The following is a 144,179-nucleotide window of genomic DNA, read 5'->3' on the forward strand; positions in this document are numbered from 1 at the left end:
AGCAAAAGAGACATAGATGTAAAAAACAGACCTTTGGTGTCTGTGGGAGAAGGCAAGGGTGGGGTTGTTTGAGAGACTAGCATTTGAAACGTGTATATTACCATATGTAAAATAGATGACCAGTGCAAGTTTGATGCATGAAACAGAGCACTCAAAGCTGGTGCTCTGTGACAACCCAGAGGAATGGGGCGGGGAGGGATGTGGGAGGGGGTTTCGGGATAGGGGGACATGTGCACCCGTGGCTGACTCATGTCCATGTATGCAAAACCCACCACAATATTGTAAAGTAATTCTCCTCCAATTAAAATAAAGTAATTAATTAAAACAAAAGAAGAATTTTCCACAGTTTGTTGTGATCCACACAGTCAAAGGCTTTAGTGTAGTTAATGAAGCAGAAGTAGTTGTCTTTCTGGAATGCTCTTGGTTTTTCTGTGATCCAATAGATGTTGGCAATTTGATCTCTGGTTTCTCTGCCTTTTCTAAATCCAGCTTGAACATCTGGGAGTTCTTGGTTCACGTACTGTTCTCTTTATCTGTGACAGGAAAACATTTTTTTTCCCCTGTATAAACTACTGCTATTTTCTTTCAGTGAATTTTTAATCAGTAAGAAACAATCCATTATCTTGAGTCAATCCAACCTGACTCCAAAAATAGCTACCACTTTGAACTTTAAGCGACAGTAAGTTTTCAGATTGTTTGAGGAACAACCAATAATCTCATGTTAATGTAAATGCTTGAATTAATCAGATCAGCCAGAGTTCATGGTTCTAGAGGTTGTCTTGTAAATTCCTAGGGAGAGAAACATAAAGGTAGTTAGGAAGTATGAAATCTTTAGCTGAAATCACATAAATATCTTTGAAGACAATCTTATACGATCTTTTAAGATAAAAAGATATATATAAAATGGAGAACATGTGGGCAATATGCTACAGTTAAGATTATCTGCTGTCATTTTCATGCATTTTCATTTGGTCCTTTTTAGCTGTTTCCATTTGGTCCTTTTTATGCACAGATTTGTTTTGACTTAGTTATAAACAATAGGATGTATTTCTTTTTCCTTCAGTTAAAATTGTATCATATACAAGTTTTTAAGTCTCTGCATAGTTTTCTTTATCTTCACTATTAATGATGACATTATAGCAAATCAAGTGGTATACCAAAATATAGCTATTTCCCTACTTTGATCCACTGGATTTTTCCCCAAATATTTCAGTTCTCTAAATAATGCTGAGATGAATATCTTATATACATAACTTTCCTTAATATTTTTTTAATTAGCATAGGCTCATAGGGGTGAGATTTCAGTCAAGTGTTTAATAGGAAAGCCACCTGATTCTTTTTTAAATTAGGCTAATTGCAGAGACTGTGATCATGAACTTCTTATTTGGAATTCTTTACATGTTTAAAATGATGGTTAGTATTATTATCATGGGATCTCAATCTGGCATACTAAAAACATTCTTGAGAGAGAAAGGTAAAGTATAGTGTAAGGGAAACACAGGAAGACTTTAAGGCTTTTAAAATTATGGATTTATAAGGAACCCAGGTCTAGGTGAAGGATGTGGTGAAGGAATGTGGTAGGGCAAGGTGTACAGTTAATTCCACTGAAGTGTAAGAAGACATATAGCAGCTTAAGGCCTGCTGGTGAGACAGCTGAGGTATATCCACTGGGAAGGCCCTTATTTCATGGAAAAGCCATTTAAATATTCTCTGTAAGGATTCAAAGCTGTAAGTGCTTCTAAGATTGTTGCATATTATATTATCTTGTATTCAGAGGGAAGTGTGTATAAGAGATTGCCTAAAAGAGAGTGGTGTACGATCAAGTAAACCCTATGACAGCAACTTCTGCACTTGAAAGAGTCCATGAAGCTTTCAAATTCTTCCTCAGCATAAAGCTTAAGTATTAGATGAAAGTGACAACTCCATTTCATTTCTTAATTAAAAGGAGAAATATCACCCTGACCATCATGCTCAGAAAGGTTTAAAAAAATTCAAAAGTATGTTATGTGATACAATTGGGTTAGCCTTTCCCCCCCAAAATGTACACCTTAATATTTCATTTTCATTGATTGAAACGTCTTAGGACAATGAAAAGGGAATATAAGAAATAAAACATGAATAACTCCTTCTTTAATATATATCTGATTATCTGATTTTTGAATAGAACTACTATTAGTATTATTATTGAACAAAATAATGTGACCACCCCTCCTTATATTTCCCCCTGTGTCTGCTTTCTACAGCATTCTTTTCTAACCTATATCCTGAATATTGGCTAGAGACTGCAAACTTTTGATACCAGATATCCCTCATCACTGGCACTGCAACTCAGTATATTTGATGTGCCATATTTAATTTTCCATGCTTTTTAAAATGATGTTTGACTCGTAATGTTGTGTAGAAAGGCTACTGACTTGTCAACCTCATCATACTGTGCTTCAGTGACTACTTCCCAAACATTAATTACATTGCACAAAGACTATGTCTATTGTTTTTAGTTTTTTTCCCCTTAAACTATGAACTTTTAATTGCTTTAGAAATTAAATGCAGCCAATTAGTGTTTATAATATTCTCTTAATTAAACACAGTTGGAGGTCCAGGCTATGTAGTATATGAAACACTGACAGCATTGCCAAAAGATAACCCACACCCAGTTCATTTTTTGTGACAAGGAGTTTGTAAATGATTACAGCTCATGCCACATTTGTCAACCTATGTGTATTCTGATGTCAAGATACCTTAGAGATATAAATGACTACTTATCTCTAAGTATAGTGGATGTCACCCATGTGTTAGTCACAGTTGCTCATGAGTAAATGCTTTAAGGTGACACTGCATCAAAGAAAGTTATAGTGGGCCTAGAGGGCGATTCAGGGGGCTTCCCAGGTGGCTCAGTGGTAAAGTATCCACCTGCCAATGCAGGAGCCGCAGAAGATTCAAGTTCGATCCCTGGGTTGGGAAGATCCCCTGGAGGAGAAAATAGAAACCCACTCCAGTTTTCTCCTGGAAAATCTGATGGACAGGAGAAGCCTGGTGGGCAACAGTCCATGGGGTCAAAAGAGTCTGACACAAATGAGCCACTGAACCTGCACAAGAGGTCTGTGTCTTGGTGATAGTGGTATTTTTATAAATTCCGTATGATTGCATAACCAGATGCCCAGCTTAATGAAATATTATGCTTTGTACCACTTTCAAGGAATGAGAATTTGGTAAACTATATTTAGTGTAAAACTTCAAGGAGTATTGTCTTTCTTTGGATATTCAGAAGGTGCCTACCTCCAGTTGAGACTCTTCTTCAGGGTCACCATTAGAATTGTCTATTATAGTACTGGCTAAAGCTTCAATCAGTAGAGATTTCTTGACAGAATGCCAGAACACAGAAAGTTGACTGTAATTCACATGCTTTCTTGAAGACAAAAGGGTCAGAGTCAGTTAGTGTGGGCCTTAAATATTTGAAACAGACACTAAATGAGACTCAGTAGAAAAAAAAATAGTAGAAATACAAATTCCTTCTCAGTAACTTGAGGCCAGTATCTTCTTCAGGACTCTTACAGCTTTGGCAGAGGGGGGAAAAGAACTCTACCTTTGTATCACTGAATCCTGTTAGAGGAATTTTATATAAGCACATGAGTACTACAATTTATGTGCTGTGCTGTGCTTAGTCGCTCAGTCATGTCCAAACTCTTTGCAACCCCATGGACTGTAGCCCACCAGGCTCCCCTGTCCATGGGGATTCTCCAGGCAAGAATACTGGAGTGGGTTGCCATGCCCTCCTTCAGGGGATCTTCCTAACACAAAGATCGAACCCAGGTCTCCTGCACTGCAGGCATCTTTACCAGCTGAGCCACCAGAAAAGCCCAAGAATACTGGAGTGGGTAGTCTATCCCTTCTCCAGGGGAACTTCCTGACCCAGGAATCAAACTGGGGTCTCCTGCCTTGCAGGCAGATTCTTTACCAGCTGTAGGAAGGTCCAAATTCTTAATCTTATTCAGCAGTATTAATTCATATGTTCAAGCAACCAGGGATGTAACACTGAGTTCCTTTGAGGCTGTAGAAGGGAAAGTTTTATCATTGTTAGTTTCTATCTAGAGATGAGCTCAATTCTCCTCACTTATCCATGGAAGACATTCCATGAAGGTTCAAGCCAGTCCTGTCTCTGCCCTAAGGCTTAAAGAATCATGTCTGGCTAAAAGGCAGCCCTGTAAATTCGGTGGTTGCTGGAATACTTTGCCTTTAGAGGCACAAAGGAAAGCACTCTAGTCACAGGACAGCTTCTTTAATGGTGTACCATGTGACTTAAGTTTCAAAACTAGAAATTAGTACCTTTAGTCAAAGATGCTGAATTTTGAAATGGCCTCTGGAAAAGCTAACTTCTAGTAGGGATAAGCCATTTAGGTCTGATTAGTCATTAATCACTTTGAATAAGCTGTTGACAGGTAACATCTGGAAAAGGAATGAAAGATGCCAGAAAGGGATATGCAAACAGATCAAGTAACCTTTGGTGAAAGAGAGGAAAGAGTGATATGTTTAGAGTGGGAATGTAGAAAAGATGCTGTAGTAGGATCCTTTATTCAGTCTACGAGCAGCAACAAGCCACTGGAGTTCTGAAGAAGCCAGAGGAAGGGATTGTGGGTGTGGCTGTGAGTGTAGGAGTGGGTGTGCAGAGTCTATACAAGACTGAGAGAGAGAGAGAAATTTTACCAATTGAATTCTGTAAGAATTTGGTAAATCATTATTACAGAGCATTGTTATTCTTTAATTTTTAATATTGGAAATCCCTTCCTTTTCTTAATGTGATTTTATGACTCTGTAAAATCTTTATATAACTTCTTGCATACATTGTCCCCCTGCCAAACTTTTGCTCCATTTTAAGCAGTCTGATTGCGTGAGGGCTTGTGTGTTGCTCACGTTTAGGTTGGTGACTTATTCAATCAAATCTACTTATGATTCATGAAATGAGATGTTTATAATGTGTATATTTTAAGCAGTATGTTAGGCATTTTACTTGCTTCTGAGATACATGGAATTAAGTAAGCTACCAAATCTCTCTAGACCTCAATTTTCACACCTGTATTAGGAAGAGTGAGATGATGATGATATTAATGACAATGATGATGGTAGCCACCAATAAGGAATGAATCTTTACTGTGTTCCCCACACTAGAATAGGTACGTCACATATATTAAAGATTGTATATGATATTCTTTTTCTCATTATACTATTAGAATGTGTTCAGTATAAGAAAAAAATAAGACAACAGAAAGAAAATAGTCAAAACTTGCCTTAGTGCAATCATCTAGTAATCAACATAAGTATTCTATCACCTATCCATTGTTGATACTTTGATGATGTGCATACTCTCAAATTTTTTTTGCTCCCAAACACATCCAGCATATGTTTTTGTTAATTCTCACATCAAAATTGCAAGGTAGATATTATTATTCTAATTTTATAGATGAGCAAACATGAAGTTAACGGAATAGAAGAGCTGACAATAGAACCCAGGTTTGTCTGACTTAAGACCTTTTTCCAATATACTTCTTCTCATTCTTTTATAATAGAGGTATTTGAGGATATATCCTCCTCCCTTTAGCCAACGTCTGCTCTTACACTGAACTGCCGAATATGTCATTTCTTCCCCTGTACAAAACAATTTGCTGGTAAGGTGTCATCTTCACGTTAAGATTTACCAAATAAAAATGATTGACTATACAGTTAGGGAACCAAGTCATCCAAAGTGATGGTGATATTTCTGGAAAAGTCCTCTGCCTCACCCATGAACCCCTTTACCTCTTCGCTTAAACAGAAATTATTTTTCCTGAGAGTTTATATTAAAATGATAGCAAGGTTTTTGTAGCTGATGAAGTAAAGTGTTCTTATTCTTAAAAATCTACAGAAATGTCTTCTTCAGATATTCCACAGTGCCTTGCTCTCTAGCATCTTCCTTCCCTGTTAGAGAAGTAGTCTCCCTTGCAATGATTAGATCCTTTGTGTCAAACTAAGGTCTATTTAGAGGCTTTGCAACCCCCAAGGGCAAAAATATTATTCTGCATAGAAGCCTTTAGCTACTTTTGCCCATGCTTTTAGTATTCTTGGTTGTGTCCTGGTTTAAATTCTTATTTTCTTTTCTGGAAGTGACTTTCATTTTCTGAAATGATAAATCCCCATTCTCTAGCCAGAGATAAAGCTTAGGCTCAGTTATATCCCCATTTCCCTTGAACTGATGGCGAATCCAGATGACAACCTAGAGCCCTTCTCCACAGTGGAGAATCTGGATAATTTGTACCCACAAATGGGTCAAGCATATTGCATTCAGTATTCCGTCAAGTCATGCCAAGTCCATGCTCTCACAGGTTTAGTTTTCAAAAGAATGGGCTAGGAGGTTGTGTATTTCCTGGCATGGAGTATACCTCTTAGTGAAATGAAAGACACTTTGCAGACCAAAAACTGGCATGAAACATACCTTTGATTTCATCGGCAAGCATGCCATATGTCACAAAATTCTACTGCTTCCTGTTATTTCATCTGAGAGCGCCTTTCCTGCACATGGCTCTGAGTTGCAGTTAAGGAAAATGGATAGTGCAGTTAATTGATGTAAATAATTTGAATTCATTTGGGCCTAAGGTAGTTATTTGCCAAATTAATAGTATGCTGAGTTTGATACTCTTTATGGGAGGTAGCATGTTACAGTGAAAAGAGCAGCAGACTAGCAATAATGAAACCTGGGTTCTCATTCAAAGTTTGCTACTACTGCCTTGCTGTGTTTTGCAAATATTTGAAGCTCTGTTTTCTCATGCAAAAGTGGGAGTAATAACATCCTGGCAATGGACTATGTCAGACGGGTGTCAGTATATAAATTGTAATGCTGTATGTGAGATTTAAAGTTGAAAATGTCTAAAGTACTTTGCAAAATGCAAAATATTCTTTATATATACCTTCTAATGAATGGCTGAGTAGCCATACATTTATATGAACATCGATTGAAAAAGCAGAAAGGACAGTAAATATTTCATGTTTTCTACACAAAACTTGTCATTGCTAATATTCTGATGAAAAGGTAATATCCTCAATGTAGAGAACAGGGAAAATAGAAAGAAAATAAAAATCACACAATACAATACAGAGATAATTGTCATTAGTATTTTGATGTATTTCCTTTCAGTTTTTAATTTTTTAAAAAAATAATTGGTAATAAACCTCTGTGATGAGGGGTACTGCTTTTCTGGTTAAAAATTAATAGAACTTAATTATAAGAAATTAATAGAAAGTTCTCTGTAATCAAGCCCTTTTCCCATGAAACTAGATTTAATAATTTTTCACAATTAATTTCCATTTTATATCTTATTTTTTTCATGTAGCATTATATTCTAGGGTTTTCCCAAATCATTAAAAATTCTCTGAAGCTAGTTTAGCTTTTTAGTATCTAAAATTTTAAACTTATGTGTAAGTAGAGAGCATGATTGACTGAACCCAGCATTTAGCCATCAGATAACTTCATTAATTTTCAGCTCATGGACAGTCTTGCTTTATTTACACCTGACTCATGTGCCTCTCTTGCCTCACTAGATTTTTTGAAGTAAGTCCAAGATATCATATCATCTCATCCATAAAACTTTAGCAGATGGCTATAAGATATGAAGACTCGTCCTTAACCTAATTATACCATATTGCACCTTAAAAATAGACAAAAGTAAAGTGAAGTCGCTCAGTCGTGTCCAACTCCTTGTGACCCCACAGACTGTAGCTTACAGGGCTCCTCCATCCATGGGATTTTCCAGGCAAGAGTACTGGAGTGGGTTGCCATTTTCTTCTCCAGAGGATCTTCCTGACCCAGGGATCTAGCTCAGGTCGCCCGTGTTGTAAGCAAACGCTTTACCTTAAAAAGAGACAATTAAACAATAAATCTTTAATATAATTAGATATGCTGTACATTTTCAGATTTCTGGGACAATTTCATAAATATATGTATAGTTTTTTTCATTTCTTTATTCTCATGAGAATCCAAATAAGACGTGCACATGAGAATTTATAGCTTTGTGTCTTAAATCTTTTTCAATTCCTATATTTCCCTTCCCACTATTAACTTTTTCCTTGCAATTTATGTGTTGAGGAAAATTGATCATTTCTCACTCTCTTGATTTTGCTGTTTACATTCCTGTTGCATTATGTGATAGGTTTCTCTGCCTCTAGTACTTTCTATAAACTGGATGTTACATTTAGACTCCCACTGGTTAATAGAAATATAATGCAGAATACATGTGTAGTTTTTAAATTCTGGAAGCCATGCTGAAAAAGGGAAAAATAGGTGAAATTAATTTTTAAAATATATTTTATTTAACCCAGTATACCCAATTGTTTTCACATCCATGTACAATCCATGTAAAATTATTCAGATCAGTTCAGTCACTCAGTCGTGTCTGACTCTTTGCGACCCCATGGACTGCAGTATGCCAGGCCTCCCTGTCCATCACCAACTCCTGGAATTTACCCAAACCCATGTCCATTGAGTCAGTGATGCCATCCAACCATCTCATCCTCTGTTGTCCCCTTCTCCTCCCACCTTCAATCTTTCCCAGCATCAGGGTCTTTTCAAATAAGTCAAATTATTAATGAGTTGTTTAAAATGGTTTTTCTTATAGTAAGCCTTTGAAATACTAAGCAAAAAAGCTACAAACCCCTAATGTGTGTAGCATTTTTATAAAGTCCTGCCATTAAAATATCAGGATTTGGGCTAGATTTCTAGCTATGGCCTAGTAAGAATCTATAAAACCACTCCTTAAGAAACGACTATAAACTATGAAGCACTACAAGTTGACAGAAACAACCTTTGAGGCACCCTGGAAATTAACCAAAAGCCTCCAACATCCAGAAGGCACCTATACTTGAGTAAACTATTGGACTCTGAGTAATAATAATGGGACTCTGGTGTTTTGCCTTGGGCATGCTCATGTGCCACACGTACTCTTCCCCACTTCTGTACATGTCAATGCCCATGTTGGGCAGGCTATACCATAGTTGGCTGGTTCACTTAATGTGGAGAGGTGTACAGTGCCCAGGTCCAGGGACATTGTTGGTAGAAGTGATACTCTCAGTGGAGTTGAGCCAGTGGGGAGGGTCAACAGTTCTCCTAATGTGAGGTTGTGATAAGTGTATTTCAGTCTGAGACTGTGCACATGTGCAGTGTGCAGTGGACACTTGAGAGAGCTTAGACCAGTTCTGTTCATTAACCCTGAAGCAGTGCACAGAGGAAATACAAAAGGCCCAATGGAAAATGAAAGCTTTGGCAAAGTTGAAAATGGCATGAGCTTTGATTGTGCTCTTTCCCACACACAGATCCATTGATAGAAGATAGAAAGAACCCTTATAGGTTTGAGGTGGTTGAGGACAACCTCTATGCAGTTTCTGACTGACCACAAAGCTACAGGAACACAGAATTCACCCTTAGGAAACCAAGCTTAAAAAAAGAATATAGCAAAAATACTAATCAGAGAAATCAGCAGCCATACATCATTGGGGGATGTATTTCTCAGATTTAGCCTGGGCAGATTACTAAATAAATTTTTAAAATCTGTAATAGTTAATTTCAGGGGAGAAAAATCAGAATCCAGAGTTGTTATGTTTCCCAAAATGTCCAGATTTTAGCAAAAAATTATGAAATATCCAAAGAAAAAATCAATCAACATAAACTGTGTCTGAATATCTCCAGATGTTGTAATTAACAGACAAGACTTCAAAGACTTTTGAATATGTTCAAAGAAGAAAAGGAAACCACAAATAAAGACTTCATGGAACATGACAAAAATGAACAAACTCGTGATTTTCAAGAAGGAAATAAAAATATAAGAAGAACCAAATAGAAATAATTAAAATGAAAAATCCACTAGAGGGATTCGACAGCAGATTTAAGATGGCAATGGAAACAATCAGTTAACTTGAAGATTGAGCTATAGAAATTGTCTAATCTGAAGAACAGAAAAAATATCAAAGAAAAATGAACAGAGCCTCAGGGACATGAAGGGTAACATCAAGAATACAAAAATAAAAAAGAATACCAACATATACATAATATTAATACCAGAAGGAAGGCAGAAAAAGTGGCAGCAGAACATGCTTAACAAAAATATTTGCAAATTTAACACAAGGACTATATTCAGAAATAAAAAGGCCATAAAAGACATACATGCTCCAAGATGGATGAACAGGGGCACAGGGGCATTATGAAAGAAGTCAGATGCACAAAGATCACATATTGTGTGATTCCATTTATAGAAAATATCCAGAATATGCAAATCTATAGACAAAAATTGTATTAGTATTTGTCAAGTGCTATGGGGAGGTTGAATTGGAAATGAATGCTTAATGGATTTAGGGGTTATTTTCAGGATGGTGAAAATGTTTAAAAGTGGATGGTAGTCATGGCTTCACTGTATAAATGTACCCCAAATCATTGAATTTCACATTTGAAGTGGTTCATTGTATATAATTTATATCTAAATAAAGCAGTTTAAAAAGAAATAGTAAACAAACAACAAAAAATAAACAAAAAGATCAGTAATATTGGCTCCCTGAATATTATGTTTTCAAAACAATAGATAACCTAGGATTGATACATTTACAGTTATGAATGTTATTAATTAATAACCATGACTATAAATTGTTTTGCAATTTACATGGGGCTTTCACATGTTATATTTTATTGGAGTCATTTGCCAGCACTCTGGGGGAAGGTGTTTAGCCTTTATTATGCAAAAGGAGGGACTTTCCTGGTGGCTCAGAGGATAAAGCATCTGCCTTGCAATGCAGAAGACCTGGGTTCAATCCCTGGGTTAGGAAGATCCCCTGGAGAAGGAAACAGCAACCCGCTCCAGTATTCTTGCCTGGAGAATCCCATGGACAGAGGAGCCTGGAAACCTACAGTCCACGGGGTCGCAAAGAGTGGGACTCGACTGAGCAACTTCACTTTCTTTCTTTCTATGCAAAAGGAGAAGAGTTAGATGATTTCTCCAATGCCATATAGTAAGTGACAAACTCTGACTTTCTGACTCCAAGTTCACTGCCATTCCTACTCTATCAACCCTACTCTCTGTGGTAGCAACCCAATTGTAATTATTAATGCATTGTATTACACCCTGTAGATAAATATGGAAACTTAAATATTAGAAGACGGGATCACAAAGGTGAAAATCACAGCTCAATCTGTGCTATGTTCTTACTGAGCATTTATTGGTAGGAAGGCTGAGGAAGTCTAATAAACTTGTAGCTTGTGACCTGGAATGGCACAGAAATCTGTATCAAACTGATCACACATTGACCCAGCAACACCACTCTTCTTCTAGCCCTCTTTCATGTGGGTGTCTAGTAAAGGCAAAATATAGTAAGCAACAGAAATTGTGTTGATTTATACCCAATAACATGTTTGCAGAAAGAAAGTGAAGTTGCTCAGTCATGTCCAACTCTTACGACCCCATGGATGGTAGCCTGCCAGGCTCCTCCACCCATGGGATTTTCTGGGCAAGAGTGCTGGAGTGGGTTGCCATTTCCTTCTTGAGGGGATCTTCCCAACCAAGGGATTGAACCCGGGTCTCCTGAACTGCAGGCAGACTACCGTCTGAGCCACCAGGGAAGCCTCCATGTTTGCAGAACAGCCATGTTTTTATAGTTTTACTGGTTTCACTCTTGGCATTGTAGGCTCCTTCCACTTAGATCTAAATTGCTCTTTTCCTGGACATCTTCTCATACCATCCTGGTCCATGAAGCTTATTCTCTTTGTTTGTAGGTAATACCTTACAGATGCTCTATAGAGTCTAGAAGCCACTTTGTCTCCTTGTAAGCTGCAAACTAAAATCTTGCCTAAGTTTCTCACTCATTTCTAGCACCTTCCTCTGAATCTTATTTCAAAGAATCTGTGACCCTCATAACAAAGAGGTTAAGAGTACAGGCTCTAGAGCTGGACATTTTGGATTTGAATTCTAGCTCCATTAGCTGTGTGATTTTGGTGAAATTACTTAACCTTTCAGTGCTTCTGTTTTTTAGTCTGTAAATGAGGAAAGCATATCTTATGAAATTTTTGAGGATTAAGTGCAATCATGGATGTAAATTGCCTAAAATAGTGCCTGGATCATCTTTTTTGGTCCTTTTACTTCTGATGATAATAATAATGATAATGAGGAGAAGGAGAAGAAGAAAGACAAGAATGACTATTTAAGCAAGCTGACAACTTGAACTTATACTAGGGGCTTGCCTCTGGTACTAGTTTTTTTTTTTTTTTTAATTTGATGTGCTAACCATAACAGCCCTGTGAGGCTCATAGGATTAATGATATTAGGTATTTTCCACACTTTACAGGAGAGAAATGGTGGCATGCTACTTTGTCATAAAGCTAGGTCTGGAACATACATTTTAGGATTCTTTCATAGGGCTCTTTCTATTATAGCCTGCTGCCTTTGAAATGCTTAGCATTTGCCCAAAGGAGCAAAATACTTGGTGCAAACCTCAGCAATTATTATTAACCCCTGTATCCACCTCTACAATTAAGTCACTAAAGCATCTACATGTTTGTAGCATATGTTATGTTATTTGGAGTAGCTCCTTTTCCACATAATACTTAACATAATTGAAAATGAAGTTCAAGTAGTGAGCAGTGAAAATGTTTTTGTTCCCAATTGTTTTACATGAAACTTGAGAGAGTTACTGATAAAATGCAAATTTCAATAAACTAATGGATAGCAATAGAAAGCTATGATTAATATTTTCTATTGGCAAACTATGAAAGAAATTGATATCTCTGGTTGTTTAATATCACATTTAAAGCCTATTACTTTTCAAGATACTGTATTAAATGTGATGCTACATTTTGGATAAGTGTGTTAATGCTAAAATTACTATGAAATTTACAGAACCCCAGTGGATTTCATTGTAAGAAAAATGAATTGAATATGATTGTTTACTAGGGGAAATATGCAGCTATTGTTCTCCAAAGAGTAAAAAGGCTTTTATACATTGTTACCTTCAATTTTTTTGAAGATTGATCCCCGTATTAAGTGTTTAGCTGATTTACATAATCTACCACAAAGGATATTGAGAAGTTATAAGAGAAAGACAATTTGAAATTACTTTAGGTAGTTGCTGGAGTTCAGAAGAGATGGTGTGCTGGAGATAGATGTCAGTACAACTCAGAGATGTATTATTATTTTCAAATTACCAGGGTATAGAAGTATGCTAAGTTCCATTCAGTTCAGTCGCTCAGTCATGTCTGACTCTTTGCGACCCCATGAACCGCAGCATACCAGGCCTCCCTGTCCATCACCAACTCCCAGAGTCCACCCAAACCCATGTCCACTGAGTCGGTGATGCCATCCAACCATATCTTCCTCTGTTGTCCCCTTCTCCTGCCCTCAATCTTTCCCAGCATCAGGGTCTTTTCAAATGAGTCAGCTCTTTGCATCAGGTGGCCAAAGTATTGGAGTTTCAGCTTCAACATCTGTCCTTCCAATGAACACCCAGGACTGATCTCCTTTAGGATGGACTGGTTGGATCACCTTGCAGTCCAAGGGACTCTCAAGAGTCTTCTCCAACACCACAGTTCAAAAGCATCAATTCTTCGGCATTCAGCTTTCTTTATAGTCCAACTCTCATATCCATACATGAGCACTGGAAAAACCATAGCCTTGACTAGACAGACCTTTGTTGACAAAGTAATATCTCTGCTTTTGAATATGCTGTCTAGGTTGGTCATAACTTTTCTTCCAAGGAGTAAGTGTCTGTTAATTTCATGGCTGCAATCACCATCTGCAGTGATTTTGGAGCCCCTCAAAATAAAGTCAGCCACTGTTTCCACTGTTTCCCCATCTGTTTGCCATGAAGTGATGGGACCAGATGCCATGATCTTCATTTTCTGAATGTTGAGCTTTAAGCCAACTTTTTCACTCTCTTCTTTTACTTTCAAGAGGCTCTTTAATTCTTCTTCAATTTCTGCCATAAGGGTGGTGTCATCTGCATATCTGAGGTTATTCATATTTCTCCCGGCAATCTTGAGTCCAGCTTGTGCTTCTTCCAGCCCAGCGTTTCTCATGATGTACTCTGCATATAAGTTAAATAAGCAGGGTGACAATATACACCCTTGACATGCTCCTTTTCCTATTTGGAACCAGTCTGTTGTTCCATGTCCAGTTCTAACTGTTGCTTCCTGACCTGCATACAGGTTTCTCAAGAGGCAGGTTAGGTGGTCTGGTATTCCCATCTCTTTCAGAATTTTCCACAGTTTATTGTGATCCACACAGTCAAAGGCTTAGGCATAGTCAATAAAGCAGAAATAGATGTTTTTCTGGAACTCTTGCTTTTTCAATAATCCAGCGGATGTTGGCAATTTGATCTCTGGTTCCTCTGCCTTTTCTAAAAATAGTTTAGAAGTAGTTATACACAATTTAAAAAAATCCTGCTCATTGAATGTGAAATATGAACCAGAGATTCTGGGCCCTCATTTGGGCATGAAGTAAGTTGTTGCCATTTATCTAACAGGATATTATGAAATATTCAATAAATCTTTAAAGATATGATATATATTGTTCCAGTTCCCAAGAACTTTGACCGTATATCTGTGTGTGTGAGTTTTGGAGTCCAAATTTCCTAAGTAGCAATGGAGAGTATAAAATGAGAGTAAGTGTCCAAAATAATCGGTCTAAAATTCTTGTTTTTTTCTTTTAAAATCATTTTCCACATCAGAGTGTTTTTGTAGAGCCTGGAAGCAACATCACCTTTTCCATTCTCTCTCCCTGCTTGCCTCATGTGATCTAGCATCTGTATCCATAAAAATGTTTAGAGTTTTTATCCAAAAATAATGAGAACAAATAGATACAAGAAGCTGGGGAGGGGGGCAGGAAACAGAGCCTATACAGGAAGAGATGTGAGATTAATTAATCATCACTATTTAGTTGTGGAATTAAATGCCTTTCATTTTTCTCTTTCAAAATGGCCTAAAGCGCCTGCTGGGGTGCTATGAGGAAATCCACTGCAGCTGTTCTCACAACTGAGTCAAATCAGTTGTTCTGGAGGAATATTTTTCCAGAAGGGACCTTTCATGCTCCCATTTTTAGATTTTGAAAGCACTAATAAAACAGTTAGGTTAAACAAGCTCATGTATACCAATACAAGTAGACAGAATTTCATTTCAACTCTTGAGTGCTATCTCTGATATAACAGAATATCTGTGTAGCACAAAAGCAGTCTACTTCTACAGGTATCATTTCCTGGATAAGGAGACCCATATGCAGTACATAAAATTCTCAGCCTGTCTCCTGAAAAATGATGATTTGCTTCTCTTTTTATTTACTAGAATGTTATGACAGTATCCATGAAACCCCATAATGCTTGGCCAGTTCCATTACAAAAGCCATATGATATCATCATACACACATTGATAGGTATTTTTTTTAAAAACATAATCTAATTCCATCAAACTCGAATTTATTTGGTATATAAGTAAATGAAGTCAATCAAACAGTTGGAGTGTAATTAGATACTAACAAATTGCTTTCAGAAAGACTCTTACCTTTATCAAGTTTGTCATATTTTTCTAAAACATCTAAAGCAACTGATTTCTGTCCAGCCACTTGATCTGCTTTCTTCTTAGTATAATGTTCCTTCATCTAAAAAGGGGAAAAATAAAAAAGGCAAATAGCAAACTATGAAAGATAGTTTCAGCAAATATTATGAAGGCTTAGTTTATTTGCTTTATTATACCAATAGAGTTTAATTTTTTAAAAAGTAAGGTTCCCAGTCGATAAAGACACAAAAACCATAAATAGTTCACAAGAGAGAAAACAGAACTAGAAAACACATGCAGAGAAAATGTCCAGCCTCACTAATAATCAAGGAAGTGCAAATTAAAGGAAGAAGATCCTTTCATTTACTTATTTCAAATAAACATTAAAAAGAAATACTCAAAGTTGATCAGGGTACGGCTGAAGAAGAGTGTTCCCACACATTGCTGACAGCAGTGTAAATCATTACAGTCCTCCAAAGCCACAAAAATGTTCAAACCTTTTGGCTCATTAATTCAACTTCTTGGAATCTACCCTAAGGAAATAATAAAAAATATTGAAGATGTTCATATTATTTTTATATGCCTCCAGTTATAATACTTATAAATAGAAAAGGAAGAATATAAATACCCAATAATAGGGGAATGGATGTGTAAATTATGATACATCCGTACTATACTACCATTAAAAATGATTGTTACACAAATTCTACAGAAAAATGCAAAAAGCATCTACAGAGACGTAAAGAACATGAAAAAATATCTGTGTACATTAGGACTGTAAGGAAATGGGCCAGAGTGACAGCAGTAACTCTTACTTGGCTGGTAAGTTTATAGGGGAGCTTTCTCCCTCAAGCAATTATGCTACTTTTTTTTAAAATTTATTTTTAATTTTTACTTTACAATTCTGTATTGGTTTTGGCATAGATTGACATGAATCCACCACAATTATGCTACTTTTAAAGCTATTCTCACCCACTGTGACAGTTCAGTACATAAGTGTTTGCTTAAGAAAAACAAAGAAAGGTGAGAAAAGAATCAGCCAAGAGTTCACATTCATTTCCTAAATCCAGTGTTTTCCGAATCAGTCAATCTGCATTAAAATAAAAGGTCGTTATTAAAGACAATTTATTGTAATAATTCCAAAGAGTACTATCCCCCTTTGCTAGGTGTTCTCCAGGTACTTGGTACTCCCATTTCCTTTTGTCTGGTATGCTAAGAAGACCTGTTTTCCTTGGGTAATGTGCTTTGTTTTTTTTCTCTAGAGTGGAGTGAGCCTTTTTAGTGAAAGCCCAAACGTGTAAACAGTTCCTACGAGTAGGACAGATCTGTTTTCCAATATGAGAGGGCAGCCATATGTTAAAGAACAAAATATGGAAAGAAAATAACAGAATAGATAAAAAGGAAGGGAGGTTATAATCAACACATAGATGTATACACAGACCCATGGATTCAAAAGCAATAGTTTGGAAATGACAGTCCACTCCAGCACTCTTGCCCGGAAAATCCCATGGATGGAGGAGCCTGAGAGGCTACAGTCCATGGGGTCGCAAAGAGTCGGACACGACTGAGCGACTTCACTTTCACTTTCACCCTATAGTACACTGGAATGAGTGTGAAGGGTTGGGAAAAGGGACAGGAAAGGAAGAAAAGGGAGCTGAGGGGAGGGGAATGCAAAGTTGGCTTTGAATATACCCACCATTTTTTGGGTCAGTCGATCTAAACTTCCCTTCTATTTCATATACAGTCATGGGATTTTAGAGTTGGAGGAGCTCTTTGAGATAATCTAATCTCCTATGACCTTGAGATAAACTAGAGGCTCCAAGAGGGGAAGGTTTTGTACCTTAGGCCACTCTTCTCGGTATTCTTCTGAATGACAAAGTGGAACAGTGATGGAATGTGGTCTTTGGAGACAGATTGTATGAATTGAAATCTCAGCTGTACTGCTAGTTACTAGCTGTGTGACCTTGGGCAAGTCACCTAACTACTCTGTTCCTTGGTTTTCTTTATAGAATGACTATAAAAATAGTACCTACCTCATAGAGTGCTAAAAGAATGAAAAGATTCAATATGTGAAAAGCATTTAGGACAGTGACTGGTAGGCGTGAAACTGCTATGAGGTAGTTACTGCTGTGGCTGCTGCTGCTTCATTGTGGTTGTGATAATCCTACCATTGCAAGGCCAGTAATTTCCCTACACCAAGCTGTCTCTCCCTAGCCTTATGGTGACTAAAGAAATAAACACAGAACCTCCTTGGGTCTCCTCTGAAGTCACCTTGGAGTTTATCTTGTTAGCAAGTAGAAAGTGGAAAACACAAGGGTAAACCACAGGTGGTGACATTTGAATTTATGCTATGTGATCCATCAGGATGAATCTTCTGCAGTAGGAAAGATAATTGACTTCTTTTTTTTTAGTCTGTTACATAGGAGCATGTGTTTTACCTACACAATTGCTTTTTTTGTTTATTATTCATCAAAATAATTGAGAAATTAAAAATTATTTTGGTGTGTATTGCATTATAGGTACATTTGGTTTTTCTATGAGTTGACAATATCATCATCATGTCTAAATGACATTGGCTTGTCAGTGGCCCTCCAGGATGCCATGCTGAGCACTGAATGAAAAAGTCAATTAAGCAAATATGAGCATTTTATTTACCATGGCATATTTAGAACAGCATCTTTTCAGACGTATTGTGTTTTCAAACTTTGTTACGTTTAAAATATTAATATTTTTCTTAATGTTTTATCACTTTTTATTTTCAAAAGGTAAACTAGTTGTGAGTAATGTCAAGCTCTGTCTCTCAAGACCTGGGTAAATCTCTATTATATACTTTCACAGCTCTAGGCACACTGTTATATATGCCTCCATATCATGTGTCTAAAGAGAACTAGAATGTATTTTCTGCCATCTGGGTCCACTGATGTAAATTTTAATATAAGAAATTGTGGTTGAGGGTTAGGGAGCAGGGAAGGATTATTTTCTCTCTTTTTTTTTTTTTAACCAATTTGTGGTGTAAGATTGTTTCCAGGCTATACTCAATGATTATAGCTGTGAATAGCTGTGATGAGAACATTAAGAATGGTTCAAAATGGATATAGGCATCTCTCACTCTCTCTCCTCATCTCATTTTTGTGTTGCAAATACATATACTGAGGGAAAGAAGAATGTCTAAATTTCTATATGTAAAAATAGAGGAGATTTTAACATGATAAATCATAGTAACCAAAATACAATGTTAGGCATTAGAAGTGAAATGGTTTTCGTTTTTAAATTTAAATTGACAGGTTTGAGTGATGTAAGTTTATAACCAACTGAGACCTAACAGGGAGCATTATTTTGACCATATCTCTGCTATGTTAATCCCAGGCAGAGTGAACCAAAGGCTTCACTGAAAAAGCAAGTAAGAGTTGGGAAGTGTGTTTAGAAAGTAGAACAATACCTATTTATCTCCATATTATGACATTTTATTAAACATTTTATTATTTTTTTAATTATAAGATTATTTGATATTTTTCCATTGTCAATGACCTTATATGGAAAATAGCTCTCCACCCCTGCTCAGTAAACTTTCAGTCTTTAATAAACAAAGAACTGTATGTGTTAGTTAAAATGAAGTGAAATAAATGTTATTAATGTCTCCTTTTCTGGGTGGAAGTCCAATCTTCAGCTGCAATGATGCATCTCAGAAGTCTGTTATTGTTACATTTCTCACCATGTGCTGTTTGTAGCTAAACCAAGGGGCTTCTCTGGTGGCTCAGACAGTAAGGGATCTGCCTGTAAAGCAGAAGACCCAGGATTTGATCAGGAAGATCCCCTGGAGAAGGGAAAGGCAACCCACTTCAGTATTCTTGCCTAGAAAATTCCATGGGCAGAGGAACCTGGCAGACTACAGTCCGTGGAGCAGCAAAGAGTCAGACATGACTGAGCAACTAACATTTTCACTTTCACTTTCAAGGCCTAAAATCCAGATAACTGCCTACCTTCTGAAGAACATGCTATGGGAACTTGAAAAGAAAGAGGTTAAAATTGCCCTTAGATGCTCATTGGAATTTCAGTGGTTGTAATGATGGTGGTGGTGGTGAACAAATAAGCAGTCCTTTCCCAATACCTTCATGTTTAATGCTTAGATAGTACTTTGGTTTGTTTTTTGTGAGTTATTCCATTCTACTTTGCAGTAGAGTTGTTTGTTATCACTTATATTACAACTGTGAGTTTCTTGGGTGCAGAGACTATGGTCTATTCATTTCTACATTTTCTCTAGCCCCTTCTGTAAGTCTTGACATTGGTTTATTTAATTCATTTAGCAGATATTGATCAAATGTGTACTATATGCAAGGCACTGTGCTCATTTTAGGAATATAGAAATGAATAGAACAGATAAAAATATTCACTTTCATGGAGGTTATATTTTTGATTGGAGAGACATGTGGCAGACAGTAAACAAATAAAATATACAGTATACCATTTAGTGACAAGTTCTATGAAAGACAGGAAGGAGGACAAGAAATGTCATTTTTTAGTGGTTTACAATGAGAGGTTGCAAAGGCCCTGAGGTGGAATTGTGCCTGGTATTTTCGGAAACAGCAAGGAGGCTAATATTGGGTTGGCCAAAAACTTCATTTGGGTTTTTCCATAACACCTTATGAAAACCCAAACAAGCTTTTTGGCCAACCCAATACATCTGGAGTGGGTGACATAGGAAGAAATATCAGAGGATGAGTTTGGAGAGGTTAGGATGGGGAGAAGTGGACATTGTAGGAGTCCACCTAGGTCATTGTAAGAATTTCAGCTTTTATTTTAAAGGACATGACTGAGCAACTGAACTGAACTGAAGGTGCCAATAATGCTTTTGAGCCAAAAAGAGATGATATGACTTAGATTTAAAAGCTTCATTCTGGCTGGAGTGTGAGGAATGTGCTATAAGGGAGCAATGGTGTAAACCAGGGGATCAATTAGGAGGCTTTGGCAATAATTCTGGTGTGGTATTGGGGAAGTAGAGGATGCCTTTGGATTCTGGATATATTTCAAAGGTAGTACCAACAGGATGAACTGATGGATTGTATGTGGAATGTGAAAGGCGGGAATCAAGCATGACTTCAGAGTCTGTGGCTTGAGCAAACAAAATAGTGAAGTTGCCTTTTACCAAAAAAGAGAAGACTATGAAAGAACATGTGGGGAAGGGGTGGGAATCAGGAGCTCAGTTTTGAACTCAATACATTTGAGATACCTTTTAGATATCTAAGTAGATACATTGAGAAAGCTGTTGGATACTCAAGTCTGTGGCACAGGGGAGGGACCTAGGCTGGAGCTGTGAACTGAGGATTTTAGATTCAGTATGTAAGAAGGCATGAACTTAGATTGTTACTGAATCACCAGTATATATTCATTTATCTGCTTTCTCTCCAAGGATGCTCAGCTCTGATATCAATTCAAGTAAACAAGGTGCCTCCATAGACCACTTATGGAATTTGTAGGTTCAGGAGTTAAATAGTTTTTACTATGTATGTGCCTAGAGTAGTGCTAAGTGGTATGGGGTATATAAAGATGCATAAGACTCAGAGTCTGCCTTCAAGGACCTTAATATGTGGTTAAGGCCTCAACTAGTGAAACTGTTCATGCTATGAAACATTGTGTACCTTTGAATGCTCATCAGTCAATCTGTCAGCTTTATAGAGTGATTTCAATGTTCTTTTTGCTATACATGTGATAGAAATTCCCAAAAGTGAGATACTGTACATGACAAAGGAGCCACCATCCAGATGTCAGTAGATTTCTTTGAAAATGCATATGGTGAAGAGCTGAAGAAAAATCAAGGAGTCATTTTCACCGCAAAATAAAATCATGGCCTTGTTTGGTTTCAAGCTAAGTTTCTTTAACATTGTATGAAAGGACCAAGTTGCAAAGTTGCAAAAGTGCAGGAAAATGATGATAAAATAATATATAGAATGAAAATAAGCACATGTTTACAGGACTTAAAACTTTTCAGAAGGCTTTGACATCTCAGATGGTGTTTGAGCTTCTCAAACCGCTCTGTGCTCAGTAAGGGGGATAATGCCTCTACTGGTCTTAAGAGCCTTATGACTCCTAGCTCAGCGTTCTGTGGGGAAGGGGATTTCTTTCAGTGATTTATCATGAAGTTTTAAATTTTATTTCTAAACCCGATTTAGATCCTGCTGTTTCTACACCAGTATACTCACTAGAAGTGCTGTTTATATCCTCTCGGTACTATGAAGAACAAAAATTTACCACCACCTAACTCATTAAAAATGCTCTGCAAGCCCGAGGCACAGAAGCCACAATATGAACACAAAGAGCTCAGTCCCCCTAAAGGACACTTTATTTCATGAGCCTCTCTAACTCAGATTCATTCTCTTCCTCGGAGCCCCTTTCTTAAATGCAATATTAAACCAGAGGCAAGAACGTGTTTTTTTCTGAATGCAGTTCTCTTACCAGTTTTCATTTCAAATGTAGGATGTGCTGGGTTAATATTTGTACTTCTGGCCACTTTAAAATCTTATAATTTTTGTTTTAATCTGACCACAGACTTTAACATAAAAAACATGCACACACCGACCGTAGAACAACACAGTCCTTTATTTGCATTCCGTTACAAATATTTTTGAAGGCTGTCTCTTTTTAACCTTAAGTATTTTCTGATACTGCTACCTCCAGCTTAATCCTAAATGCTTGATGAAGTATGCATGGAACATAGTGTTATTATTGCCCCAGGCTAGTTTCATGTCATACAGTTTGTCTTTGGCTCCCCTCCTTTGATAGTATTATCAGGACCAATTGTGAATCTGCCAGATGCATTTTCTTGCAAAAGGACAAATCTAAGCAAGCTTGTGTTTTTCCATCCCTCTTTCAGGACTGCTTACACTAAAGGAGTTCCTCTTCCTTTTTTCATGAAACTGAGCTTGCTTCATCAGAGATGGAGCAAACAGACTGCAAACCCTACCAGCCTCTGTCAAAAGTCAAGCATGAAATGGACCTAGCTTATACCAGTTCTTCCGACGAGAGTGAAGATGGAAGAAAACCAAGACAGTCATACAACTCCAGAGAAACTCTGCATGAATATAACCAAGAGCTGAGGATGAATTACAATAGCCAGAGTAGGACGAGGAAAGAAGTCGAGAAATCTACCCAAGGTATGTTTTTATTGGGTTTTTATAGCTAATATGATTTCTCACTAGGAAATGGGTTGTGTGCATAAACTTAGGTTTTGGAAACAAATTTGCTGATGTTAATTGGTTAACAATTCGTACTTCTTACATATGCTTAGTGAATCTGTTTCATATGCCAATCCTAATTGTGGCTGTAGATTACATGTGCTTTTTACGGATTATGCATGAGTTTGCATGCAGCAATCCTCTTATCAGAGCATTCAAAATTTGCTTAATCCTACAAATAGCCATTTACAGACTGAAAGATAAATAATTTATAGTAAGATGAAAAGTAAACAGCTAAGTGCTTTTCAAGCCATTGCCTATGTGGGACGAAAGTCTCAAATAAATCTTCAGCATCTAAAAGAGCTGTAAAAAGGTTAGCAGAGACTACCAAGCAAAGGTCCAGAAAGTTTGTTGACAGAATGCTGAAACCTTGTGCAGCACAGTCCAAAGGGAAGGTAAGCATTGGTTGGAACCCTCTCTACCACAGCCATGATGTGGAGCATATCCTTTGGACAACCTAATTTCTCAATTGTGGATTGACAAGATAGTTTCTAATAAGTAGATAACAGGTAGATAGAAATATGATTTCCTTATTTCTTTTCAGATGATAGAAAAGTGGTATTAGACCCCATTTTCACTTCATAGGAAAAAAAAAGAGATACTGATGTTGGTACTGATTACTTTTTTTAAAAGAAACAATAAGTCTGTGTGGAGATTTTTTTATTTTATTTTATTATTTTTTTGGTATTTTATTATTATTTTTTATTTGTTTAATTAATTAATTAATTTATTTTTATTTTACTTTACATGATTTGATTATCTAGATCAATGGTTCTCAAAGCATGGACCCTGGTCCACCAGCAGCAGAATCACCTACTGACTTGTTAGAAATGCAAATTCTCAGGGACCACCACAGACCATGTAAAATTCTTACAAATGAAAATTGCTTTATTGGAATCTTACATTAAATTGAGCCAAAATTTGAGATATTCATACCAACATTTAGATATACACTAAATATTTATATTAACTATGTTACTAATGTTTTCAGTTCAGTTCAGTCGCTCAGTCATGTCCGACTCTTTGCAACCCCATGGACTGCAGCATGCCAGGCCTCCTTGTCCATCACCAACTCCTGGAGTTTACTCAGACTCATGTCCATTGAGTCGGTGATGCCATTCAACCATCTCATCCTCTGTTGTCCCCTTCTCCTCCTGCCTTTAATCTTTCCCAGTGTCAGGGGCTTTTCAAATGGGTCAGCTCTTCGCATCAGGTGACCAAACTGTTGGAGTTTCAGCTTCAACATCAGTCCTTCCAATGAATATTCAGGACTGATTTCCTTTAGGATGGACTGGTTGGATCTCCTTGAAGTCCAAGGGACACTCTATGGATGGAGGTTTGTGACATTGTACAGGAGACAGGGAGCAAGACCATCCCCAAGAAAAAGAAATGCAAAAAAGCACTAATGTTTTAGCTCTTAACATACTTGGTAAAAGTTTTATATCTGTGCTCTCAAGAACTTCATTTTAGTCTACCCTATTTAGTCTGCTGAAGACTGCCACTTTGTTATGAGTATTTTTTTTCTTCTGCATAACTGGACATTGGGAAATATTTTCATATGGGAATTTTTTGGCTCTATTATGCTTTAAGCAATGTGTAATTACCATCAATGTTTATAGATTGTCTTTACAGCATATGAACTTATAATTGTGAGTTGTGGCTTATAGAATCAGTGTATAGTGTGCTTGACCTAATAATGTTATGAATTTAAAGAAGAATGCACTTCTGGTGACAGTTTGTTCTAAAAATATAAGTGATTTTATATTGAGTCAGTATAAAGACCTAGCCAGATTTTGTCTGCATGCATTGTGCTCAAAATAAATTTTGAGATGAGAGAAAGTTTGTCTTCTAAAATGTCATCCTAATTTCTCTTTAATAGCCTATTATTATTCAATAAGCTTTTATTGAGCACTTGCTATGTGTCAGGCTTCAAGTCAGATGGTTGGGATGTAGACGACCATGATAGTTTCTGCTTGTAGGAAACCCATAGTGTTGTGGAGAAAATAGACATCTGACAAATCATTACACTTAAATGTAGCAGGTACATTTACAAATAAATAAAGTGCTGTGGAAGTACATGGGTGAATCAAGATCCGTAGAAAAGTGATATTTGATCAATTTTTTCACATTTGAATAAGAGTTTACCAGGAAAAGGACGAGGGCTTCCCAGGTGGTATGATGGTAAGAATTAGCCTGCTAATACAGGAGATGCAGGTTCGATCCTTGGATGGGGAAGATCCCCTGGAGGAAGAAATGGCAAGCTACTCCAGTATTCTTGCCTGGGAAATCCAATGGACAGAGGAACCTGGTGGGTTACAGTCCTTGGGGTCACAAAGAGTTGGACATGACTGAGTGACTGTACACACACACACACACACACACACACACACACACTCTCACTCACTCACTCAGGAAAAGGACATTCCAAGAGGGCAGATTCTTATCCAGTGGATCTTCCCCACCCAGGAATCGATTTCAGGTTTCCTGCATTGCAGGCAGATTCTTTACCAATTGAGCTATCAGGGAAGCCCAGAGGGTAGGTTAGCAGGTGCAAAAGCATAAAACTGTGAAAAGGCTTAGCATGATGAAAATTTCAATATGAAAATTGGTACATTGGCGTCAGATCACAAAAAGTCTTCCATGCCCAAGTTAGGAGTTCCATTTTTTCCTTTCCACATTTTTTTAAAAAGCTTTTAAGTAATAGAGAATTTCCTGATGACTTATAATTTTTCAGATGAGAAGTGTAGAAGAGTATTGTAGATGTGTAAGCAGCAGTGTAGAAGATTGATTGCAATTGGGGGAAATTCGATGCAGGGAGACCATCTATGAAGCCACTGAATTAGCCCAGGCTAAGGATGGTGATGAATGTCTAAACTCTGGCTGTATCAGTAGAGGTGAAGAAACATATTCAAGAGGTATTAGTGTGGTAGAATTGATAAGCCTTAGTAATTGATTACTTGTCGAGTTTGAAAGAGATAACAGAGTCAAAGATTATTCTGAATTTCAAGTCAGAAAACTGGGAGGATGGTGATCCATTTACCAAGAGAAGAAAAATAGGAGGAGTGGGTTTGAAAGGGAATGAGTTTCTTTCTGAACATGTTAGGTCGAAGTTGCTTGGGTGACATCCAGGTGGATTTTCCTGCCAAGCAGTTGTTAATGTGTGTCTAGACTTCAGGAAAGATCTGGACTGTTGAAATAAATAGACTTGAGTTCACTGATATCTTATATCGTAGGAGATGCCTGGAGATGGATGAGATTACCCAGGGAGAATGTGTAGAGTGAGACCTGAAAAAAATTAAGGACCAAAACCCGAATCTATCATCCATGAACTGAAATAAACATGTTTTCGACCTATATTGACTTATGTCAAGTATAAAGATCTAGGAAGTGAGAGTTTAGAAAGTTAGGGTCTTCTTGTCACTGACTTCATGATCTTTAGAGACGCCCAGGAGGGAACATATGTGTCTCGTTAGGGGAGAAATGAATTAACCTACACCAGGCAAAATTGTGGGCCCCTGATTGTCTTTTTTTTGTGTGAAGTCTGGAATCTTCTGTGTTATTTTGGTCCATGTATACCTTTATGTATAAGAAAATGTTCTTGATTTTCGCAAATATATGGTAGCATCTTGCATCAAACTAGCTAGAGGTAACCTGACTCATTATTTTTAAGGAATAAAATTCCTAGAAAATCGTTGAGTTTTAAGATAGGAAGGAAGAAAGTTAACATAAGTTTGACTGGGCACCTGCTATAGTATCAGACACTGTGCTAGATGCCTTTTAAGCTCACTAACTGTGCAGCCTTAAGCAAGTTACCTCAGCTCTCTGAGCCTATAAAGTTGACCGCAGAGTTGACTTCATCATCATCAATACCATAATCACAATAGAAAAAATAAAAGTAGCAATAAGAATAAAAGAAAACTTGAATAGTACCTGCTGTGTTCCAGGGCTCTACTGGATACTTAAATTTACTCCTCATGAATGCCTTATGAGATGAGATGTTATCTCCAGTTTACCAATAAGGTAACAGGCTCGGAGAGAAATAACTTGCCGGTTTTTACAGCCAAGAAGTAGTAAGAGTTGGCATTGGAAATCAAGTCTATGACTCCAAAGTTTCCACTGTTCACTGTGCTACACTGCCTCCCATATGTACATCATGAGGTGGTTGTGAGGATTAATTGTGATCATAAATGTGAAAGTGTTTAGGAACTCAGTAATGGTTAGTTTCCTTTCATTTGCTTCCCTAAAATCCTTTTCAGCTTCTTTTGTGTTCAGTGACCAAGGTTTTACAAGGAGGTTTAAAAAGCCTTTGTGTTCTGATTTTCTTTAGTAAGGGGCAAATGATATGCTATATCATACTCAATATTTATAATGAAATATTTCTGAGTCTTATTTTTCACTTTTTAGGGAACTTACTGTGTCATTCAATTCAGGACTTGCTTGGGGAAATATTAATAAGAGGAAATCCTTGATCCTATTTTAAATCTTCATATTCTTATCTTTATTTGCCAAAAAAGCAGAACCCATCCCCACCCCCACTATGTACACAGAGGACTGGATTTTAAAACCAGTTTTCTTATTTTCCAAAAGCTTTCTAATTAAGAGATGGACACTAATCTAATATTACACACAATTCTTTGCTAATAGGATGAATGAGCCTTAGGCAAGCTTATTTTATATGATTTTTGGCAGGTCTAATAGCTGGGGTACATTTCCTGGAGGCACACAGGCTAGCAGTTGTTCCCAAGCAGCCTCACTTCCAAGTGAGGCATCAATTAACTAAGACATGATTATAAAATGAATGAAAATATGTGGATATATAAATCAAAGATAATAATTTTAGTTATGAGAATTGCCCTATGATTTTTATAATAAGTAAGATTGGTTTTGAATATAGCTGCTTTACTGAAAAGTGATTATGAATGAAAGTCACCCAAGCATAACAAATGGTATGAGGAAGAGCTGTTACAAATCCCACGGGATCATAGAATCTTGAGAACTGCATCTGACACATTTCATTTCTTCATTCTTAACCTCTCTTTTGTGGCTTCTCTTTCTCCTAATACGCTTTTTGTTTGTTTTTCTGCTTTCTGTATTGCAAGCTAAACCTAAATCTCACATTATCGCCATCTGGTGGAGAGAAAGTAAAATTGCCAATCTGAATTTACCAAAATTACATGAAAACAAAGCTAATCTGTCATCCTTCCATCCACCTATCCTCCCATCTATACATCCATCCATTCCTCCAACCATCCATCCATCCCTCCATCCATTTTTTTCATTTACTCATTTATGCATTAAACATTCATTTAGTGTCAAGTATTCCAGGTACTTTGCTAGGTGAATGAAGTTCATCTTGAAATAAATGGGCACAGATGATTATTATTTTCCTCCTCATTGACCCTAACTAATAAGCTACTTCATCCCACAGCAGAAACTGCTCAAACAGTATTGCCACTTGTGGGTTCAAGGCGTAGACAGAAGCCCAGATTTGAAAAGCACATCTTGACTCTAATTTCAAGCACTTATCAGTAGTATAAACTATTGTTGGCTTATATCTAAACAGTTTGGATAACAGTTCCCACAAAAATCTTGAAAGAATTCAGTCTCCAAATCTGTATTTATATGGGAAATATCACAGATGGCAGGTGTAATATAATGTAGCAAGGCCTGTAAAATGAAAATTTCAACCACATGTGATCACCTGTGATGAATTTCCTGCTGTAAGCATGTTATGCTTCTAGTTGTCACAAATTTCTAGCATAAAAATCTATAGTGACTGCCCAAAATTTTAAACTACATTATTTAGCTAAGTTATTAGCTAAATAACTATATTATTTAGCTAAATAATCTATAGTGACTGCCCAAAATTTTAAATGACATTATTTAGCTAAGTAAATAACTATATTATTTAGCTAAATAACTATATTATTTAGCTAAAACTAAGTTATTTAGCAACAACTTCAACTGGTTCATGTCTTTCAGCTAGTATTATTTGTTTATGAAAAGTTAATCGATTAATGGTTATTTATGTAGCATCTAAAACTGCTGTGGAATATCCATGGCATTTATGCACTGTACCCTCCACCTGTAGCACAGCAAACATCCCTAATCAAATCGTGGAACTCTTTCCTGCTGAGCCCAACTGCGGCCTCACATCCTTATCTACACATTATTCTGTGCAAACATTGTCAATCAATTAGAGTTGGCAAGGGAGATGAAACCTATTTCCTATCTGTGGTCTGCTTATCTGTGCCAAGTTCTGCCAAGTTAAACTCTGAAGATACAGATGAACGAAAAGCAATCTTTCCCCTCAAAGAATTCAGAGGACATTTAGGAAGGCAGATATAAACTAGCAAAATGGCAACCCACTCCAGTACTCTTGCCTGGAAAATCTCATGGACGGAGGAGCCTGGAAGGCTACAGTCCATGGGATCGCAAAGAGTCGGACACAACTGAGCTACTTCACTTCACTTCACAGTACTGCTATATGATTAATGTTACAAAAGTGGTATATGTAAAGTACTATGAGAGTCTAGAACCATGTATTCTGCTTGTGGAATAATAATGATGATTATAAGTGAAACATCTAACATTTATTAAGCACCAGGCACTGAGTAAGGTACTTTAGATGGATTGTGTTATTTAATCTTCCTAATATGCTATGAGGTTTGGATCATTATTATCCCTATTTTACAAATGAGTAAAGTGAGAATCAGAGATGCTAAATAACTTGCCCAGTATTACAGAGCGATTAAGTAATAGGACTGGGATATTGGAACACAGGAAGTCTGACATTAGGTCCCACTGCTGTCACTGTATGCAGACATAGCTCCTAATTTAGATCTCGAGTTCAAGGAAATGGTATCTGGGTGTGGGTGTGTGTGTGTGTGTGGGTGTGTGTGTGGGTGTGTGTGTGGGTGTGTGTGTGTGTGGGTGTGTGGGTGTGTGGGTGTGTGTGTAATCATCTAGAGATAGGTGGTTCCTGAAGTAGCAAGAGTAGAAAAGATCATCCAGTGAGAAGATGTACAGTCAGAAATAAAAAATGCCAAATATAATACCCCAAGAGATCTATGAATTTAAAATAATGGGTAGAAGATAAAGGCTGGTTTTGATGTCAGAGAAGAATCAAAGGGAAGGGGAGAGGCTTTCCAGTGGAAAGAGGTGACTAAACAGTCAAAGACTTCAGAATCAACAAGTAGAATGAAGATCGAGAAAAAGCAAAAAAAAAAAAACAAAAAACAAAAACAAAACAAAACAAAAAGCAGTTAGAAGGTCATTGCTGGCTTTGGACCAGAGATTCTCTACCTTAGTTGGACATTAAAATTACCTGGGGTTTTACAAATCCCAGTGCCAACACTGCTCCTCAGACCAAATTAAATCCGAATTTTTAGTGGTGGGACCCAGGTGTTAAAAAAAATCCCTGAGAAGATTCCATTGTGCAATGTGCATTCAAGATGATAAACAGTTCCAATAATCTTAGAGAATGACACCAGATCACAAGGACTTGAAGAGTGAGTACAAATGAAAGTAAGTGTTTGGAATAAGGCTCTATTGGGGAGTATTTCAGAATCTCAGATAAAAGGAAAGGCTTTGAAAGAGTTCAGTGCGTCCTCTCAGACAGGAGGTAAATTCCAAAATGGAGTGGCAAGCATTGAATTTCATGTCTTGGATAAAGGAGAGAGAGGGTTGTCTGCTGAAAGTGGGCATCAAGTCAAGAGCTTTATATGAGTAACAAGGGAGGTTTTCAACCTGGCTAAGATGGAGTGTACATACATATCTTCAGCTCAGGTGAGGCAGGACTGAAGATGGAGATGTGGAAATATTAATGACAGTTAATATTATTGACCATTATATGCCAAGTGGGCTTCCCTGGTGGCTCAGATAGTAAAGAATCCACCTGCCAATGTAGGAGACCCAGGTTCGATCCCTGAGTAGGGAAGATCCCCTGGAGAAGGGAATGGCAACCCACTCTAATATTCTTGCCTGGGAAATCTCATGGACAGCGGAGCTTGGCGGGCTGCTCAAGAGGTCACACAATGGGGTTGTCAAAGAGTTGGACATGACTGAGTGACTAAACAACATGTCAAGTAATCTGCTGAGTGGGTTCACATATCGCTTTTCTTTAGTCCTCATAACCCTGTGATGTGGAGATAAGCATCATGACCCCTATATTATAGAAGTACATAGCTTGAGTAAATAGCAGAGCTAAAATAGAAATTCATGACTGATTAAAGCCTATGTTCTTCCATCTACACTATTAGATGCAGCTCTGGTACATGATATCCACACTGTACTCCATGCTTTAAATATTTGTTCTCATTTGCAAAAATGATTTCCAAGTAGTATTGAGTGCCAAAGTGAAGTTGGAAATTCTTTATTTGGGGGGACACCACTCTGTAATATATCTGAGGGAGATAGGATATTTACTTTATATGTTATAATTTCTTCTTCTAATGAAAAGGGAACTCTAGACACTCCTTCATATTGTTAGCAGTGATCTCTGCAAACACAAATCAGATCATACCGTTCTTCTGAAAATCTATCAACATCTAATGCCCGGAGTGATGACTCTTCACAATAGAGGACAGAGGGGCAGAGGACTACTAAATGCTTTGAGAATCTGATTAAAGCTCTGAATCTTTTTTCAGAAAAAAAAAATGCACATACATACTATATCAACCATGTATTTCAAGGGTTTCAGGAAGCTTGAAGTCCTTCTGTATCTGTGGAACATGGGTTAAGATTCTCTGCTAAGGGAATTTCATATCCCCCTAGCTAATGCAGCGTAGATCTTACACAATTTAGTACTAAAAGTAGAAGCTACAAGGAAAAGCTTTTGAAGGTGGAAGGCTCAGCCCCTGAATTTCACCTTCCCTTGGTACTGAGTCACCTTGATTTACTGTGTTCATCATTAACTGGGAAGTTTTCTACCTAGTGTTAAATCCACAGATGGTCTGCATTTTGTTTCTGACAAGGGAGATGATATTTCCTTATATAGACATTTATATAACACACCTCTACATACAAATGATTTCAAGTTAGGCTGATGTGTACAAAAATACATACTGTACACGTAAGTTTGGAACCTGACTTCAGAGAAGGGAAGGGAGCCAAATAGTTGCAAAAATGGAGGAAGGCTATTTATAGCGATGCACTATAGAAATTGCACCTTCATGCATCCTTCAGAAGTCCTCATTTCTGTAAAACTCCCCTTTACTCCTCATCATTAAGCTATGAGTGTAGGTAGCCACATCTCTCCAGGTGGCTTGGTGGTAAAGAATCAGCCTGCCAGTGCAGGAGATGAGGGTCCTATCCCTGGGGCAGGAAGATCCCATGGAAGAGGAAACAGCAACCCACTCCAGTATTCCTGCCCAGGAAATCTCATGGACAGAGGAGCCTGCTGTGCTCTAGGCCATGGAATCACAAAGTCAGACACAACTGAATGACTAACCACACACACACACACACACACACACACAGGTAGCCACAATCAGTCACAATTCATCATCTCCTAGATACCAAGATATTATCAAATGGTAGGATTCACCTCAGTCAGTTCAGTTCAGTCACTCAGTCATGTCCGACTCTTTGCGACCCTATGAATCGCAGCACGCCAGGGCTCCCTGTCCATCACCAACTCCCGGAGTTCACTCAGACTCACGCCCATCGAGTCAGTGATGCCATCCAGCCATCTCATCCTCTGTCGTCCCCTTTCCTCCTGCCCCCAACCCCTCCCAGCATCAGAGTCTTTTCCAATGAGTCAACTCTTCACATGAGGTGGCCAAAGTACTGGAGTTTCAGCTTTAGCATCATTCCTTCCAAAGAAATCCCAGGGCTGATCTCCTTCAGAATGGACTGGTTGGATTTCCTTGCAGTCCAAGGGACTCTCAAGAGTCTTCTCCAACACCACAGTTCAAAAGCATCAATTCTTCGGCACTCAGCTTTCTTCACAGTCCAACTCTCACATCCATACATGACCACAGGAAAAACCATAGCCTTGACTAGACGGACCTTTGTTGGCAAAGTAATGTCTCTGATTTTGAATATGCTGTCTAGGTTGGTCATAACTTTCCTTCCAAGGAGTCAGCATCTTTTAATTTCATGGCTGCATTCACCATCTGCAGTGATTTTGGAGCCCCCAAAAATAAAGTCTGACACTGTTTCCACTGTTTCCCCATCTATTTCCCATGAAGGGTTATTATAGATTTTAATCTATACAGCAAATTGTCTGTATAGATTCTCTATATAGATTCTTAAACTAACTTCATAAAACAATACATAGTTACACTAATTATAGACATATTACACAGTGTGGTTTTACCTTTGACCAGTCTCTCTTATCGATGGACACTCTTTATCCAGGAATAACTTGGTCAGTTTCCCACTTCAGCCTTGCAGCTTTTGAGGCTGCATGGCCTTTTGCTCTCAGTCTGAAAATCTCTCTTACCTCTGCACACTCATCCATTTCAACTATCTATCCCTGAGCTCACTTTGCTTAATATTATGTTTAACCCTTTAATGCTTCTTCCTCAATCTAGATCAAAACCTACACCACAGTATGAAGAATAATTCTGGAGTTTTCTTCATAAATAACTCTTTACACTGTGGAATTATGTCTTTTCCTTTGTGGATCTACATAATTTCAGAAGTGAAAGACTGGCTTCCTGGTTGAGTGTCACAGAGATGACTATGCCCTGGGAAACAAAGCAACTGTCCTCTTTTTAGGTACATAATTTGGTTCCTCTGTTTGAATTGCTTCAGCTACAGGGCAAACTCAAAGGGGATATATACCCCGGGGTGGTGAAAAGCTTTGTTCTTTTCCTTTTTAACTCTTTAGGGCCCATTTATTATATGGTTAACTCAAAGGCCAGACATGGGTAAGTCAGACCATTTGAACGACAAACATGATAGATAAGTTGGCTGAAGCAGAGAGAGTACTGAAGATTGATGAAAAAGGGAGCTTGTTGAAATATAGAAGAAAGCAGTTGCTAAACCTAAAAAGTGAAGTGAAGGGGCATGGATTTGGTTCAATACCTAAAAGGGAAGCCATGGCACCTTGAAAAGTCCATAGAATTGATTGAGACAGTATCCATGTTACATGTTGATTCTCTTTTATTACAAAGATTTGAACAAGATTTCAGAATGGGCATTTCAAAATGTAGCTTTATATTTATGTGAACAGCAAAAGCAGTTTTAAATATCTGCAAAGGAATGACTGTGAGGTAATGCCAACATGTCCTGTCAGGAAACCATCCTGTCAGAAAACGGTTTTTCTGCTTTTTTGGTCATCTGTGATACAGAACTAGCTCCATATACAAATAAGTCTATTTATTTTTGGCACTTTTCTTTCTCATTATAATTCTGAAAGGGTCTAGAGGTGACAGAAGAGAAATCTTGAATCCCCTTGAACCTTGGAAATATTCTCATTTGAAGCCTTTTATACTAAAAGCTGAGAATTCTGGTGTCCTGTCAGTATAAACTGGACCATATGCAGTGCTATTTTGGTGCCAGTCATTCCTGTAACATATGAAGTATTTAATTTTATTACTCTTGAGTCTTTAACTGTTTGAGCAAATGACCCTTTGTGTCTTTTTATATCATGGAAGAAGAAGTTAGAAATGAGCTCACAGGCAAAAAAATAAAAAGAATTTAATAAGGACACACCCAAACCTTTCCTAGAATTTAAAGTTTAAAGCAAAATTCATTTCTCTACCCTCAACTAAGACATTTACAAGGTTTCACTACTAAAGTCCAATTATGTCTCCTTGGTAATGGTTCAAGTCCAGAGTTTTGAGAACACTTTAAAAAATGATCACATTGACATGGAAGTAGGCTAATGCTAAAATATCTCAGATATTGTATTGATATCAAGTGTATCAATAAATAGGGTACAAAATCACCTTCACTAATTGGAAAAAAGTTATCTATAGTGTTGAAGAATGAGAGTCACAGGAAATATATAATGTTGTTATACATTTTCTATGTATAAATACACATGTTTATATTATATTTTGTGATCATTATTTATATGTATATAACATAATTTATAGTTTTATATTTATATAATTTATGTATATAATTTAAAGAAGTAATGAGGTCAATTAATTTTTAATGGAATGGCTCTCTAATTTTTTTCCTATTGATTACATTTTCTTAAACAAGACATACTTATGTATAAAAATGGAGAGGCAAAAACAGAAGAGAAGCTATATGGAGTAGCATCTAAAATTCATACATGGACACTTATGCCTCCTATTTTTCCCATAATTTCCCACTCCAAATGCCCTAAGCTCCAAGTATGCTGGACAAGTGTTAGTGGCTGGCAAGCTACATTCCTGAATCGTTTCCCTCACTCACATCTCTTACATAGAGAACAATATAGCTGATTTCTGCTGTATCCACCCCACTGCCGGGTCTGTCAGTCAGCATGTTCTTTCCAAACCACACTGTGATTGGTGGGGTCAGTATATCTGGTCAATGGGCTATGGAATCTATCAGATGTATGGATATTTGACTTAAAAACACAATTGGGCTGGCTATGCTATCTTTTCTGTGACCATGCTTTTGGAATTAACTTTAGAGCATAGAACAATATTTGACAAATTATAGGTGTTTGATGAATATTATTGAACAAATGAATTTATTAAATGTGTTGCACTTAGCAGTTCTCTTCTGGTAAGGTAAATTTGTAAGAGGGGCCAAATTTGAATTTTGGCCACCTTGATTGCTATGTATCTCTTTTACTTTTCATAGAAGAGTATTTGATAGTTTTAGTATATGATATTTTGTCTGAATGGTTTCTAGTCTTTGCCATACCATAAATAATAAGTTTAGATAAAATTGAAATGTAAGTTCAAAACCTTTTGCAGTTAATAGCCTAAAATTCATTGACAAAAAGCTGTTTAAAATATATGAGTTTTCTTTTTTTCCATGTCTTAGTTTGTAGAGTTGAATTTAGCTGGGGAATTGGAGTAAGTGACTTTCTGTGGATGAGGAGGGTGTTACTCTGATCAGTTACTTTTAGTTTTATTGTACTAGACTATGGATGCAAAAGGCAATGAAGAATGGCCTCAGTGTAGAAATAAAGAAACAGAAAGCTCGGAGGTGACTTTGTGTTGTTTATCAATGCCAACTGCCAGTGGTGAATGGAGAGAGAGATAACTTCAATTAAATGAGACTCCCTAGTATTTAGAATTTTAATTGTGGTTCTACTGTACTAATAGGATGATCTGGAAGGTTGATTTGCAATTCTTATTTGCACATATTTAAATATTGTCAGATTGAAATGTACATTTCAATGTAAAGTTTGGAGCCCACGTTGTTAGAATTCTGCCTTCCTAAGAATACTTTGAAGGGCTGTTGTCCTGAATTTGTAATCTTTTTTTTTTTTAACTTTATTTTGCTTTACAATACTGTATTGGATTTGCCATACATTAACATGAATCTGCCACGGGTGTACACGTGTTCCCAATCCTGAACCCCCCTCCCTTCTCCCTCCCCATACCATCTCTCTGGGTCATCCCAGTGCACCAGCCCCAAGCATCCTGTATCATGCATCAAACCTAGACTGGTGATTCATTTCTTATATGATATTATACATGTTTCAATGCCATTCTCCTAAATCATCCCACCCTCTCCCTCTCCCACAGAGTCCAAAAGACTCTTCTATACATCTGTGTCTCTTTTGCTGTCTCGCATACAGGGTTATCGTTACCATCTTTCTAAATTCCATATATATGTGTTAGTATACTGTATTGGTGTTTTTCTTTCTGGCTTACTTCACTCTGTATAATCAGCTCCAGTTTCATCCACCTCATTAGAACTGATTCAAATGTATTCTTTTTAATGGCTGAGTAATATTCCATTGTATATATGTACCATGGATTTGTAATCTTATGTGATGTTTGAGTGCCATCAGAAAGTTACCTTTTCAGCACATGAAACAAACTCTCATAAGTTGTTCTCTTGGTGAACACTTGAACTTCTGCTAAAATAACGCTTAAAAAAATAGAAGCTGTAAAAGGAACCCAATTAAGCAGTTTTTATTACTCAGGTTCTGAACCAAAGTTCAAAGCACTTAAAATTGAATCACAGGGCTGCTAAGGACCTTCAGAGAACATGCCTTCAGGCAGGACCACACTAAACCTACCCCTCTATGAGTTTTGTGAAATTTGATTCTATTTCAGTTGTATCACCAAGCTTCTGTGGTAGTGCAATGTGTTGATTTTTTTTTCCTCCCTGTGTAAGCACAGCGATTCTAATTATTCATCCTTTATACCCTAAGTCTCACCAGCGATCAACTCAGTACTCATTGTTTTCCAGATGAAGCATTCAACAAGTATTTATTGATTAGTGATTTTGAAGGCATCAAGGAATTTCTACCATTTTCTAGTGTTTTTCACCAGAATTCCATGGAGAGAACTTTAAACCCTTTCCCCCTTGTCCTGTCCTTGAAGATTATGGAGTAAAACCAGATGTCATTAACCAGTAACTGGACATTTTTATATAGTACAATATTTGACACATAGTGAGCCAGTCATTGAACAAATATTTATAAATTGAATTAAAAAGTTGCATATCTTGATTTTGGTGTATTTGGTGATGAATTATTCAGGATGGTATAAGAGAAAAAGAATACTGAAGTAACAGTGATTTACATTCAAATTGCTCTTTTACTTAATAGCTTAGCAGACCATCATTACAGAGTAAATGTTTAGTAACTGTTTCCTTAAAGAATGAATGCACTGAGTTGAGCTAATGAAGCTCTGAACGCCCCTTCCCCTGCAGCCCTCTCAGGCAGTTCTGCATACCTTCCATCCTGCCTCAGACATGACTCTCCTCTGAGGCCACTATTTCTCATTCAGCCACTTTCTTAGAGCTACTCAGCTACTCTTTACTTTCTCACACTCCACAAACCTCAGTTCCCACTGCAGCACTAAAACCCTTATGTTAGAAACCAGCAAACCTCAATAAAACAAAAGTTCTGCTCCTTTGTGTTGTATACCATCCAGCTATACCACTTTACCAACCCTACCAGCCTGGTCCCTAATTTCTTTATGGTTTTTGGAACTGATAAAATTCTTCCTGTTGATTCCAAATGCTGGTAGAGCCCTAGGTTCACTTGCACCAGCTTTCATCTATGGCCCAAGTATTGTTATAAACCTGCTCTTGCCCTCTCCTCACCTGGCGAGGTCTTGCTCCACCTTCAGGCCTCTGTCTGGATACTGCCTGCTCTGGAAAGCTTTTCTTGGTCCTGTGCAGTCTCAGCTCGATGCCCCTCTGATCTACAGCACTCAGTACATATTCCTACCAAAGCACCAATCACTCCTAATTGTAATTGACTATTAACTTGTTTATTTCTCCAGCTAAACTGTGAACTTCTTGAGGGCAGGGACTCTGTCTGTTTTTTTTTTTTTTTTAACTCTTGTAGACTTTGCTATGTAGGTAAGTTCTGAAGACATAATTTTTCTTTTAATAAGATAACTTCTACAAGGTTTTGTTTCTCTTATGTAAAGTGAAGATAATATTTGCTTACTGTGGTACAGAGGATAAACTGAGATTGTATACATAAATCATTCTGAAAGCTGCTGGGACACAAATATTATTCCCAGTTGTCAAATCTTTTTACAGGTGCCTTCCACTCACAGAATGCCAATTGCAATCATTTTCAGATAGTCGTTTCCTGCCCATTCTTAGGATCTAGGAAATTGTGTCACTGGAAATAACATGAAAATGAATGAAGCAGAACTTTATGAATGGGAATAAGTGTACATGCTATGGCCACACCAGTCAGTCTGAGTTAATTGAAGATTGTAGAGTCTCATCCATTTGCTTTGTAACTTAACTATATGGATGAGCAACAGCAATAGTGAAAACAGGTTTAACAAAAACTTCTTGGTTCTGTCACAGTGACTGTAAGATCTTCAATTGAACTGCTGTGGAACGCCAGAGAATGGTTTTCAGATCTTGAGAACATCTCTGCTAAAATCGACATGATTAACACCACATAAAAATTTTAAAAACTGAAAGAGTACTGAAAGTTGCTTAGTCATGTCGGACTCTTTGTGACCCCATGGACTATGGACTATACAGTCTGTGGAATTCTCCAGGGCCAGAATACTAGAGTGGGTAGCTGTTCCCTTCTCCAGGGGATCTTCCCAACTCAGATCAAACCCAGGTCTCCTGCACTGCAGGTGGATTCTTTACCAGCTGAGCTACTAGGAAAAAGTATTGCTGAAAATCTAACTTCTAACATCCATCATTTTCAGTATTGTAGTCATGCATATTAACCAATTAGATTAGAAGAGTCTTATTCTGCTATAATCTACCAGAAGCATCATGGCTTTTGTTACATTGTATGTAGGTCTCTACACATTATCCAAAGTAGTTTAGCATGTACTACCTCTAATACTTGCTGATGACATTGACCTCAAAGATGGGGATCTTAGTGACCTTTCAACAGAAGATAAGTCTTAGCCTATTGGATTCTTCATCACCTTTCATTGCCTTCATGCCACAAACCCATTTGAAAAGTTGTATGATCCAATCTCATTCAGTTACTATCATTGCACACTCATATATATATTCAAAACTCTGTACATATTAATGTGTCTGTTATGTTGGGAGTTCCTAAGAGCTGTTAAAAATTGAATACATTTATCTGAACACTTCCCTTTGCTGGTAGAATATAGGAGGCACATCCTATTGATGTTGTAGTTTGAATAAATGGAAATATTGCTCTTTATTATCCTGATGGCCTTCCTAACTAAGCATCCACTGGATTAGTTTACCATTTAGTCTACTCAGAGTGAGAATGGGAGAGTTTCTAATCTTCTAGGGGATTTTTCTTTCTTCCTTGAAGGGTTATGATAACTAGAATTGGTAGCTCATAAAAAGCCCAAATCAATATTGCCATTGACTTAATCCACATAAGAGGCTTAACTTCATAGGTGACTTCTGAAAAGCTGAAACAAAACAGAAATCAGTCTCTGGTGAGTTCTCAAGTTTAAAATAAAGTTGAAAGCTGCTGCAGAAAAATGCTTCTAGGCTAACAAAGACAGCAGGGTGGGACTCAGTAGACAATTATATTTCAGCAAATAAATGCTCCTGTTTTCCCATTCTCAAGAATAATGAGAGCTAATGTTCATTATGTGTCAGACACTGTGCTAAGCATGAATTTTAAGACAACCCTATGACATTTTGACATACTTCTAATCCCAGTTTGCAGATGATGAAACTGAGACTTAAGAAAGTTCACTTTCCCAATATGACACATCTTTTAAGTGGCCCAGTTGAGACTTGAACATATGTTTGCTGGATACTAAAGGTCATGTTCTTAATCAATATACTATATACAAAATTCATTCATCAGATATAGTAGTTGATGTTCAAATAGCTCTGTAATAGAAGATGATGCTCCTTACCTACCATTAGAAGTATTTGTATGACTTTGATGTAGGGAAACACCCTGCGCCTTCTGCTCTTTAATGTCAGGAATCCATTGTGATTAGCATCAGGCCAGTATGCCTGTGCAAGACTGTAGTGTATGCTAGGGCCATACGACAGTGTTCCTTTCTTTGTCAGAATAGCTATCTAGAATTAAGATCAAATTCTTGACTTTATTCTTTCTAGCATTATGCCCCTAAGTACTTGAATTAACTGAGCCACAAGTAATGTACTCACTGATAAACAATTTCTTCCCGCCTTCAGTTTAACAGCCTTTCTTCTTTTGAAATTCATACCATCTGACTTTTCTTTTCTTCTTCCTTCCAACTCATTAAAGTAGTCTATTAATCTACAGACTACCGACGGGTGTTTTTCAATGTCTGAACATTGCATCATTTCATTCTCTACTAATAATCTACACGAAGCCCACCATTTAGGTTACTAATACTTCTGATGTCTAAGCCTTAAAATTCTTTGATGTCCTTAGCAAATGCAGTTGTCAAGATCACCAAGGCCTTGACGTTGCTAAATTCAGTGGTCAGTTCTTAGTTCTCATCTTGCCTTTTCAGCTGCATTTGACATCATCAATCACGCCTCCTTCCTGTTCACTTGGTTTTCAGGATATCTATATTCTTCTGAGTCATCCTATGCTTCTCTGTTGGATCTTCCCCATCTTCCCAACCATGAAATTTTGGGGGGCCTGAAGACTTTGTCTCTTTTCTTTGATACACTTATTCCCTTGGTCCTGTCATTTTGTCTCATGATATTAATATTGTTTATATGCTGGAAAAAATTCACAGTTCTGGTTTGGTTTCCCATCAAATTCAGATTCGTATATCCAGCTGGCTATTTTTCATCTCCACTTGGGTGGCTGATAAGTATCTCAAACTTAACATATCTGTACCAGACACCTCTTGTTCTCCACCACACATTCTCTTATCCAACCTTTTTATTCCAGCTGTTGCTGCAGCTACCAGCTGTGTGCATATGCACACTAACAATACCTCATCTCCTGCCTTTTCTGCTACCTCCGTGTGGAATGCCTGTGGCCACTCAGTCAGTCTGCAGCATGTGTAAACCTGAAAGTATGAGAGAGCTGAAATAGAATAGGATAGCTGCTGACCTAAAAGAGACAGGAAGTCAGTCGTGAATGCCTCTCTCTTCTAAGTTCAAGCAGATGGTCTTCCAGGCATTTTTCCTTGCACGGTCTCCAGTAAGAGTAAGCATCAGTTACCCATAGCTGTGACCAGCTCAAAAACTCACCCTTCAGTTGACTTTCCTTACTCCTCTATTTCACTATTACTGATCCTCCATTCCTGTTTGGGCATCACTTCCCAAAGTTCACTGCTAGCAACAGAATCTCTTATCTCGGGTTCTGCTTTTTGGAGGAAACTGACTGAGATGTTCTTCAAAACCAAACCCCTAACCCTCCCTCCAAAAGCTGACTTCTCTATCTCAGATTATGACAGCTCTTTCCAGGGCCTCTTATCAAAATCCTTGGTGTGGTCACTAACCTCATCTATTTTATCAGGAGACCTTGTCATCTCTACCTTCAAAATATATTCAGAATCTTAATTTCTTTCACTTCCTCTGTGACTATCCAAGTCTAAGCCAGTCTCATTTTTCATATTGATTTTTGCAGTAGTTTTCTAACCTATGTCCCTGCTTCTGCTCTTGTACCCCTACATTTTATTCTCAATATAATTGTCAGAATGATCATTTTAAAACCTAAGGCATATCATGTGCACACCCCCCCACCCCATCACAAACTGCAATGGCTCCCCATCTCACTCAGAACACCAGCGTCTACATAATGTGGTCTTTCTTTACATTTGTGACCTCGCCTGCTACTAACTTGTTTACTCCTCCTCCTAACAACACATTAGCCTCTGTGATGGTTCTCAGTACAGGCATTTTTCTGCCCTAGGGCCTTTGCAGTTGCTATTTCCTCTGTCTGGAATGTTTTCCCCCTTAATAACTCCCAGGTTTGCTCTCTCACCTGATGCAGGTCCATACTCAAATGTCACCTCAGTGGGCATTTCCTGATCATGCTACTGAAAATTAAAATCTTCCCCACATATGCTCCTTTTCTGCTTTTTTTTCATAGTACTTATCACTTAGGTGACTGTATAATTTATTGTCCAAACTGGGACATTTTTGAAAGTGAAAGAGTGCACTAGGAAAAAAAAAAGCACACTGCAACCACAAGTATAAACAAAGACTGTTCGAGACCAAGTGAGTGACTATGTTCATCTTTCTTATCACCATCTGACATACTATTTTGCTTTTTTAAAATTTATATTTTATATATTTATTCTTACTGTGTGTCTATAAGATAAAATAATTAAATGCATATTTATTTATGTTTTTACTGCATTTTATTTTACTCATTTATTTTCTATCTCCTCCACTAGAATTAAGTCCTATGAGAGCAGGAAATTTTTGTCTGGTTTGATTTCTTTTGAATCCTCAGAACATTGCCTGGAACATATTAGGCATCCGATAAATATTTATTGAATTAAGGCAAACCCGCTGGATGCGTGTCTGGTACATAGTTAGCTCTCAAAATTATTAGTTATTGTTTTCAATACTTATTATTTATCATCAAAGACAAGTAATTGCTTTTAGCTCTAAGAATGGTGTTTCTTGGGTGTCATTTACTCTATTTTATTTACTCTTCAGTAAAATTTTCATGGGCCACCTGTATAAAGATGCTTGCAACTGCCAAATAATGTTTATTGAAATGGTCTGTTCTTTTCCAATTTTTTAATCAAGATGCCCTATAGTTGGGTGACTTATAATCCTTTGTGATTCATGACATACTGATAAATCGTTCTTTTATATGTCAAGGCAGATAAAAAATTTAGCTGGTATAATCTGATATGAAGTTTGTGTTTTAAAACATTGGATTATTTTATTTATTTAAAGTCCAGGGGTAAACACTTAAAAAAACAATGCTTGGACTTCTAATTATAATAAAAAGTAACACATCTCTTGTGCATTTTATCCAGTTGGAGAATGTGGCTAAAAATATCTTAGAAGAATGATTTTGAGTTCTTTCAGTAGAATTCTAGAAATGCAAATTCAGATAATTATAATGATCAATCATTTACTGGTATGTTAATTTCTTAATGCAGTCAATTTATCAGCAGCAGGTTTTTCCTAATTCTAAAGAAGCAACACTTAATTCTCTTTTTACTGATTAATTGTGGAGAATTATAGTTCTGGCAGTTGACAAAGGGACTTACATGTCTTGCTTCAATACCATTCAAGACATAGGTAAATAATAAAAGTAAACAATTCATGAGAAGTGGAAACATAATTAACAGCAATCTTATAAATGTCTGTCTCCTCTTTTGAAAACCTTGGTAAACTATGGCATGAGCCTCCGGTTTTCTTTGGATGAGAAGTACTTGCTAGCTGATCAATGTATAATCCTAAATGCTCCTTAAACATTAAAAAATTGACATTAGCCAATTAGATAATTCAATTGGACAAGCATTTATGGAACATTTACTATTCACAGAATTTCCTTTTGGTCACAGTCACCAATTAAATACAGCAGCATCCCTTTGTAAAGATGATGTTTGGAAGCATGACTGGTAACTTTTATTTTGGCTTTTGTCTTACTGAGCCTTTGTATTTCAAGGCACAGGATTTTCTCTACAGTACATCTGTAGCCTTATAATCGTGGGCTGCGTTGTAACAGGATTGTGCTTTATTGAGATGGAATGAATGCATTGAAAGTTCACTTGGTAAGTTCTTTTAATACAAAATTCCATGCTGAGCAGCCTTGTCTTATAACCTTTTGTGCTGATAGTGTCCCTTATTCCCATTTGCCCCCTTTTGGATTGCCTTTACTATATTGTCTACCGGAAAGATCACATCACTGGGTCAAGACTCATGCTTTCAATTTTGCTTCATTCACTCACTGAATGACCTTAGGTCTTCTTTTAACTGCCTTTACTAGTATATTAATAGTCACCTGGGGTCTTGTGGCACAGTTAATCAAAGTCCTAAAAATAATTTGAAATGTACAGCCCTCCCTTCTGCCTCCAGAGAGAATCTTTGAACCAAAGAAGAAAAGTAAAATGGAAAGGGAGATTTGCTAGGATAATCAACAATGTCTCTGTGTGATGATTTTCTTTTTGGCACTGCCCTGTCTGATCCTCCTTAGTCTCCTAAAACTGAAATACTCATTTCTGAGATTCTTCTTTATAATTCCTCATTTGAAGAACAGACCTTAGAAAATGACAAGACTCAACATCTATTTGAAATAAAAATAATAAAGCTGGTGATATTTCTTAATGATGCCTGTGTTAAGATACAAGAGAATAGCAATGACTTCCAGTATATGCTAATCATATAATATTGGGCTTGGTCTACATGGAGATATGGTTCAGAAGAAATGATTGAACTCTAACAATATCCAAATTGTAACAGGAAGTCAGGTGAGAACTTAATTCTTCTCTAAATTACATTTCCATAACTTTTTCTCTACTGTTTTACCTCTTTCTAATGCTGCTACCAGTATTCAGTGACTTCTTATTGCTACTAATAGACTTCTACTTTACTTATTTAATTACAGCCTTATAAAAATAACTTTGAAACATTCAAAGGTACACTTTCAAATCATTTATAATGAGTCTGGTAGGGGGAAAATGTATAGACTTAAAGGGTGGACTTTGGTGTGCTTTAAGCACACTCCTTTACTTTGGGGGAAATTTCCTAACATTTGTGGTTTCTGTTGGGAATGTAGTGGGCATATTGGAAAATAAATGACAGGTTAAAAAGTTCCCAGTTAGGAAGACATTGCAGTAATCTAGAGGAAGAGATGATGAAGAGCTTAACATAAGCATTGGCTTTCTGAGTAAAGAAAAAGAAGACATACATAAGAGAGAAATTAGAATTAGCAGGACCTGGTGACTGACTGGATGTGGGTGATGAAGAAGACAGAAGAGTGGAAGTTTCCATCGTTGGTAAGTCAATGAAGAGCAGTGCTAACCATCAAGATAGGGAAGTAAGAAAGGCATAGTTTTGGAGAAAAAGTGTTCTCATTTGAATACAACTTTGCAGGTTTTTTAGGTAGAAATATCTAGCATGAAGTTAGATATAAACTTGGAGAAATGGTGCTAGAAAATGTATTTGGGAGTTGTTGATGCTTAAATGATACATAAGATTAGATATGATCACAGAGGAAGAGCATATATAATGAGTAGAATGTAGAAAAAATAACATATGGACAAAAGCATAGTGTATACAAACATTTAAAAGGCTGGTAGGAAGAGGTGAAAGTGAAAGTGTTAGTGGCTCAGTTGGGTCCGACTCTTTGTGACCCTATGAGCTGCAGCTCACCAGGCTTCTCTGTCCGTGGGATTCTCCAGGCAAGACACTGGAGTGGGTAGCCATTTCCTTCTCCAGGGGATCTTCCCAAGTCAGGGATGGAATCCGCGTCTTCTGCATTTGCAGGCAGATTCTTTACCATCTCAGCCACCAGGGAAGACCAGTAGGAAAAGGTGCTCAGGAAAAATGCTGAGTAGTTAGACAACTAGATGGAGACTGAAGACAAAATGGTATTACAGAAGTCAAGAAAGGACAAAGAATCCAGAAAGAGGGGATAACAGTATCATATACAAAGAAAGTTCGAGTAAAGATCCAGAATACTGATGGAAGAGTTAGTCTCTGAAACATGAAAGAAGGAATTTGTGATGTCTTGTAACATCTGTTTTTGATGTTAAGTAGGAGACAATGTCATTGACCAAGATTCAATGAGAGAGGGTTGTGAATGGAGTAAGACATTAGCAGAGTGAATCATTAAGACATTGAACAGACTAGAAACAAATATGCTAAATGCTATTAGGATTGCAAGAAAGGTTAGCATATAAATTAGGATCTTGGTTGTAAGTGGCAATGTCAACTCAAAGTAACTGAAGTAGAAAGGGGGAACTTACTGGTTCAGAAAATTTTAGGAAAAAATTTGGAATATCAAACTTTGGAAGTGTAGTGTTGTAACTGACATCCAAAACACCTAGAGCTAGTGAACCATATATTCCCAGCATGGTCTTTTAATCTTTCTAGTGGTCTTTAAGCTTCATTTTCTTTTACGCACACAGAATTTCTCCACAGAGTGAGAAACATGGCTGGTAAGGGCACATGAGCTTCTCTGCTTAGAGTTCTAGCCATCCTGAGAGGAAAAGATTCTATTCTATGGGCTGTAAGTCCAAAAGCAGTAAGCAAGGAGTGATTATTCCTGCATGGTTCAGTTGTCCACTCCTGGATTCATCCATTATAACCAGGAGTGGGATCTGTGAAATGTACTTTGATTGATAAAGTTTGGGTCAGGTGTTCACACATGAACTGATCAACTGTGGCAGTTCATTATATCAATTCATTATTTGTTGGATGCTTAGAGTGTGCCATGTCTTGTTCTAGATGTTGATCATACAGTGATGAAAAACATAGACACGGTCCCTATGATCCCTGCTTCCAAGAGCTTCTTTGTGACCCCATGAATCGCAGCACACCAGGCCTCCCTGTCCATCACCAACTCCCGGAGTTCATTCAGAGTCACGTCCATCGAGTCAGTGATGTCATCCAGCCATCTCATCCTCTGTCGTCCCCTTCTCCTCCTGCGCTCAATCCCTCCCAGCATCAAAGTCTTCTCCAATGAGTCAACTCTTCGCATGAGGTGGCCAAAGTACTGGAGGTTCAGCTTTAGCATCATTCCTTCCAAAGAAATCCCAGGGTTGATCTCCTTTAGAATGGACTGGTTGGATCTCCTTGCAGTCCAAGGGACTCTCAAGAGTCTTCTCCAACACCATAGTTCAAAAGCATCAATTCTTTGGTGCTCAGCCTTCTTCACAGTCCAACTCTCACATCCATACATGACCACAGGAAAAACCATAGCCTTGACTAGACGGACCTTAGTCGGCAAAGTAATGTCCCTGCTTTTGAATATGCTATCTAGGTTGCTCATAAGTTTTCTTTTTAGTAAAGGGAGATTGATAATAAACAAGATGTTTCTGGCTGTTGATAGACTGGAGAAACTAAAACAGAATGGGGCTGACTGGGAGAATAGAAAGATGTCTTCAGTCTTGTGGTTTTTGAACCACCAAGTTGAAGAGCAGATTTTACAGTCATGATAAAATCTAATAGGTAAAAGGGTAGGAGATCATTATCAGAGGGAGATTTCCTAGTTAAAGGTGTTGTAATGCCCTTTCTTGTTCAGATGAATATTAACTTCTATATTTTTAGTTATATCTAACCTACATCCATGAATACTTTGTTAATGTACCTAGTTTCTGGGAACTTGCTGATGTGGGTTCAAAATACCCTCTCTTTTCCTCCCTCGCTTTTAAAATTGTGATCTTTTCCATTATTAAACATTGGCTTTTTTCCCAGGGATGGCACTGAAGAAGAAAATCAATGGCATATCTAGCCAGCCGCCTTGGAGTGAATGGGCATTCAAATAGACTCCAAGGGCCAAGTACAGATGGTGATTTATTGTGCATACAATTTCTACAGAATGCCTTCATTTGAGCATTGATGTATGTACAATTACTTACCAGAATGCTGCAGTTTTATAATTTAGCCAGGAATCTGTGGAGAGATTATGTTCACTAAGAAATCCACAAATGCAGTTTTCACCTTTTCAGTAATTGTACAAACTCTCAGTTGTCTTCTACATGAAGCTACATGAAGAAAAGAGATTTCAAGAATAGTTCTTCCATTCTACCATGGTTCTCACTTTCGTCATCCTTATGCAATTCTTCTTTCGGTACCAATTCAAATTTATTAACTGTGTTTCTCTCCTGACATGTAAGAAGATGGAATTGCTAGAGGCAAATCATTTACTGTGGCTGTTGTGAAAACCAAAATTGTGATAGTCATCCACACATATTACAGGCCTGCTCATTGTAAAGATCATTTTTAGGCAATGTTTATATGATACTGAAATAGTCAATTGAAAGTTGAACAGTTTAAATAAACCAGATACTTGACATCTCATAGGCAGAAAAATTATGAGGGCACTCTTAAAATCCTTTTTATTACTGAAAACAGTTTGAATCACTCGTTTGTCCGTATAATTTGAAATTGAAATTGTAAGGAGCTACTATCTTTAAGAGGATATTTTCCAAATCTTACTTTCTCTCTATGGTCAAATATTACCTCATTGCTATGCTTTTTTGAGGATGGCACCCATGTCCAAGCATTTATGACTTTATATTGTTTTTGTGTTTTATTGTGTTATGGGCAGTGGGTTGTTTACAGCTGAAATTAAATTATGTTTTTCTTTGCACCAACATATTGGGTTGGACAAAAATTTTGGGGGGGGGTAGTTATATCACAATGTCTTTTCTTTAGTATTTGGCTAAATCTCAGTGAAAAAAAGTTAATCATTTTAATAGAAACACTTCAGACCACTCCATAATGCAAACAATACACAGTCAAGATTAATAGAACCTATAAATAAAAAGAAGCTGTAATAGTATTGATAAAAATCAGCTCAGCAGATGAAAATGAGGAAATTCAATAGCAAATAATATACTGCAATGACATAGCCCATCGAGTTGCTATATGAGGCAGCATGAATAATAGCCCTTGATGTATTTATGTTCTTTACAGTATAATCAGCATCTTGGATGGTAAGCTACTAGAAGGGATAATCAGACTTAGTATATGTACAGTGTTGAGCCTAGTAGCACCCCAAATTCAAGTGAATGTGCATTCAGTGCCACCTGGTAGTGCTTCCCCTAGTGTGACTGTGCCCATCACCACTGACTTTCTAGTTCTCATTAGGGTTTTTTCTTATCTGTGCTTTCTCAGGGAAATTCTCCATTTGAATCTTAGTCTGAATTTCATAATGGAAAAGTTCATGGCCTGTGTCTGTTAATACAGTGAGACACTCTGATCTGAGCATCATTTGTTTGCTGAGCATTGCAATAGGCACCCTTATAACAATAAAAATAAAATCAACCGATGCTACTATCCACATATAGAGTCTATTCTCTATTTATAGGAAGAGTAAGCACATACCTGTGGAGAGATTTGCAGGCACTTAAATATAATTCACCAAAAAGTAAATAAACAATAGTTTCATTTGATTTTTAACTGGATCCATCCGTTTATGATAACAACATTTCTATATATCGGTTGTGATAGTCGTCATTGATTGCATGTTACTATATCATTTGTTTAATAAATGAGTGAATAAGTAAATGAGTGAATGTTTTCAGTGGTTCTTGCCAGTATTTATGTGTGAGGTGTGGTGGATAAGTGCTTAATAATTAAGTCATTTTAACACTTGTGACTAGACACTAAAGACCTGTTTATTAAGAGTACCCCTCCCTCATAATTAACCATGTTTTGGTTTTGCAGCAAAGATAGTCATCATTATTGTACTTTCAATCAAGTATTGATAATCAAGTATTGATTATGCATTTGCTTAGCATTACATTTCAACATTCTGAAAAATATGTGCTGAGTGCTGTGGTAAATGAAAGATTATATACCCTACCTTCATTGAGCTTATGGTCTACTAGGGGATATAGGCAGCAAACACTACTATGAAGGTAACCAACAGATTGTGTTGTTAGAAGATAGGATGATAACTCTAGAGATCTACTTAGTGTGCTCAGGGATGGCCTATCTAAAGTCCTCTTTAGGACTCCCCTGGTGGTGTGGTGGAGGGAAAGCCACCTGCCAGTGCAGGAGATACAGGATCAATCCTTGATCCATGAAGATTTCACATGCTGCAGACAACTAAAGCCCATGTGCCACAACTACTGAGCCTGCGCTCAGCAATGAAGAACCAGAGCAACCAAAAAAAAAAAAAACCTAAATAAAGAAGTCATCTTTAAATTGAGATAAGATGATAAGGAAGAGTGAAGCAAGTGAAGAACCAGGAACATCACTCTGTGTAGGGGGAACAGCATATGCAAAGTCTCAAAGGTATGAAAATGTTTGGTATGTTTCAGTAACTTGAAAGAGACCACTGTGGCTGTAGTGCAAAGAGAGAGGGAAAAGGTGTTACTTGGTGAAGCTGGGGGGATAGGAAAAGGCCAGGCCTAGGGCTCTATAGGGCGTGCTAAAGCTTTTAGTCTTTCACTTAATGGTAATAGGAAGATACTGATGAATTTTAATTAGGGTCAGGAGGGGGGTTACACGTTTAAAAGAGTACTTTGGCTGTTGTTTGGATAATGACTGGAGAATACAAAAGATAGATGGCAGAAATCAATTACAAAGTTATTACAGAGGTTCATAGGTGAACCTAGAGGGAGTGGACCAAATTGAGGTATATTCTGGAGATACAACCTTCAGGACTTTCTGTTCTGGGTTATATTTGAGCAGAGAGGGAGAGGAAAGAATCAAGAATGAGTCAGGTTTCTGGCTGGAGCACTGATATGAAGACTAAGAAATGAATGGGTTTTAGGCTATGAATCAATAATTTTGTTTTAAACATCTTCATTAGAGATATTAATTCAATATCTAAGAATATAAATAAGTATTTTCATTTACTAGGCAATGATGTAGAAGTTTCAGAGTTTCTATCATAAATTAATTGACAAGAGTGGTTTAACTGTCATGCTTTAATTCAGCAGACGTTTGTTTAGACTCTGCTGTGTGGCAGGTATTATATTAAGCACTAGGAGTAATAACTCATAGTCACGGCTAATAAGGAGTTTATTATAGTCTAATGAGGAGGCTGAAAAAATATGAATAACTTAAAATCTAATGTGGTGACAGTAGTTACCACATTTAGAAGAAACATCTAACTAAATAGGGGGTTCAGAGGGTAAGGGAAGGACTCCTGGAAGATATAATATCTAAGTTAGGTTCAAAAGTCAAATCTTGCCAGGCATAGGGGAGCAGAAAGCATTCTAAAGTATCTTTATTAGAGAAAATTGTGTCAATAATGGACTTATGACAAATCTGCAAAGGAACATTTTAGTATTTTTCTGATCACAATATTTTATGGCTATATAATATGATTATTGAATATGTCCTCAGTATTAGAATCATAGAAGTGAAATAGCTGTTAGAAATCATCTAGCATAGCCACCTAGTTTTACAGATGGGGAATTAGAATGAGAAAAGTAACATATCTAAATAATCAATTCCACTGTTACTTTTCATTTACAAATATTATAAGTATGCTGTGAATGTACAGTCCAAGTGGTGCCTTCAAAGCATTCATTTAACCCCCTGAATTGTCCACTTATTACAAAAGAGGATTTTATTCCCAGAGAGATTGTGTTTGTACCCCAATTCTGCTCAGTTATTATCTCCCCCTTAATTCACAGGGAATCATATGAAGCAATCCTTCAATAAGTACAATTAAACAGCCAGTTTAACATTATAGGGCAACATTAACATATAGTCTTTCAAAAGAATGGTTGTGGTCATATTCTCTTTACCTCCGAAACCATTTATATGTTCATTTTCTTCTACTGGACATACTAGTATTTTGGGGAAATATGAAAGCATTAACTGTTCATAATTAATTACTTTGATAATCTCATTGCTCCTGTCCTTTGCCAGACTGACTCTCTGTTCAGCTGCACTATTGATTTGCTACCTGTTCTGCCATCATTGTTTCTAGTTCTTGTACATACTAGGAAGAGCAGCTACTCACAAATTTTGTAGTCAAAAATAATACAAAAGCAGAGAACAACACAGTTTTCTTCTTCTTCCTTTCCCTGCGATATCAAAAATAGTATAAATGAGCTGAAAACCAGCCAAGAGGGCAAATTATGTTACAGTAACAGCAGTGTCTTCAAAATAAAAGGAAAATATTGTATAGTGATTGGTCCTCACTAATTTAGACCAGTTGAGAAGTTCATCAAAATGTTTGAATATATTAGTAAGAATTACAATTTTATTAACCTAAAATACAGAGAATCAGGTATTCTTCTGTAATGCAAGTCCACACAATCTCTTTGGGGAAAGATTGTGCTTATATCTGACAAAAACAAAATGGAATAATCTTAAATCTATACCAATAGGGACTGCTTTTTTTAAAAAAAATCAATTCTTACATATAATGGAATACTATGCAGCCCTTAAAAAGGACATGGGTGGATATATCTCCAAGATATTATATTGTTAAACAAAATTATCAAAATATAGTATATGTGAAAAGTTCCCCAATTTTATTTGAAGTATATTATACATACACTCAAAAACTACACATGCACTATACTTTGATCCACATATACAAAGGTGCACACACACAAATACAAACACATATAGGTGTATATATTCATAAAAGATAAACAAATACTCTTAATTGTTACCTATGGGGAGTAGTACTTGGGAACAGGGATAGAGGAAGTATCACTTTTCAGTCTATACTTTTTTTTTTTCTTTTGGAAATGTTTACCATGTGCAACTAAAGTTCCTCTTGATGAAACTAAAAGAGGAGAGTCAAAAAGTTGGCTTAAAACTCAACATTCAGAAAACTAAGATCATGGCATCTGGTCCCATCAGTTCATGGCAAATAGATGGGGAAACAGTGGGAACAGTGTCAGACTTTATTTTCTTGGGCTCCAAAATCACTGCAGATGGTGACTGCAGCCATGAAATTAAAAGACGCTTGTTCCTTGGAAGAAAAGTTATGACCAACCTAGACAGTATATTAAAAAGCAGAGACATTACTTTGCCAACAAAGGCCCATCTAGACAAAGCTTGTGGTTTTTCCAGTAGTCATGTATGGCTGTGACAGTTGGACTATAAAGAAAGCTGAGTGCTGAAGAATTGATGCTTTTGAACTGTGGTGTTGGAGAAGACTCTTGAGAGTCCCTTGGACTGCAAGGAGATCCAACCAGTCCATCCTAAAGGAAATCAGTCCTGAATATTCACTGGAAGGACTGATGTTGAAGCTGAAACTCCAATACTTTGGCCACCTGATGCGAAGAGCTGACTCATTAGAAAAGACCCTGAAGCTGGGAAAGATTGAGGGCAGGAGGAGAAGGGGACAACGGAGGATGAGGTGGTTGAATGGCTTCACCGACTCAATGGACATGAGTTTGAGTAAGCTCCGGGAGTTGGTGATGGACAGGCAGGCCTGGCGTGCTGTAGTCCATAAGATCTCAAAGAGTCGGACACTACAGCGACTGAACTGAACTGAACCATGTGCAAGTACTTTTTTTTACTAATGAAAAGGTATGAGATAATGTGAAATTTGGAGAAAGAAATGGCAACTTGCTCCAATATTCTTGCCTGGAAAATCCCATGGGCAGAGGAGCCTGCTGGACTGCATGTGTCACACGACCTAGGGACTAAACGTACAAATGTGAAATTATTTCTATTGAAAATATATTGTGCTAAATAGTATACATAGTATTGTGTATCCATATAAATATTATGTAGCAAAATATGACAACATGATTTTTTTAATGTAGAGGAACTTAAACTGGGTAAATAAAGTGTGGCCAAACAGATTCTTTGGTGTCTGCTTTAGTGAAAAGATGATTATCAATTGTTGAAATCTAAATACGTGCTTTTAAAACACTTTCTAAAAACTTATTTTAAATAGCTTAAGCTTTTCCTCTCCAAATTTTAATTTTGCAACTAATTTGTCTTACATGTATTTTTTCACTAGTGGTAAATTTCTAACAAAGCCTGTTGGTATTTTAACAAATTCTGGATTTGTAGAACACTAAAGAGGATTTTACCCATCTTTTAAAAATGAACAATAGATAATATCTAATCCCTCTTTTAAAGTACTCTTTGAAATACTGAGTTGAATATTGTTTGTAAGTTGACAAGTCACTCAAGATTGCTCTAATCACCCTTAATGCACCTTTAGATTTATTTAGCTTCTTTGAAATCATAGGTATGTTCTGTCTGGTGAGTCAGAATCTCACAACTTTGGGTTGTTGAAAAAGGGCTTTCCCAGTTGGTGGACTGTGGGTGCCTTTCTTTTAGTGACTGCAAGCCTTTGGCTTTCTGGCTACTCATTAACACCTTCTTAAGAGTGCTGGTAATTGAAAGGAAACGTGAAGTACAAACTGGTTAATATTGCTGCCCCAGCCCCTAAATAAAAATCTGGGTGGATTCTATGAAAACCAGGGGTTAATTTTCTCTAGTGCTACCACATGGATAATCAAGTCAGAATCTATAGAGCTGGAGGATTTGGTTTTATGGTTACTCCTGGGATTATTTTTAAATAGAATTTATGATTGATTTGAACATGAATTCACCCAGTGTAGTGACTTTATTATGGAATACATTCAGAGACACCTCTTGGGACTTTTCTACTCTGGCACTGATCGTGATCTTGAACTGAAAAATGCAGAGATACCTGAAATTTAATTAAATAAAAAAATTTTTAATTAATGGTTTCTGTTTGCGTTCTCTGCAACTTCAGAAAAAAACTCACATGAATTGTGACAAATTTCATTTTAATCTCTAGGGACTTTAATCTTCATATTAATAAGAATATCTCCACTGATTCATATATTCAAGAGTAAACATAATAACTGACTTACGTTAAAGGTCATATTTGGAACCTTATATTTCCCCTGAGTTTTGGTTCCAAACATTCTTTCTGATCTCTCAAGACCTAACTCGAGTCTCCAGTCTTTGATAAAAATCTTCCTTCCCGCATGTATCGTGCACTGCTTTCTATAAACTCCTATGGTTTTTATTGTCTGACATTCAGTCTTGCTGTTGACTATTTACTAGCTTAAGCATTGGTTATAAAGCGTGTCTCCCCAAAGAAATGATAGCTTCCTTAAGGGCAGGAACTGTAAATAGTTTTAATTGTATTGACATAGAGGTCTTTTGAATTCATTACAGTACCTACCAGAGAGGACCTAGTGGGTGCTTAGAAATATTAGATATTTTTTTAGTCCATCTTCAGGCTGTTACATAAGTTACATTAAAAATTCTTTCTATCTCACTGTTGCCACTGCCTCAATTAGTTCCATCCCTTACTATATCATTTTTTTTTTTACAATGCAGGACAAAATATTGCCACTGATATTGAACTCTAGTTTGGCTTATCTGCTGGCAGCAGGCTTTCCTGTAGGGCATTGTGAGTATTTACAAAGCTAGTATAGCTAATCTGTTACAGAGCTATCTTGCCCTTTTGGTCTGATTTATTTTCATGGTGCTGCAATATTCTCTGGGTGACTGTGGAAGCTCAGACTTCGACTTTTGCAGGCATCAATGACAAAGTAGTAACTTTGTGGAACCAGAAATTATGGCATGTTCACAAGTGACCATCTACACTTAAAGGCCAAGCACCCTGTGATGATGAAGGGCCTTCTGGCCAGTATGTCAGGAAGGGAGCAGGGTGACTGTACCTGCTCTCCCCACTACCTCTTTCTACCCTGCCCATCTCTGTAGGCCTCATGCCATCTCAGCTCCAACACCTTCACATAATATTTTAATATGACACATGACAATTTATCTTCTTTCTCCAATGAAAGCCAGAGAAAATGTTTGCCTCCCTCTTCTGCTTATGTCTTTAAGGAGTTTCCCTCTGCCAGAAAAACAACTTGAGATACTATGAAATTTGCAAGACTCGCATGGAACTTTATATGGCTACTTTGTAGCCATAGGAAATAACTCTAGAGGAATTAGGGACAATATTTCAGGGTCACAAGAGGCATGCTATCTTGGACTTGGGTATTTTCTGCTGTTTCAGCCTCATGGTTCCTCTCCCTGAAAAGAACAGGTGTGCCTGACAGCAGGCGTGTTTGTTCTACTTTTCCTATGGCAGCTGTCACTCCCCAGGTAACTCCCTTTTCCAGGTGGTGAATTCTTACAACCCATCATCTTCTTTCCTGGCTACCATTACTTTAAAAAAAGGTTTGGCTGTCAACCTCCCTCGTTGGACTTCATATTCTATTGAAATGTTATTGTTGTTGATGGACTTTTTTTTTTCTCTTTGGGTTTTGGGTTGAGTTTTTAAAAGGGAAAATATATCTTCCAATGGATTGCATTTACAATTCAGACAAACAACATTTTCCTTTCAAAAGCCTCTATGAAAGTCTGTACCCATCTTTGATTTGGATGGAGTTTTGAAGCCTTCTTCTGTGACAGCTTTGGGTATCTCCATTTTTGCATTTTCCAGTAGATCTTGGGGTCTGTCCTCAGTCAAGACACCTGCTGCTGGGACTGCCAGTCACCACATGCTTGGCTTTTATCCTCCCTTGTTTCTATTCGTAGCATGTACTTCTCATAACTCGAAAGGACTATTTGATGCCCCCACGTTGTTTAATATCTACATGATTAAAGCAGCTGAGAGAATTAGCATGTGTCCTAAGCCTAAGGAAAAATCCAGTCCAAAAGAAATTGTATCACAGGCCAAGATCATTTTTAATAAGCTCTGCTGCTCAATCTTACCTGTTCCTCTGTTGGGCTCCCTTGGGCATTTTGTAGATATTTGAGAGTCAGCTTTAAAGGGGAACTTTCAGGCATGCACTTGACTCTCAGTATAGCAATGTTTACTGAGCCCTCACAGTGCACGGGACCCTTATAATGGCCCCCTGATAAGATACAACAGAAGCGACTGTACTGTTCTAACACTCAAGCAATCAAGGGACCTGGACTGAGTGAGACAGAATTCAGGCAAATGAAAGACTTATGTGTATTTTGAAGACACTAGATGGATAAGGGTAACATGGGTGCCCCTGGGGTACCTAAGAGGGGGTGCATAAAATGCATGTGTGATCACAGTTAGAAGATGGTAGGCATCTTTAGTGAGTGTCTCAGAGGAGTGAATGGTGTGAGTGGAAGAGCTTTTCTCATGAGGCTTTTCAGGGACTTCAGTAAATGTGATGAATGCACAGTACAGAAAACAGGTTTGTCTTCTGATAGAGTTATAGGATGATAATAACAATAACTCCCACTTTTATTGGAGTTTTACTCTGTGTCAATGTAAAACGAATGAAAGAATTAAGAGAACAGGAAAATTTAAGCTTTAGAGAAATACATTAAAAGAAGTTTTTTTTTTTTTTTTTGGCTATACTGCCCAGCTTGTGGGATCATAGTTCCCCAACCAGGGACTCAACCCAGGCCCTGGCAGTGGAAACATGGAATCCTAACCACTAGACCTCTAGGGACCTCCCAAGAAATACATTCATTAAGTGTCACGTGTATCACCATGGTTGCAGTGTACCTGGGGAGGTGAGTGAAGTGTGTGTGTGTTGGGGTGGGGGGAGAGGGCGGGGGGCAGAGACAGATGGAGAGGGAGAAGGGCAGAAAAAGACAAGGAGAGACAGATACAGAAAGAGGGAGACAGAGAAACTCGGAGACTAGGGCAGGGTCTTGGAATTAGGGGTTACAGTATAGATGAAGAGTAAAATAATTGAGGAAAAGAGTACAAGATAATAGAGTGTTCAAAGAGAAGAATTCATAATTCTAGATCTTGGAGTTACATTCTTATTTTGCTCATGCAGAATGAAATAGAACATTTAAGTTTAAAAAGTTTTCACAGAAAATAAAGTGTTTCTTTAAATGCTAAATTCTTGACTTTCAGAGTATGTCTAATTTTTCCACGTATTTGTAATCCATGGCAAGTCTAGGGCATAGCTTATTGGAAATTAGAATGCCAAAGCCATGTCAGAAAACTAAGCAGGTAGAGATTTACAGTGAATTATTTAAGAAATTCACATCATCACATTAGCACATGGCTTAGCTGTATTATGACAGTGGAAAAGCTGGCATAAGAGCCTCCTAGAGCACCAAGTAATATGCCTGAGGTCCCTTTCCTGCAGGTGAATTCTCTAGTGGCAGTTATCGCAATTTATGCCAGAGGCTTATTTTTATGCAGACATAATCTCTGGCAGAAATTTCACAGCCTCTGTTGACAGAACTGACAGTGTCTATAGGCCCAGGCTACAGGACAACACCAGCAATCAGTTAGCAGCCAGCAAATATTTATTATGCCTTGACCATGCACTGAACACCCAGCTATCAATGAGGCAGGTATAAAAGAAGTGCCATACAGGATCTCCTCAAATACTTTATAGTCTAGTTTGGGCAAGAGGCTGACACACTTAAAGCAACTAAAACAGTGACAAGGTGATATTGAAGCAAATGCCATGTAGGGGGAGGGGTGAGTATTTTATGGTATTAGCAAAGGGAGAAATCAATTAGTTCAATCTATTGGGGCCATCTTCATGAAGAAAATAACTTGTCCTATTAAATCAAAAGATGGTAAAGGTTAGAGAAACAGGGTGCAAAAAGGATATCTGTTTATGAGGAAAATAATTCAAAGGAAGGCAAAGAAGAAACTTGGTATTTTCATAGTATAACAAGGACGCCAGTTTGATTGGCATGTAAGACAGGTTTGACATCAATGGAAAATAAGGTTGGGCCAGATTATCAAAGGACCTTAACAAGCAGGTCAAATATTTTGAATTAAATATATTGAGAAATGGGGGACCATTGATAGTTGCATGATAGGAGTATACCATGATCATTAAGGGAGTATTTTAAGAAGGTGAATATGATACTGATATACTGGAAAGATTAGAGAGGGGAGAGAAAGTTATAAAAAATATCGTAGCTGTAAAAGAAGCACATATTTGACTTCCATCTCACCTTTCAAAGAAGTCATGCAGACCATTCCCAACAAAGTCCGAGATCTGTTGTTAAAGGGACCATGCATTTAGCTCAGTTGAGAAAATCTCCAGTTTTCAAGTGTAATTAGGTTTCTAGAGATTTTCTTTTAGGAATTATGATTCCTTTTTATTAGAGCTACCTCTCAAAATTTCTCCATCTAAGGCTGATGAAATATCATGGCGACTCTTGCGATAGAAAAGTGGAGCATATAAAAAGATGGAGATTTCTGTCTGTTTTTGCTTTTTTTTTTTTTTGGTTTCTTTTTTAGAAGAAACAGGATGTTGTAACAGGAAAATATAGGCAAATCAAAATAACTTAGGTGAATGACCCAAAACCCAGGATGTAGTTGAAAATTGAAAAGCAAACATGTGCCATCCCAAAGAAATAAAAAACTAGCATAAGAAGTTGGGCACTCTGGAGAACTCAGGACATAAACTAAATATTACTGGAAGTATGCCTAAACATTAAGATAATTAGTTATTTCACTTTTGATTCATGCACATGGTTATTTCCCTGTCAAACTTTGTGTCAACTTGGTTATATTTATATCATTATCAAAGCAAAACTGATTGCTTGATTTGAGGGAAATACTTTTCCTTAAAAATTTTGGAAATGAAGACTCATGAAAGCTAGTTCTTCAGTGAAAACCTTTTAAAGATAATTGATATCACAAAGAGGTTAATTATAAATGACACTGTAAGGGTAAAAGAAGTCAAGTATATCTTGTTTGTCTTTTACCTTCCTCTGTTCTTCCCTGTGGTTCAGTGGTAAAGAATACACCTGCCAATGCAGGAGATGCAAGAGACGTGGGTTCAATCCTTGGGCCAACGAGATCTCCTGGAGGAGGGCATGGCAACCCATTCCAGTATTCTTGCCTGGGAAATCCCATGGACAGGGGAGCCTGGTGGGCTACAGTCCATAGAGTCGCAAAGAGTCGGACACTACTGAAGCAACTTAGCACGCATGCACATTCTTTCCCTACAACATGATTTCTTTCCTTTAGACCACTGGTTCTCAGCTGTGCCTGCACATTAGGATGTCTATAAGAACTTTCTAAAAATTTCACTGCCCAGACTCTACCCTTGATTAATTCAAGCTTTGATATTTTCCAAAGCTCCCTGAATGCATGCTAAATCTCTTCGATCATGTCCAACTCTGTGTGACCCCATGGACCGTGGCCCACCAGGTTCCTCTTTCAGTGGGATTCTCCAGGCAAGAATACTAGAGTGGGTTGCCAGTTCCTTCTCCAGGGGATCTTTCTGACTCAGGGATCGAACCCATGTCTCTTATGTCCCCTGCATTGTATAGCAGCTTCTTTACCACTGGCACCACCTAGGAAGCCCCCTTCAAAGCGCCCTAGGGGATTTTAATAGGTAGCAATCATCTTTGCCTCTTCCCCTCCTTATATAATTTCTTAAGGCAAAACACTTGTTGCAAGGAATGTATTTTACCTAGACTAAAACTGATGTTACACTGATGACTGAAATCTCTTGAGGGCAGATCCTTGTTTTGTTCCTTTTTGTGTCCCTCACCTGGCCGTGGTCAGTAAAGTCTGTTAAATTAATATTAAGTAGAGGTGTAAGCAGTAACTGGGATTGCAACTAGGAGCTCAGATATGTGAGTTTTTACATAAGGGCTGAGGGGCAGGGAAAATCTAGACTGTAGGATACACTAGTGGTGGCTATAGCGAGAAAGTCCTGGCTAGATCCTGTGGATATAAAATGCCACTTTAGCACTGTAGTCTATTGCTAGATCTTTTAGTTATTCATGCTGTGACTTTAGGTAAGGTACTTGTCACTGGATGTCTCTGATCTTTGTAAAATGAAGAAAATAGTTTCAGCCCTACTTACTTCACAGGGTGGATGTGCAATTCAGTTGAAATTTATAGTTATTAGTGTTCATTTAACAGTATTTTTAAGTACAATAAGCTAGATATATGTAGAGTTGTTATTATGATTCATAAAGCCAGTGAATAGACTTTTTGTCAGGATGAAAAGCCTGTGAGAATCAATAGAGTACTATAAGTGCCTTTAACCATCAAATTCAGTGGAAGTGAAAGAAATAGACTGTTTTTGAAAGGCTTCTTCCCTCAAAGGTTGTGTTCTTTATAAACTCAAAAGAGAATTATGTCCATGTTGGACATTGCATAATTTTTGCAGATTTCATTAATACTATGAAAATAATACTAAAGAAGGAAGTTGATATAAATTTAAGTTCAAGGTGCAGTTATTAACTTGCATTATAAGCTTGAACAACATACACATGCATGTACTTGCATTTGTTTATTCATTAAAGGGAAGGCATCAAAGACATTATTGTTTGTTGGAAACATTAATCTATTCAGTCTATATTTATTCAACACCTATTATATGTCTGCCAATACTTTTTAGAGCCTGGAATAAAACAGTGAAAAAAATAGACAAATTTCCTACCCTAATGAAACTTTCTTGTAAGAGGTGGGACATAATATAATTAAAGTGTAAAGAATTGCTATTGGATAAAAAACAAAGCAGGGTAGGGACATAGAATGATGAATGAGGCTAGAATAGTGCATGATTTTTATGTGTCAAGATTCACTATAGGCACCTCCCACATGTTATGTTTATATAATCTTTATCTTATGTAATATTTATTATTATCTTTAAAGAGAAGGAAACTAGACTCAGAGTTTAAGAAACTTGCCTAAGGTTACATAGTGGCTGTATAACAAAATTAGAATTGAAACTCAGATCTACCTGCATTCAAAACCCACTTTCTTTCTACTACATGTGGCTAAGCACTTATGTAAAGGTTCGACTTGATCCGAAATTTAAATTTGCTATATTATGCACCCTATATGCCTTGCAGATAATAACATTCTAAAAACTGAAGCAATTATCAGTATTGAAAAGTAAATGATTTCATATAAAATTATTGATTTCCAATTTGTCTTTAAGTATTAAAAAGTCTGGCACCCCCCCACCCGGGCCTGTATTACCACTTTTCAACACCAGCTGCAGCTGAACAGTAGCACCTCTTTCAGACAGAGTATATTTTATGATTATCCACCAATTCTGACAGCTGTAACCCACCCAGTTCCCTTACATTAACTTATGTACCTGATCCATGCCGGTATTTGAATGTGTCACTTGATGGAACACATGGTCTGAAAAGCCCCTTCCAATTCCAAAATATGATCCAGTGTTGAAAATTCAGTTTTAAATGTTATTTTCCTTTTTAGCTTTTAACTATTTGACAGCCTTAGTTATGTTTCAGTAAGTTTTCTTCCTTCATATATTTCTCACTTTGTGTATTTTTTATGGTTTAGCAATCATGTAAATGATAATCAAGGCTGCACACTAACTCCTTTATTTTTCCACTTAAAAATATTATCCAGTGAGTCTTTATGAAGGAAAAGAAAACATGAAACATGCTAAGTATAAGTCTCAAGCATGCATACAAAATAAAAGCAGCATAATTAGCAAGTCATTCATAATGGTAGTTAAATTCTGCCAATATGGAAGCATGAAAGCCAGTTTAAAAGTCCATGTTTTAGTTAAGTCTATTATTCACCCTAGCCTTTAAAATCCAAATAATTTATTAAGCTAATATTGGTGAGGAGAGAAATCCAATGATAATACAGAAAGGGGTGTAGTAAAAGAACTCTTTCATGAAAATCATTCAAAGTATAATTATTCTTAAGCATAGCATTATTAAAATGTATTTCTATAATATAAAAGGTTTTATTAGTATTCTGTGATATATGGTACCCTATTGCATTATTATGTTCAATTATTTCTCTTAATATTTATGTTTTTATAGCTTTTATTTTATAGTGGTAAACAATGGAATCTCTGCTAGATGCAGAATGAATTACAGTTGTGTTTAATGTTGTAGGTACAAGTTGTTTTGTCAGCTCACAGCCCCAATTATCTGTCCATATAGTTGTCCTAGAGCTGCCCCGAGGCACAATAGCCTCTAAGTCCTGTTTAGTGATTTGTACTCTTGTTACTTGTTTGATTTCACACAAGTGTAGTAGGAGCTCACTTACATAGTGCATGGTGAAGTATGACATGGAGTCCCTTTCCCTCATTCCAGCCCCAAATGTTTCCCTTCGTAGCTGCCTGGGATTCCCAGCCTTAGAGAGTCATTTCTTTGAGTATAGTTATTGTTTCCTTTTGGAAAGCAAACCACTTAAAAAAAATGAATATAAACAATATAGGTTTCATTCAGTTCAGTTCAGTTCAGTTGCTCAGTCATATCCGACTCTTTGCAGCCCCATGGACTGCAGCATGCCAGGCTTCCCTGTCCATCACCAACTCCCAGAGCTTACTCAAACTCATGTCCATTGAATCATTGGTGCCATTCAACCATCTCATCCTCTGTCATCCCCTTCTCCACCTCCCTTCAATCTTTCCAAGCATCAGGATCTTTTCAAATGAGTCAGTTCTTCGCATCAGGTGGCCAAAGTATTGGAGTTTCAGCTTCAACATCAGTCCTTCCAATGAATATTCAGGACCAATTTCCTTTAGGATGGACTGGTTGGATCTCCTTGCAGTCCAAGGGACTCTCAAGAGTCTTCTCCAACACAGTCCAAAAGCATCAGTTCTTCAGTGCTCAGCTTTCTATATAATCCATATCTCACATCCATACATGACTACTGGAAAAATCATAGCTTTGACTAGATGGACCTTTGTTGGCAAAGTAATGTCTCTGCTTTTTAATATGCTGTCTAAGTTGGTCATAACTTTTCTTCCAAGGAGCAAGCATCTTTTAATTTCATGGCTGCAGTCACCATCTGCAGTGATTTTGGAGCCCAAGAAAATAAAGTCTCTCACTGTTCCCACTGTTTCCCCAACTATTTGCCATGAAGTGATGGGACCGGATGCCATGATCTTCGTTTTCTGAATGTTGAGCTTTAAGCCAACTTTTTGACTCTCCTCTTTCACTTTCATCAAGAGGCTCTTTAGCTCCTCTTCCCTTTCTGCCATAAGGGTGGTGTCATCTGCATCTCTGAGGTTATTGATATTTCTCCCAGCAATCTTGATTCCAACTTGTGCTTCATCCAGTCCAGCATTTCTTTTTTTCTTTCTTTCTTTTTTTTTTTACAGCTCTTTACAGCTCAGAGTTTTATTTGGCAAGCAAAGAAAAGTACACCCTCGAGGCATGAAGGTGGGCAGACCCCAAAGGAGAGGCCTCCATCCATCTTGGCTTCCTCCTTTTATCAGTTTGTCTCCTCCCAACCCTGAGCCTGCCCTATGCAAATTGGATTAGCCATGAAGAGGGCGTAGTTGTTTCACCTGAAGTTCTCACTCTGGTCTGCAGATATTCTTTCATTCTAATTTTTGCAGGCTTTCCCCTTTTTTTGTCTTTTAGCCACTGCCATTTTGGACTCCTTTTTCCTATTCTAACTACCTAATACTCCCCCCTCAAAGATGGGAAACACAATTCTATGGGAGTAGGGGCGTCAAGTTCTCTCTGGCTACTTCCTGCTGAGCTGGGATGGCTAGGGGCATTCCCTGCCTCCCCCTACCACCCCCCCCCCCACTCTTGCTAGTCTCAAGCCTCAGAGTCCTTATAGCAGTGTCCAGTTAAGGGTGAGTGATATTTTCCATGGTTGGGTATAGTTTTATATATCCTTGTGGAACTGGCACTACATATTATAGCTTGTTGACCTTAACTGGAGGCCTGTAATCTGAGGCTTTCTGCCGAGCTGCCATGTGAGCTTTCTGCCGAGTTTGTTTTTGCTGTCCTGGTTTCTAGCACGCTGAGCTTCTTGTTCCTTCTCCTGCGCTGGGTTTTCTTCACATTCAGCTTCCACAGTGAGAGCTTTTGCCTTGTTGGGCTTCTGCTGGGCTTAGCCTCCACCTCGCAGGGTCTGAGCCAAGGTTGTTTCAGCCAAGTTAAATCCAAGAAATGGCACCAGATATGTTGGAGGAGTGTGAAATTTTCTTGGTTCTGTCTCGCCACAGCAAAGATTTGAAACAGCACACCAGTGTTACAGCTCTGTTACAGTTCAGAATTTTATTCAGCAAGCAAAGGAAAGTACATCCTTGAGGCATGAAGGCAGGCCAGCCCCAAAGGGGAGGCCCAGTCCCGCATTTCTCATGATGTACTCTGCATATAAGTTAAATAAGCAGGGTGACAATATACAGCCTTGACGTACTCCTTTCCTGATTTGGAACCAGTCTGTTCCATGTCCAGTTCTAACTGTTGCTTCTCAAAAGGCAGGTCAGGTGGTGTGGTATTCCCATCTCTTTCAGAATTTTCCACAGTTTATTGTGATCCACACAGCCAAAGGCTTTGACATAGTCAATAAAGCAGAAATAGATGTTTTTCTGGAACTCTCTTGCTTTTTTGATGATCCAGCAGATGTTGGGAATTTGATCTCTGGTTCCTCTGTCTTTTCTAAATCCAGGCTTCATTAGCAGGATGAAATCTTTCATTGGTTTGCATGCCAAAGTGTTATCGAGCATAGAGCAAGTCCCTGGAGACACAGGACACAGAACAGGTAACTCTTAAGGGGAGAGAGAATAATTGGGTCCAGATATAAGAGAGTCACCAGGAAGGTCATGTCTGGGATGGCTTTGGTGGAGAGCCTTGGACAGTCTATCCTTGGTTGGGGATAAAGGAAAGGGACAATAAAATGAGGACGTGAAAGTAAAATAAGGTTAAATTTCACCAATTTCCTGTTACTCTGTCCTTGGGGCTAACCCTCATGTTATGTGTTGGTTATACATTAAAAAGATAGTAAACCTCCCATTAGTATTAGTGTTTGAGGAATGGGCCACTATAACTGAAAGCTTTTGTTTATTTGGATTGAGATATACTGTAAAATAAAGATACCAGTAAAGTTACAAATTGCTGTGAAGCAGCAGATAAGGGAGGAAAAGCTATATTAAATTTGCTGTGTGACATAGAGAGCTCAACCCAGTGCTCTGTGACAACCTAGAGGGGTGAGATGGGGTGGGAAATAGAAGGGAGGTTCAAGATGGTGAAGGCATATGTATACCTCTGGCTGATCATTTTGATGTATGGCAGAAACCAGCACAATATTGTAAAGCAATTATCTTCTAATAAAATTTTTAATTAAAAAATAAGGAAATGGAAAGAATAAATAACAAAGATGAATATTAATATCCTTTTTAATTCTTGAATTGACATTTTCTCATTATCCCATCAGCCCCTCCCCTCTGCCCCCCATTATTTGGAAACATACTGTTATCTACATTTTACAATATTGTATTAGTTTTCTCTTGCTGCTGCAATAAATCACCACAAACTTACTGGGTTTAAACAACAAAAATCTGTTATCTTACAGTTCTGGAAGTCAGAAGTTTTAAATAAGTCTCACTGGGTATCGGCAATGCCGTGTTTCTCTTTAAAGCTTCTAGAAGATAATCTGATTCCTTGCCTTTTCCAGCTTCCGGAGGCTGTCCACATTCCTTGGCTCATGGCCCCTTCTTCCACCTTCAAAAGCCGCAAAATTACGTCTCTTTGATCCTTTTTCCAATGTTCTATCTCCTTTTATCCTTTTCTGCCTCACTTCTATTTTTAAGGGCCTTGAGATTACATTAGATACACTTAAGTAATCCAGGATGGTCTCTCTATTTTAAGGTGAGTTGATTAACAACCTTAATTCCACCTTCAATATTAATTCCCCTTTGCCATGAATCCAAATATATTTACAGGTTCTGGGGATTAGGACATAGACATCTTTGGAGGGGCCATTATTCTGCCAACCACAAATATAATGAATACTAATTATTACACTGATTAAAACATTGGGTTTTTCAAAATAATAAAAGTGAGCTGACATCTCATATTCCCTGAATAAAACACACAGATTTATAACATTTTAACTAGGTGCACATATTAAGAGAGAAACATTAAACAAAATGGTGACAGTGTTTTAAAATAAAGGAATGGAAAAAGAGGTGCAAGAAAACTTTCAATAAACAGTGAGTAGAGAGATGTCAATATCAAATAAAGTGGTATTTAAGGCCAAAAGCTTGAAATAGAACCTACATGTATTCATTTATTGAATAAATGTTTTTTATATTAACTATTTGAATGATACATGAAGCATTTGGTAAAACTACAAAGACAGTTGTGGAATACAGCTATCAGAATTTTAAAAATAGATAGTAAAAATAATACAATATATTTGAAAACATAATTAAGAAACTTGACCTAATATTTTGACAAATACATAGAACTGTATACTCCAATGGAAAAGAATGTACATTAATAACTTATGCCCTGGGCCCTTTACAAAAACTGACTGTGTACTTTGCCACAGGAAAAACCTTGATCAATTCCCAAGTAGCAAACTGACAGGTAACATTCTCTGATGAAATTTATAAAGTTTAGAAATGGACAATAAAAATATTAAAAAAATAGAATCTTGTAACCATAAAATACTTTTAATAAATAATTTTTGTATCAAAAATGAAGTCTAAACATTTAAAATTATTCAAAAAGAAACAAAACTGAGATTGCTTCATAAAAAAACCTAAGGGTGTGGTTAAAAAACATCACAAAAGAAATATTAAGGCATTAAATGAATTTAAGGAAAAATTGGAAGAAATATGCAACTCAGGGGAACAGAAACAGAAAAAGTACATATATCACATGAAAGTAGTCATACATAACTAGCTAAAATTATTTAACGAATTTAAAAGCTAAAAGTTGACTCCACAAAAAGATGTATAGAAAAGAAGTTCTTTGTTTTACACTTATACATACATACATTGATAAATCTCCTGAACTCCAAAAATAATGAGAAATCTTGCAGGTTTCCTGGAAGAAATAGCAAAGAAAAAAATTAATAAGACAGGTATTGATTGTCTCTTATTTAGAGATATTGGGGTTTTTTTTTTTTCTTATCTACACAGGAAAAAACTAAGACAGTATTGGTTTTCTCATCTCTATCATAGAAGCTAGAATATAATGTAATAGCATCTAGAAATTTCCAAGGAAAAAAGACTTCAATCCAAGCATCTTATTATAACTCAATCAGGATATCACTCACCTGTTTGATTTATAGAGAGAGAGATGTTTGAGGACATGCTCGAATTCATAAAGTATATTACTCTCATGGGCTCCCCAGGTGGCGCTAGTGGTAAAGAATCTGTCTGCAATGCAAGAGACATAGGAGACCTAGGTTCAGTCCCTGGGTGGAGAAAATCCCCTGGAGGAGGGCATGGCAACCCACTCCAGTATTCTTGCCTGGAGAATCCCGTGGACAGAGGAGCTTGGCAGGCTGCAGTCCAGGGAGTCACAAAGACTGAAGCGACTTAGCACACACACACACGCACACACATCACTCTCATACATTCCCATCTTATATCATTAAGTAAAATAAACAAATGTAATTTATAAAATCTCATTTACATAAAAATAAGAGGAAAGTCTTTTCATATGTGTCTATATATGTTTATGGGCCTACAGAAAGGTAAGGAAAGATAGCCACTCACTCTATGATGAATATCAGTTGCCTTGTAATGGGATTGGAGGAGGCAGAGAAGGACCTATTAATTCATTTTGTCTTTATGAACATCTGTATTGTTTGAATCATAATGAGAAATTTTTTGGTAATTAAAAAAAATGTATAAGTGGACTGAGAAAGAGAAATAAGCAGCAATGGCTCTTAGTCAGTAGATATCTCTTGATGGAGTCAGAGCCTCAGTTGCTAGCATAATTCAGTCATTAATGAAGGAAGGGTGGGGTTAAAGGGAAAAATGTGTAAAAATAATCCTGTTATATAGAAGCCTTCCTAAGTGAAGCATGAGACCCAGAATCTATAAAGGACAAAAATGGCCAGATTTGATGACATAAAAATTGAATACACATAAGCAACATGTACCAGGGCTTCCCTGGTGGCTCAGACAGTAAAGAATCTGCCTGTAATGCAGGCGACCTGGGTTCAATCCCTGGGTCGGGAAGATCCCCTGGAGAAGGGAATGGCAACCCACTCCAGTATTCTTGCCTGGAGAATCCCATGGACAGAGGAGCCTGTCAGGCTACAGTCCATGGGCTCCCAAAGAGTCGGATAGGATTGAGCGACTAACACACACAAGCAACAAGGAGAAGCAAGAGGTTGAGAGATAATATTTGGCACATCTAAAATGAAACAAGCTAGAACATTCCATATACGAATGAAAGAATTACATATTACCAATAAATATATAAAAAGATACTCGAATACAAATGTAAATACATATAAATAAAATGCAAATAAGAATGATATAGCATTTTTACCTTCATATTTGGCAAAAGGAACAGAAAGATAGCTGATAAAATCTACTGTTTTTAAGGACATAAGGAAGGTGGCGCTTGGGCACACTGTTGGGTAGGAATGTGAGTTAGAATAATCTTTCATAGCATAACTTGGCAGAATCTAACAAATCTTAAAAAGCATATGTGCTGTGACCAGCAATCAGGTTTTCAGGAGTTTAACTTACATAAAAATAGCAAGAGTGCAGAAAGAAATGTGTACAAGGATAGTGATTGAACCTTGATTTTAATAGTAAATACTTCAAAACAAGCTAAACATGAAAGTCTGGTTAATAAATTATGATATCATCAGATAATGGAATTCCTTGCAAGTATTGCTGGCAGAGGATGAAATGGTTAGATAGCATCACTAACTCAATGGATATAAATTTGAGTAAACTCCAGGAGATAGTGAAGGACTGGGGAACCTGGTGTACTACAGTCCATGGGGTTGCAAAGAGTTGGACATGACTTGGCCACTGAACAACAAAATTAAAAAGAATGAAGCAGATCCATATATTCTGACATGGAAAAAGTCCATGATATAGTATTGAGAGGTGAGAGATGAGTTGCAGAACTTGTCATATGTATCAGTTAACATGATGCTTAGAGAGTGAGGAATTCACGTAAAATCCATAATTTGGATTGATTCAGAGTTAACCATATTTTCTTATAAAACTTCAACCTTTTATTATTGAAAGTCTTTTTAAAATGACTCCTTTTCTTTGTGATATCTGAGAAACATTCTTAAGCCTTCATTCTATGACTATCTGGTAATAGAATAAAGAGACAAAACAGAGAAATACTATAAGGCATTTAATAATGACTATTTAGTAAAGAGTAAAATAAAACTCTAATTACCACACTAATTGGTTACACCAAAACTTTGAAATGAGACAATTTCAAGTAAACCTTGAAAAATGATTTTAACTTTCAACAGACAAATATAGAGAGGTTGGTCTTTCTATGCAAAAAAAAATTATTTGAATTTAAGGACAATATTCAAATACTGAATAGTTGTTGAAGTGTAGGTACTTGAAGGTTTGGCTTATTCAGGCTAGGCAGGAACAGACTTCAGAGTCAAATAGATCTGTGATCAAATTGTAGCTCCATTTTTTAAAATTGACAATGCCAGGGTACTTAGCTTGACCATGTTCTCTCATGTGTAAAATAAAGTTAATAATGGCTACCTCTCTGAGTCATTGTGATGATTATATCTTTAAAAGCGAAATATATATATATAACTTTTTCTTAGCACAAAATAGACCCTTACTGAATGTCAGTTCTGATCTCTTCCTTGACATTGAGTTGAGTAAGACCTCTTTCACTTGGCTGAATAGCTAATGTGCAGTATATTTTTCTTAGAATTTCTCTTCATGCTTAGAACCCCAACATGACACTTTTCCTTGCTTCTGTTAGAAAATTGGCTATTCCCTGACTCAGGTTCTCTATATCTTCATTGAAGTGTCTTCCTCTTCTTAAATTCTTACATGTAAATATTAATTCATATACTTCAGAGATAGCCCAAGCCAGGATATGAAACTCAGTCCAAAGAGTTTGGATAGAAAGAAGGAAAAATGTAGACAAGTTTTCTGTTTGGTTAACTTTAATTGAGAAACCAGCATCAGCAAGTGGGTTTAACATTTTGATTCCAGATCTTATAAGCTTGATATTCCCTTTCTGTTTCATTCCTGGGGGCAGAGCTAATTCAGAATATAGAGAGCTCTGAGCATATACATGACTTGGCTACCACAGAGTAGTGTTGAGCCAAGTGACTTAATTTTTCTTGATAAAGGTGAGAGGGTCAGATGAGCCAGGGAATGTACTAGAAGGAAGCAAAGGGTGAATAAGTTAGACAGGGGTGTCCAGAGTAAGATCATATCAGAAGGCAGCAGAATAGTGCAGTCAACTAGCAGAACAAGCTCATCAACCAGGCTTATTGGAGTTGAAATAATAAGAAAATTAAAAATCTACAGGAGGAATCTATCAGCGTTCAATTCAGTAGATAGTTATAAGGCACTGATTATGGATCAGGCTCTCCCCTTGGTCCTGGAGTGTACAGGTGATACACCCAAGGACAGTTAAAAATCCAAGTCAAAAAACAAGAGCCAGTAAATTTGTGTGGGGATAAGGGATGGGATACAAACATCCATTAGCAGAGACTTGACCATGAAGACATTTCCCAAATTGAACTCTATACCTATTTCCTCTGAATTTTTTTTTTAGTAGTCAGGACTCTGATTGCAATGATGGAAACCCAATGCCAACTAGCTTAAGAGAAGACAAATTTTTATCGGCTAGTATCCATTCAACAAGGTGGACGTGGTCTTAAGGAAAGCTAGAACACAGGCTGAAAGCATTGACTTGAGCACTATCAAAACTCCTTCTTATGCCTAGCTCTCTCCCTGCATATCACCTTCATTAAGTACAAATTGGAAATCTGGCCAGTGCTAACTGTTCTGGGCTGTCAACCTATGTAGCAGACTAAGAGGAAAGGGTCTCTTCTACCTACTTGCAATAAATATTAAAAAAAGAAAGAAAACCTGAGAACATATCTAGATTGGCCTGGCCTGAGGACATATCTGGATTGGCATGGCCTAAGTCCCAGACTAGATCAGGTGTACATCTCTTAAACAGTTACTGTGGCTATGACTGCAAAACAGATAGGAGCTTCTTTTTTTTCTCAATCAAAAGTCTAAAATAGTGGTAAAAAGAACGGTTTCCTTAAAGAAGTGAGACTACAGATAGATATGGTCACTGCGGAAATCACAGTGAGTCAATCATTCAAACATGTGGCAGTTCCACTGGGCAGGAATGTCTCCAAACACAGCTGGTCCATATATACTGAAGGTAAGGCCAGATATTTGGAAACTCTTGCCTAAAATGGAGAACACACAGCAATCGTGAGAGCAACAGATAACCAAGAGGCAGGTCTGAACCACCTCAAGCCTTCAGTTGTTCTCTATTATTGCCTATAGGGTAAATTCTGAAATACTTACCTTATTAATTAAGGTCCTTCACAATCTTCCTTCACAGTATTATCATTCTTTTCACCCTCTATTTTGCTTTGTTCACAGTCAGTTGTGTCAGATTCTTTGTGACCCCCATGGACTGTAGCCCGCCAGGCTCCTCTGTTCATGGGATTTTCCAGGCAGGAATACTTGAGTGGGTTGACATTTCTTTCTCCAGGGGATTCTTCTTGACCCAAGGATCAAACCCTCATCTCCTATGTCTCCTGCATTAGCAGGTGAACTTTTTACCACTGCACCACATGAGAAGCCCTTTTACTGTTTATGTTGTTGCTGTTCAGCCGCTAAGTCATGTCCAAATCTTTGCAGCCACATGGACTGCAGCACACTAAGCTTCCCTGTCCTTCACATGAGTTTGCTCAAACTCCTGTCCATTGAGTCGGTGATGCCATCCAACCATCTCATCCTCTGTCGTCCCCTTCTCCTCCTGCCCTCAATCTTTCCCAGCATCAGGGCCTTTCCCAATGAGTCGGCTTTGCATCAGGTGGCCAAAGTATTGGAGCTTCAGCATCAGTCTTTCTGATAAATATTCAGGGTTTATTTCCTTTAGAGTTAATTGGCTTGATCTCCTTACTGTCCAAGGGACTCTCAAAAGTCTTCTCCAGCACCACAGTTTGAAAGCATCAATTCTTTGGTGCTCAGCCTTCTTTATGGTCCATCTCTCACATCCTTACATGACTACTGGAAAAACCATAGCTTTGACTGGTTTGTTGGCAAAGTAATGTCTCTGCTTTTTTAATATACTGTCTAGGTTTGTCATGAATTTCTTTCCAAGGAGCAAGCATCTTTTAATTTCATGGCTGCAGTCATTGACTGCAGTGATTTTGAAGCCTAAGAAATAAAGTCTGTCACCACTTCCACTTTTCCCCCTTCTATTTGCCTTGAAGTTATGAAATCAGATGCCATGATCTTAGTTTTTGGAATATTGAATTTTAAGCCAGCTTTTTCACTCTCCTCTTTCACCCTTATCAAGAGGCTCTTTAGTTTCTCTTCATCCTCTGTATGAATTCTATAATCCAGAAAAGCTGGTTTATTTCCTGAGCAAAGAACCATTGTTGAAGCTACTCTCAGGCTATCATCAATTCCCTAGGTCTGGCCTTCTTATTCCCACTGTTTGCTTATACTACTGTCTTAGCTTAGTAAGCATTCCCAATGCACTCTTTTATTCACCAAATATATATTGATGCTTCTTTGAATAAAAAGTTATTTTGGACATGGCTATATACAATGATGATTAAGATAGTCATGGTCACTACTCTCAAGGAATTCACATTCTGGTCATTTTAGACAGTCATCACATAATTATGTAAATAATCCTGAAAATACAATTTTGATCAGTGCTATGAAGAAAGAAGGATCTAATCCAGACTGAAGGGCCAAAGAAGTGAGCTATCATCTGATAGAGAAGAAGGAATTAACCAGGTAAAGAGTAAAGCAATGAGGAGGAAAAGAGGAAACAGTATGCATATATATCATGAGAAGAAGAGGAGGATGAGAAAGTGGAAGAAGTGCAGTGTTGCTAGAGGGAGAGAGAAAGAGGCTAGAGAAACAGGAAGCCAGATCATATAGGGGCTTTGAACAGTATATTAAGGACTTTGAGATTTACTCTGAACATTACAGGAAGGTATTGACAGGGGGAGATGTGGTTAGTTTTATCATATGTTTGTTGGCTATGCAGAAAATGTATTAGAAGGGGAATAAGATTAGAAGCAAGGGGGCCAGTTAGGTTATCGCAGTCATTTAAACCAGGGATTATTAAAAGTGGAAAGGAAAGAACTGGATAGGTTCAAGGTATAATTAAGAGATAAAAATGACCAGGTTTGATGTGTTGAATCTGGGCTTGGCAGAATGACTCCTAGGTTTCAAGTTTCTGCACAAGAAACTAAAATGCAATGGCAAGAGGAGGGTTGGATTTGGAGGCAATGATAGTCATATTAGCTTTGCACATTTTCTTTTTATTTGAGGTAGTTTTTACATAGGACTTACCTTATGGTTCAGATGGTAAAGCATCCGCCTACAATGCGGGAGACCTGGGTTTGATCCTTCGGTCGGGAAGATCCTCTGGAGAAAGAAATGGCAACCCACTCCAGTACTCTTACCTGGAAAATCCCATGGATGGAGAAGTGTGGTAGGCACAGTCCATGGGGTCGCAAAGAGTCGGACACTACTAAGCGATTTCACTTTCACTTTCACTTCACATAGCTAAGGTAGATGACTGATGAATAGTTGAATATACAAATATGGAGCACAGTATTGAGTCTAAACTTCCCTCTACTCCTACAAGCCTACCCATTCATTAAATCCTAGCTTAATCTACCACCACCATGAGTTGTCACTAACCCATTTTTCTGACCAGCCTCTTCTCCATGCTCTCCTACTACTTATTATCTGGACCATTCATTAGGCTCCAGTTGTATATTCTACCACATATATGTAGTTATATCTTGTTTCTCTAATTAGAAATTAAGTTTCTTGATATTACAGACTATGTTACCTTCAACTATCCTTTGCTACCACCACTAGCATTACATATAGTAAGAGTTCATGTTATCTGTAACAAAGTGAATTCATAACCTTTTTGCTACTAGGTAGTATACAGTTAGAAGTGCGTGTGTGCATGTGTGTGTGTAGGCTCAGTCGCCTTAGTAGTGTCCAACTCTTTGCGAACCCATGGACCACAGGCTGCCAGGTTCCTCTGCCCATGAAATTCTCCAGGCAAGAATAGTGGAGTAAGTAGTTGTTCTCCTCTCCAGGTGATCTTTCCAACCCAGTGGTTGAACCCATGTCTCCTGCATCTCTTGCACTGCTGGCAAATTCTTTACTGCTGAGCCCCTGGGGGACAGGTGTTAGAAGGAACAGGTGTTAAATACAGATGACTGGGATTTGAAATTTAACTTCACCTCTTTTACAAGAAGTGGTGACCATAGTCAAGTATTTTAACCTCTTCTCAGTTTCTTCATTTGTTAATTTGTGATAATACTAATACCTGTCTCAGAGAGTTATTGTTAGGATTAAATGCATAATGTTTGCAAAGTAGATAGCATAGTGTTTGTCACATGGTAAGCTTAGGATAGGGCTTCCCAGGTGGCACAGTGGTAAAGAATCTGCCTGCCAGTGCCGGAGATGCCGGAGACCTGGGTTCGATCCCTGGGTCAGGGAATGACTACCTTTTCTAATATATTTGCCTAGAGAAATCCATGGACAGAGGAGCCTGGTAGGCTACAGTCCATGGGGTCACAAAGAGTTGGACACAACTGAGCAACTACCACTTTCATTTTCAAGCATTAGAATGATGGTTTATTGTTGTTGTTATTATTGTTGTTGTTATTTTGGTAGGGATCAGAAGGTTCTGTAATATGACATTCAATGAAGATCAGTCATTAACTTGTCATCTTTATCCCTGGATGGAGCTTGGCTCCTGATTTTAGAGAACATTCTAGTGGAAGCAGTCTCTTGTGTTTCAGAAAGCATAAGTTAAGGTATGGCTGGAAATCACAATGTGTGAGTTGTGTGCACATGTGGATATATGTATATAAATATGACACGTGTACCCCAATGTTCATCGCAGCACTGTTTGTAATAGCCAGGACATGGAAGCAACCTAGATGTCCATCAGCAGATGAATGGATAAGAAAGCTGTGGTACATATACACAAGGGAGTATTACTCAGCCATTAAAAAGAATACATTTGAATCAGTTCCAATGTGGATGAAACTGGAGCTGATTATACAGAGTGAAGTAAGCCACAAAGAAAAACACCAATACAGTATACTAACACATATATATGGAATTTAGAAAGATGGTGACGATAACCCTGTATGTGAGACAGCAAAAGAGACACAGATGTATAGAACAGTCTTCTGGACTCTGTGGGAGAGGATGAGGGTGAGATGATTGGGGAGAATGGCATTGAAACATGTATAATATCATATATGAAATGAATCGCCAGTCCAGGTTCGATGCATGATACTGGATGCTTGGGGCTAGTGCACTGAGACGCCCCAGAGGGATGGTATGGGGAGGAAGGAGGGTGGGGGTTTCAGGATGGGGAACACATGTATACCTGTGGTGGATTCATGTTGATGTATGGCAAAACCAATACAATATTGTAAAGAAATTAACCTCCAATTAAAATAAATAAATTTATATTAAAAAAATAAATATGTACCTATTAATCATTTTTATTAAGAGGACCCATTGCTCACGATGCCTGGTATGTACTGGTTTTTATGTTGCTGCTGCTGCTGCTAAGTCACTTCAGTCGTGTCCAACTCTGTGTAACCCCATAGATGGCAGCCCACCAGGCTCCACCATGCCTGGGATTCTCCAGGCAATAACACTGGAATGGGTTGCCATTTCCTTCTCCAATGCATGAAAGTGAAAAATGAAAGTGAAGTCGCTCAGTAAGTGTCTGACTCTTCGAGACCCCATGAACTGCAGCCTACCAGGCTCCTCCGTCCATGGGATTTTCCAGGCAAGAGTACTGGAGTGGGGTGCCATTGCCTTCTCTGGGTTTTTATGTTGCTAACAAAAGAAATCATTCATTTCAGAGGAGAAAAACGTATTAACTCTTCAAACTAGTAGGAGGTGCTTTTTATAAATTACTTGTTCCAGTTGCTTTAATGGTGCCCTAGTCACCCCTCTCCCCATTAATGTGTGTGCGAAGACTAAATAGTTTTCTGTCACCTTACCAAGAGAACTAGGATATTTCATTTTTAACATGAAGAGTCGTAGAGGGGAATGTGGGCTTTTTTTCCTTATTTATATTAATGAAATATTTATGTTTGAAATCATGTTGGGAATGTATATAACTGTATAGTAGACATAAGTTGCTACCTCTGCTTATAAAAACCCAATATCTCTTTTACATGGATAGTAGTAGTAAAAAAAATTATGATAAATGTTTTTCTAATTTTTTACATACCGACGAGTCCAAGTTTATACTTAAATTATTCTACTAATTCTTATTGTAAAGGACTTCTTTATTGAAATGTGAATTTGAAATCCAGTGGCATTTCTAATATACCGGTAGATTATATATATATATAATTCATATATGAATAATTAGAATTCCAAATGGCCTTTCCAGTTTTCTTTTCACACCTCTCCTAAGGCCCGTTTGAATTTTATGTAGGCTAAGAAATAAAACTGATTTCCTAGATGAGTGAAAGTTATCTTTCTGTAATTTTAACCTAATGCTAAAATTAAACTGTTCACAATTCGACTATTTTAAATAACCCTGCCCAGACTTGAAACTCTTAGAGCAAATATTGTTTGGTATTTATGTAGGACACCCTATCCAGAATGTGTGTGTGTGTTTTTGTTATTGATTATGTAGCATGAAGTAGAACAGTGATAGGCTTATCATTCTATAGATAAACTGTGGAATAATTCAATTTTTCTCTTTCTCCTCCCTACCAAGTCCCAGTCACTGAAGGCTGGCCACCCCCTTCATCCACTTCCCTCAAGATTATTTTAACTTCTCAAGTATTTAGCCAACAATCTCTCTGTAGGCAAACTGAACACATATAGCAGGGTCAAATGTAGCACATCTTCAGCCTAGCTTCCCAAGGTCCTCAACCTCTCTTACAGAGGATACACAGAAGACATTGTTTTCACAGAGTAGATTCAGGTGTTACAAGAAGCTAAATTCCAGCACATCACTGTTTTCATATAGACAAGGTTTAATGAAACCTCTAGAAGGACCTTGAATGAATACCCAGATGAAATAGCCAGAGGGTAATACACAGATTAATATACAGATGAAAATCTATGTAATTCTGATACTGAGTTTGGTCTGAACACCATTATTACAAATTTATTCCAAGTAGAATATGAGCTCCATAATGGCAGGGATTTTTCTCTGTATTGTCCATTGATTTTTCACTAGTACCTGTAAAAATACTTGCTGCATTATATGGTTAATACATAATTGCTCAAAAAAATGTATTTTCTTACATTCTGGAGGAAGATTCAGAACTCCAGAATTTCTAGGATGTTTCATAGACTTCTGAAAAATTCTTAAAATTCAATTGTGTATAATGATTCTGCCCCCCTTACATATAAGGAACAGTAGGCAGAGTGCGATATAATTTGAGGCAAGAAAGGCCCTTTGCAAACTAGCCCCTCAACCCATATACCCATAGCATGTTGTTGTTCAGTTACTAAGTCCTGTCCAACTCTTTGTGACCCCATGGACTGTACCACACCAGGCTTTCCTGTCTTTCACTATTTCCTGGAGTTTGCTCAGACTCATGTCCATTGAGTCAGTGATGCCATCCAACCATTTCATCCTCTGTTGCCCCCTTCTCCTACTGCCCTCAATCTTTCTCAACATCAAGGTATTTTCTAACAATTCAGCTCTTTGCATCAGGTGGCCAAAGTATTGGAGTTTTAGCTTCAGTATCAGTACTTCCAGTGAATATTCAGGGTTAATCTATTTTAGGGTTGACTGGTTTGATCTCCTTGCAGTCCAAGGGACTCTCAAGAGTCTTCTCCAGCACCATAGTTCAAAAGCATCAGTTCTTTGTCCCTCAGTCTTCTTTATGGTGCAACTCTCACATCCATATATGACTACTTTAAAACCATTGTTTTGACTACACAAACCTTTGTAGGCAAAATGTCTCTGCTTTTTAATATGCTGTCTAGGATTGTCATTGCTTTTCTTCCAAGGAGCATCTTTCAATGTCATGGCTATAGTCACTGTTCACAGTGATTTTGGAGCCCAAGAAAATAAAATCTGCCACTGTCCCATTTTTCCCCATCTATTTGCCATGAAGTGATGGAACCATATGCCATGATCTTCGTTTTTTGAATGTTGAGTTTTAAGCCAGCTTTCTCACTCTCCTTTTTCACACTCATCAAGAGGCTCTTTAGTTCCTCTTCGCTTTCTGCCATTACGGTGGTGGCATCTGCATATCTGAGGTTATTGATATTTCTCCCAGCAATCTCAATTCCAGCTTGTGATTCATCCAGTCCAACAACTCACATGATGTGATTAATCCAGTCCAACATTTCACATGATGTACTCTGCATGTAAGTTAAATAAGCAAGGTGACTCCTTTCCCAATTTTGAACTAGTCCATTGTTCCATGTCCAGTTCTAACTGTTGCTTCTTGACCCACATATGGGTTTCTCAAGAGACAGGTAAGGTGGTCTCGTATTCCCATCTCTTTAATAATTTTCCACAGTTTGTTGTGATTCACATAGTCAAAGGCTTTACTGTAGTCAATGAGCAGAAATAAATGTTTTTCTGGAATTCTCTTGCTTTTTATATGATCCAGTGGATGTTGGCAATTTGATCTGTGGTTCCTCTGCCTTTTCTAAATCCAGCTTGTACATCTGGAAGTTTTCATAATGCTGAAACCTAGCTTGAAGAATTTCACTTATGACATAGGCACAGCAAATTTGCTATTCTTTGAATTTACCATTTCCTTGCACAGACCATTGCCTTTAAATGTGATTCTCTCTGCTAGAAATGATCTTACCATGTTTTTAACTTTCCAGAGTCACATTCATCATTTTTTAAGATTTAGCTCTTCTCTGAAGCCATTCTCAATCTTCCAAGCAGGAAGAATCCCTCACGTCCCTGGGACTCCACAGTCCTTTATGCGTACATTTGTCATGGGACTTCCTCCTTTTCCTGTCATCATTTCCAGGCCAGCACTAGATTGTCAGCCGTTCAAGGGGAGAGGTCATGTCTTTCCCATTCTTTCTTATCTGACTGAATCTTATCATAGTGTATATCATACAGTAGATGCTTAATAGATGCTTATTTTATAACTTATGAATTAAGTGTATGAAAACTAAAAGTGGGAGTGTTCTATTAAAAATAATAGTATATAGTTTGGCATGAGCTTGGAGAAAGTAAGTGTACTAAATAAACCTGGCTTCATTTATCAGATTTGCTAGCATAGTGCTCTGCTCTGAGGAATCTGTCTACAAAAAGGAACAGTTGAAAAAGAAAGAGAATAAACAGATGGAGTTAAAGTTCTAGTCAAGGAGGTGACACCATAAAAATAGTGGATGCTGGGTATGAAGTAGGAGGCTCAGGGGCAAGTGGGTAGACAGAAGGAAGAGACCTACCTTAGAATCGTGTCTAGGACAAACCTTGGAACCAGTGAAAGAGCCAGTAACTATGTAAAAAATGAATATTCACCAAGCAGCTTGTATGGGATCTTTTTCCCCCAAAAATGATGATTTGGGGATTGGATGGAGTCAACTTTTCAGGCATTGTGTCCACTCGTGTTACATCTGTCCATATTAATGTCCTTGGGCAATTCTCTTAGACTGATTCACCCACACATCTTTCCAAAATCTGTAAAATGAACACAATTGAAATTGTTTATATAGATTGAGCATTGTTTTTTAAGTGCCTGAAATGTTCATTTGCTTGTTTGGGTTAAATGTTTAGGGCAGCGTTAATAAGGAATTGGGCCATAGAAGTTTCCAATTCAAAAGCACTAATGTTATTGTTGCTGTTTGTATTTGCTTTCTAGCTTTAAGAGGTTTTGGAAAATGCATTTTGTAGAAATTGCCTGCAGTGTTAGCACTAAATGATCACTAAAGAGAAGCATGCCTTTATCTAATTTCATACCTCCTTGATAAATTTAAAATAAAGAGAAACTTCCTCAACATTTAATCAAAATTTTTAGAGTGTTTTGAGCTCAAAGCCATTCTCTGAATGCTGTGATACATGTTAAGTTCTGAATGTATATCACAGATTTAGGCTCAATCTATTTAGCCTGAAATGGTAATGTTACCTTGTAAACAGGAAATGCCCCAGTTTTGATCTGATTGTCTCCTCTGGCTAGGTGATAATGTGCTGAAGTAATACCCCAACACACATTTCCCAATGAATAATATTCTTCTCATTTTTGTAAATGTTAAATAATTTCAAAACTCTCCTCAAGGCAGCTGCTATGAGCTAGGGATCTGAACACAGGAGAGGCCAACATTTTCTTTTATTCTTCTGCCTGTAGACCCAGATATTGTTTGTGTTGTCTGGAAGCATGGAATGTGCTCTAAAATATCACTGTTATTTTCAGTGAGTCAAAGTGACATGATGGTGATGAAGTGAATCCATAAGAATCAGTACAAAGTGAAATAATACTTCAAAAGAAGTTGTAAAAATACATTAACCTCTTATAAAAACAATGAATTAATATATGCATAGTTTAAGGATCTCTTTTTCATACTGTCAGCGACAAAGGAAATGCCCATTTTCTCCCAGCTGCCATATCCCTCAAAGCGTTTTGGCTGCTGGCTGTGAAAATCCAGATGGAAAAAGCAGGAAGCTGAATGAAACCTAGAAGCAGAAAGTTCTAGCATGAGCCACATGCACATTGTACCAATGAGGAAAGGTAGGCTGTGCATTCGAATGTGCTACTTAGAATTTCGTATGCTATATAAGGTGATTAGGACTCAGTCTTAAAACTGTTCGAAGTTGGCCTTGCCACTTGATATCTATGTGGTCTTGGACAATTTACATATACTCTGTTTGAGCTTCAGTTGCTTTGTTTGGAAGATAAGGATAATAATAACTTTTCTCACAGAACATACTGTGAGAAAATAATGTGTCTTAGGGCCTGTTGTGTTGAAGATGCTAAATTCATATCTGGATGTGATCTGGGGTGGCCTCTGTCTGTGGCCCCTCGAAGCAAGATCTCAATTCCCTGACCAGTGATTGAAGCCAGGCCATGGCAGTGAGAGGGCCAGATCCTAGCCACTAGACCACGATTGCCAGTGGCTGGTGACAAGGCCCTGGCACATCTACTTTGGAAAAAGGAATTTCAACAAAGAGATGAAAAGTGGTGAAACAAGTAAAGTGTTTACTCTGAGGGAAAAAGCACACATAGGTGGGCTTAGACAGAGTCGTGCCTTTGTGGTAGATTGAATCACTTACATAGAGGCAGTTCTTCTGGGTTCCCTCTGACCAGTCATCTTGCTTTGCCTGCATTGAGTCTGTCATTAGGTGTCACTCAGGGCCCTCCCCTGTGTGCGCCAGCATCTTTTAGCCAAGATGAATTCTCCTGCAAGGGTCTTTAGGAAGTTGACCTAACATAGTATGGTCTGGCACCCCATCCCTTCTCTGACCCCTGAGGATCCTTTCTGCACATGTGTAGTTTGGGAAGTCTCCTTGACCTCAGGAATGAGAAATCTGATCTCTTTATCTTTTATCTCCTTGCTCCTATCATTATCTTTGTCCTGGAGTTTCTGTCCACAGGAGACAGATTCCAGCTACTCAGCCTGAGGCCCATCTATCTCCTGCCTCAGATGTACTTTCTTCCCCAATATGTAAAACAAAAAAAGAAAACAAAACAACAAAAAGAAAATTACTGCATATCCCTACATAGCTTGAATTCCATCTGCTTGTGCCCTAGGACTGGAGAATGTGTGCTTTGAAATCAGAATTACTAGTCCAAAAAAAAAAAAAAAAGAATTACTAGTCCAACTGTTTAGGTCTGAAACCTTGTACTTTATCAGCTACAAATGAATTTCCTCATAAATCAGGTAGTTTCCCAATTTCCACAGCAAATAGAGAACGCCTTTTCTTTCTAAATAAGAGGTTGTACAGGTAGGATTGTAATGTAAACACAATTCTCAAAAATAATTCTATTAGTTCAGCTGAACAGTACTTCAGAATGAGGTCAAGACTGGCTCTGATTACTAGAGTATTTGACTACTGTGCAACTGTTTCTGTGTAATAACCCATTCTACCATTGAATATATATACACGATGCTACTAAAGAGCCCTTGCAGAAATTAGTGGTAAACAAAGGGGACATTATAACCTCCCATTAGTGAGAGGTAGCTTTTGAGTGTTGTTTAAAGAGTAGGGCTGCATCTGCACTGAATTAATCATATCTTCTCTTCTAGTCTTCTTTGCAACAAAGAACATGCATTTGGACAGAATAGTCAGGATTATGTGAGAAATCTATAGCTATAGAATAAAACAAAGGCAACTAACCTGTTAAGGTGGGAATGGCAAATGTGTGTCACTAGTATTGAGTCCACCTGATTGGTCATAATACTTTGTTGTTGAGCCCAGATTGGCCCATGAATCTTTCCTGCCACATTAGGATCAAACCTAATTTGTTGATCATTTTTACATGTATGTAACAATCAAAGCATTCAGGAATTTTAAAATCCAGATTTGAAACCCCTCTGATTATACCAGAGTGAAGGAAAAATGGAAGGCAAGTCAGGAGAAATTCACCTGCTATTTCCTTCACTCATGGCAGTTTGTGAACACAGATGGGTTGTTCAGTATTATCAGTTGTTACTTTGTTTCATTGTTCCCAGTATTCAACTGGGAAATTTAAGTTGGGCAAACAAAACGTTCTTTTCTTCTTCATTTTCTAGAGCCTTGCTTACTAAGGTATAATTAATATATAATAAATTGTACATATTTATAGTGTAAAATTTGGCAAATTTTGACCCATGAAAATATCACAATCATCATAATGAATAGATCAATAACCTCTCAAAGTTTTCTCTTGCCACTCTGTAATGCTTTTCCCTCTACCACTCCCAACCATCTCCACTCCAGGCAACCTGGGATTCGCTTTCTGTCACTATAGATTAGTTTGCATTTTGTAGAGTTTTGCATAAATGAAAGCATAGAGTATGTAGACTTTTTGACCCTTAAAAAACTCAGCATAGTTTTATATTTATCCATGTTTTTATATGTATCAATAGTTTATTCCTTTTTATGACTCAATAGAAGTTCCAATATTTTGGCCAGTTGATGTGAAGAGCTGACTCATTGAAAAGACCTTGATGCTGGGAGAGATTGAAGGCAAAAGGAGAAGGGGGCAGCAGAGGATGAGATGGTTAAATAGCATCACCAACTCAATGGACATGAATTTGAACAAACTCCAGGTAATAGCAGAGGACAGAGGAACCTGGCATGCTACAGTCCATGGGATTAAAAATATTAAGACACTACTTAGCAACTGAAGAACAACAGTAGTCCACTGTATTAATGTAGGAGAGTATGCAGTTATGCATCTGTTGATGGCTATTTGAACTATTTCTAACTTTTGACTATTACAAATAAAAATGCTGTGAGCATTTGTGTACATGTCTTTGTATGAATACATGATTTCATTTCTATTAGATAAATAGTTATCTAAGAGTATGTATAACTTTATAAGACATGGGGGCTTCCCTGGTGGCTCAACTGGTCAAGAAACTGCCTGCAATGTGGAAGACCTGGATTTGATCCCTGGGTTGGGAAGATCCCCTGGAGAAGGGAACTGCTACCCACTCCTGTATTCTGGCCTGGAGAATTCCATGGATAGTCCATGGGATCACAGAGTCAGACATGATTGAGTGACTTTCACTTCACTTCCCACCTATGAATACTTAATAGCAAGATGCAAAAGAAGAAAACTGTTGCCAGGCATTGACCACACCCCTTAACAAATTTCAATAATAGATATAGGACTATAGAACTCTTTTTGAATACCCTAATCAGTGTTCATGAATACTGGAGTGTTTCAAATACTGGAGTATCCCTGTTTCAAAGTCGTTTCCTTTAATCATTTCAGATGGTTCTTTCTCCAGTCTCAGGTGGTTTCCTCGCATCCATGGGCTGTTCTGGACTCTGGGGACAACTGCATATCTCTAGAATTCTCTTTTCTCTGCAGCTCTCTCCTGTTTGGTACTCAGTACAGCCAACTCTAGTTGTTGGCTTTTCCAGACTACCAGGTTTGTCTCCTCAACTCATAGAAACTGCCAGGCTCCCCCTACACTCTTCCTCCCTGTGCTAAGATCTGGAAACTGCAGGCAGTAAGCTGGAGCATTCATAGGACTCATGCCATTTGTTTCCCATATCTCAGGGATCACTTTCCTTTGTTGCCCAATGTCTGAAAACCAGTGTTTCATATATTTTGTCTGCTTTGTGTTGCTGTTTCAGGCATGAGAATACATTTGGTCCCTGTCACCCTATCTTGCCTGGAAGTAGAATTCTGCTCCAGAATTGTTCTCTAAACAGAATTCAAATTTGGAAGTTCCTAACGAGCATTCTAAAAGTTCTTTCCACAACTTTTGCCCATTTGGAAAGCTACTTCTATCTCTGAAAAGAAAAAAAAATCATTCTCTGAGTTCATGAAAACAGTCTCTCAGAGGAGCCACCTGCACACTCCAGGATGCTCTATAAACTTGCCAAGGTGGTCATTTGCGTATGGTATATAGGACTGAACTGATGGGTAGGAGTAGAAGAAGTTTTGACTCAACTGAAAGATCATCTTCTACCAGGGCTTTGTGGCTAGTTTGATCAAAGACTTCCCAGTTCTACACCCTAGGGTATATTTTGAAGAATTTTTTAGGAATTCATTTTCTAATTCTTTAAGCTAAAAATAATAGTGAGGACAACTTTCTTTGTGAGACTATTTCAATCAGAAGACAATACAGAGAACTTGTTCCCCATTAGTTTAACATTGCTATAAATTGTATTGTTTTGTTTTGTTTTTCCTAAATCCATGGCCAATGGGTTGCTGTCCTTCTCTTTTTGCCAAATTTCTGGAGCACTGGTTATTTGAAATTCATAGCTTTATACCAAAATATCAATTTTTAAATTTGCAGTGGTCAGCCTTGTTTTATGTTAAACAAAACCAATTCATATGTGTCAGAATTTTATTAAACAATTTAACCTTTTCAAGACTGCTTTTATATTAACTACTGACTTTAAAATATTGTTATTTTTTTATCACTCCTTGTCTAGAGTTATTCTAAGGCCTGAAGGGATGGCAATACTACCTTTTATTTATATGGCCCTTCATGGAATATGGGCTTCCCTTGTGGCTCAGCTGGTAAAGCATCTACCTGCAATGTGGGAGATCTGGGTTCTATCCCTGTGTTGGAAAAGTCCCTGGGAGAAGGGAAAGGCTACCCACTCCAGTATTCTGACCTGGAGAATTCCATGAACTGTATAGTCCTTGGGGGTCACAAAGAGTTGGACATGACTGAGCGACTTTCACTCATCGATCATATAACACTTTGCAGAAGTTATCTCATTTGATGTTGGGAGATTCTAAAAATTTAGGAAACATTAGGGTCTGGAGGTCGAATTCAGAAGGTAATGCAGACAATATGCATACAGAGAAAGAATATAAAAGTCATGTAGTAAAGATTAGAAATGCTCTAAGGAAGGGTATAAGATTATTGGCAGGAGGGAGAAAGTTGGAGAATACTTTGTGAAGGTACTGACCCAAGCCAGATATTAGAAATTAAACTGGTGAAAAATCAGAGGGACATATTCTAGGTGGTTGATACAAGATGTCCAAAGATACTGAGGCAAAAATAAATAGGTCGTCTTTGAAAGATGGTGATAAGAATCCCTTAATGGAGCAGAATGCTGTTTACTCAGTAGTTCTTTGTGGACAGTGACTCTAGTACACAGTTCTCTCTTGATATCTTCACTCAATCATCACAAAATAAATGCTTACAGATTAGAGTAGAATGTTACAGAGGTCACATTGTTTGCCTTTAAGAGTATAAGCAGCAAAGGAAAAACAACAAATAACACACAAGGGGATTCCCATAAGGATAACAGCTGATCTTTCAATACAAACTCTTCAGGCCAGGAGGGAATGGCAGGACATACTTAAAGTGAAGAAAGAAAAAAACCTACAGCCCAGATTACTGTACCCAGCAAGGATCTCATTCAAATATGAAGGAGAAATCAAAAGCTTTACAGACAAGCAAAAGTGGAGAGAATTCAGCACCACCAAACCAGCTCTCCAACAAATGTTAAAGGATCTTCTCTAGACAGGAAACACAGAAAGGGTGTATAAACTCGAACCCAAAACAACAAAGTAAATGCTAACGGGATCATACTTATCAATAATTACCTTAGATGTAAATGGGTTGAATGCCCCAACCAAAAGACAAAGACTGGCTGAATGGATACAAAAACAAGACCCCTATATATGTTGTCTACAAGAGACCCAGCTCAAAACAAGGGGCACATACAGACTGAAAGTGAAGGGCTAGAAAAAGGTATTCCATGCAAATAGAGACCAAAAGAAAGCAGGAGTAGCAATACTCATATCAGATAAAACAGACTTTAAAACAAAGGCTGTGAAAAGAGACAAAGAAGGACACTACATAATGATCAAAGGGTCAATCCAAGAAGAAGATATAACAATTATAAATATATATGCACCCAACATAGGAGCACTGCTATATGTTAGACAAATGCTAACAAGTATGAAAGGGGAAATTAACAATAACAGAATAATAGTGGGAGACTTTAATACCCCACTCACACCTATGGATAGATCAACTAAACAGAAAATTAACAAGGGAACACAAACTTTAAATAAAGCAATAGACCAGTTAGACCTAATTGATATCTATAGGACATTTTACCCCAAAACAATGAATTTCACCTTTTTCTCAAGTGCACATGGAACCTTCTCCAGGATATATCACATCTTGGGCCATAAATCTAGCCTTGTTAATTCAAAAACAAAATTGAAGTCATTCCAGGCATCTTTTCTGACCACAATGCAGTAAGATTAGATGTCAATTACAGGAGAAAAACTATTAAAAATTCCAACATATGGAGGCTGAACAACAGGCTGCTGAATAACCAACAAATCACAGAAGAAATCAAAAAAGAAATCAAAATATGCATAGAAATGAAGGAAAATGAAAACAGAACAACCTAAAACCTATGCTGCTGCTGCTGCTAAGTCACGTCAATTGTGTCTGACTGTGCGACCCCATAGATGACAGCCCACCAGGCTCCCCCATCGCTGGGATTCTCCAGGCAAGAATACTGGAGTGGGTTGCCATTTCCTTCTCCAGTGAATGAAAGTGAAGAGTGAAAGTGAAGTTGCTCAGTAGTGTCCGACTCTTTGTGACCCCATGGACTGTAGCCTACCAGGCTCCTCCATCCATAGGATTTCCCAGGAAAGAGTACTGGGACACTGTAAAAGCAGTGCTAAGGGGAAGGTACATAGCAATACAGGCTTACCTCAAGAAACAAGAAAAAAGTCAAATAACCTAACTCTACACATAAAGCAACTTGGAAAGGAAGAAATGAAGAACCCCAGGGTTAGTAGACGGAAAGAAATCTTAAAAATCAGGGCAGAAATAAATGCAAAAGAAACAAAAGAGATCATAGCAAAAATCAACAAAGCCAAAAGCTGGCTCTTTGAGAAGATAAACAAAATTGATAAACCATTAGCCTGACTCATCAAGAAACAAGGGGAGAAAAATCAAATCTATAAAATTAGAAATGAAAATGGAGAGATCACAACAGACAGCACAGAAATACAAAGGATCATAAGAGACTATTATCAGCAACTATATGCAAATAAAATGGACAACTTGGAAGAAATGGACAAATTCTTAGAAAAGTACAACTTTCCAAAACTGAACCAGGAAGAAATAGAAAATCTTAACAGACCTATCATAAGCATGGAAATTGAAACTAATCTGAAATCTTCCAGCAAACAAAAGCCCAGGTCCAGATGGCTTCACAGCTGAATTCTACCAAAACTTTAGAGAAGAGCTAACAACTATGCTACTCAAACTCTTCCAGAAAATTGCAGAGGAAGGTAAACTTCCAAACTCATTCTATGAGGCCACCATCACCCTAATACCAAAACCTACAAAAATGCCACACAAAAAAAGAAAACTACAGGCCGATATCACTGATGTGAACATAGATGCAAAAATCCTTAACAAAATTCTAGCAAACAGAATCCAACGACACATTAAAAAGATCATACATCATGACCAAGTGAGCTTTATCCCAGGGATGCAAGGATTTTTCAATATCCACATATCAATCAATGTAATACACCACATTAACAAATTGAAACATAAAAACCATATGATTATCTCAATAGATGCAGAGAAAGCCTTTGACAAAATTCAACATCCATTTATGATAAACCCCCCCCCCAGAAAGCAGGAATAGAAGGAACATACCTCCACATAATAAAAGCTATATAAGGCAATGGAACCCCACTCCAGTATTCTTGCCTGGAAAATCCCATGGACAAAGGAGCCTGGTAGGCTGCAATCCATGGGGTCACAAAGAGTCGGATATGACTGAGTGACTTCACTTTCACTTTTCACTTTCATGCATTGGAGAAGGAAATGGCAACCCACTCCAGTGTTCTTGCCTGGAGAATCCCAGGCATGGGAGCCTGGTGGGCTGCTGTCTATGGGGTTGCACAGAGTCGGACATGACTGAAGTGACTTAACAGCAGCAACAGCATGACAAACCCACAGCAAACATTATCCTCAATGGTGAAACATTGAAAGCATTTCCCCTAAAGTCAGGAACAAGACAAGGGTGCCCACTCTTACCACTACTATTCAAATTAGTTTTGGCTACATCAATCAGAGCAGAAAAAGAAATAAAAGGAATCCAGATTAGAAAAGAAGAAGTAAAACTCTCACTGTTTGCAGATGACATGATCCTCTACATAGAAAACCCTAAAGACTCCACCATAAAATTACTAGAGCTAATTAATGAATATAGTAAAGTTGCAGGATATAAAATCAACACACAGAAATCCCTTGCATTCCTATACACTAACAATGAGAAAACAGAGAAATTAAGGAAACAATTCCATTCACCATTGCAACAAAAAGAATAAAATACTTAGGAATATATCTACCTTTAAAGAATATTTAAAGAAACTAAAGACCTATGTATAGAAAACTATATAGAGAGAAATCAAAGAGGACACTAATAGATGGAGAAATATATCATGTTCATGGATTGGAAGAATCAATATGGTGAAAATGAGTATACTACCCAAAGCAATCTATAGATTCAATGCAATCCCTATCAAGCTACCAACAGTATTTTTCACAGAACTAGAACAAATAATTTCACAATTTGTATGAAAATACAAAAAAAACTCACATAGCCAAAGCAATCTTGAGAAAGAAGAATGGACCTGGAGGAATCAACCTGCCTGACTTCAGGCTCTACTACAAAGCCACAGTCATCAAGACAGTATGGTACTGGCACAAAGACAGAAATATAGATCAATGGAACAAAATAGAAAGCCAAGAGATAAATCCATGCACCTATGGACACCTTATCTTTGACAAAGGAGGCAAGAATATACAATGGAGAAAAGACAATCTCTTTAACAAGTGGTGCTGGGAAAACTGGTCAACCACTTGTCAAAGAATGAAACTAGAACACTTTCTAACACCTTATACAAAAATAAACTCAAAATGGACTAAAAATCTAAAGATAAAACCAGAAACCATAAAACTCCTAGAGGAGAACATAGGCAAAACACTCTCTGACATAAATCATAGCAGGATCCTCTATGACCCACCTCCCAGAATATTGGAAATAGAAGCAAAAATAAACAAATAGGACCTAATTAAAATTAAAAGCTTCTGCACAACAAAGGAAACTATAAGCAAGGTGAAAAGACAGCCTTCAGAATGGGAGAAAATAATAGCAAACAAAGCAATGGACAAAAAATTAATCTCAAAAATATACAAGCAACACCTGCAGCTCAATTCCAGAAAAATAAAAGACCCAATCAAAAAATGGGCCAAAGAACAAAACAGACATTTCTCCAAAGAAGACATACAGATGGCTCACAAACACATGAAAAGATGCTCAACATCACTCATTATCAGAGAAATGCAAATCAAAACCACAATGAGGTACCATTTCATGCCAGTCAGAATGGCTAGTCCAAAAGTCTACAAGCAATGAATGCTGGAGAGGGTGTGCAGCAAAGGGAACCCTCTTACACTGTTGGTGGGAATGCAAACTAGTACAGCCACTCTGGAGAACAGTGTGGAGATGCCTGAAAAAACTGGAAATAGAACTGCCTTATGACCCAGCAATCCCACTCCTGGGCATACATACTGAGGAAACCAGAATTGAAAGAGACACGTGTACCCCAATGTTCATCACAGCACTGTTTATAATAGCCAGGACATGGAAGCAACCTAGAGGCCCATCAGCAGATGAATGGATAAGAAAGCTGTGGTACATATACACAATGGAATATTACTCAGCCATTATAAAGAATACATTTGAATCAGTTCTAACGGAGTGGATGAAACTGGAGCCGATTATACAGAGTGAAGTAAGCCAGAAAGGAAAACACCAATACAGTATACTAACACATATATATGGAATTTAGAAAGATGGTAACAATAACCCTGTATATGAGACAGCAAAAGAGATTCAGATGTGTAGAACAGTCTTTGGGACTCTCTGGGAGAGGACAAGGGTGGGATGATTTGGGAGAATGGCATTGAAACACGTATATTATCATATGTGAAATGAATTGCCAGTCCACATTCGATACATGAAACAGGGTGCTCAGTGCTGGTGCACTGGGATGACCCAGAAGGATGGGATGGGAGGGAAGTGGGAGGGGGGTTCAGGATGGGTAACACATGTACACCTGTGGTGGATCCATGTTGATGTATGGCAAAACCAATACAATATTGCAAAGTAATTAGCCTCCATTTAAGATAAATAAAAAAGAGTATGTGTTTGAAGCATTTGCAGTTGTTTTAAGCAGTCATTTAACTCTTTAGCTCACTGTTCTCACTTCTTAACATGGTATTGTGCTGCAAATTAATGCAGTTTGATACACACACACACATGCATACATACAAAATACACACAATAAACAAAGAGCTTCACATCCTTAGTGAACATAATGAAAATACAAAAGTATACATGGAAGACCACAATGGTCAATAAGGATTCAGGCTCCAAAGTGACATGAATAGCCAGAAAATTGGACCAGCATAGGCAAGAAATGAGAAATTTTTAGGGCCATTGAGCACCATGCATTTTCAGTGTTCAGTAGCCCTGAAAATTTCTCATTTAGGCCAGAAAGTCTCTGTCTCATTTGAAATGTTGAAATAAAGGGATCCTGCATAGGTTCTCATTGATCTAAACTTCTGTTGAAGTCCAGGACCTCCCACCATCATTTCTAATCCCTGAATCTTTTTCTGGACTCTTGTCACGAAGGCTGTAAAACAGGCCTTTTTGTTGTGGTAACTGAATTAGCTTCAGAGAAAATTCTCCCATTTTATGTGAGTACAGTCTAAGCTGGACCCTGCAGTAAGATGAATATTTGTTCAAGGAAGTAAACAGAAATTGTTTATTCCCACATCATATTTCCTTCCTTTTTAGGTTGCTGAAGGATATTTTCATGTCTATCTAAATACCATTGATTTGATTTTGATTTCTTCCAAGTTTCTACCTCACATCATCATCTTCCTACCTCATCTCCAAGAATTATGCTATAATTCTGTGTCCTTCTCTGTTTTGGACCATGTTTACAGATTCGCAACTCACTATACTTTGGAGTGCATCCTTTCTAACACTAATATTTAACTGTGTTCTGGGATGGCTCCAGTGAGCCAATATCATTCACAAAGCATGAATGTTTATATTTTAGGTTTTTAATTCTGCCCAGGTTTTTTTGCCTTATTTTTCACTATACTGACAAGATGGAGAAATCTTGAAAATTAAATAAGGAAAAATTGGTAGGTCCTGAGTACCGAGATAATGAGTGCATTTAGAGCTGTGAGGTGGGGAGACTGGGCTTCAGGAAGCTTAGTTATTTAAGTCCTCTGATATCCACAGGCTCCAGACTTGCATGTGGGAGCATTCCATCTATTACTCCTGTGCCCTAGAAAAGGTTGATGAGGCCTGAGCAGAAAAATAAAGGTCAGTTCTGAGTGGTGTACCTTTATTACTCTGTTGTCATTTGGACCTTTAAAAAGGCTCTCTGTGAAAATTGCCAAAGGACATGAAATGGTCCTGTTAACTCACTCTGTTCAGGGCCTAGTGTAGTACTGTGGATTTGATAAAGCTTTTTCACAATGTAAGAGAAGAAGACGTTAAATTGGGCTAATTTTTGAAGACTAGGAGAAATCAGAGAAGTCTATTTTGTTTTGTTTTCGACTTGAAATTGAGTGGGTGTTCAGCAGAACTGTGTTTAAGTAAACTTACATGAACTGATTTGTTTGACAATTTGATATCATTTTCCTTTCAAAGTCCTGAAACTGAGAAATATAAAATGGTACCCAGTTGTGAAAATTATTTGCCTCCTGTCTGGTGTTGCTCCTTTCTACCTTCTTCTCTCCCTCCCCATCTTTCTCCCTCCCTTCCTTCTGCCTTCCTTCCTTCTCCCCTTTCTCCCTCTTTTTTTTTTCCTATCCTTCCTTCCCTTCTTCATATTTCGTTCTGAAGACTGTAATAACTCCTTGAAAATTTCCCTAGAGCCAATAATGAATTATTTGTGGCTGTGTAGTATTTTTTAATTGTGTGAATTTTTATTCACTGTGCCACAGAGTGGTGATGGTTTAGTCACTAAATCATGTCCAACTCTTATGACCCCCATGGACTGTAGCCCTCCAGGCTCCTTTGTCCATGGAATTTCCAATGCATTGCCATAGAATAATTTTTGTAATAGCCACATTCATAAACTGATGATTTCATGTTTCATGAGGAACTATTTACTAAATTGATTTTTTACATGATATAGTTTATGTACTCTGTTTATCAATAATCTTACAATTCACAATGGATACCTAGGCTGTATCAATACTTTAACATAGTAAGACTTGTAATCATGACAAGATCTTATTTAGCTAATGTGACTGATTGTCCTTCACAGTAGAAATAGGAATAGTTCCTTGACCCATAAAACCACTAATACTTTTCCCATTTGAAAATATTAACCATTTCACATTTTGCACTAACAGCCTTAAGTTATAGTTAACAAAATTTTATTACAAGAGAGTTTACCTAGAGATTTATTTCTAGTTGGACCTGAACATTTTGCAAATGAGGAAACTGAGGCCCCAAGATATTAATTGACTTATCTAAAAATCACATGGCTAATTAATAACACCTGTCTTTGCATATAGTCCATAAGGCTTGTTACGAATTACAGTAATTAAGGATAATAATTTTATGACGTCTCTCTCTCTTTCTTATTTTGGAAGTAGAGTAAATTCTTTGGAAGTTATATTCCAAATCACTCAGGTCATGGCTAAGATTTATCACGCTTTTTGACTTCCAGTGATTTATTTGGAGTGTGATGTCCTAAAGCTCCATTTTTAGAGGAAGGGTGGATAAGTAGAATTGAAAGAAAAATAACGTCTTGAGCTTATCAGAAACTCAGAAATGGCATTTCTAGAAAAATGCTGATATAAATAACCATTACTTTCTCTTTCAAGTTTTGATAAATGACTTCTTCAGGCTGAACACCTGAAGATCAATCCCTAGATTCATAAAGAATATATAGTAGTTCATTTTATTCAGTATGTTGTAGAATTTTTTTAAAAAAATATTAACTTATTAGCATTAATAGAGGCCTATAGTGATTCTGCAAGGAGATCCAACCAGTCCATTCTAAAGGAGATCAGTCCTGGGTGTTCTTTGGAAGGAATGATGCTAAAGCTGAAACTCCAGTACTTTGGCCACCTCATGTGAAGAGTTGACTCATTGGAAAAGACTCTGATGCTGAGCGGGACTGGGGACAGGAGGAGAAGGGGATGACAGAGGATGAGATGGCTGGATGGCATCACCGACTCAATGGATGTGAGTTTGAATGAACTCTGGTGGCGTGCTGCAACTCATGGGGTTGCAAAGAGTCGGACACGACTGAGCGACTAAACTGAACTGATGGTGATTCTTCCTGCCAGATCCACTCAACTTAGTCTCATGATTCCCAACTACAGAATGTTCCCTTAGCTGCTGAAAGCTCATCAGTGATCAGTTTCATCTTTAATTTCCCCTCTAAAACTGACTTTCAACTCTTATATTCCTTACGAAAAAAATGTTGCCAAGAGGATCAATGACAAATCATGAGTCACTTAGCCTTGAGTGCCTCTTAGCTTATAAATAAGCAAAACAGCATTTTGAATACCTTTCTGTCCATTATTACATGTACTTTCTACCACTAGGAGGAAAAAAGCTGAGCCTCCTTCTGGCTCAGAGACCCTTGGCTCCACTTGTGAAAACTAAGGGGTTCTTCAGTCCCCTAACTCTCTTTCTATCTTATGGTCTTATCATTGTTGTTGTTTAGTCCCTAAGTCATGTCCAACTCTTTTGCAACCCCATGGACTACAGCCTACTAGCCTCCTCTGTCCATTGGTTTTTCCAGGCAAGAGTATTGAAGTGGGTTACCATTTCCTCCTCCAGGGAATCTTTCCAACCCAGGGATTGAACCCATGTCTCCTGCTTGGCAGGTGGATTGTTTACCACTGAGCCACCTTGGAAGCCCATCTTATGGAGTACAATGCACTGAAAAAAAAAACAATAAATATAGAGGTATAACTGAAGTAACAATAAACTACACAAACGTAAAGTGTACAATATGATAAACTTTGGTATGCATACACATGTGTAACTATTGCCACAGTCAAGATGGCAGATGTTTAGATATCCCAAAGGTATCCTTGTGCCCCTTTGTTCTCTATTTCTCCCTTACTTTCTTCCCCTAGACATAACCACTGATTGGCTTTCTATCACTGCAGGTAGGTTTGCATTTATAGAATTTTATTTAAATGGAAACATGCAGTATATACACCTTCTGTTGGTCTTTTTTTTCCACTCACCATAATTATTTTGAGGTCCATGCATCATATTATATATCAAATATATATATTCTTTTTTTGACTGAGTAGTATTCCACAGTATGCACATACCACAGATGATTCATCCTATTAGCTATTCATGGACACTTGGGTTGTTTCTAACTTTTAGCTGTTACTGAGTAAAGTTTCTGAACAACCTCATACAGATATTTGTGTGGACAGTAATTTTTATTTCTTTGTGATAAATGTCCCAAAGTACCTTGTTCTCCTGTTAAATTTAGCTTTTACTCTTTAGGAAGCTGCCAGATTATTTTCCAAAGTGATTGTACCATTTGACTTTCTTACCAGCAGTGTATGTAGTTTCTCCACAGCTGATGTGGTCAAAACTTTTAACCATTCTGGTAGGTCTGTAGTTGTATCTCATTATAGTTTTAGTTTGCACTTTCCTAATAACTAATGATGTTGAGCATCTTTTCATTTGTTTGTTCCTTCCTGTATCTTTTTCTGTGAAGTATCTCTTTGAATCTTGCCCATTTTAAAAACTGATTTCAACTCTTTTTTAATCTGTTCAGTTTTGTCTCCTACAAGGCTGCAAAATAGTTTTTCCTTTCAATCAGAATTAAATGCATGTTCATGAGGCCTATATACATCATTCACTTGGGATCATCTTTGTCTGTTTACTCCTGAAATGTAGTTTCTCATGTTGCCAGTCTATCCATTTACATCTTAGATATTCTAAGATTGTACTTACATTTCTCTTGTGGCTAGCTTTTTAGTAAGAATAGATCTATACTAAATCCAATTGAACTTTATCTTCTCTTGGGAAAAAGTAGTATTTTAGGTAACAAGGTTATATGTGCAAGGCTAAAAACATCCACTTATGGTACCTGGTAAGTGCTTTTATAGAAAGTACATCCTATGGGAATTTTGAATACCACCAAGACATTTGTGTTTTTAAGGAAATAATTTACATTGATTTCAAGAAAGGGAAGTGAGGCTGTTCAATGTATATCACTTTTGTAAATAAGTGAAACTTTTCCTTTTCTTTCTTTACTTATTTAAAGTTTTTTCTTTATCATCAGAAAACAAGCAACTGATAGCTTACTTGGATTGTTACTTTTGAAAGTTACATATTGGTAAGGAAGTATACTTTTATCTGACTGTATTTAAGGGAATGTGGTGTTTAGTCTTTGCATTCAAATCATTGTTCCAATAGAAATCTTACATAATTTTTTATCATATTATACCACATTTCCTTAGACGGGAACAAATCCATGTTCAAGTTTCTTTTTGAATGGTGGGAAAATCACTTTAACAAAGAGGGATTCTGCTTACATCCATCAGTGGTTATTTTAAAAGAACTTTTCTATTATTTTATATTCTGAAGTGACAATTAGCTGTCTATTTTTATTTGCTCATCATTTTCCAATGAATGTCTTTAAAATGACTCAGATGTGTATATTAAAATCTTTGGAAATTCACATCTCATACATCATTGTATGAGTGAAAATAAATGCAGGTTTGTGCTTTTAAAAGTAAATTCCCTAATTAGTGCCCTTAATCCATGCAAATAGATGGGAGGAGGCACTTCAGAGTAATTCAGTTCAATAACTTTCTTGCTGGTGTCTAAACAGAATTTGAGTTGTTGCAAAATCTTTGGTAATGCCACAGTAAGATTGCTCTCTGACTTCTCTCATTTTCCTAGCTCCCACTGATTTCTAAGAAAACTGTAGGGAAGAAGTTTTCAAAGTATGGTCCCTGGACAAATAGCATAAGCCTTAACCTACGAACTTGTGAGAAATGCAGATTCTTTAGCTCTACCACAGACCAGCTGAATAAGACATTGAAACAGGGTGGGGGAGGGCAGGCACAGCAACCTGTTTCTTGACAAACCTTCCAGGTGATTCTGAAGCATGCAGAAGTTTGGGAACCACTAGTCTAGGGGAAGGAAGGAAGTTGTGAATGCAGGCCTAGATAAACTTCCTTTTCTACAGTTCCAAGCTGACAGGTTCATGACAAGGTTGCTGCAGCAACAACTACACAGGATTGGATAGCTTTGTGAAATTAAGAGGCATGAATCCTAACTGATCACAATGTTCTAGATCACTAAGATTTATATTGGGAAAGATGGAATTTTACTTTTAGCCTTATGTCGAGGAAAAGCCCAGTTTCATAAGGTTTTGTGTGTGACGTGGAAACCATGCCTATTTTTTTAAACATCACTCCTTTGGAATTTAGAAAATTTTGGTAGAAAAACGAATTACTCTTAAAGAAATTCATCACAAAAATCATGAGCAACATCCTCAACAGTGATGAATAACCCTGAAAAAATTTATAATTGGCTTTCCCTAATACAATATAGTAGCTTTATTTGCCTACAACATGTTTCACAGAACACTGTGCTGGGCACCTAATGGCTATTGAATAAGCATTAAGATTTGATTTGTTAAACCCTCATTTGACAATTACATGTCACACAAAAATATAGACATTTAAAAACCCTGTTTGTATTCTGTACTCATCTTTCTAGAAGAGTTAGTTTAAATTGGTCTAAATATGGTCAGTCTAAATTCTAGCACTTTCTGTATTCAAAGAATTAAATTCATTTTAGGGTTTGCATTTTATTGATATGTGCTAAGGATTAGATGCACTCAGTTAAGCTTCTTCCTGGCCAAATGACATACCCTGTCTCTGATGTCAGTCTGAGAAAATCTTATATAGTGTACAACATCCCCGGATTACCTTATCTAAGTATTACATGGACATTTCAGATGATATGTCTTGGCATGTGGTCATTTTTCATTAACTTATTAAGGTCTGTTAAAGCATCTTTCCCCCTTTTTGACACTTTGCCATAATTGAATGCAAAATTGACTATAAAACTGAAATAATGCCTGATATCCATGCAGTAAGTTGATGACGCTTCCTTGGTGTCTAGCAGACATCAGTTGCAGATATTCTAGGAGAAAGGGCTCTGTTGCTATCCAATATTGGCTATGGACAGTGCTGTCTGTCCTCTGGACTTTATTGTCCTCAACTGTAGACAGAGGGGATTCATTATATCATCTCTAAGATCCTAAATATCTTATGATTCTAAGGCTTAGGGGAAGTTTGGTGCTGGGCAGAGGGGCGGGATCCAAGCCTCAAAGCACTGCTGAGGTATAATATATGACTGAAAGATTTTATGTATTTCTTGAAAGAATGAATGAAACAGAATAACCAGCATAAAGTCAGCCTCAATATTCTTTGGAGACAATGGGAAATAGTGATATTAGGTACTCATAATTTTAGAGTTTAGACTAATGTGTTTGGGAAAAATACTTTTGAGAAGTATATTTAATCTTAATGCTTTTCCCTCAAAGTTTTCACATTGAATTATGTATTCTTAACTCTAAGGTATATGAAAAACTTAGAAAAGGCAATAATTTTAATATTTTAAGCATAGATGTGCTCTGACAATCATATATATTCTTCCTAGAAGAGAATTATCTTTTAAAGGACAGTTCTCTACACTTTATACTCCCCTGTACTCACTTATTTCATTACATTTGTGTAATCTAAAATTGTAGCTATAAAGCTATTTTAGGCATGCTTTTTCCAGAACCTTGTAAGAATCAACAGGAGCATAAATTTAAGCTACAGAAGCGCAAAATAAGCACAGAATCCTAGCTACCATAAATGGCCAGAATTCTAACTTTGCAAAGACATAAATACTAACAGTGGAGGAGGGGAACATAAGGACAAAAAGAGTAGAATTTGACCAGGTATTTCTGTTTCCTTCTAAATTTTTCCTCTGAACTTTGTTTCTTCTCAGAGATGGAATTCTGTGAGACTCCTCACACTCTGTGCTCTGGCTACCAGACAGACGTGCACAGTGTTTCCCGGCACGGCTACCAACTAGAGATGGGATCTGATGTGGACACAGAGACAGAAGGTGCTGCCTCCCCTGACCATGCGCTGAGAATGTGGATCCGGGGGATGAAATCAGAGCATAGTTCCTGTTTGTCCAGCCGGGCCAACTCCGCATTGTCCTTGACTGACACTGACCATGAAAGGAAGTCTGATGGAGAGAACGGTAATATAACCACCTATATTAATAGTTTATGGAAAACCCAGAGAGAATGCAGGTTTTAGCCTTTGATTTGTTTTTCCTTCCTTATATCTGATACCTTTCATTTCCTATACAAAATGAAAATGCAGGGTCCCATGGACAAGGCATGTACCTAAGTATCAGGCAAATAGACACATTCATTTACAATAATAAATAAAGTACTTTTTATTTCTGGTCGTTCCCCCAAGGGAAATCAATCTTATATCATCAGCAATATTGTACATGTCTTATTCATTACTCACCTTTTATTTTCATCTTTATTTTCCAGTACAATACTAGTGATATTATTTTAGAAGTACTCATTTCATGTATTTTGACTTTGTATCAATATGTGAACAATGAGGCGAACAGCTGTATAACCAAGCCTATTTTGTATGTGTTTTCTATTTTGATTCAGATTAACCTCTCAAGTGTACAGACAAACCAGAAAAATAACAACCAAATTTATGTGAAATCAGGTAATAGAGGAGCTCCTCTATTTCCAAGACTTCTTGTTCTCCCTTATCTCACTCCCCACGCACATGCCTAAGTCCACAGTCTTCTCTGACTCTGTACAACCCCATGGACTATAGCCTGCCAGACTCCTCTGTCCATGGAATTTTCCAGACAAGAATACTGGAGTGGGTTGCCATTTCCTACTCCAGGGGATCTTCCCAACCCAGGGATAGAACCCACATCTCCTGCATTGGCAGGCAGATTCTTTACCACTGAGCCACCTATGAAGCCTTCACACCTCACAAAAGGAATATATGCCAAGTTCACTGGGCTGAAACATTAAAAGAAAAGAGTTACCCCTAGGCTCAACCATTCTTCTACTCCTGCAAGACCCTCGGTCTGGGGTTTCTTCTGGGGTGATGAAACTACTCTGGAATTAGATAGTGGTAATAATTCCACAGCTCTGAAAATACAAAAAGTCACTTTAAGAGTGTGAACATTATGGTATGTGAATCGTATTTTGATTGAATCTGTTATTTAAAAAATACTACTGGACGAAGAGCAAAGATTGAAGAATCCCAGATGAGTTGAACAAGGATTAATTAGTAAAAAATATTTGCTATTACAGGTTTTAAATTCTCTCCTGTTTGCTGTGACATGGAGGCTCAAGCTGGGTCTACTCAAGGCAAGTGTTTCCAAATATTTGATGACAAATTGTTTTTACCTCACCCCCATCTCTGACAACCAGCCTGCACAGTTCAACCCTGCCCATCTGATAAACGATACACAGGCCTGGTTCATTAACCTGTCAAAGATTAGTTTATTGGTAGCTTGTTGGTTTGTTTTCCTCTGAAGATTTCATGAGTGTGTGTTAATGGTAACAGGAGGTGAGGGAGGAGCTGAGGACAAAGACAAGATTTAAGGTCGAATAGAGAAACATTAATTTAGCATGAAAGTAGAGATTTAAATCAGGTATGGTTGGTTTTGGCCTCATGATTTCTACATCATCTGGTTTTTTTCATGACTCTAGCCATTGATTTAGTATAGTTCAGATACTGTCATCACTTTACAATGCCACCTAGCAAATGGCCTTGGGCTTTTCCCTCCAATGCTCTGGCTTGGCTTAAGAATCACACTACACCCCTGTCACTACACTCCTGTCCCTGTCGTCAATTATAAATAACACCTTCAAATGAAGGAAATGCCATTCATTCTTTTCTGTAGACGTGTTGTCGTTCTTCAATGAGGGGACACTGGTGTCCTTTTACTTTTGCCTTCATTGTGCTCACTGGCTTTGCCCCTTTGCAGAGGGATACTTAAAACAATATTTATAAATGATTTTGATGAAAATCAAGTACTTTGCGAGATGGGGAACCCTCACATCTGACCACAGGGCAATGACTCAAAATTTGTTAGCAACTGGGGGAAATGTATCAGGGGGGAGATGTATTAGAATCAGTTTTATCAAAATGCACATTATCCTCCCCCACCATGAGAACTGCTTACTGTGATGAGCCACTATATGTACTGTACTCATGTGCCATATCCCTTGGAGGTTTGGGGAACTTTCAGGAATGTTTGGGGCTGTGCAACTTCATTTCGCCTTCTGTCTAATCAGCCATCTACCTTGGTCATGTAACACTATTTACTGAGACCGAGTTGGAAGACTCAGGAGTAAAGGATACGTGTCCTGTCTTTTTCTTTACAGGTTTATCTCCCTTATGGTTTATTTCAGGAATTGGTTAGGGTACCACAAAATTGGGCAGGACTGCCAAGGTAAAAAGTGATCCAGTCTGCTAAAAACTAGTTTTAAATGCCAGCCTCTTTTGGCCCAATGTATACCTCCAAAGAGGATTTCAGTAGAGCATAGTGATAAATAGTTTGTACTGTGAAGCCAGACTTAGTTTTAAATCCCAGCTTAGATTTAAATCCCAGCTGTGTGATGTTGGGAAAGTTGTATAATGTTTCTGTGCCTGAATTTCATATCTGTAAAACCAGGAGGATATTACTATCCACCTCTACAAGTGCTATCCTTTATAAATGAATGTATATAAAGGATAGCACTTGTATCATATAAGTATAGTCAAAATGTTCATTATTCTTTTTGATCAGTACTTCACAATTTCCAAATATACTTTTAATATATTTATCTCATTTCATCCTCATGACCCATCTATAGAATGATTCTATTGTTTCAGCATTTTACACAGGAGGAAGACTTAAAACAGCAATTTAGAAACAAGTTAGCTAAATACAATTGATTGTTTTCTAAATAGCCAGACTTTTTAGTTCCTTTGAATCATGTATGAATATAAGACATGAACAACTTTACTCAGTTAGATAGAGTTCTGTAAGTTTTACTCTGCTCCTGCTAGCAATTTTCAGTAAGGAGTATACAATTTGGAATCTTATCTATGACCTTGTGTAAGATTTTACCAATTTAGATTCCATAAATTTTCAACAAGGGATAACCAGACCTGGCCTGCCTTCAGCATTTCCATAGATTCTTACAGAGGAGGTTTGATTTGAGATAAGAGTATAAATGGTTTTTCTAAAAGCATGTTAATTTGAAAAAACTAGTTATTTTCAGTGAATTGAACTTAATGTTTGTGTGTAAATATTGCTATTTATTTCTCATTGATCTCATGCATCCATGAAAGCAGGCCTGGCAGGGAATCTATTCCAGTAATTTGAGTTTGTATATACTATGTTTGAAAAGAGTAAAATAGCTTAAAATTTTTAGGATTTATATACTTCACAATCTAAGACTCCATGCCACTCCATCCACGTGCTTCTGTTGGTGTCAACGACATTTTATTTTGTTTCTGTCTTCTTATATATTCTGATTTTTAGATTATTGATGATGCAATGATATAATATCATGGGGTTGATTTGGATGATTTAAGCTTCACTCCTATAAATTTGGGAGAGAAGTGAAAGTAGGGGAATTTGTTAATATGAGTAGGTTTTTAAACTGGGAAAGATTTGAGATGTGATTTCAAAGACACTCTGAATTCTATTCATCCTAGGCTATTATGACTTGCATTTTCTACTTATATTTCTGAAATTATGTCTGTAAGGACTTATTTCTTTCATTTAATTAATTGGTCAAGCCTTTCAAAATATTTATATTTTTTTCTCACTTTTGTAAACTCTGTTTGGTTACCCTTAATTGAATTGAAGTTTCCAATATGCTTTAAGCCATGAAAAATTAAAATAAATAACCTTTACTTTCCAAAGGAAACCAACTGAGAGGTCTGAAGTACAGGGATGGGAGAGCAGCAGGTAACAGAAGAGAATGTGGGTTTCTTGGCTTTCAGAGGACAGTCAGAACACTAATGCACTTTATTTCCATTCCCTCAAATACGTCCTAAGTAAACCCTTTGTTGTGTATTGATGCTTAATCATCTGTTAGGAAAACTGCAGATTTACTCAAATTAGCTTCATCCTGAGGCCCATAAGCAGGAAACATTGATATCAGTCATGATGCTTTATTCATTTTACCCCTTTTCTACTCCCATTTTACATTACTACCAGTGTAACTATTCATTGTAGGCTAATACTTGAGTTGTTTATCTTCTGTCTTCAAAATGGTTTTTAATAAGTACTAGACGGGAAGCTACTTGAAGACAGAGCCTGGTTTATTCACCGTTTTTTCTTCAGGACCTAGCCACTGAATCTGGAGAACAATAGGTACTAAAAAATGAAGAATATACTTTACTCTTTGGGATTCCCTGGTAGATCAGTCAGTAAAGAATCCACCGGCAATATAGGAGACTGGCTATAATATGTAGGAGATGAGGGTTTGATCCCTAAATCAGGAATTTCCCTAGGGGGAAGGACATGGCAACCCACTCCAGTTTTCTTGCCTGGGAAATCCCATGGACAGAGGAGCCTGGCAGGCTACAGACCACGGGGTTGCAAGAGTTGGACACGACAGCAACTAAACCACCACCACCACCATGCTTTACTCTCAGGGGAAAAGTGAAAACTGAGAGATAATATATTCTGTAGTTCTTCTCAAAATAGAAATGTTGTATGCATGTTCAGTTGCTCAGTTGTGTCCAACTCTTTGTGACCCCATGAACTATAGCCTGCCAGGCTCCTCTGTCCATGGGATTTTCCAGGCAAGAATACTGGAGTGGGTAGCCAATCCCTTCCCCAGGAGATCTTCCCAACCCAGGGATCAAACCCACATTTCTTGCATCTCCTACATTGGCAGGCAGATTCTTTACCAACTATGCCACCTGGGAAGCCCTTAATAGAAATGCTACAGTGGGTCAAACCTCTTGTCATCTAACACACGACTCTACCTCTGACAGGTGATACAGTGGGCTTTTCTTAGAACTTGGCAGGCCTACTTGAGCATTAACATCAGTGATTAGAGTGTTCCTCGATAATGATATTTGACTCTACATTAGGTTGGAGAAAAAAACTATATTAGCAGCTAAATTTGAGTAATCAATTTCCAGGAATATGTTTTTCACATGTGGCCTAAATGAAACATTTGGATTAGAAAACGTCAAAGTGCTTATCAAGGTGCTAAATAGAAGGAAATAGTTAAAGAAAGGCATTTTTAACCTTTAAAAAAGTATGTCACAAAGAAATTACTATGGCTATACTCTTGCTGTTAATGATATTTGTGTGAGAAGTATTTATTGAGCAACTACTCTTTGCCAGGCTCCATATTGGAGACTGTGCTGTGCTGGGCCTAGTCACTCAGTTGTGTCTGACTCTGTGATCCCATGGACTGCAGCCCTCCAGGCTCCTCTGTCCATGGGGATTCTCCAGGCAAGAATACTGGAGAGGGTGCCATGCCCTCCTCCAGGGGATCTTCCCAACCCAGGGATCAAACCCAGGCCTCCTGCATTGCAGGTGGATTCTTTACCAACTGAGCCACCAGGGAACCTCGTATTGGAGACTGGGGATATATAAAAGATGACCACTACACAATTTTCACTCTCTCAGAATTTACAAGAATGATGCCCTATGAATTAGAATTGTTTATTATTCCTTATTGTTGTTATTGCAGGTAAAAGAAACCAACGTGAGCTAACTTAAACCTAAAAAAGCAAATTTATAAAAAGGGGCATGTGAATGCTTCATGGGACCAGGACAAAAGAAGGAACTAGATTAGAAGAAGTGCCTGTTCCTTTGCCTCTTGCTTCTGAATCCATTTCCTTCAATCCTGTCTCTGTAGATTTACTTTCTCTAAATTTCCATCCACAAGGCAAGCATAAAACCTGGCAAAGATTTCCCCAGTTTATATTTCTTATGTTCAGGAAAGAAGTTGAGATTAACTGTATATTTTTCAATGCCATTTCTAAATTCCAGTGAGATAGAATACTTTTCCCAGCTTGAGTCAGATGTCCACCACTGGTCCCATCAGCTATAACCAGTGAGTAAATTTAGCAATACACATGTTGCTTTTGGGGAACCCACCCACTGGACTCTTGGAGCAGTTTGCAATGCAGGTGGTCAGAGTCAAGTGGGCATGTATACCCAAAGAAGTCTACTGGAGACAATAAAGGCTAACTGTAATACAATTTAGTACCATAATAAAAAATATGTGCAGCTTGCTATGAGAACACAAGGGATGTAAAATCATTTATCAAAGTAAAAATTATTATATTAGTACAATCTAAATAAACATTGTTCTGATGGTGAGTGATTAAGTAAATGGATTGTGGTGTAAGATAGTCCTACGTTTGTGCCCTGGTACTGCATCTTAACTCTTGTGTGTCCTTGGACAAGTAACTAAAGCTTTCCAGGTCTCAGCTTGCTTGTCTGTCAAATGGAAACATTACCTATTTCCGTTTTTGTATGTGAGGATTAAATGAGAAAATGAATGTATAGCACCTTACAGTTTGCCTGTTATATATTAAGTGCTCAATACATCTTAGTTGTGGTTATTTGTTACACAATAAGAATTTATTATGCATGTATTGTGGAGTAGATGCTCCAGGGTGAAGTCTCTTTTATCAAGGATTTACCAGGCATACAGTGTGGCTTCTGAAACATCTGGTATCCCAGGAAACTCTAGTCTAGCAGAACTCAGCCTACTTTCTCATTTCCTTGCACTTTTCTTACCTTAAATAATATATCATTTTGAAAGTGAAGGTGAAAGTGTTAGTCGCTCAGTCCTGTCCGACTCTTTGTGACTCCACAGACTGTAGCCCACCACGTTCCTCTGTCCATGGAATTCTCCAGGCAAAAATACTGGAATGGGTCGCCATTTCCTTCTCCAGGGGATCTTCCTGACCCAGGGATCAAACCCAGGTCTCTCGCCTTGCAGGCAGATTCTTTACCATCTGAGCCACCAGGGAAGCCCATATATCTTTTTTTTTTTTTTTACTTTATTTTACTTTACAATACTGTATTGGTTTTGCCATACATCAACATGAATCCGCCACGGGTGTACACGAGTTCCCAGTCCTGAACCCCCCTCCCACCTTCCTCCCCATACCATCTCTCTGGGTCATCCCAGTGCCAGCCCTAAGAATCCTGTATCCTGCATCGAACCTAGACTGGTGATTCATTTTAATAGCCAACAGTCTTATTCTGCTAAGTAGAGACGACTGAGAGGAAATTCAGTGAAGCACTTCAGACCTGGCTGACGGTTAAATCCGTAGTATTGTATTTCCTACTGTCATTGGAGTAGCCCCTTAAGATAGAGCTGGGATTTCAACTACTCAGAGGCCTTGTTGATTTCCATGATTGTTGGGCAGCTGAGCTCCCTATGCACTGCTTGGAACTTTACAGGTAGCAGATTATCTGATACAATCCCATGATAGCCAAAAAATCCATTAATACTACTCCCCATTGCTTCTTAGTGCATACGGCAGAAACCTGGTAATATACCATGTGCTACTAATAAACACCATACCATCATAGCCATGCATTTGTCATTCTCAGAACCTGAGTTGCTCCGTCAGAACAGCAGGAGCGGTGAAAAAATAGCTAGCCTAACACCTGAGTTTCTTGAATGACATATAATAGTTTATGCCAAAATAAGGAGTTATTCCTTCTGATGTTTGACCATGTGGGGCCATTCATGGGCAGTTAATGGAAGGAATTTATTTTACATTTCTTCCTTTTGCTTTTTTGTTTTCCCCTGCTAGTGTAAGTTATACAGGACACTTCCACAGCAATGTAAACAGTTCCTCAGGAACCATCTGAATGTCGAAGGAAGTGTGTGAAACAATGCAATGACTTGGTAATAGCTTCGACAGAAGCCCTGCCATATAACTGACATCCTAATGGCTCTGTTGGACCCATTAGACATGTATAAGACAGTGCAGTTGACTTTGTAATGGCTCCTTTGAAAACATTACATGATCAGAGGAAGAGTGTAAGTCATTGGGATTACTTGATCTGTGGGTGAGACACTTCTGGGATGACTGTGATACTCTTACATTTGAGAACAGATTTGATGATACTGAAATTTCAATTTGTAATAAAATTAGATATAACAAGCTCATATTTTCCTTTTCAGTAGGTAATTTTAACCACTATTTTTAGTATTAAAGTAATATCAACTGATGTTTTAAAAATTAAAACAGTAAAAACATGTTTAAAGTGAAAAATCCTTCTTCTTTATGCTTCTATATAAAATATGGAAGTCACAGGATTACAAATATTCCATCCTCCACATGCAAGAAAATAAAAATTATCAACTGGCATATAAGTCTTTGAGGTAATATTATAACTTTGGGAAATACATAGATAGGACTTACAGTTGTATCCGCAAGACAAGAAATTATCAAGACATTCTTGAGAGGTAACAGTGTTAACAGTATATTATGTATAATTCCTCCCAAATGTTCTGTACATATACAAATGGGATAACATATTATAAAAAAATCAATAACTTTTTTTCTACTAAAGGTTATATCATGGATATTTGCCCATGTTTGTAGTATAGATCTGCCTTATTCTTTTTAATAGCTGTATAGTATTCTGCTTCTCTATGTATCATTTTTTATTTAGTTAGACTTAAGTTTGTGGAAATCTGAGTTTCCAGTGCTTTAATATTAAAAACAATGCTGTACTTAACATCCTTGCACACATGTTTTTGCACACCTGTTAGATAATTTCTTAGAAGTGATGGGCCAAGGATATGTACATTTAGCAATTTCTATAGATAATACAAAATTCCCCTTTACAAAACCAATTTTTCTTCCTACTAGTGCTATATATAGCACTATCAATACATGTGTTCTCCTGTATCATTATCAACACTGGCAATGAATGAAATATCCCAATCTGCTACATGAAGTGTGGTATTTTGTGCTATTATTTTGTGATTTAACTATGAGTGAACTTGAACATCATTTTGTATGTTAATAGACCATATACATTTTTTCTAAACTGTCTGTTGATATCCCTTACCCATTTTTTCTATTCATATTTTTATATTTCATTTTTAATTAATTTTTAATTGAAGTACAGTTGGTTTACAATGCTACACTAAAATGACTCAGTTATACACAGGTGTGCTTAGTTCCTCAGTCATGTCCAACTCTTTGTGACCCCATGGACTGTAGCCCGCCAGGCTCTTTGTCCATGAGGATTCTCCAGACAAGAATACTGGAGTAGGTTGCCATGCCTTCCTCCAGGGGATCTTCCCAAGCCAGGGATCAGACCCAGGTCTCTTGCAATGCAGGCAGATTCTGTACCATCTGAGCCACCACATACATACATACATACATTCTTTTTTGCATTCTTTTCCATTATGGTTTGTCCCAAGATATTGAATAGTATTCTCTGTGTTATACAGTAGAACCTTGTTGTTTATCCGTTCTATATGTAATACAGATTTTCACACTAATTAATTTTCAAGAACTTTTTATATATAAAGGGTAAAAAAAAACAAACTTTGAACACATATTATGCATTTTTCCTAGTTGTTATTTGCCTTTTGAAATAGGTTCATGTGGTATATTTGTATTTGTAGATATAGACCTTTATATTTTTAAGTGATCAAATTCAACCATCTATATTTTATAGCTTATGGAAGTATATGGAGATGATAGATAGATACAAACAGAAAATCCAAAACGAGTTAATGTGCTTACAGTTCCTCATGTTCCTTTATAACAGTGATCCTTAACCTTTTTGGCACCAGAAACTAGTTTCTTGGAAGATAATTTTTCCAAGGACAGGGCTAGGGGAAGGGAGTTGATTCGGGGATGATTCAAATGCATTACAATTATTGTGCACTTTATTTCTATTGTGACTCAGCTGGTAAAGGATCTGCCTGCAATGCAAGAGACCTGGGTTCGATCCCTGAGTTGGGAAAATCCCCTGGAGAAGGGAAAGGCTACCCACTCCAGTATTAGGGCCTGGAAAATTCCATGGACTGTATGGTCCATGGGGTTGCAAAGAGTCAGACATGATTGAGCGAATTTCACTTTCACTTTATTTCTCTAATTATTACATCAGCTCCACCTCAGGTCATCAGGGATTAGATCCCACAGGTTGGGAACTCCTGCTTCATAATGATCCATGCAACTTGTTATTTCAGTTGAATTGAAACAGGAATGTTCCATGTTACCAAGTCTTAATTAAATAGTATTTTAAATATATTAGTAAAGATGTAACATGTCTTAACTATACCTTTTTTTAAATTTTTACTTTATTTTACTTTACAGTACTGTATTGGATTTGCCATACATCAACATGAATCTGCCACGGGTGTACACATGTTTCCAATCCTGAACCCCCCTGCCACCTCCCTCCCCGCACCATCCCTCTGGGTCATCCCAGTGCACCAGCCCCAAGCATCCTGTATCCTGCATTGAACCTAGACTGGTGATTCGTTTCACATATGATATTATACATGTTTCAATGGCATTCTCCCAAATCATCCCACCCTCTCCCTCTCCCAGAGTCCAAAAGACTGTTCTATACATCTGTGTCTCTCTTTTGCTGTCTCGCATACAGGGTTATTGTTACCATCTTTCTAAATTCCATATATATGCATTAGTATACTGTATTGGTATTTTCCTTTCTGGCTTACTTCACTCTGTATAATTGGCTCCAGTTTCATCCACCTCATTAGAACTGATTCAAATGTATTCTTTTTAATGGCTGAGTAATACTCCATTGTGTATATGTACCACTACTTTCTTATCCATTCATCTGCTGATGGACATCTGGGTTGCTTCCATGTCCTGGCTATTATAAACAGTGCTGCGATGAACATTGGGGTACATGTGTCTCTTTCAATTCTGGTTTCCTCAGTGTGTATGCCCAGCAGTGGGATTGCTGGGTCATATGGCAGTTCTATTTCCAGTTTTTTAAGGAATCTCCACACTGTTCTCCAGAGTGGCTGTACTAGTTTGCATTCCCACCAACAGTGTCAGAGGGTTCCCTTTGCTGCACACCCTCTCCAGCATTTATTGCTTGTAGACTTTTGGATCGCAGCCATTCTGACTGGTGTGAAATGGTACGTCATTGTGGTTTTGATTTGCATTTCTCTGATAATGAGTGATGTTGAGCATCTTTTCATGTGTTTGTTAGCCATCTGTATGTCTTCTTTGGAGAAATGTCTATTTAGTTCTTTGGCTCATTTTTTGATTAGGTCATTTATTTTTCTGGAATTGAGCTGCAGGAGTTGCTTGTATATTTTTGAGATTAGTTGTTTGTCAATTGCTTCATTTGCTATTATTTTCTCCCATTCTGAAGGCTGTCTTTTCACTTTGCTTATAGTTTCCTTTGTTGTGCAGAAGCTTTTAATTTTAATTAGATCCTATTTGTTTATTTTTGCTTCTATTTCCAATATTCTGGGAGGTGAGTCATAGAGGATCCTGCTGTGATATATGTTGGAGAGTGTTTTGCCTATGTTCTCCTCTAGGAGTTTTATAGTTTCTGGTCTTACATTTAGATCTTTAATCCATTTTGAGTTTATTTTTGTATATGGTGTTAGAAAGTGATCTAGTTCCATTCTTTTACAAGTGGTTGACCAGTTTTCCCAGCACCACTTGTTAAAGAGATTGTCTTTAATCTATCGTATATTCTTGCCTCCTTTGTTGAAGATAAGGTGTCTATAGGTGTGTGGATTTATCTCTTGGCTTTTTATTTTGTTCCATTGATCTATATTTCTGTCTTTGTGCCAGTACCATTCTGTCTTGATGACTGTGGCTTTGTAGGAGAGCCTGAAGTCAGGCAGGTTGATTCCTCCAGTTGCATTCTTCTTTCTCAAGATTGCTTTGGCTAACTAGTATAAAAATGCTGTTAATACAATTGGCATCTTTGTGGTCAAAATGTTGGTCTTTTTCTGATTTCTTCCTTATAGTAGACTTTTACAAATAAAATTACAGGACTCAATAATGTTTATATTAAGACTCAAGAGATATTAACAAAGTATTTCTGAATTTATATTATCCCATTTAGCAAAGCATGAGTGACCATTTCCCTCACTAGTGCTAGATGATTTACTTTAAAATGTTTTTGCTCATTTTTCAATGAAATTTTAAAACAGTAATAACTATATGTTTAAAATTACATGTCATTTATTGATTCTGAAATGAAACCTTTTTTCATCGTTTTTAATGGCATTTCCTCATTTCTTAATTGAACTGACTTTAAAGTATGTATCATAAAAAGTGAAAATATGTATCATAAAAAATCTAGAACTAACAAATAAATCTGATCCAATTCTGGAGTGGGAAGCAATAAAATAGATAAGACAGTGCAGAAAATAAAAGAAGACAAGAAATAAGCATGTCAAAATAACTATAGATAAAGAAGAAATTAAATGATTCATAAGAGACTACTTTGTGTACCTCTTTTAAGATATACTTGAAATCCTGAGTGGAATAAATGATCTTATAGAACAAATACAAATGGCAAAAATGGCCTGAGAAAAGAGACAACCTAACTTTTCTAATTTATATTATAGAAATAAAATTTTCAAAGAACCACCAAAACCAAAGAAAGTAGCAGAAATAGACAAAATCTGCCAAAACTTTAAGAAACACATATATCTTTCCAATGAGACTTAAATGTCTTCAGAGCATAACAAAAGGGAACTCTTCCAAATCTTTTAATTTTTTGAAAGCAAGAAAAACAATGAGATCTAAAGCAGAAAAAGAAATCACAAAGTAAATCTACAAACCAATTGCAGTTATGAATTCTGATACAAAATTCTGAGGTAAAATACTGGCAAACAAAGTCCAGCAATATAGCAAAAGAATAATACACTACAACTAAGTGCAGTTCTTACTGGGGAATGCAAGGAGAGTTCAATATTAGGAATTCTGTTACTCTAGCTCATCATATGAATAGAGAAATACAGGCAACTCGTGACCAGTCAGTTGGTGATGCCATCCAGCCATCTCATCCTCTGTCATCCCCTTCTCCTCCTGTCCCCAATCCATCCCAGCATCAGGGTCTTTTCCAATGAGTCAACTCTTTGCATGAGATGGCCAAAGTATTGTAGTTACAGCTTTAGCATCAGTCCTTCCAAAGAACACCCAGACTTGATCTCCTTTAGAATGGACTGGTTGGGTCTCCTTGTAGTCCAAGGGACTCACAAGAGTATTCTCCAACACCACAGTTCAAAAGCATCAATTCTTCAGTGCTCAGCTTTCTTTATAGTCCAACTTTCATATCCATACATGACCACTGGAAAAACCATAGCCTTGACTAGACAGACCTTTGTTGGCAAAGTAATGTCTCTGCTTTTTAATATGCTATCTAGGTTGGTCATAACTTTCCTTCCAAGGAATAAAAATCTTTTAATTTCATGGCTGCAGTCACCATCTGCAGTGATTTTGGAGCCCCCAAAAATAAAGTCTGACACTGTTTCCACTGTTTCCCCAACTATTTCCCATGAAGTGAAGGGACCAGATACCATGATTTTAGTTTTCTGAATTTTGAACTTTAAGCCAACTTTTTCACTCTCCTCTTTCACTTTCATCAAGAGGCTTTTTAGTTCGTCTTCACTTTCTGCCATAAGGGTGGTGTCATCTGCATATCAGAGGTTATTGATTTTTCTCCCGGCAATCTTGATTCCAGCTTGTGCTTCTTCCAGTCCAGCATTTCTCATGATGTACTCTGCATATAAGTTAAATAAGCAGGGTGACAATATACAGCCTTGACATACTCCTTTTCCTATTTGGAACCAGTCTTTTGTTCCATGTCCAGTTCTAACTGTTGCTTCCTAACCTGCATATAGGTTTCTCAAGAGGCAGGTCAGGTGGTGTGGTATTCCCATCTCTTTCAGAATTTTCCACAGTTTATTGTGATCCACACAGTCAAAGCCTTTGGCATAGTTAATAAAGCAGAAATAGATGTTTTTTCTGGAACTCTCTTCCGTTTTCCATGATCCAGCGGATGTTGGCAATTTGATCTCTGGTTCCTCTGCCTTTTCTAAAACCAGCTTGAACATCTGGAAGTTCATGGTTCACATATTGCTGAAGCCTGGCTTGGAGAATTTTGAGCATTTCTTTACTAGCGTGTGAGATGAGTGCCATTGTGTGGTAGTTTGAACATTCTTTGGCATTGCCTTTTTTGTGATTGGAATGAAAACTGACCTTTTCCAGTCCTGTCGCCACTGCTGAGGTTTCCAAATCTGCTGGCATATTGAGTGCAGCACTTTCAAAGCATCATCTTTCAGGATTTGAAATAGCGTAACTGGAATTACATCACCTCCACTAGCTTTGTTCATAGTGTTGCTTTCTAAGGCCCACTTGACTTCACATTCCAGGATGTCTGGCTCTAGGTGAGTGATCACACCATTGTGATTATCTTGATTGTGAAGATCTTTTTTGTACAGTCCTTCTGTGTATTCTTGCCACCTCTTCTTAATATCTTCTGCTTCTGTTAAGTCCAAACCATTTCTGTCCTTTATCGAGCTCATCTTTGCATGAAATGTTCCTTTGTTTCTCTAATTTTCTTGAAGAGATCTCTAGTCTTCCCCATTCTGTTGTTTTCCTCTATTTCTTTGCATTGATCACTGAGGAACGCTTTCTTATCTCTCCTTGCTATTCTTTGGAACTCTGCATTCAGATGCTTATATCTTTCTTTTTCTCCTTTGCTTTTCACTTCTCTTCTTTTCACAGGCCTCCCCAGAGAGCCATTTTGCTTTTTTGCATTTCTTTTCCATGGGGATGGTCTTGATCCGTGTCTCCCATACAATGTCATGAACCTCTGTCCATAATTCATCAGGCACTCTTTCTATCAGATCTAGGCCCTTAAATCTATTTCTCACTTCCACTGTATAATCATAAGGGATTTGATTTAGGTCATACCTGAATGGTCTAGTGGTTTTCCCTACTTTCTTCCATTTAAGTCTGAATTTGGCAATAAGGAGTTCATGATCTGAGCCACAGTCAGCTCCCAGTCTTGTTTTTGCTGACTGCATAGAGCTTCTCCATCTTTGGCTGCAAAGAATATAATCAATCTGATTTCGGTATTGACCATCTGATGATGTCCATGTGTAGAGTCTTCTCTTGTGTTGTTGGAAAAGGGTGTTTGCTATGACCAGTGTGTTCTCTTGGCAAAACTCTATTAGCCTTTGCCCTGCTTCATTCCATACTCCAAGGCCAAACTTGCCTGTTACTCCAGGTGTTTCTTGACTTCCTACTTTTGCATTCCAGTCCCTATAATGAAAAGGACATCTTTTTTGGGTGTTAGTTCTAAAAGGTCTTGTAGGTCTTCATAGAACTGTTCAACTTCAGCTTCTTCAGCATTACTGGTTGGGGCATAGACTTGGATTACTGTGATATGAATGGTTTGCCTTGGAAATGAACAGAGATCATTCTGTCGTTTTTCAGATTGCATCCAAGTACTGCATTTCAGATTCTTTTGTTGACCATGATGGCTACTCCATTTCTTCTAAGGGATTCCTGCCCACAGTAGTAGATATAATGGTCATCTGAGTTAAATTCACCCATTCCAGTCCATTTTAGTTCGCTGATTCCTAGAATGTTGACATTCACTCTTGCCATCTCCTGTTTGACCACTTCCAATTCGCCTTGATTCATGGACCTGACATTCCAGGTTCCTATGCAATATTGCTCTTTATAGCATCAGACCTTGCTTTTATCACCAGTCACATCCACAGCTGAGTATTGTTTTTGCTTTGGCTCCATCCCTTCATTCTTTCTAGAGTTATTTCTTCACTGATCTCCAGTAGCATATTGGGCACCTACTGACCTGGGGAGTTCCTCTTTCAGTATCCTATCATTTGCCTTTTCATACTGTTCATGGGGTTCTCAAGGCAAGAATACTGAAGTGGTTTGCCATTCCCTTCTCCAGTGGACCACATTCTGTCAGACCTCTCCACCATGACCCGCCCATCTTGGGTTGCCCCGTGGGCACGGCTTAGTTTCATTGACTTAGACAAGGCTGTGGTCCTAGTGTGATTAGATTGACTAGTTTTCTGTGATTATGGTTTGTGTGTCTGCCCTCTGATGCCTCTCACAACACCTACTGTCTTACTTGGGTTTCTGTATACAATATTACTGCTCTATAATTTTCGATAGAGACTCTTAACTTATATATATAATATATATAATTTATTATGTAAAATTAACAAAATCCACTTTTACTCCAAATGACAAAGCACTAGAAAGATTTGTTAGAATCAAGAACACGACAAGATGTCTACTTTCACCAATTAGTTGAAACTTTTTATGAAGGTAGCAGCTGTAACCATGAGAAGAAAGACTGAACTAAGAGGAATAAAATTAGAAGCAATGAGTTTATATTATTATTTGTAAGTTATATATTTGTATATCTAAAAATCTTAGAAAACCAAACAAATTAATACAAATGAGAAGAATTCAGGAAACTGATTTGGTACAACATTGTGACACCAATTTAATAGTTTTCTTTCCATAAAAAACACAATAAATTAGAAAATATAGTTAAATAAATTACAGAAACAAGAATGACAATCAAAATGCCTAGGAATAAACTAGCAAAAAGAGCAAGACACACACTCAAACATACATGTATTGACACACACACACACACACACACATACATTCATAAAAAACAATACTATTTTGGAATACAGAAGAAAATATAAATAAATTGAAAGCCTTAGCCTGTTTGTAGATGATATCACTGTCATAAAATTCTCCTTAAATTAATCTGTAATTTTAATACGCCTCCAAAAACAATATCAGTTAACCATGTAAAAAATATGACTTACTAGCTCTAATGTTCAAATGGAAAAAAATACAAATTTGCAAGAACAGGATGAAAATATTTGAAAAAAAATGAGATAAATTTGCCGGACATTTAAGTTCATTTTAATTAAAATAATGTTCTAGTATGTGAACAAAGTGTTATAATGGGAAAGGAAGCCTGGAAATGCTTCTGGAAAAACAGAGAATTCCAGAAAAACATCTATTTCTGCTTCATTGATTATGCTAAAGCCTTTGACAGTGTGGATCACAACAAACTGTGGAAAATTCTTCTAGAGATAGGAATACCAGACCACTTTACCTGCCTCCTGAGAAATCTAAATGCAGGTCAAGAACAACAGTTAGAACTGGACATGGAACAATGGACTGGCTCCAAATTGGGAAAGGAGTACGTCAAGGCTGTATATTTTCACCCTGCTTATTTAATTTATATGCAGAGTACATCATGAGAAACGCTGGGTTGGATGAAGCACAAGCTGAAATCAAGATTTCTGGGAAAAATATCAATAACCTCAGATAGGCAGATGATTCTACCCTTATGGCGGAAAGCAGAGAGGAATTAAAAGCCTCTTGATGAAAATGAAAGAGGAGAGTGAAAAAGCTGACTTAAACCTCAGCATTCCAAAAATGAAGATCATGGCATCTGGTCCATCACTTCATGGCTAATAATAGATGGGGAAACAATGGAAACAGTGACAGACTATTTTCTTGGACTCCAAAATCACTTCAGATGGTGACTGCATCCATGAAACTAAAAGATGCTGGCTCCTTGGAAGAAAAACTATCACCAACCTAGACAGCATATTAAAAACCAGGGACATCATTTTTGCTGACAGAGATCTGTATCATCAAAGCTATGGCTTTTCCAGTGGTCATGTATGGATGTAAGAGTTGGACCATAAAGAAGGGTGAGTGCCGAAGGATTGATGCTTTTGAACTGTGGTGTTGGAGAAGACTCTTGAGTCCCTTGGACTGCAAGTAGATCCAACCAGTCCATCCTAAAGGAAATCAATCGTAAATATTCTTTGGAAGTACTGATGCTGAAATTGAAGCTACAGTACTTTGGCTACCTTATACAAGGAACTGACTCATTGGAAAAGACCCTGATGCTGGGAAAGATTGAAAGCAGGAAGAGAAGGGGACAGTAGAGGATGAGATAGTTGGATGGCATCACCGACTCAATAGACAAGAGTTTAAGCAAGCTCTGGGAGTTGGTGATGGACAGGCAAGCCTGACGTGCTGCAGTCCATGAGGTCACAAAGGGTCGAACTGAACTGATAGGATTATAAGTAGATCCAGTCTCTATGAAAGAAAATTTGGCAACGTCTAGCAAAAACTCTATCTCCTTTTTACTTAGCATTTGCACTTCTTCAAATTTATCCTATAGATATTCAATGGGTATGCAGTGATATATGTGCAGATGTTCATTATAGCATTGTTTGAACTATCAAAAATTAGGGGTTGTCGATCAAAATGTTGATCGATAGTATAAATTATACTTGTATAGTTATACTTGTATAATTTATGGTGTGTGTGTTGTTAGTCACTTAGTCATGTCCAACTCTTAGTGACCCCATGGACTGTAGCCCACCAGGTTTCTCTATCCATGGAATTCTCCAGGCAAGAGCACTGGAGTGGGTTGCCATTTCCTTCTCCTGGTGATCTTCCCAACCCAGGGATCAAACACAGCTCTCCTGCATTGCAGACAGACTCTTTACCCACTGAGCCACCAAGGAAGCAACTATAATTTATGGTAGAGTCATGCAGCATGGAATATTCTGCAGCCTTACAAGGAATGAATATACACAGTAGAAGGAGAAGTGGAATGTCTTAGGGAGAATTGTACAGAGGACTTTCAACTCCATTGAGCCTATATTTATGTGGGGTCATATATTTATTGACCTTATATTTATGTAAATATATGTAATAAATTTGCATTTTTTTCTATGTATAATATTTTATTTCTTAAACTATGTTGTAGGGGGTACATGAGTGTTTTCAGCATTGCTGTTTATATACTTTTATGGATGTCTGAGGCTTCCCTGGTGGCTCAGAGGGTAAAGCGTCTGCCTGCAATGCAGGAGACCTGGGTTCGATCCCTGGGTCAGGAGGATCCCCTGGAGAAGGAAATGGCAACCCACTCCAGTACTCTTGCCTGGAAAACCCCATGGACAGAGAACCCTGGTAGACTACAGTCCATGGGATCACAAAGAGTCGGACACAACTGAGCGACTTCACTTCAATTCAAGGATGTCTGAAACTTTTTAAATAAATCTAACCAAACAATGATACAACTATGTATTGAAGTAGAACAATCTTCAATATATATTTTTAAACAAAATCCACTGAGTTTGAATCATTGTGTATAGAAGTGACCTTTTTGTCTGTGACCCAGAGTAAGAAATACAGTTTACATTGTGACCCAGTTCTCAATGAATGTCTAAACAAACAAACAAAAAAACTAGAAAACAATTTCATAAGATAGTATCTACCCTTACTATAAAAAATGCACTCTGACATTTTCTATCTTATTTAATGTCTTTCTAACATTAATTTGTAATCCAGTAAATTTATTTCATAACCAACTAATTGGTCACAACCTGCAATTTAAAAGCAGTGATGTCTGGTACAGTACACTTGGTGTGTGATTTTACATGGAACTACATGTATATATGCTTGTCTTGTCTAGTCTAGTCTGTTGTTGCTAAGTTGTGTCCGACTCTTGTGACCCCATGAACAGTAGCCCGCCAGGCTCCTCTGTCCGTGGGATTCTCCAGGCAAGAATACTGGAGTGGGTTGCCATTTCCTTCTCCAAGGGATCTTCCCAACCCAGGAATTGAACCCAGGTCTCCTGCATTGCAGGCAAGTTCTTTACCAACTGAGCTACAAGGGAAGCCCATATATGCTTGAAGATGTATGGAATTTCTCTGGAAATATTCCAATAAATGGATTATTCTGATTGCATTTGTGGAAGGCAACTAGGTGACTGTGGATAGGGGTTGGAGGGAGATTTGTTTTTCTCTGTGCATTTTTGTTCTTTTAGAACTTTGTACCATATGTTATTAAAATTTTTGTTTAACATATCTAAAGTAAATAAAATGACAGTGATATCACAGAGGAATGAATCCAAGTCACTTGCTTTCTAGACTACTTTTTTAAAATAACCAACAATTAATTGTTGCTTACAGGGTTCTTTCCAATGTTTTTAAAAAATAGGAAAAAAAGCTTCCTTAAAAATAAAAGCACAGGATTATTAAATATTTCCTTTATGGCAATATCCAGGTTTAGCTCTTAATTTCTTTCTTTAACACAGCTTTTGTGATGTGTGTTCCTTCTAAAAATAAGATGAGAAAAAATATATTAGACCAAGGGTAATGTAATATTTTGCTCTTTACATCATTATTAAGTCACCGGCTCATTTTAAATTGTCATTATGAAATTAGAGCCCCATATGTGGATGAGGAGCCTGGAAGGCTGCAGTCCATGGGGTCACGAAGAGTCGGACACGACTGAGCGACTTCCCTTTCACTTTTCACTTTCATGCATTGGAGAAGGCAATGGCAACCCACTCCAGTGTTCTAGCCTGGAGAATCCCAGGGACGGGGGAGCCTGGTGGGCTGCCGTCTATGGGGTCGCACAGAGTCGGACACGACTGAAGCGACTTAACAGCAGCAGCAGCATGTGGATGAGACATGCCCTTCTATTTACTTAGGGAAAAGCTATGTTTGGAGATCAAGTTTATGTCTTACAGAGAAAGCAAGGAAGACATGGAAGTGTTGTTAACCAGCCAATCAGCAGTCTTATGTTTCAAAGGTGTCTGCCCAAATTAGCAGTTTTAAAAACAAAGCTGCACATTTAAAATCTTTGATGTCATATATACTATACTATTTTCCTTTGAAACTGAAACCATGTATTTGTCATTTAACAATTTCAGCAGTGTACACATAATTGTGTTTCCATGAGAAAATAACTATTATACTAAGTGGTTGACTTTAAACAGCATTTCTTTATTCTCCATAGTCTATATTTTTAATTTTTTGTTTTCAGTTGTATTCTATCATTGAAAATTTGTGCTTAAATAATTTTCATTTATTTTGATGTTTTTAAGTGTAAATCTAGTTTTTTGAGATCGGAGAAGGCAATGGCACCCCACTCCAGCACTCTTGCCTGGAAAATCTCATGGACGGAGGAGCCTGGTGGGCCACAGTCCATGGGGTCGCTAAGAGTCAGACACGACTGAGCGACTTCACTTTCACTTTTTACTTTCATGCTTTGGAGAAGGAAATGGCAACCCACTCCAGTGTTCTTGCCTGGAGAATCCCAAGGACGGGGGAGCCTCATGGGCTGCCGTCCATGGGGTCGCACAGAGTCAGACACGACTGAAGCGACTTAGCAGCAGCAGCAGCAGCAGCAGTTTTTTGAGATAACTTATCTTTTATTTTCATTGTTCCTTGGCAAATTTAGATTTGCCGAAATAATCCTTCAGCTAGAATGATTGTGTGGCCTGTAGAAATCTTCTGTGCAAAGATTGAGTAACTTTTTCTATGAGAAAATTGGCAGCCTTGTGAAATAATCCAAGAATTTCCCTTCTACCACATTTTTTAATTAATATAAACCTTGGGTTACCTCTGCTAAACAAGGGCCAAGAGGAGGAAAAGATTAAGACTAATGGAATATGTCATTTTCTGATGAATTTATGAGTTCTCTGGGCTTTCTTGGCCTGGTTTCCAGGTTACCATGCTCTTAATTTTCCCCTTATCTCAGTAGTTACTTCTCTTACCTGCTGATTCTTCCTCTTCTCGGTGATATTTTAATATTGGAGTGTCCCAGTGCTCCTTGTCCTAGAACCTTCTCCATTTACACTCACTCACTGTGTGATCTCATATGGTCTTGCTGCTTAAAATACCATCTACTATACAAATGAGCCCCAAACTCATATTCCTCCAAGACCTCTCTGCCAATATCCATTTTCGACTTACTTGAAGATTTCACCTGGGTGTCTAGTGGGTATTTTAAATTTCACTTGTCCAAAACAGAATTCCTAATCTTCCCTCTACTTCAAACTTGCTCCACTTGCAGACTTGCCCATTTCGATTGACGAAAACTCTAGCCTACCACTTGCTCAAGTCAAAATCCTGAGAACTCTCTCACTCCCACACCTTACATCCACTCGATCAGTAAGCACTGTTTCTTTACTACCAACTCCATTGCTTTCACCCTTGTCCAAACCACCATCATCTCTCACCTGGTTAATATAGCAGCCCCCTAAACAGGTCTTCCTCCTTCCTAGAATGATCCATTTTTTAAAAAAATATTTCTTATTTGGCTGTGCCAGGTCTTAGTTGTGGCATGCAGGATCTTCAATCTTTGCTATGACACTGGAGCTCTAGTTCCCTAACCAGGGATTGAACACAGAGTCTTAGCCACTGGACCACCAAGGAAGTACCTCGAATGATTCTTTTAAAATGTCAATCTGCTCTGCTTAAAAATATGCCAATGTTTTCTCCTTTAACTGAGAGTAAAATATTTACTGTGGTCTAAAATTTGCTCCCCAGTACCTTTCTGTGCTCACTTCCTTCTACAGAGATGGGAGTTCCCCTCCCATCTCAATGGCATCTTTGTCAATCTCCAGAAAAGCTGCAACACACTTCTGCCTTAGGGACTTTACCTTAGCTGAGTCCTGTGCATGGGACTCTTTTCCTCCAGGTCTTACATATTGAATTCTGACAGCTCCTCACGTCTTTATTCATATGTTTCCTGCTCAATGAAGCTGACTCTGAGTGGTGCTATATAATACTGTAACTATCACCCAGCCCCAAACTCCCAGTACCCTTTACCCTGTCCTTTTTTTCCCCATAGCATGTATTATCTTCTATATAATTAACTTATGTTCTGTGATTGTTGTTTATTGTCTGGATTATAAGCTCCACGAGGTCTGGGATCCTTGTCTGTTTTGCTTACTGAAGTATTTCAAGCTTTTATATTGTCTTCGACACTTACTAAGTATTCAACAAATATTTTTAACTAGTAAATAAATATAGAGATGTAATTCTTGTTCTATATGTTTTGACTGTGTCTTTGCACAGAACTGAATAACTGCATTTGATTGACTTGAGCTGTTATTTCTTGCACAATTGATTTTTTAGTGCCTTGTCTATGTGTGTAAACCAGTTTGGTTTCTATGATTTGGTCAGTCAGCTCAATAAACTCAGTAGTTTTTAAACCCCTATGTTAGTAGTTGAATCAGTCAGACCTGTCTTCTTGTTTCTTGGATTTGTTTAATGTTAGTTTGTGAAGACTGTACTGATTTTTATAGGTAAAATATTCAAGCTAATTTCTGCATGGAAAAACCACTGCAGTTGATATGCCAAATCAATGCATGTAGACATAACCATATTCAATCACAATTAGACTACAAGTCAAATGAGTATTGTAGGAGAACTTTATAGTCAGCATAGTTTGTTTTAAGACTAAGAAATAGCAAATACCAATTGCTTGCATATCCATAAATAAATAAATAAGCAGATACAGCTATCTTTTTGAGTGGTTTATGAAAATAAGGAAGTCAATCAAAATTATCAAAGAGGTTAATTGATTTAAGACATTGCCTAAATTGATATGTTGTCTGGATTACCTGGTCATTCTAGTGGAAGTTATTGAACCTTTTGTTTATGAAGGCCCAACCATATTTTATCAAATAACCCATCAATTGTTTTTTTTTTCAAAGCATTCTGATTAGAATTGATCAGTCAGTTCAGTCAAAATTGAAATGTGAGTCTATAGGACAGTCAAGTCTAAATTAAAACTATGATAAGAAAATATAAGATGTTAAAGTGAGATTTTACTAATCCTGAGTCATGTCAGAGTTTGAGGAAGTGTCTGTAAAAGTGGAAAAAGGACTAGGAAATGAAATTTCAACATTTCAGCCTTGAAAGAGTCATGAACCCATCAACTCATGACATTTTCACCAGTCCTCCCATACTTACTGGTGTCAAAACAATGCCACAACGGATATTGAAGTACTTCCGGAAGAAAAACAAGACAAAACAGAACAAAACAAAGCAATCACTAAAAATGAAAGAAAGGAAACAAACAGGAGCTCTATTAGTATTAAGTATTTGATATATATATATATATATGTATATATATATTTTTTTTTTTTTTTTACTTGCCTGCAACATATATGCATAAAATTACTTTAACCTTTGGGTGCTTTCATTTTAGTCCTGGATCTGTAGGATACCTTCTGTTAATTTGAGTAACTTGCACAGGGAGCAGTAAGGATTTGGAAAGTAATTATATCTTTTCCCTCAAGTATAGTTTTCTCCCTAAGCTCTGTCATTTGGATATCAAACTAACACTGCCATTTTTATCAGCTTCAGCCACAAGAAGGTTTATCAAGATGTTTCTGTTTTACTTCTCGTTTCTAAGCAGCTGCCTACAACTAGAGTCACGAGTCTGCTAAATTGAGCAGTCATTTGGAACTTGTTTTTTTTTTTTTAATCACATTCTTCTAAGAACCATAATTGTATAAAAAGAAATTAGCCCAAGGTAAATCTCAGCAGATATGTGGATTTCTCTGATAATGGTTTGCCTCCAATGAAGAGGTTAGTCTTTACCTACAAGAACTAGAAAGAATAATTTGGACATATTTTCTTGTACCTTATACCTTGGGCCTGTGAGACTTAAAATAAAGAAATATCTTGCTTTCCAACAAGTTAAGTTTCAGTTGTTCCAGATTGAATTAGTGTAAATAAAATAGAAAGAAGAGCCCTAGCAAATCAATACTGCATTGGTAGTAAACTGGAAAATACTGACAAATTATCCTTTTAGGCCTTAGCGAGGTTTAATCTAAACATCATTTTCTCCTGACAGTATGAGAGAGAAGAGGGTAATTTATTACAGAGTCCTGATATGGATGAGAAAGGACTGCTGCTTGTTCTTCACTGTTCTGGCTCATACCAGTTCAATTTTTGTTTTGTTCCAGATAGGTCTTATAACTTTAGTGCATAGCAACTGCTGCCTTATCATGGTACGTTTGAGTACTTGCTAGCTTGTTTAAGAATGTAGATTTTTAAGTGCTCTCTTGAAGCTCAGGTGTCTCTTAGCTCCCTCATGAAGTATGTTCCTAAAGGATCATATGCAAATCTTTGCATAATTTACCTGCTGTGTGGGATCAGTATATAAACTAATCTAGAAAATCTGGTCATATTATAATGCAAATAAATACCTGTTCCTAAATGATGATTTTCATGACTTGAGCTTTTTGCTTGCTGGATGTATTTAAAGTGAAAAGTGAAAGTGTTAGTAGCTCAATCATGTCCGACTCTTCATGACCCCATGGACAGTAGCCCACCAGGCTCCTCTGTCCATGGAATTCTTCAGGCAAGGATACTGGAGTTGGTTGTCATTTCCTCTTCCAGTGAATCTTCCCAACCGAGGGATAGAACCCAGGTCTCCTGCTTGGCAGGCAGATTCTTTACTGTCTGAGCCACCAGGGAAGCCCCAAGAATATTGGAATAGGTAGCCATTCCCTTCTCCAGGAGATCTTCCTGACCCAGGAATCAAACCTGGGTCTCTTGCTTTGCAGGCAAATTCTTTACTGTCTGAGCCACCTTCTAGGGCAGTTAAAACTTATTAACTATTTACAGCAAAGGAGAACTTTGTGTCTTTTGATGGAAAAAATATTTAGTGTTGTTTCTTTCAAGTTTTTTACAATGTTAACGGTTTAATCATGTAAGTTTTATTCTACGTGAAAGGTGTGAAGTTCAAATATGCAAAATGTGTGGTAGAAAAAATTAGGTCAGCAATTTGTTCATCATTTTCTGTTAAATAAGTTAGCTGTGTTAAATGTCACATTATCTAACATGAATATGATAAAATAACATTTTTAATTAACCCAAGAGGGATATGGACATAAGAAAACCAAACATTTGCTCCAGGCAGGATCATTTCTCAAGATACTGCATTATGAACAATATTTAAATTACTGGTTATATTTATCCCATGTATTTTACAAAACTTAAAAGTCTTATATTAACAGTATACCTCAACAGTTATTATTAAAGTAATAAGGAAATGAACCTCAAACTTTTTACACATTTGGGGGATATTATATATATACTAAGTAGTAACAATGTTTTCTTACATGGTGTACTCCATACCAAATTGAAGCCTTAATGTGTTTAATTGCTCATCTAGACTCTAGAAATATATAAATTCCCAGGTAAATCTAACCTAAAGAGTAAAAAGTTAAGATGGAAATGGTGGACATATTTACAAAAGGAAGAATTTTAGTAAGAAACTCAGTTAAATTTTGCTTTATTGATTCAAAAGGGAAATAAATATCTTTTGGAAAGCATTTTCTAAAAGAGAAAAATATATTATGGATATATGATTGGACTATTAAATATAAATGTTGCAATCTTAATCTTCTGTAGCCAAGCCATTGTGACAAGGTTTCCTTATAAAATTAGAAGCTTGCAGCTTAAGCCAGTAAGTTCAGAAGAGAAAAGAATCAATTTGATTCCTTAAACGCAATTCACTACAATATATGAATTTGCTTTACTTCAGATATTATATGAAATATTATTACCAGTTTGTGAGACTCCTAAAGTTATTAAACACAAAAATTCCCTTTGGGGGAAAGGGGTTGTTATAGGAGAGATATGGGGAGTCGTGTGTTGAGAGGAGTAGTATTAAAAACAAATGTGATCACGGGTCTTCTACTGAGCAATTTGCTTACTTACAGTTTTGATAAAAGTAATTCTGGTGGCCATGAATACAACTAGGCCTATTGACCAGAATAAGGTCAATATTTTTTCCCAACTGTCAAGACAGCCAATCACCACGAATTTGATTGGATCACTGCACAGTTGATCCAATTCATTAGTTAAGATTACTGAAATAAATCACACTTGGAAGAACTCAAATGCAAGTTAGCAGCCTAGTGCCAAGTGGTGGAAGAGTTCCATAAGAGCAAGCTCATGAAATGATTTCTGCAAGTCATTATTTATAGCCAGAATTTATTCAGTGAGTAAAGTCATTTGAAGGATCTAGAAGATATAAGTAGAAAAAGATGTGTTTTTGTTTTTTTACAATTTAAAGTGAAAAACATTTGTTACCATTTGTTTAAGTCTGTTTCAACACTAGAATTTATTGATTCAACAAGCATTTGGCAAGCACTTTCCATGTGCAAAGGACTGGGTTCCCAGAAATGAAAAGTTAGACAATTTTCTTGACCTTGAGAAGTTCACAATCAGCTGGTAGAGTGGAGGAGTAGACAAATAATTGTGGTGTGATGTAGTAAGTTTTATAATAAAGATATAAGCAACATGCATGTGATGAAAGCATAGAGAATTAAATAACAAACAGGAAATCTAGGAAGCCATCACATAGAAGGTGAGATTTGAAGTATGAATACAAATTTATCAGGCAGAAAAGGAAAGGAAGGACATTTCCGGCAGAGTGAACAGAATGTGCATAAGCACAGAGGCATGAAGGGCATGGCATATTCTAGAAACTGCAAGAATTTGAATCTGGCTAAGTGATAGCATACTAACAGAAGCAATAAAAGATGATACATCAAGATAATTTGGGGACAGCTTATAAGAGCCTCATATGCTTGGCATATTTCTTCTGAAAATGTGGAGCCCCACCAATTTATTTGTTAAAGTGATCAGATTTGTCAAGCAGAATATTGATTGGAATTCATTCACTAATTCAACAATATTTATCGAATACTTACCGTTTGTCAAGCAAGTGGAAGAGATAAAAAGACCAATAAATCACAGCCCCTTCCCTAGAAAACTCAGCCTGGTTGGAAAGGCAAATACACAAACAATTACAATTCAACACAATATGTCCTTTATTATAACTATGTCCCCAATACAATGAAAAGAGAGAGCAAAGGGTGCCTAAGTTTTCTAGAGGAAGTAAGATAAAGTTTCAGAAATTAAGTTGACATTTGAGCTAAGACTTCATGGAAAAGTAGAAATTTGTCACACTGGCAAAGAAGAAAGACATTGTGGCATAAGGAGAATCTAGAGGTGACTTACATTTTTAGAATGGCAGAGTAAAGGGGACCCTGCCCTTTCTTTTCTCTAAAATTACCCAAATACAAAAGGAGAATGAAAAGCAGAATAACTTTATGCCTGAATCACAATGAATGGGTAAAGCCTGCCAAGTACCATAATGATCCAGGAGTGTGGGAAGATGCCTAGAGATGACTAATTTTCAGACAAAGCAGAGCATATCTTCTCAAAGTATTCATCTCATACGGTGAAATAAACCAATAATCCTTTATTTGGAAAAATGAGAATAGGGCTACAGACTGTTGGTGGAAGTTTCCATGGGCCAAAGGGAGTTCAAGTCTGAATAAGGAAGCATATACATACATCATCTTTGCAGTAATTGTTTTCAGGAATGATAGAAGAGAGGGATTGAATTTTGAGTAGCCATACAGCTTCCAATATTCATTCACTGGAGATAAATAAAAGCTAAAACAATTCTCTGTCTGTCATACACACACACACACACACACACACACACACACACACATTATGTTGAAAGGATCTTTACTCTGAACCATGTAAAATTTCTGTTAGAAACAGGGCATTAGCCTGTCCCCTGCATGAACCTATTAATAATAGCTGGTCCAGGAAGAACTAACCTTATTCAAAGATGAGTAATAATCTAAATGGAACCAGAAAATAATCTACAAAGGAACCAGAAGAAAAATTTTAAAAAATAGAAAAAACAAGTGGCAGATAAGCACTCACTAAGGATATATGGGATGTGAGAGTTGGACTGTGAAGAAAGCTGAGTGCCAAAGGGTTGATGCTTTTGAACTGTGGTATTGTAGAAGACTCTTGAGAGTCCCTTGGACTGCAAGGAGATCCAACCAGTCCATTCTGAAGGAGATCAGCCCTGGGATTTCTTTGGAAGGAATGATGCTAAAGCTGAAGCTCCAGTACTTTGGCCACCTCATGCAGAGTTGACTCATTGGAAAAGACTCTGATGCTGGGAGGGATTGGGGACAGGAGGAGAAGGGGACAACAGAGGATGAGATGGCTGGATGGCATCACTGACTCGATGGACATGAGTTTGGGTGAACTCTGGGAGTTGGTGATGGACAGGGAGGCCTGGCGTGCTGCAATTCATGGGGTCACAAAGAGTCGGACACGACTGAGTGACTGAACTGAACTGAAGGACATATGACCCAGAAGCAGGAAAAAGTTGGAACAGAACATATTGCCGTGAAAGGACACAGTATATAAATCAGAGAGCTGAAAAGAGAGTGATAAAGTTATAATGAAACAACATAAAGGGAAATAATGTGAGACAGTGAAGCTCAAGAAAATAACAGAAGAGAAAAAAATAATCATGAAAACGAAACAAACACTGGCAGTATTAAGGAGAACAGACACTGCCCAAAATACAGTTAAGACACATGAAGAACAAAACAGAAAAAAGCAAAATAATAGGAAAAACAGTTTTAAACAAAAATCTATGTAATGTGGACAAAGTAGATCCCACCTAGGTGAGCATATTATTCCCAGAGAACTAAACAAAGTAACAAAAAATATACAAAGATCAAATTCAAGAAAACATTCTAGAAGTTAATTTGAATTTGTAGGTTGAAAAAGCACAATATATCCCAAGATGATTATTGAGACACGCACTGTTAAAGTGATGAGACTTTAAGAGTCTTTAGCACATCTAGGTAAAACAAGGTGCCCTGAGACTACTTCACAATAATATTCAAAACTTAGCCTATAAAGTCATTGTGTGTGTATGTGTATGTATGTGTGTGTTAAGTTGCCGCTCCAGTCATGTCTGACTCTTTGCAACCCTATGGACTGTAGCCCACCAGGCTCCTCTGTCCATAGGAATCTCCAGGCAAGAATACTGGAGTGGGTTGCTATGCCTTCCTCCAGGGGATCTTCCCGACCCAGGGATCCAACCCACATGGCTTACATCTCCTGCATTGGCAGACGGGTTCTTTACGATTAGTGCCACCTGGCTCGCCTATTAAGTCATTGGGGTGAAAAATAGAGCTCGTGAAATGTGAGGCAAGCAAAGTGTCTCAGTTCAGTTCAGTTCAGTCACTCAGTCGTGTCCAACTCTTTGCGACCCCATGAATCACAGCACGCCAGGCCTCCCTGTCCATCACCATCTCCCGGAGTTCATTCAGACTCATGTCTATCAAGTCTGTGATGCCATCCAGCCATCTCATCCTCTGTCGTCCCCTTCTTCTCCTGCCCCCAATCTCTCCCAGCATCAGAGTCTTTTCCAATGAGTCAACTCTTCGCATGAGGTGGCCAAAGTACTGGAGCTTCAGCTTTAGCATCATTCCTTCCAAAGAAATCCCAGGGCTGATCTCCTTCAGAATGGACTGGTTGGATCTCCTTGCAGACCAAGGGACTCTCAAGAGTCTTCTCCAGCACCACAGTTCAAAAGCATCAATTCTTCGGCGCCCAGCCTTTTTCACAGTCCAACTCTCACATCCATACATGACCACAGGAAAAACCATAGCCTTGACTAGAGGGACCTTAGTCGGCAAAGTAATATCTCTGCTTTTCTAATATGCTATCTAGGTTGGTCATAACTTTTCTTCCAAGGAGTAAGCATCTTTTAATTTCATGGCTGCAGTCACCATCTGCAGTGATTTTGGAGCCCCCCAAAATCAAGTCTGACACTGTTTCCACTGTTTCCCCATCTATTTCCCATGAAATGATGGGACCAGATGCCATGATCTTCGTTTTCTGAATGTTGAGCTTGAAGCCGACTTTTTCACTCTCCTCTTTCACTTTCATCAAGAGGCTTTTTAGTTCCTCTTCACTTTCTGCCATAAGGGTGGTGTCATCTGCATATCTGAGGTTATTGATATTTCTCCCGGCAATCTTGATTCCAGCTTGTATTTCTTCCAGTCCAGCATTTCTCATGATGTACTCTGCATAGAAGTTAAATGAGCAGGGCGACAATATACAGCCTTGACATACTCCTTTTCCTATTTGGAACCAGTCTGTTGTTCCATGTCCATTTCTAACTGTTGCTTCCTGACCTGCATACAGATTTCTCAAGAGGCAGGTTAGGTGGTCTGGTATTCCCATCTCTTTCAGAATTTTCCACAGTTTATTGTGATCCACACAGTCAAAGGCTTTGGCAAAGTGTCTAGACCACTGAATTTAAGGTAGCACTCAGTCCCAGGTGCCAACACTATCCTTCACAAAAGTGTCAGTGCCTTCTTGAATTCTGTGGCATAGGAGCCTCACTTGGCTCTCCCTGATACCAGTTCCAGATACTGGCTACAAAATTGTAGAATATTTTATAAATATAGATAAGTAATTTATAACTGCAGAGGTAACCGTTAGTAGGTAATAGTAGAATTGAAAACACTGTATGAAACTTCCATATCATCAGAAGAGACATGCAAACATAATACACACAACATAGAGAATATATAGCATGTCAATTAAGAGAAAAGGCACCACTCCTCACTCCTGCAGACCACTCTCAGGTCTCTGTCCCATAGCCTCTTCCATCTCAGCAACAGAGAACCCTTTTCACGTTGAATGCCTTCTACTTCCTAATTTCTCTTAAATCTAAAGTTCTCTTCCTGGCATTTAAAATAACCTACAATCTGACTCCTTTTCAACTCCAACTTAATATCAGCAGTGTGAAAATTCTATTATAGTCAGCTCTGTCTCTTTGATTTTACCTCAGTTGTTTTACTGAAAGCAGGCTTGAGCCTTTTCTCTACTTCAGCATATCCTATCCCTTGTTCAAAGTGTATCTCATATATAGGGTTATCAGGAGTCTGCTTCTTATGTGTTTTAGCCCACACTGACCTTCTTTTCTTAACTTCTACAGTACTCATAGTTTGTTCTATCTCGGTTTTCTTAACTCTATATAGTATCTTTCATTATTCTTTTCATGTGTGTGTTTCTGCATAAATTTTCCTCTCTCCTCATATAGTCTATAGGCTCCTAAACAATAAGAAGAATGCCTTGTACAATCCCACAGTACTTAGCACAATGCTTTGTCTAATGTAGACGTGCAGTGTAAGTAGTTACTCATTGATTTCAGGCAGTGAGGCTAGCTGGTAATGTATTTGTTAGTCAAAAGGACCCTTACTCATGCCTCTTCAAATCAGATAATAACTGCCTTACCTGCCTATTTTGTAAATACATATCTTTAATGGCCTGTTACTAACAGAAATACATTATGTAAGCTAAGGCTTTTAGGTCCCTGTTTTCTTTTTCTTCCCTATTCCATACTTGTTTCCATAAAGATCTGACTGGAGACTGAGTGACACCTCTGATTTTGCAGAGTTAATTTTTAATACATTTTTGCTATAACTATTAATAGTTGGTGGTGGTTTTACACTTGAACTGAACTGATAAAGTGATAGGCAGCTAGTTAAGGCTACTGTAGCAGGATGGATATACTTTTCAAGTAAATTGTATTTTTTGTTTGTTTGTTTCTAGCAAGTCTCATTCTCACAACAAGCATCTCTATTTTTCCTTATTTTCTTGAATAAATGTGAGTGTCTGTGCACACGCATGCATTAGTATCTATATCAGTTATTACTCTTCAGTATGAGAGTGATTACCTGATACAATCTGGCTGAAGGACAAGGTGAATGTTGGACTCCAGGTTTATATCTGTCTTCAGGTATGGCTTGATTAGTGAAAGTGAAAGTTGCTCAGTCGTGTCTGACTCTTTGTGACCCTATGGACTGCATGGTCCATAGAATTCTCCAGGCCAGAAAAGTGAAGTGGGTAGCCTTTCCCTTCTCCAGGGGATATTCCCAACCCAGGCATGGAACCAAGGTCTTCCCCATTGCAGGCGGATTCTTTACCTGCTGAGCCACCACGGAAGCCCATGGTTTGATTAGGGTGCAATTAATATCATCCAGGTCTAATTTATCTCTCTTTCTTGGTTCGGGTCTACTCTCTGGTTCTCAGCTACATTTTCAGAATATGTAGTGGTGGCAGAATGTCTCCTCATGGGGGAGGAAAGCCTTCTTCTTTCCCAGAAACTCTAGGACATGTCTAAGTCATTTGCCCAACTCAATTAATCCCCATAGCCAGAGGAGTGAGTTTTGCTGATTGTTTAAGCCTGTTAAAGGTTTACATATGGATCTGGGAATGAGATCAGCCTTACCCAAAGCAGGAGAGTTAGGGAGGGATAGTGTACAAAAAAATATTTATGGTACAGTTTGGTTTTTTCTTTGCTTTTGTTCATATTTTATTTTATTATTATTATTATTATTTTTACTGTACAGTTTTATAAAAAGAAGGTTGAAAAGTACTGACTAGCAAAAACAACAGCTCACCAACACATTTTGACCTAGTTTTTCTTTCCCTTGACCGGTGTGTAATATTGATATTCAGGTTACTACTGAGTTTCTTATTTTTGAAGAATGTTTTAGGTATTTTTCAATAGCTTTTTGAGGTATAGTTCACATGCCATACACTTCACTGGTTTTCAGTATATCCACAGTTTCTGATACATGCAACGATAAACACAATTTTAGAACATTTTAATCACTACAAAAAGAACCTCCTACTCTTTAGCTATCAGACCCCTAACCCTGTATCTTCCAGCCCTATGAAACCACTAATCTACCTGCTGTCTCTATAGGTTTACCTATTCTGAACATTTCACAGAAAGGAATCATACTATGTCGCATTTTGCATCTGGCTTCTTTCACTTTGTATGTATTCGAGGTTTGTCCGTGGCATAATATGCATCAGCATTTCATTCCTTTCCGTTACCAAATGATTGTCCACTGTATGGGTACAGCACATTTATCTATTCACCAGTTAATGGAAATTTGGGTTTCTACCTTTGCCCTTCTGTTTTCACAGGCAATTTTCTCTTTTTTCTTTTATATTTCTATTGTTCCATCTTGCTGATTTCTTTTATCGTCTTGGAGATTCATATGCATCTATATATCATTTTTCCCAGTTGAGAAGTATTTGTTCTCCGGAGAATGTGATAAATGTGGTTTTCCCTGAGAGGAAAATAATCTTGTGGTCATATCTGTGGTCATGAGTAAAGTTTTTTCTACTCTCTGTGAGATTTAGAGGCAGCTCCTAAAACAGTAACTCTCAAACTTTTTCAGCAGTAATCCACAATAGGAAAGACATTTTCCATTGCAACCCAGTAAACACGTTGTTTAGTCACTAAGTCATGTCTGACTCTTCTGCTACTCCATGGAATATAACCCATCAGGCTCCTCTTTCCATGTGATTTCCCAGGCAAGAATACTGGAGTGGGTTGCCTTTTCCTTCTGCAGGGGATCCTCCTGACCCAGGGATCAAACCTGCATCTACTGTGTCTCCTGCATTGCAGGTATATTGTTTACCTCTGAGCTACCAGGGAAGCCCAGTAAACATATAATATGTGTTAATGTATTAAAGTTTCACAAAGCAGTTTCACCAAACACTACATAGCAATGCACTGCGATAACCTATCCTATTGTAGTCTACTCTGTTCTACCCTATCCTACAATAATCTTTTGTTTTAAAGTGCATTTTATGACCCCATACATTGATTTCACAACCCATTAATGGATCATGACCTGAAGATTCAAAAATCCTGTCCAGAAAGATCCTTTCTCATATTTCTGAGGTAATGGCTAAAGAAAGATTTTTCATTGTCTGATACCCATCAAATGTTTGTGGATAGTAGAAAACTCCTATGTTGATAACTCTGTTCTCACCCTACTGACCTTAAGTAAAAGAGTAATTATTGACATGATTTGTCATATTGGGAATACTTAGAGTAACTGTGCTATGTATATTACCCCTTCTCTTAGGAATTAACTTCCCTATTATAGCCCATAATATTTATTTTGTATCAACAATCTAGGATTTATTATTTAAATGTTGTTACCATGACAAACTCTTTATAGGACTTCCCATCTGTGCTTTATTTTATTTCATTTCATTTTAATATTTTTATGTGTAGTAATTTTTTTCTTTCTCTTGATTGCAGTATAGTTGCTGTACAGTATTATATGTTACAGGGGTATAATATAGTGTTTCACAATCTTTAAAAATTATACTCAATTTATTGTCATTATAAAATATTGGCTATATCCCCATGTTGTACAATATATCCTTATAGTTTGTTTTATACACAATAGTTTGCCTCTCATAATCCCCTACCCCCATGTTTCTTTTCCCCTATTCTCTCTCCCCAGTAACCTGTTCTCTATATTTGTGAGTCTGTTTCTATTTTGTTATATTCACTGCTGCTGCTGCTGCTAAGTCATTTCAGTCGTGTCTGACTCTGTGCAACCCCATAGAAGGCAGCCCACCAGGCTCCCCCATCCCTGGGATTCTCCAGGCAAGAAGTTTGTTGTAATATTTTAGATTCCACATATAATTGATACCATACAGGATTTGTCTTTCTCTGATTTATTTCAGTTAGCATATCTTCCAAGTCCATCCATATTGCTGCAAATGCAAAATATTTATTATGGCTGAGTAGTATTCCAGTATTTTTTATGTCTGAGTGTATATGTATGAATAATACATCTTCTTTATCTGTTCCTCTGTTGATGGTCACTTAGGTTGCTGCCAAATATCGTCTATTGTGCACAATGCTGCTATGAACTTTGGGGCGCATGTGATCTTTTCAAATTAGTGTTTTTGGATATATACCCAGGAATGGAATTGACGGATCATGTGATAGTTCTATTTTTAGTTTTTTGAGAAACTTCCATATTGTTTTCCATAGTGTCTGTACCAATCTATATACCCATCAACAGTATACAAGTGTTCCCTTTTCTCCATATTCTTGCCTATATTTGTTATTTGTGATCTTTTTATGATAGCCATTCTGACAGATGTGAGGTGATAGGTTTTATCTCATTATGGTTTTGATTAGTCATATTGAACACCTTTCCATGTGCCATGTGTATTTTAAAGGATGTCTTAAGGTGACAAGATTTCTCTGGAGTGACAAGTCCAAAGAAAACATTAATAAAATGTTCCCTATGGAAACTAGAATAAGCTGAAAGACCGCTGAGACTCTTTCTCATATGAACTGCTTTACTAAATTTGGTTTTAACAGCTTACATTCTAGAAGGGAGGGTAATTGCCAGTTAGAATTGAAATAGCAGTGAATAAAGTGTGTATCTAAGACACAATATTATAATATATAGTAGCAACATGTTCTTTAGAAAAACTAGAAATCCTCCAACCTTACTTAATACCCCTTCATAGATCCTAAAGAGAGGAGCACTTTTATTTCTTTCTGCTGCTAAGTCACTTCAGTCGTGTCTGACTCTGTGCGACCCCATAGATGGCAGCCCACCAGGCTCCCCGATCCCTGGGATTCTCCAGGCAAGAACACTGGAGTGGGTTGCCATTTCCTTCTCCAACGCATGAAAGTGAAAAGGGAAAGTGAAGTCACTCAGTCGTGTCCGACTCTTAGCAACCCCATGGACTGCAGCCCACCAGGCTCCTCCATCCATGGGATTTTCCAGGCAAGAGTACTGGAGTGGGGTGCCATTGCCTTCTCCATATTTTCTTTCTATGTTGACATTATTGCCGAATTTACTCCTCTCCCCTTCCCACACTTCTCCCCAAACATACATAAGCTGGGGAGACTCCTCCAAAGTACCTTCTCACCCTCTATACACAAATCTTCTTTTCCCCTTGGCTTTATTTCCCTTTCCCCACCCACCCACCCACCTAGAGTCTACTTTTCTCTCTTGTGACCATCATTTCCAAAAGAATCCAAGGTATAAAACTGAAAGGAAACAGTCTGGATTAGGGGGAAGGACAGAAGCTTCAACTTCCCTTTTCCTTCTTCACCTGTCACCCTAATCTTTCAGATAATTTAAGTTTTGTTTGTAAAATTACTTTAAAATAAAACTGAGAAAAACTACACAGTGAAGGGCTTAAGAAATCTTACAAAGGAATAAAGATATTAGAACCCTCCAGCCTGTTACATGTTCTTCATGTTACTTGTTCAAACTCTATACTTTTTAAAATCTGTATTTCCAGCATGAGTCCTCATAACAACTCTATTGAACTTCCAGCTTTTTTTATTTGTATTGAGTTATTTCTTTGAGTGGAGAATTTCACACAAAGTAATGCATTTAAGTAATGTTCAATAATGGCTGGGAAAGATGATTTTGTATATATATTTTTGAAGTGGCAGATAATGCCCAAATAAGATAAGAAAAGACATAGATGAAAAGTTTAGTATATGCTTCTATACTCAAGTTTTATCTTGATTTCAGTTAAGAACTATGACTTATAAAGGTAAATATGAGAATGTAAAATATATAAAAGCCATCAAATGTAAAATATATGGAAGTCTCACTTACCTGTGAAATATTCCTGGACACTAATGATTTTAATTAAATCAGAACATCTCAAAATAACACTAATGAAGATTATGTAGGTTAGATGACTATGAAGTGGACTTGAATTAATGAGTTTTTTTTTTCTTTAGTGATGTTGGCTAATATTCAGTTTTTAAGTATTCTTTGTATGTCCATTTGCAAAAATCATCATTTTTAATCCAATTAAATTTTACGTTTTTCTATCACCCTACCAGGCAGAGTTTAGTGCAGTATAGCTGGACTTGTATTATCTTTTATTGAATAAGTTTATCCTACTTCCCCAGAGTTAATGCGTTTTATTACTTTGAAAGTCATTATTTTAACTTAAATGCATTTTCCACTATTTCGCCTAACAACAGTTGAGAGTATCTATTTAAAATATGTCTTTAGATTTTGAGATTCTTTCTCCAAATAGTATTTACAAAACATTTTCTGTTGTATTGCAATGAGTTTTTTTTACAATAGGCATTTGGGGGGATATTTTCTCATTTACTGAATGGCTGTTGACAGTAGCAACCCACTCCAGTATTCTTGACTGGAGAATCCTGTGGACAGAGCCTGGAGGGCTGCTGTCCATAGTGACGCACAGAGTCAGACACGACTGACGCAACTTAACATGCATACTTGCGTTGGAGAAGGAAATGGCAGCCCTCTCCAGTATTCTTGACTGGAGAATCCTGTGGACAGAGGAGCCTTGTGGGCTGCCGTCTATGGGGTCACAAAGAGTCGGACACAACTGAAGCGACTTAGCAGCAGCAGCAGTTGACAATGTTAGATAGATTCAGTTAATGTATTTACCTCTTTTGCCATGCCAGGCTCTAGTGATGAAAAGATAAACAATATATTATACCTACTCTCCATAAGATTAAGATACTGGCAGAAAAGTATCCTATTATAACAATGTAATATATGCCATACTGGGCTTCCTAGGTGGTGTTAGTGGTAAAGAACTTGCCTGCCAGTGCAACAGATGGAAGAGACACAGGTTAGATCCCTGGGTCAGGAAGATCACCCAGAGAAGGGCATGACAACCCACTATAGAATTCTTGCCTGGGGAATCCCAATGACAGAGAAGCCTGGCAAGCTATAGTCTGTAGGATTGCAAAGAGTCGGATACAACTGAAGCAACTTAGCATGCATGCACACACACAAATGCCACCCTTGAGATATGAGGAAAGGAGTAATGGAATACAGAGGAGGAAGGAAGTCATTTGGCCAGGAAAGAGAAGAAAGAGGGATGCAAGAAGCCTTCACTTGAAGGGAAATTCTAGTTGAGCTTGTATAACTGGCATTTTAATTTTTTTTACCTTGAATATAATACATGTCTAGATTTATATTCTGCCTAATTTTTGCTTGAGATTGACAAATCTACTTTTTTGACAGAAAAAATATTCACCTGAAATAATCTGTATGTTTTGACAGATAACTCACCTGAAACCCTGACTTAAATCATTGTTCCTTGACTTTCTTCAGGCCAATGATCATTGCCTCCACTCTTCTTCAGAAAGTCACTTCTCCTTTCCTGTCACTAAATCACTTCTGGTACCAAGAACTCTAGGGACTCACAACTCCTTAGCTACCTATTTACCTACCCTTCAGATCTTTTTATGATTTTTTTCTTACTAATTCCAACACATTTTTATCATGAACTCTTTGAGATCCTTGTGCCATCTTGCCCATCTTGTTCATTGATCGTTTACAGTTGATATTTTCTTTCTTTTTCCACTGTGCTGACAATTGTCAGAGAAAATCTCATGCCTGATTGGTGCCACTTCATATTCATAATATCAAACCTTAGCCAAGCGCTTAAGACTACCCCCTTGTCCTTATTTTTATCCCTAACTCAACTCCTTTTCTAAGCACCCCATTCTTATTGCTATATTGCCTTCTTCTTTGAACTACTTGCTTTACTCACACTCTCACAGCCAGCAGAAAAGCTTGCTTCCTGTCTCAGCGTTCTATCCTGTGTTTATACTGAGTCTCACCAGAATTTTCAGTCATAAGTAGCCATCCCCCTTTTCAATGTCAATTTTCATTCTGTGTTTTTAACCCCATACATTCCTCACTTCCTTTAGAACTTAAACCTTTACTTCTGTGTCACTTGTATCAATTTCTCTATTACCTTGTAAGTGCTTCTTCCTTTACCATTAAGTCCTCAGTCTTCATGACTTATTCCTTAATAAGACCCCTTTTGGGGTCTTGACCTAATTATAACCTACTCCATGAGTCCTTACCTGACTGTATCATCTAAAATGACAACTTCAGATTCCTTACCCATACATGTATACCCTATCTCCCTTCTATGTTTTAATTTTGTCTTTAGCTCTTGTCACCATCTAATATACTTCAACTTATTTGTCTTATTATTTCTCTGCTTTCCCCACTAGAACTTAAGTCCATACACAAAGGATTTTTATCTGAATTCTTACCAGCTATAACAATGTTTGGCTCATAGTTGGAGAAAAATAAGTATTTATTGAATCAAATGAATAAAATAAACTCTAATTTGACTTCTATTTCCACTATTCTAGTACAGTCATAAAGATCATCACTAACATTTTGACCCAGTCCTCATTTTACTTCTTATCCTACTTAAACTTTCAGTAGAGTTAGTACTGTTGTCCAATTGTTCCTTTGAGGAAAATGATTTCTCTAGGTTCTCCAGAATTTTTAGATGCCATTGATGTTGCCTCATCATCCTGCCCAAGGTCATGTGGAAGAGTAGTGAGACGTATATTGGGACAGGCAGATTTGAACTTGATTATGGGTTGTTGAATATGAGGAATTTATGTTTGTATTGTGTATGTGTGTGCCTGGGCACATGCATGCCACTTCGATATAAGACATATTTTGATCTATTATATATCCTTTTCTATCCATTCTCATCCCCAAATAATCAGATGTAAACCAGAAGTTTTCTGGAGTCCTCAGAAAACCTACCTGATTATTCTTTTGCATTACCCTGTAATATTCAGAGCTGTCCTCCTGGTGTCTCCTCCATTCATTTTGACCTCCATCTCTGATCTCAGGGTCCAAGTTATACATTGCATTGACTCTGAAGAGAAGGCAGAGAAAGGAGAGGTCATAAATGGAAGAAAATATGGATCACGGAGATAATTTTCTTGATGTGGCAACAATTTTCAGCTGATAAGGTGAAGAGGCAATAAAAGCAGCAGTGCATATGGTTCTGCAGTTTGAGCAGCAGATTTAGCCAAAGCATTGGATATCCCTTTTGCTCTCTGGTTGTCTCTTTATTCAGAAATCTAAGTTAATTAAACTTTGTTCTCCTAGTGTTTGAATGCCAATTCTCAATGCCTATGGTGAGAAAATCACAGCCTATAAAATCAGTCAAAATGCACATTCTAGAAGAGTCATCACAGTTGATAGTGATATTTCCTAATATTCTTTTGCCCTTAGTATTCTTGACTTTTATTTTGGTACTGTTTTTTTTCTAATTATTATCTGTGGAGATTAGTGGTTTGCCCTTTGCTTTCTGGCATGGCATAGTATACAAATGCTTTGTGGTAGGACTTTACTTTGTTCACGATGACCCTCTTTCTGCCTTTGCCCATGGGAAAAATAAAATTGAGTCATTCTTCCTCTGGCCTTCTTCAGCTACATATCCTGTCAGTATGATGTTTATCTCAACTTGCCTATTGATGATTACATTGATTGTGTCATATTCTGGTATGCAGCTCTATGCTTCAGGCTTTTTAGTTTTGTAGGCTTTATTTCCTTTAAAAGGAAGCCCATGTGAACTTAAAAAGTCACTGACCTCCTGATATTAAGGAACAGAACTACCCTTGACATGGGTTATCAGCCACTACTATGTTTGGGGTAACTCAGGGAGGAAATTATAAGAATGGCAGAATACATAAAGCTGTGTGATATTGTAGCCAAGTTCTACTGTTAATAACTCTTACTTTTTATTTTAAATCACTGGAAGCTGTAACATATTTTAGGGGAAAGAAATAGTATTTGATCTACTAACTTTGGGTGGATAGCCAAACTACCATCTTGTTTTTTTAATCACTGATTTTAAATATATTACCTGAAAGTGAAATGCGTTTTTTGAACATTGGATAATTTGTTGATTTTTTAAATGTCCTGTTAAACAGAGATTTGAGGTATGAATTCTGGCTTAGCTACATACTAGCTGTACCACCTTGGGCAAATTTTGTAAACTTTTCAAGACACAGCATCCTTATCTGTGGCCACTTCATAGGAGTAATGTGAGGATATTGTAAGATAAGTGATGTAAATGCATAGGCTAGTGTCTAACATACAGAAAGTGGTTTGTAAAGTTCATATATATGGACTTATTAGTGATTCAGTGAGAGGGAGTTGGTAGACAAATTAGTTGATAGTGCATTCTCTTATATTCTACTGGTTTCTATGGCATCAGAAGGATTGTAGAATGAGGTTATTGTGTAACAAATGAGCACACAACTTAAGGACTTAAAACAACAAATATTTATTATCTCACAACTGTTATGAGTCAGGAGTCTAGGCACACCCAAATGAGTTATCTGCTCATGGTTTACCAGGCTGAAATCATGACGTTAGTTGGGACTGATGTCTCATCTGAGGATCCTCTTCTGAATGCATGTGGTTGTTGGCAGAATTAAATTCCTGTGGTTGTAGGACTGACTTTCCTATTTTCTTGCTGATTGTAAGCCAGGGATTGCTCTCAAGCCACTAGAAGCTACTCTCTGGTCCTTGCCACATGGCCCCCTTGTGGGTTAGCGAACTCAAGAGTTCCCCAGGTAAAATCTGAAGTGCCCCCATACATGGAGGGTAAGGAGAGACCAAAGGAAGACTTAGACCACTCCAGACTTGTAGGTAGCCGTTTTAATAAACAAGGGAATTTACATACAAGGCTTCTCTTGGGTGGTTGCAAGATAAGTAAATCTCTGCACCTACTCAGCAGAATCTTAAAAGTTTACATAGAGGTCTTAGCTGGGTTTGTCCACTTATACCATCCAAATGGTCTCCACAACATTTTTCTTTCTCAAAGCTGCTTCTTTGAAACAACTCCTACCCTGGGGGCAGAATGTACAATCCAAGGGTAGGGGAAGGGATGAGGAACCTCTGCCCAGGTTTCAGCTTAAGGGTCAACTAGCAGTCATGTCTTTTTGATGACCCTCTCCAATACCTCCTTCATAAGCCCACTCACAGCATGGCCACTTCTTCAAAGACAGCATGAGGGAGAAAGAGAGAAAGACTCTCTACTATATGCTGGTAAAATGAGTCTTATATGTATAAGTGGCAGTATAAATAGGGGAGTGATATTCCATCACCTTTGCCATATTCTGTTGGCTAGAAGCAAGTCATAGGCTGTGCCTACACTCAAAGGAGGGGATTATATAAGGACATGAACATGGGGGACACTCTAGGGTCCGTGCACCACCAGTACTCACAAAAGTAATAGATATTTCACTGGCCTAAAACCTAAGAGAAGTAATGAGTATGTCCCTTAAGAATACTTTAATCTGCCTGATGAGAACTATCATCAAATGCCTTTCATTTCTTTCCTCTGAGTGTATGACTTTTGAAACTAATGTTTTAGAGATTATTACAATCTCATTTCACTGTAAAAATATTATACAATTAATACAGCATTATATGCTTACTGCAGAAGTGAAACAAACTATACAAAAATATAAAACTGGAAAGTCCTGTAGTTTTCACCCCACCCTGTCTCAACCCATTCCCCTATGCAGAAGTACTCAATAATAATAATGTATTAGGTGTCCTTCTATGATATTTTAAAAATGTAAATAAGATGATGTTATATGTATTATTATGTCTGGCTTCTTCCCTTTCTTAACAATGTACAGTGGAAATCCTTTTATGTCAGTATATATAGATCTTCCTTGGCTGCTTTATATTCATTTGTATGTGTGGGCAATTAGGCCATTTCCAATTTTTTATTTATATGAGCAACACTACAATGAATTCCATGTACATCCATATTTATGCACCTGTGTAATTATCCTTTAGGAAGTGGAATTGAGTCAAAGAATATACACATTTAATATTTTGACAGGAAAATAAATGAAAGATATCTAATACATATATACTGCTAAAATGTCCTCCCAAAATATTATATATGTTTACAATCCTAGCAACAGTGTATAAGTGAGAGTGCCCATTCTTTTTCTCAGGATAGTCCTCCAAAATCAGTAATGTGTTACATTTAGCAACTCCATAGGGAGAGCAGTAGAAATTGATGAGCATAGGCATGAGTAGGAGTGGGAAAGCACTGGAAAGGAAGAGCAAGGTCAGTGTCCTTTTGATTAACCACAGGAAATTTAAGTATACTAAGAATGTTTGAAAATGACTTCCAGGCCTGTACTATATCAAGAGATGCTATGTCTCATGATATGTAAAATTAGAGTACTCATTCTAATTCAGCCCACATTATGTACACATACCCACATAGATGAGGAGAGAGGAGGAGGGAAAGAGAATAAGAATGGCTCATTTAGAGAGTGAACATTTTGGAATGTTGGTAATGCATGTTATTAACTCAACAGCTCTAAGAGTCCTTCAAAGCCATTTCCAAATCACCTATGATTACATGATTAGAGACCTCTTAAAACAAGTAAAATAGTTCTATAAACTAGGTTATCTATCAGTACTAAAAGGCCCGTTGAGAGCTATCATGTAAAAATGTCACAATGCATAACCCCCCAAAAAAGAACTACAATTGCCTTGATAATATATAATAATGCTAAAAGACTTACCGTAGGATGGTATTTCTGGGGCTGCATGGTGATTTTTCAATTTGCTGATTACAAAGCCTCCTGAGAATATCAAGGCTCATTCTGAACTATTGTGGCTTGTTACGACCCACATTCCTTGTTCAGTCTTAAAGTAATTATGAATGCTGCAGAAATACTCAATGTGATCCACTTTCTGACAACTCCATTCTGATAACTACTCCAATTTTGTTCTTCTGTTTTGAGTGAGAATGTACAGGAGGAATACAACAAGCAAATAAACCTTCTTTCTCTATAGTTTCTGTTTTACACACACGCATTTTTAATTATGTCTACACTTTGTGACTCAATCATGTAAAGTGGTAATCTTGGCTCAGTCCAATTTGTTTAGTCACCCTGGATTACATGTCCAATGTGGAAGTTACAGACACACTATACTGCCAATGCTGAAAGTTGCTGACTAGAGGACTGCATTGGTGAAATGTTTTAAGAGATTTGAAAATATCTTGAATACAGGTAATTTTAAAAGAAGTGATTAAACAAGATTTATACTATTTCTTAAGTTTAGAGATAATGATTTTTTTCAAATGATTCTAATTTCCCAAAATATAAAGGCAGAGTTTTTTTTTTTAATTAATTTATTTTAATTGGAGGATAATTACTTTACAATATTATGGTTTTAAAGGCAGAGTTTTGAACTATTTACTG

The 144,179-nt window shown here is 37.5% G+C and overlaps 1 protein-coding gene across 1 annotated transcript; it reads left to right on the forward strand.

Annotated features, from left to right (window-relative positions):
* The first annotated feature begins 22,472 nt into the window (after nt 1-22,472).
* On the forward strand, nt 22,473-105,270 carry LOC120882605 (teneurin-1-like). The gene is made up of 4 exons (XM_040266623.1): nt 22,473-22,689; nt 99,478-99,738; nt 100,838-100,894; nt 105,242-105,270. The coding sequence occupies exons 1-4, from the start codon at nt 22,473-22,475 to the stop codon at nt 105,268-105,270; spliced, it is 564 nt and encodes a 187-aa protein (XP_040122557.1).
* Nucleotides 105,271-144,179: the final 38,909 nt, after the last annotated feature.

Source organism: Oryx dammah, unplaced genomic scaffold, assembly GCF_014754425.2.
Source record: "Oryx dammah isolate SB20612 unplaced genomic scaffold, SCBI_Odam_1.1 HiC_scaffold_23, whole genome shotgun sequence".
Lineage (NCBI taxonomy): Eukaryota > Metazoa > Chordata > Mammalia > Artiodactyla > Bovidae > Oryx > Oryx dammah.

Bases quoted from the DNA above. Each gene is read 5' to 3' on its own strand.
- LOC120882605 (XM_040266623.1), top strand. From the start codon at position 22,473: ATGGAGCAAACAGACTGCAAACCCTACCAGCCTCTGTCAAAAGTCAAG. The intron at 99,739-100,837 runs GTAATATAACCA...TTGCTATTACAG, and splicing joins GAAGTCTGATGGAGAGAACG to GTTTTAAATTCTCTCCTGTT. The intron at 100,895-105,241 runs GCAAGTGTTTCC...TTGTTATTGCAG, and splicing joins TCAAGCTGGGTCTACTCAAG to GTAAAAGAAACCAACGTGAG.